We start from the raw sequence: 108,566 nt of genomic DNA on the forward strand, positions 1-108,566 counted from the left end.
ACATGGGTTCCACGGTGAGTGCAGAGTCTGCTTGGAGTTTCTCCCTCACCCTCTGCCCCTTCACTCGCTCTCTCTCAAATAAATAAATCCTAAGAGAAACAAAAAAGGTGATCTGTGCTAAGTGAAGAAGACAAGCATGGTAGGAATGAGTGGGAGAGCAGGGAGTGGATACAGGTTATTGAAATACTTAAGAGGGTGCTTACAGTGGTCCTGAGATGACAGCAAAGACGGGGAGGTACTTAGCTAACGCCAACCCCTAAAATACAGCTGTTACTTTTAGCCTCTGAACACCAAGCAAGAGGTAATCAGCATGCTTTCACTGAATGACTTTTTATCCAACATAGGGCTCAATCCCAGGATTCCAGGATCATGACCTGAGCCAAAGCCAAATACTTGAACTGAGTCCCCCAAGCACCTCTCACTGAATAATCAGTGGTAACTTCAAACCTACATAGAAGTGCAAAGATAGAAAATGCACTTCAACCCTGTACCCATCTCAAGGTCACTTTATTAAAGTTTTAGGTGCTTAAGTATCTCTCAACTAAAGTCATAAAGATCTTAGAGAAACATCTTGCCAGGTTGAGAACAAAACTGTCAAAATAAATGGTTCAACATGCTGTTGGACACATGCCAGAATAACTTAGGTCTTTTGTTAGTCAGTGTTGAAACAATGGCACATTGAATAGTCATCTGATGACTTCTCCGGGTGATCACTTCCTGCTACTTTAAATATGTATTTAGAAAGTACCGAAGTGCCCATAACTATAATAATGGAAAGTGGGACAAAATGCCGTGTCAAAACAGGGCAATCAGGCTGGCATCATGACAGCCGCTCAGTCTTTGAGAAAGTACTAGTGCTATGTTTGTGTTTCTAGGTTTCTGTTGTTCTTGTTTTTTTTTAAGCATGTACCAAAGTAGCTGAGAAAAAGCTACTCCACAGCCCCGAGTCATCCACAGGACAGTGTGCCAAAGGCTAAAGCTGATGAAACCTAACACGTTAACACAGTAATACCCAGGTAAACAGAGGGGCGGGTGCAGAGGTGCGTGGCAGGCAAGGAATAGGAAAGAAATACTTGGTTACTCAGGGTTGTACTGAATAGAGCCACCCCAGGCCAAAATGGGCCAGTTTCTGTAAATAATTGGTGGTTTCATGCAGGAGGGAAAAAAAAACAATGATGAATGTTTGGAGCTTGTTCAAATCTGAGTAAAAAAGATTCAAAAGAAAACACAGCAATGAATAGTTGATTAAGTTCTGTAAATACTGGATGGAATCAATTTATCAACCTGTTTATTTTCCACAAGTGACTGAATTTGTTCTTTCCAACTGACTTGGCACTGTATCCATGGGCAAGTGTACATGTATGCCCCAGGCCCAGATGTAAAACGACAAAATCATACCATACCTCCATTTGCTTAATGATAAAACCACAATGTAAAACTGCTTAATGAATGTAACATTTCCATAGCAACTAGCAATCCTTAATACTGTGTTCGAAGGTCACTGAAACGGCCAGAGAGCTGTGCCACCCTCTTTGGGGAGCACTGTTCACACTGAGCCATAGCAGCACACCCTGGAGTGGCGCCAGGCAGCGCACCTGCTTGCCTAGTTACCACTGTGCTTTTAAGTGCACAGTGCTTTAAAGGAAGAAAACAATTCTGCACTGAGGAAGGAAACAAAAGAAAAACAAAATAAGGCAGTACAATCTGCCATTCCGAAGTGGCATTTTTTTTTCTAGTCATCACCCGCACAGAGTAAGAAGAGCTGTACTGGGGCGTGATGTGTCTGGATGGCACAGGCGTTCTTTTTCTTGATAGAGTGGAAAGAGACTTTTTTTCTTTCTTTTTTTCTTTCTTTCTTTCTTTTTCTTTCTTTCTTTTTTTTCTTTCTTTTTTTTTTCTTTTTTTTTTACTTAGTATAAGGAGTAGCACCATATGTTTTGTCCACTGGGAAACTTGTGACAGTGAAATAAGAAACCATTAATGTATCAATCAGGACAATAGGAATGATTCAAGGCTATCCTAGGGAAACAGATCTAGGCTCATATGACATGCTAGTATTTGAGATCTTTCTACCAAAATATAGCAAAGGACTCACTCATCTCTGCTACTGAGGCATACTGGACTCCAAGGGAATGGGCTTTTTGACACATCATTCAACCTTGGTCTCCAGAAGAAAGTATCAGGTAAGTCGATCTTACCTGGGACATGAGGCCAAGGTTAATGAAAAGGCGTTTCCAAAAGTGTTTATAGAGTTCAAGACTGACACAACTGCCTGATGACACAGAGCAGCTTTAAAGCTTCCCTAGCAGGAAACCAGAAGACACACTTGAGAGATATGGTTCACAAAAGAGCATCAGACACAGCACTCAAGTATCTGGTCTGGCTCTGCACTTAGCTGTTATTCAGCTTTATGGACCTATAAAATTAGAAGAGGGCTGGTCTAAAATGGCATGAAATGTCCCACGCAAGGAGCAATTTTTCCTACCAGGAATATCCAGAGATAAGGAGGACTGGCATAAAAGGCTGCCTCAGGGAGAACCTCCAAACTAACTACTACTTTGATTTAGCAATGGCCCGGGTCTCCTGCACTCACTACAGGGACGGTTTCCAATTTGTATAGAGATCTGGGATCTGCCATGTATTTGTTTGCTTTTAAACATTCACTGAATCTCATTCCTCGCTAGTGGGTTAAGTCTTTTAGTTTCATAATATAGTTTGTATCTTAATTCAAATATTAGCTTCCATTTGATTTTGGCAGAGACAATGCCCCAATGTTTTTCTGTCAGTAGTGACAGGTGTCCATTTTTAAGTCTTTTTTGTCAAAATCCAAATTCCTTAGAGTCTCCCATAATTCTCTGCATGTTGTGTTTGCCGGGCTTGGACTTCTTCCTTTCCTCTGAATCCTGACTTAACTTTCTCAACCAGTACACACTGGACATGGTTTGGTGGTGGGTGAAATCTTGCCATCTTTTGTAACTACCTGTTTCTGTCTGTCTGGTGACTGTCATATAGTCCATAAAAGTCTACAAAGGTAGATTCCACTTGGACACACAGCTGCAAGAGATTAAAGAGAATTAGACATGACTTTTAAGGTCAAAAAAGGAGTTTCCACTACTTTGGTTTTTTATCATCTTATAACCTGTACCCCCACTGCCCATCCACATTTTGCTTCCAAATGAATGAATGAAAAACTCTCATATGGTCAGAAGACACCAAGCTTGTTCTGACCTCAGGAGCCTTACGTATGTGCCAGTTGCTGCTCTGGGAGATGGTGGCCTCACACCAACCACAATGTGGCAGACAGAATAGGTTTGGTTGGCACTCAAAACAAAACCAGGTATTGAGAGCAATGCCTCTCCACCTTCGGCATGCAGCAGAATCAGGAGGAGCTGGTTAACACCACAGACACCTACGCTGAGAATGACTCAGCTAAATGTAGGATGAAACCCAGACATCTGCATTTTTAATAACTACACCCCCGCCTTACCCCTTATAGTCTCACCCAGGCAGTGTTCCATCTTCAGCTTTGAGAAACACACAAACCAATGACAAAGCATTTATCTGTGGAGCAGAAAATCACACACGTATCACCAACACACCAGGCATGCTACCCCACCACGCTCACCTTTGAATAACAACTCGTGGTAAGTAAAGAGGTTTACTTAAACCTCTATACATCTGACATACGTGAGCATCCATTTCTAACAGCCACCCTCACTCAGTTTTCTGCTCAGAGTCCACACACCACCTATTCTACAGTACAGTCAATAAAAGCAACATTTCTGAACTCATGGTTGGTTTTCAAGGTATGCAATTATTTTATTTCCTTGGCCTGACAGCATAAACTTCATTACACAAGAATCTGCAGCTGACAAAACGGACACAGATTTCTCCCACAGGAAGGACCCTTTTCATTAGCAGAGATGAACTGAAATGTCACGTCTGAGTGCGATTCCTGCTCCCCGCCCCCACCCACATAACCCCAAAAGTGAAAATAATCAGAATCCATAGAATCCCCATTTAGTATTAAGTCATTCCCTCACACTTGTCTAACTAGCAGCTGCACTACATGGAAACCTAAGTCAGGAGGCAGCTGGCCATCACTTAGCAGATCTGTGTGCCTGGGACTGAAGAGGCGGGAACAAGGGAACAAGAATCCTGGCTGAGGCAGAGGCATAGACAAGCTGTCTTACCTCATACCTGCCCCCCTTCCATACATAGGACATCTCTGTCCCTACACATGGAGCAAAGTTTGGGAAATGCTGAAGGAGGTTTTAGCCCATAATGGGAAATGGTTGTCCTCACTGAGGTGTGGGATAAGGGGCACCAGAGAGAGAGCAGGTTAGACAGAGATGCTCAACATAGTCAATTCCAGTTTAATGCTACCAAAACGATCTTAATAGCCAAACTATCCTTCATGCCTGGCCCCTGTATTCCAGTGGTGAGAACGCTCCATCTAAATATCTGCCTAATGGCTATCCGGACCACTAGGTGGTGCTGTGGTGTCTGTAAGTGGAATTATGACAGGGATGGGGAGGTGTGGAGCTAGGTCAAGGTCACAACGCTTTAATTACAATGGGTCTCTTTTGGTCCCTAGGAATGATCTACTACTCGTGGTCCTAAGACATCCTCATCCCTTTCCCTACCTGTCTTCTGCAAATGTCAAAAATAGAATCTCTGCCCGAAGAGGAAGGAGAGCAGGAAGTTACTGGTGGTCTGCAATCATCTCTGGCCCCATCTTGCCCACCTCCTTCCTGCCTCTTCTGTGAAGTCACACAGAAATTAATTCACAGAAATGCTGTGACATTAAATCATCTTCATTCCTCTATCAAAGCCAATCCAACACCTCTGTCCTGACATGCTTTCTCCCTGGGCCGAGGAAGCAGCAAAAATTATCAATTGAGCATGTGAAAATATGATGACGGTGTGTGCGGTGTAGTGTTTCCAGATGTCTTCCCCTTCTGTCTCCTCCACGGTGGGAGCCCTCCCTCTCTTTCCCCAAGTCCCACACACACCCCTCCCCCTACCCCCGAGTCCAGGTGCTCCCATCTGCTGGGCTTCCACCACTCACTTCCCATAGACACTCTCGTCACTGTAGGCCACATACAGAAAATAGTCTTCCTCATGGTTGTCCTGAGGGAGGAAACAAGAGGAAACATCATACTCATTACCTTCAGGATTCTGAGCCTCACACAAGGTAAGCAGGTTTTGCAAGGCATCATTAGCCTCCACTGACCAAAAAATAAGAATACACAGAAGTGACTGGAATTCAACTTCTGAGTTCACAAAAAATCTTCAAGAAGAGTATCGATACGTACAAACATCAGGGATAACAACATGACCCTTTAAAAAGCTCATTCTAGCAAAAGGGAACACAGATACTATATATATACTATATATATATATATATATATATATATATATATATATATATCAGAATATACACTAACAGGAAATATATGCTATGGAATAAAAATAAGATTGAGAGATTGTTAGAAAGTTTACACAATTCACTAACTCACAGGGCACAATAAGAAGGCAGTACAATGTAAAATCCTTTAAGGAAGAATATAGCCACAAAACTGGGTGACAGAGCATGACCGAGTCCTTTCCAATAGTCTTCTCATTAGATTCTGACAGCTTACCAATTAAACCAAATGAAATCAGCAAATTATTCTCTCCAACTGAGTTTATCTGTTAAGACAAATGAATCAATTTAAAGGCTTTGCCTTATAATTTTAAATTTCATTTTATTTGGAATTTGCAATCAGAAACAATTTCTTACTGTTTCAATAAAGATGATCCAAGATTAGAACCCTAGAATAAGGCAAAACTGAAAGCTCAAAGAGAATGAATCTAGTAGTCAGCTCAATCCCTAAAGGACAAGTGACATTTAATCTCTCAGAGCCTTACACTGCTGTGTGTAAGTGGATACAGGGAAGTAACACCTCCTGCCCCACTTCCCAGGTGTGTTATCAACAGACTCCAGAACAAAGGCTAGAGAACACGAGACTACACAGTATTGTCGTGACCAGAACACTTACCTCATACAGCTGGCCCATGGTAGCACTAGTGGGAGGGATGGTGTTGTTGACAAAGAAGAATAAGGCATCCTCAGGCCTCAGGTGGATCCTCTTCCGGATTAAGAAGTAGAACTGGCCAACTGGATAAAGGAAGAAGGTTTTAGAAAAGGAAGGCAATTAGGGAAGACAAGGGATTATGAGAAGGGGAAGGCCCAGAAAAGAAAAAAAAATCTGCTGCACCTGCTCCACCGCTTAAAGTGCCAGCTTTAGAGAAAATCTCAGCAGAACCAAATACAGTCCTATAGCTGTAGAAATAGAAAATGCAACTCTAATAAGCCTCCATATTCCCAGACAGGCCACTAAGAAGCTTATTCTCCAATCCTTTCCCTCTTTACTCAGTTTTAAACTTAATGTTAGCTTATCCACTCAAAATCTGATGACTTTGAGGGAATCCTATGTACATCGAGACCAAAATACTCTTCTTATCATTCTCCCAAGGGGATCTGAAATGCACTTCCATCCTCATTCCCACCTTATGACAAACCAGTGATGTGGAGAGGTCTACTGGACTCCAGTAATCTCAGCATGGTCGCCCATCCCAAAGTCCAGGCAATGAGTGGGGTTCAATGCTGTACCTTCTACCAAGCATACTGAGAAGTTCTAGAAGGCTGACATTCAAATCTAACAACTCTAAGGCAAACACATCTACAAAACCTTTCCAGTGATTTGTATAACCACTGGTTATTCCATTAAAGATCACTAAGGTGAAGAATTAATATATTATCTGTAATCGCAAACAGTATCTACAAGACATATTATCAAAAACCATAGCTTGAGAGGACAAAGTATTCAGCTGAAAATCTAAAATGTGATCCTCCCTCTGACTTTCCTTTTGGAATAAACTGGTATCACAATAACAAAGCAGATTCTAAGTGGTTTAAAAATGTGGGCATCTGGTCATTGCTTTGCAACGATGTGGATTCTACCGTGTCTAAACCACACAAGATATTGTGATGGAAAATGTGTAAGGGAACTGGCAATTGGGAAGATCATCTGGCTATGTTTGAGTCCCCCAAGTCTCTGAAGAATCCTACCCACATCAACTCTACTTCGTCTCAATCCCCCAAGCTCATGCACACAGGAGGGACCAACGAGGCTCTGCCATAGAGGGAGGATTTAGAGAGGGAAAGAGCATTACCAGTGAGGTCAGAGGGCACCAAGTACTTCCTCTTGTCCAGATCGGGCACCCTGGCTTTAGGAGCCTTCTCCACAATCACCTGGGCGGGAGGAGAATGAGAATGAAAAATACAGAATCTAATCTAGTATTTTTCCTTCCACATCCTACAACTGCCATATTTGAAGTATGTTTGTCTAGACCCAATAAAATGTTCCCATTTCTCATTTCCTTTTATCTTACAAAACCAAAGGGTACATGATCTTCATCAGTAAGGCTGTAGTTCTATTACTGCAATAAGAAGAAAATGGAGGGCATGAGATGAAAAGTAAAGAGAACCTTGATTTAAATAATTACAAGTTACCTCCCAGGTATAGGATCTATACTTCCTGGTATTTACTGAGAGCATCAAAAGGACTGTGCATTTCTTCAGATGCTCCTACGTACCTACTGGTTTTATTCTTTCTAATGAATGGCATTAATTAAAGTTATGGATAAAATGGGATTTACATTTTGTACTTTGTCGAACTTCTCTAGAGTGACTGCAAAAAAATGTTCAAGGCACTGTCTTATTAAGTCAAAGAAAGTACTGAATAGTACTTAGAGTATGAGATCCTGTAACGTGAAGTCACTTATGATAACCTATTTATCAATATTGGTTGGTGTTATAAGGATTTTCAATGTCTACATTAAATATGTCTATGATCAAATTTTTTTTTAAAGATTTTTATTTATTTATTCATGGAAGACACAGAGAGAGAATGAGAGACAGAGGCAGAGACACAGGCAGAGGGGGAAGCAGGCTCCATGCACCGGGAGCCCGACGTGGGATTCGATCCCGGGTCTCCAGGATCGCGCCCTGGGCCAAAGGCAGGCGCCAAACCGCTGCGCCACCCAGGGATCCCCTCTATGATCAAATTTTATAAGGATCATATATTTCTCTAATGAAAAGAAAAAAGAAAAAAAGAAGATATATAAAAATTAAAGACTTTATGCATAAAGTTTCAAATATTAATTTAAACAACATATCTTTAAGAAATAATTATAAAAATATACTTAGTATTTATAATTTATGTAACTTAACTGAAATTATAAATATTTAAAATCTTTTGTAGGGCACCAGGGTGACCCAGTGGTTGAGCATCTACCTTTGGTTCATGATCCCAGGGTCCTGGGATCAAGGCCTGCATCAGGCTCCCTGTGGGAAGCCTGTTTCTCCCTCTGCCTATGTCTCTGCCCCTCTCAGGAATAAATAAAATCTTAAAAAAAAAAAAAAAATACAATCATTCTTGATCAAACACACAGAAAATCTAGAAGAGTTACAGAAGTAGAAGTAACACTAGACAAGTATCCCAGGGAACTTTGTGATCTTCAACAGGTCATTTAACTTCTTTGAACTACAGCATTCCGGTGAGTAATAGGAAGATGAAACTTTCCAATATATCTTCTACAGTCATGGTACTCCTATAGTAACTTTGAGTAATCCATAAAATTTTATGTGAAAATGTTTTGTAAATTATGAAGAATTATCTTAATAAAAGGAACGATTTAAGAGGAGAGACTTGGAGGCTTGAAGCTTTTAAATGAAAGGGAACACATAAAAGGAGTAAAAAACATTATTTTGTGTTTCTGGAGAAAAAGAATCCTGAACCAGGAAGACTGAAGGGACATGATCCCTCTAAAAATTTAGAAGTGAAAACCAGAAAAAAAAATACGTGAATCAGAAATTTAAAAGAAAAAGTAGGAAGAAGTTCAGGGATAGACCAGTGAAGGCCCAACAATGAGGATGGACAGGAGGCATCAGGTTAATAAAAAAGCAAAGGGAAAGAGAGGGAGCCTAACACTGTTTCCCAAAGGAACCCTGAGACCTCCCGCTCCCATCAGTAAGAAGTGACAGAAACCACAAAAAGAGAGCAGAAAAAGAGGCAATAAAATATACTGCAAATAAGATATCCAGACAGGAGGTTGGGATTTGGAGATGAACAGGAGGGGGATGGGTAATCATTAAGGCCTTGGCTTACCAGAAAATATCTTAGGTTTCCAACAACCCCAACTCTACTCATAGGCCCTGGACTAGATGCTTTTCCTCTTTGGTTCTCGACGTGTTTTTTTCTTCTGTGCAATACGGCCAATATTCCACAAGGGCTTTTACAAATTTTAAAGAATAGACAATATGTCCCTAACAGTTTCCTGCAGTGTTGAAGGTTTTCAATACACTGTAGCTATGCAGATACTTTAAGATCCAAAGAAAACCTTTCCTCTCAAGGCAGGAGCACATCCATTCTTTTGGATGGTAGCTAAGAGATAAGGAGGGGCCTAACTAAAACTGAGTTATGTGAGCAGTCAGGGAACCTGATTGCTTTGGTAAATACCAATGGCCCAGCTGGAAGGGGTTTTAGAAATCACTTACACTAACCCTCTTTTCTGTACACTTTAGTACAGCAAGATTAAGGATCTGGCCCAAAACTAAATCTCACAACTCAGAGAGCAGAGCTCTTCTTCCTGCATCACGACCACAAAGAAGGTCACAGGCTGAGCACCTAAGGAGCAGCTGGAACGCTTATAAACTGGTTAAAACCCAACTGAAGGAACCATGAGACCTGAGTGATGATTCTAAGAGCTGACAAGTAATCACACAGGCCAAACATTTTTAACACCAAACAATGAGCAGGAAAAGAATAGGGAAGATTAGCTGAAATACTCTGGGTGAATGCATGTAAGAGACTGAAATGGCAAGGGCTCGGTTTTGAAGAAATACATGGGAATTTTAACTAGATTTAGGAACAGGTACCTTTCAGAGTTTGTGGCTTAGGCAGAGCTACTGGAACAGAGCCTCATACTGTTCTGAATAAATGGTAGTCATTTTGCTCAGTGGGTTACCTTTCTGGCATCATACTTCTCTGACCTTTCTAGGGCTGCAATGTTTTTTCTTAATTTCCAATACCTAACAGTGTGAGTCACACAGTGCCTCCTTAATTAATTCTGAGATTAATTTTCCTTAATTCTTAATTAAGAGAATTGTATTAGAAATTGAGAAACGATATGGCATGGAAGGTCCAACAACCAGAGTTGGAATCTCAGCTCTGCCACACACCAGCCACAGGAAACCTTTAGGAATCCGTCATTTCTCTGTGCTTCAGATCCTTCATCTGTAGAATGGGATTATAACGGTGTGAAGATTGAGTAAGGTCAGAGGACATGCAATACTGTCAGTATAGAGCAAACAATCAACCAATGAAAGTTAGTTGTCATTTTTAACTATTAGACGAAAGGAGGCTTGCTACCACCACAATTGGGGCAAACTTTTGAAGCTGTCACCCAAAGTCCAGATACCAAACAAGTAATTTGTGAAGGATCATTTACTGGGTGGGTAATAGAGCTAGATCTCCTTTTTAGCTGAAAACCCTTGTGTACAATTCGTGGGGAATGGAACAGACCTAAAGTCTCGCTTCCTTATAAAGGACTGCAGGGGAGTTTTACTGCAGGCATTAAGGCCCAAGTTGCTTCCAGTAGCTGTAACACGATGAAAATTAGGTAAGGATTGGAGAAGAGTCCCAAAGAGTACCTGCAGGTCAAGAACTGACAACACATAATCACAATTACTTTGCCTGTACATAATACGTCATCTTTATCCCAATGTCCCTGCCTGAAGATAGAGAGTACAATCTGACAGCCTCTGCTCCTCCATCTCCAAAACCCAACGGTGGTTGTTCCCTCTACCACCACACTCAAAAGTCTTCTGCCTTCCAATCTGGCTGCGCAGCCTACATTACAAAAAAAAAAAAAAAAAAAAAACAGGCAAGCGGCGGGGGATGGGGCGACGAAAAAAGCGCCCGGATGCAGAAAGCTACCTTAATGTTTCTCTGTTCTCCCCACTGCCGGCACTAATTTTAACCACAGAAACCAGCTTCCGAGACGGAAGCAAAAGGCCTCAGTCCTTCATGGTTGTGTCCAGGTACAATCTGATAGAATAAGTACAGGAGGGAGGCTGGCTGCACCCTCACAAGCCCCTGGAGCCAAGAATGATGAGGCAATCGGGCTGTGGCGCAGAGAACGTGACCTTGTTTTCTGGGCCAGGCCTGTCTCGTGCCCTCCCCTCCCCCCTCCCCCAACAAAGACACTTTTCTCATTCTTATGGAATAAAAGAAAGGATCCTCTGGTTTCTGAATCTATCCCTCCCAAACCCAATGTTCTGAGAGCCAAAGTCAACTTCAGGGAGACGCATCGAAGGCAGAAATCCATGGCCCCAAACCTCACTGCACCAAGTTATTTCCAGAACAATTTCCCTGGGATTCTGAAGGACGCGAATGTATGGTCCCATCTCGATCCTGCTCTCACTAAAGGGCCACATTCTGGTCACTTCTCACCCTGCACATCCTCTGAATACTGCTGAGTCACTCAAACGGAGGCTCCGCTCTAAAGATGACGGGGAGAGCGGCCCCGGGGAGACGGGCCGTGCAGGGTCCGCAATCGGGACGTGCGCTCCACGGCTCTCCAGGGGCTCAGCAACCCTAGAGACCACCCCTCTTCTGTGCCTCAGGGCAGCCACCACGACTCCCGGGTTCCCCCAAGCGCGCTCAGCCCCTTCCCCCCTCCTCTTCCCTGCCCCCCATTACACTCACAGGGACCCTGTCCGGATATTTCTTCCGGATTTTTTCTCCTTCCTTTTTCCGATATTCAAAGGGATGGTCCTCCTTGTACTGGAACTTCATGATGGACCGCAGGGTTTCTAAGATTCCCCGGCCGGGGCCTGCCTTCCTCGCGGGTGGCTGCGTCTCTCCCGCCTCGCCTCCCCCTGCCGAATTTCGATGTAGGTGTCAGAACCGCCTGAGAAACGTCAGCTCCCGTCGCCACGCGCCTTGGCAGAGCTTGCAGAAGGGACGTCGGGTCCCCTCGGACGCAGGACGGAGTCGCTCAGGTGGAGAAATCCCGGCGGATTTTCCCCGGAGCCTCGAGCACAAAAACAACACGGCGGCGCGTTGGTATTATGACGTCATGACGTCCCGCCTCCCCGCCCCGCCCCCAGCCTTCGGACGGCAGCGGGGGGCGGGGGGGGAGGGCGAAAGTCGGTCCGGTTCGGCGCGCTCCCCTCTCCCTCTGTCCGAACTCTCCTGCGTCGGGAGTATTGCGAACATATAACTTTTTTACTTCGAATTTCGTTGTGTGGCTGTGACATTAAAAGTGGTTTGGATGCAAAAAAAAAAAAAAAAATACGTTCTAAAGATATCTTATTCCCTCTTGCTCGCTGTTTCTTGGTTGGATCCAAAAACAAACACAGGGGGCGAAAATCCAGCTCTTTCCAGCTTATTGGGATCTGGAATCTAGGAGAAGAAAGAATGGGGGTCGTCGGGTGCCTTTGGCCGGTACGGAAGTGCCCGGTGCCTGCACTGTGCCCTTTGCTCCTCGTCTGCACCCCCGCTCCTGGGCGCTGGGCTGGCGCGCTCCGACCGTGACCCTCCTTCACCACGCGCGCGCACGTCATTTTGTTTGGGTCCTTGCCGCAATTCGCTCCTAGAGCGGCAGCAACAACAGAGCATGACTCAGGAATTTGAGATGTAGAAGCTGAAGGGCAAGCTTGTCGTCAAGGTCCTGAGAAGTGATGTCAGTCATCGCTGCCGAGGGCGTCGCTCACGCTCCGATATAGAAATGATTCACTTTCTCCTACGAACTCAGAGGGTGGGCCTGTCTTCTGGAAAAGAAAATAACCAAGCAATTCAGGTGGTTCACAAAGTACCTCTTAAACATTTCTGTTGTTTTTTTTTTTAATTTTTATTTATTTATGATAGTCACAGAGAGAGAGAGAGAGAGAGGCAGAGACACAGGCAGAGGGAGAAGCAGGCTCCATGCACCGGGAGCCCGACGTGGGATTCGATCCCGGGTCTCCAGGATCGCGCCCTGGGCCAAAGGCAGGCGCCAAACCGCTGCGCCACCCAGGGATCCCCCATTTCTGTTTTTATTCTGCAAAAATTCACCAGAGGATAGTACTACTTGTTAAGTGTCCCTAAGGTGAAATAAAGTGCCACCCGAAGGGCTGGTGGAAGACTGGTGGGCCACCTGCCGTTGTCGCTTGCCTCTGGCCGTCCCCTGGCCCCACTAAGAATGGAAGAATTAAGGCCTTTCCAACCACTGCCAATGGCAGTGATTCCAGGGATTGTAGATCAGCAGGAGGAAGGCAGAGAAAATTGTAAAAGGTATAGAAGAGAGAGGAAGGACCGCTTTGCTTTGATCAAGTCCAGGGAGCTCTGAAATAAATATACAACAGCAGTCCCCATGTCTCTGGTTTAAAAAACAAACCCACAAAATAAAAGAAACTAAGTTTCATTATTGAAAAAAGGAAAATGAAGATCAATAGCCTTACCTCTTGACGTTAATTATTTCTCCTCCATGATGTCTTTCAGTCCTCTTTTTGTATAAAAACCCAGGAACGAGTCTATCACATTATATGTTTATAATTTTTAATCCTTATTTTCAACCAAATGTTAGCTCATTTTAGTTTTGACCCACTATAGCTAAAATCTCTGAAAGGAAGTACTTTACAACCAGCTGAGAAAGATAATTGTGATGGAGATGAATATTTTAAGGGTGTGGTTCTTGGGACACCTGGGTGACTCCTTGGTTGAGCATCTGCCTTTGGCTCAGGTTGGGATCCTGGGGTCCTGAGATGGAGTCCCACATCAGCTCCTCACAGGGAGCCTGCTTCTCCCTCTGCCTATGTCTCTGCCTCTCTGTGTCTCTCATGAATAAATAAATAAAATCTTAAAAAAAAAAAAAAGGTTTGTTTCTCTGATCAAATCATAGCTAGTTAAAATGCTTATTTTAACTTTTATTTTAAGAATACCTAAGCACAATGGCAATTTATATGTGAAAAATAATTTGAAGATAAAATTTCATTAATATTTCTACCTCAAACCTTTTGTAAATGCTAATACTTCATCTTGGAATACACAATCTGTCATCTTCCAAAGTTTGCTCTCTATATTATCAGCATGATGTTTAAAACATGCAAAAGGTGATTTTATACATTAACACATTTAAGCAGATAAAATATCCAACATTCATTTTTTAACCAGAGACAAAATACTATATTAAAAAGCTCACATTTCAGGAATTCTCATTCATTACTCAGAGGAATGGGAAATGGCATAGCCACTTTGGAAGACAATTTGGTGGTTTCTTAGAAAACTAAACATTCTCTTACAATATGATCTAGCAATCAATCATTCCCCTTGGTATTTACCCCCCAAAACTTAAAACTCTGTCCACATAAAACCTGTACACAGCTGTTTATAGCAGCTTTATTCAAAATTGTCAAAACTTGGAAGCAATCAAGATATTTTTCGGTGGGTGAATGGATAAACTATGGTTGATCAGAACAATGGAATATTATCAATGCCAAAAGGAAATGATCTATCAAGCCATGATAAGCCAAAACCTTAAATGCATATTATTGAGTTAAAGAAGCCAATCTAAAAGCCAAAATACTGTATCATTCCAACTGTATATGACATTCTGAAAAAGGCAAAACTATGGAGATAGTAAAAAGTTCAGTGGTTGCCAGGGGTTGGTGGTCGATGAGATGATTACATAGAGGACAGTGAAAATTCTCTGTATGATAATGATGGATACATGTCATTAAACATTTGTCCAAACCAATGTATGATACCACAACTGAACTCTAATGAAAACTATGAATTTTGGATGATTATGATGTGTTGATGTAAGTTCCTCAGTTGTAACAACTATATCACTCTAATGGGGAATATTAATAATGGGGGAGGCAATGCATGTGTGGAGGGCGGTAGGTATATGGGATATCTTTCTACCTTACTCCTAATTTTGCTGTGAACCTAAAACTGCTCCAAAAATAGTAAAGTCTTAAAAAACAACTCACATTTTCTCAAAAATAAATTCGAATTTTTTCTTGTAATCTTCTAGTTTTTTATGTTCTCAAGGGTTAATTTTTTTTATCTTTTATGAACAGTTTCAAATAGGTAAAAAAAAATTCAAAAAAATAGTTTGATGAACACCTACACACCACCACCCTGATTTTTTTCATTTGAAAGTAAATACAAACTTCATGACACTTCACCCTAAATACTCAATATAGTCCTGACAAGAGTAAGAAGTACTGGGATCCCTGGGTGGCACAGCGGTTTGGCGCCTGCCTTTGGCCCAGGGTGGCCCAAAGGCGCCTGCCTTTGGCCCGGGTCCTGGAGACCCGGGATCGAATCCCACGTCAGGCTCCCGGTGCATGGAGCCTCTGTGTGACTATCATAAAATAAATAAAAATTAAAAAAAAAAAAGAATAAGAAATGTTCCTACATAATCATGATATTATGACACTTTTAAAAATGTCAATATTTTCCAACATTATTAAAGAGTTTATATTCATATTTTCACAATTGTTCTTAAAACACTTTTTATATTTTTCCCTCAATCATTAGATTATGAAAATAGCTGGAATTGATCATAAAGATAGGTCTGATTTCTTTTTTATTCTGATATTTTTATATTATCACATTTAAACTAATATGTACCAATAAACACATGAAAAGATGCTCAATATCATTAATCATCAGGGAAATGCAAATCCAAATCCCAGCGAGATGCCACCTTACACATGTCAGAAGAGGTAGTATCAAAGAGATGAGAAATAACAAGTGTTGGTGAGAATGTGGAGAAAAGAAACTGTCATGCATCATTGGTGGGAATGTCAATTGGTGCAGCCACTGTAGAAAAAATATTGAGTTTTCTCAAAAAATTAAAAATAAAATACCATATGATCCAATATTTCCACTAGGCTATTTATCCCAAGAAAATGAAAACACTAATTTGAAAAGATATATGATATGCACCCCTATATTTATTCCAGAATTATTTTCAATAGCCAAGTTAAACAAAAGCAACTTGTATCTATGGATAGATAAATGGATAAAGAAGAGGGGGTATATATACATACAATGAAATATTACTCAGCTATAAAAAATCATGAGATCTTGCCATTTGTGACAACATGGATAGACCATGCTAAAAGCATTATGTATTATGCTAAAAAGGGTAAGTCAGACAGAAAGACAAATATTTTTTTAAGATTTATTTATTTATTTATTTATTTATTTATTTATTTATTTATTCATGATAGACAAAGAGAGATAGAAGCAGAGACACAGGAGGAGGGAGAAGCAAGCAGGCTCCCTGCCAGGAGCCCGACTTGGGACTCGATCCTGGGACTCCAGGACCGCGCCCTGGGCCAAAGGCAGGCGCCAAACCACTGAGCCACCCAGGGATCCCCAGAAAGACAAATATTATATGATTTCGCTTATATATGGGATCTAGAAAACAAACAAACATGCAAGCAAACGAGAACAGAAACAGAATTATACAGAGAACAAACTAGTGGTTGCCAGAGGGGATGGAGGAAATAGGTAAAAGGGATTAAGAGATACAAACTTCCAGTTATAAAATAAATAAGCCACAAAGATGAGAAGTACAACATAGGGAATATAGTCAATAATATTATAATAATGATTATTGTGGGTTGCCTGGATGGCTCATTCTGTTAAGCATCTGACTCCTGATTTCTACTCAGGTCATGATCCCAGGGTTGTGAGATCAAGCCCTGTGACAGGCTCCATGCTTGGTGTGGAACCTGCTTAAGATTTTCTCTCTCCTTCTCTCTCTGCTTCCCCCACTAAATAATAATAATAATAATAATAATAATAATAGTAATAGTAATAGTAATAATAATAATATTGCAATAATGTATTGTGACAAGTGGTAACTATACTTATTTTGATGAGCATAGTGTAATGCATAGAATTGTCAAATCACTATGTTGTACACCTGAAACTAATATACTGTTGTATGTCAACAATACTTAAATTAAAAATTGTAAACTAATAAAAATAAACTAATGTGTAAAACCAGAATTTCAATGTATTGATCCCCGGTGAGAAATACAATAATGAGGTTCAGCAACTCATAACCATTTGCCAAATTTAATTGATAAGCTTGGAATTTAAACAAAGAAGTTAATCAATTTGAATTTTTAGATAAGCTGCCATCTGCAAAGCAGTGCCAACTACCATCAGGATGAGACTGCTTGACCCCAAGACCAGGAATCTTTCTTGCTTCAGGACTGTGCACATGTGGATCTTCCTTCTTAATAATTTGAATGTGCCCACTTTGCTCTGTCACTATTTTAGTTTAGTTTTATTAAAAAACAAAACTCGAGCAGCCTGGGTGGCTCAGCGGTTTAGCGCCGCCTTCAGCCCAGAGCATGATCCTGGAGACCCAGAATCGAGTCCCGCAGCGGGTTCCCTGCATGGAGCCTGCTTCTCCCTCTGCCTGTGTCTCTGCCTCTCCCTATCTCTCTCTGTGTGTATCTCATGAATAAATAAAATCTTAAAAAAAAAAAAAAACCTCAACTGAATACATCTTAAATATCTTATTGGCTATATTAAATGATCCATGAATTGGTCAGCATCCCATCTAACAGATAGGAGCTCTGAAGAGCTGTACAAAATGAAAGACTAAAAAAAAAAAAAAAAAAAAAAAAAAAAAATTTACTTTTTTATTTTAGAGAGAGGTAGCAGAAGTTAGAAGGGCAGAAGAAGAGTGAAAATCTGACGCCGGCTCTGTAATGACCTGGGAGCCTGACAAGAGACTGGATCTCAGAACCCTGATCATGACCTGGGTCGAAACCAAGATTCACCCAAGCACCACCCAAGCACCCTCAAAACAAAAGACTTTTATAGGCAGAAGAGAATGGGACAAAAAAAGTTACTAGCCAAGGTGGATTGTTTGTGGCAGGATCACTTTCCTTTAGGATATGTGTATGAACCAGACTAAATCTATCTTGGACCAATCTGCCATGAAGATGCTCTGTGACTCAAAGCCTTCTTGAGCCCGCCCCCTTTTTTCTCTTTTTGTTTACCCACACTCTAAAGTACACCCTTGGGGCATAACATCCTTGATCTGCTTTGGAGATGCATTATTCTCAAGCCTTTTCTGACACGATGGCTTCCCAGCACGTACTCCCTAGCCCTTAGGGCTATAGAAACAGGTTTTAGGGAGGTGGGATTGCGGAGATATTCTCATCACCTGGTTGCCCAAGAACTTTTTTCTTCCTGGAGATTCACCACAGATCTTTCATTTAGTGGCTGCTAGTTAGGCACGCTTCTTTCATGGCAGGCTTTCTGAGCAAATTTCCCAAAAGAAATCAGCAGAAAGAACATGGCCTTTGTAACCTCATCTTTTAAACTCTGAAGTGCTATCTGGCTCATTCTATTCCTCAAGGCAGTCACAATTTCCTGCCCAGGGTCAGAGGAAGAGGACCATAGTACCCTCCTTAGATGGAAGTGTTAAAAAATTTATGGACGTGTTTTTGAGCACCAATGTTACTTAAACCCATTCTTAATTAGTCTTTAATAATGTCCTTGAGAAAGGGAGAGAGAGACAGAGAAACCGAGAGATCTCACTGATGCCAGAATAAATATAATAAAGCCATATTTCATTATGTCAGTTCTCTCTTATTATCATTCAGTGGTCCATAGTTATCATTCAGATTCTCCACAGTCTTTGGAAAAAGCTGAAATTCCTTAGAAAAATCAAGCATTTATGATCTGGCTGCTGTTTATCTCTCTGGCCTCACATTTGCTTATTTCCTATTTTGCACTCTATGTTCCAGGCATACGAAGTTACTTAATTATTTCTTTCCTATACTGCCCTTGTTTCCAGACATTGGATATTCTCAAAGTTTCTTCCTATTTTGGGATCCCTGGGTTGCGCAGCGGTTTAGCGCCTGCCTTTGGCCCAGGGCGCGATCCTGGGGACTGAGGATCGAATCCCACCTCGGGCTCCCGGTGCATGGAGCCTGCTTCTCCCTCTGCCTGTGTCTCTGTCTCTGTGTGTGTGTGTGTGTGTGTGTGTGTGTGTGACTATCATAAATTAAAAAAAAAAAAAATTCAAAAAAAAAGTTTCTTCCTATTTTTTTTTTCTGTTTAATTCCTATAAATCATTCAAGGTTTAGCTCAGGCATCATCTTCTCCAGGAAATATTTTTCATCTTACTTGCCTGGATTCTGTACCTCTTCAATGCACTTCCAAAGGACTGTGCTCTTATTTATGTCTTAGTACTTACAATGATGTACATTACCTAATACAATGTCCATTACTTTTCATTGCTTTTGGGGGGCATATGCAGTATTTCGGGGAACTCCTCCTCCCACCTTGATATCACATGATTCCTCTAGAGGGGCCTACTAACCTATGCAGCCTTGACTATTTAAAAGTCCTGTGACTGACACAAAACCAATCAGCATCTTTTCTTAAAATTTCTCACATATGAACTAAGGGAGGTGCTGAAAAAAAACAAAATTCAAGTGAGTAAATTTGAACATCTAATTGGCTCTATTTGATGATTTATCAATCAGGCAGTATCCCATCCCATTTTAGCAGATAGAAAGGAGCTCCAAGGAGCTGTACCAGAAAGAAGGTTTTTATAGGCAGAAGGAGACAGAAAAAGAAAGTTTCTTGCAAAGAGGGGATGTTTAGGCAAGGTCACCTTTCTTTGGGAGAAGTGGTGGGTCTATCTGGCAGATTACCCCACTGGTGTTGACCAGCTAGTTCCAGACTAACTGGTTAAAGATCATATTTCTGCAAGAGGCTGAAACTGCAGTTAGGTTAGGATATTAAGACTCTGGTAATGTGAGCTTAGTACAAGTGACTCCATTTGGAATTTCTCTCTCTCTCTCTTTTTAAGATTTATTTATTTATTCATTAGAGACATACAGGAAGAGGCAGAGACATAAGCAGAAGGAGAAGCAGGCTCCTTGCAGGGAGCCCGATGTGGAACTTGATCCCGGGACTCTGGGACCACACCATGAGTCAAAGGTAGATGCTCAACCACTGAGCCACCCAGGTGACCCTGAACTTGTCTCTCTCTCTCTTTCTCTCTCTCTCTCTCTTTTTAACAAAGTATGCTTCATCTTTGGTGATGAAGTTGGATAATATAAGATCAGAGGTTTACAGTAGCCGTCATTTTAGTTTCATGCAGTCCAAATGCACCAGTCAGTGATAAGACAAAGAAAGTGGCATTCAGAGAAACAAGATATATAAGTAGGAATATAGAGAGATAGAAACACAAAAGAAATCCTAATGTTGTTTAATCCTTAGCTTCAGGAGTTTTTCTCAGTAGACTCTGTGCTATTTGATGCATTATTATTGTTGCCAGGTGAACTAGGGAGATCCCAGGCCCTGGAGCCATGACCCCATCCAGCCCAAGATGTTACAGAAGGTTCTTGGTCATGTCACAAGAAAGAATTCAAGGACAGACACAGCACTGTGAACACACTGTGAACACACAGTAATAAAATTTATTAGAGTAAAAGTACACTCTTGAGACATGAGAATAGGTGAGTTCAAGAGAGAGAGAGAGAAAACTGTGCATCCCAGTGTTTGGGATTTCTATCTTTTATCGGCAGTTGTTAATAATGGAGTGGAATACTCATTACCTGGGGCAAGGATTTCTTAGAAGAAGGGTTTTGTACCTTTTCTTTCCTATTTGGTTGAGGGTTTCCTGTCACCTGCTGTCTTGGACCGGTCTAGTTTGATCTGGCTTCTTGTGGAGTGCTTCCAGGATAGGCTTCTGAGTTTCCCCAATTGCTGGCCATGGTTTTCACTATGCTGGCTTCCAGATGTCCTGTTAGAACTGAACCAACAGGTTCGGTGCCTCCTCTAACATTACTACTGTTTATATCCTAAGTGCTAAGGACAAAAAATGTAGAGTATGTCATAGTCAAAAGAACAAAGGGTAGATTTTTAAATTTAAGATGGTGAATTAAAAATGATACATTTGCTTTTGCTGTCTTTTGAAACTCTTCTAAAATGACAGTGTCAGGGATTGAATTGTATCCCCCCCAAAGATGTTAAATTTCTAACCCCCAGGGTCCATGAATGCAACTTTGGGAATAGGATCTTTGTAGATGACGACCAAATTAAGATGAGGTCATTAGGGAAGGCCTTAATTCAATATGACTGGTGTCCTTCTTAAAGAAAAAAATTTGAATATACGGACAGACATGCATAAAGGAAAAAGTATATGAAATCACAGGAATAATGCCATCTGCAAGCAAAAATGCAGGAGGCTACCAGAAGGTAGGAGAGAGGCATGAAATAGTTTTTCTCACAGCCTTCTAAAGGAATCAACTGTACTGATACCCTAATTCTAGATGTCTGGCCTCCAGAACTGAGAGACAACACATTTCTGTTGTTTAAACCATCCAGTTTGTGGTTTTTAGTAATGGAAGTCTGTGATTTTGTGATTTATAATAATAAATAATATATTGTCTTTTAATTAGTTCCCATCAGAGCTCTTAAAAACCCTTGGAATTTATTAAATGATCAAAGCAATAAAGGTGTATTCTGTTGTGTTAGTTAGTGACTTATGGAATGCATCCAGGCCACCTAAGAATAGGGACTGGTCACAAGAGGCACCAACCAATGGATTAAAAAATTGAAATGTTCAGTCCCCTCCTACCCACTACTTCCAAGGAGAGGAAAGGGGCTGGCTGGAAACTGAGTTCAGTCACCAATGACCAATGACTTAACCAGCTATGTTTATGTAATGAAAACTCCATAAAAACCCCAAAGCATGAGGTGCTCAGAGCCTCTGCTTTGCTGGAGCTCATGGAGATGCTGGATGAGTGGCATGCTTGGAAAGGGCATGGAAGCTCTGCACCTCTTCCCACACACCTTGACCTATGCATCAGCCCCAGAAGTAAAATGTTTCTCTGGGTTGTAGGACCCACAGGAGTGAATTAATCACCCAAGGAAGAGGTCTTCAGACCCTGTGAACTCTAGAAGCTCAGGTGACAATTTGGATTTGCAAGTGACAACAGTCTTGTAGGACTGAGCCCTTAACGTGTGGAATCTGACACCATCTCCAAGTAGAATAAAACTGCTGCTTGAAACTTGGGAACATCTTTAGAGACTCCATTTTGAGAAAAGTTCCATTCTTCTTTCTAAAACAAATGGCTGATGAACTACTGAATTAGGCAAAAAGACTCTTGAACTGGGCCAGAAACAATTCTTTTGCAAGCTATTGTTCTTAAAAGTCAACAGGACAAGAGGTGTCTTGATCATAAGACTTTATTGCAGACTTTCTGAAGAGAAGATAGCTAGCTAATGCATACCAGGAATAGTTTCATTTAATGCCAAGAAAATAGTCGGTCAATGTGTAACCAAAAGCAGCTCAGCCTGTTAGTACCAATTGATATTTTCTTTTTCTTCTTTTTATCCAGATCATATAATTGCCCCCTTTCCTCTTTCTCTTAAAAACCCCTTGCTTTTATAACTGGACCAACGTAAGTTTGCTCTTTGGTGAGTGGGATACACCAGGTAGAGTTGTCCCATAAAGTAAACTGTATTTGCAGCAAATAAGATCACAAGGAATAATTTCCAAAGACTGTGACTCTCTCACAAGGGTGAAGGGATCCCTTTTATTTAAGGTTCAAATGAATATTTAGATAGAGAAGCCTTTTACCATCTGTAGAGGCAGGCATTAGGTCATACATGCGCCTTAAGAAAACATGCCTATACATATGTTGTATGTTATATAAATGAGGCTGAGGCTTCTCCTTGTGTGGAGATGTTATTTTTTTTTCATTTTTTATTTTATTATTTTTTTTAGTATTACAATGAGGTAAAGGTAATTGTCGGTCATTCCAGGGGTTACTTCACCCTCCATCTGTGCACAAGTCAGGGGTTTAGCTCAAAAGGTCTGAGAGATCTGGACTGTGGGAGGTCTTGTCAGGGCAGGAAACATCACCTGAGGGATGGTTTCAGGTTTCACTTGCCTGAGTTAAGAAATAAACTGGAAAGAGCTTAAGGAAAAATATAAGACAAAGGTGAGTGAGTACAAGCAGGTGGGTAGTGAAAGCATGGTCTTGGGATCTAGCTGGTAACAATTTCACCCCGTGGGTGGGACACTATTTGGGTTTCTACCTTAGTCTGTGCTCCTCAAATTGCAATCCCGAGGCTCCAGTTTTGCCTATCTTTTTTTTTTTTTTCCTATCTTCTCAGATGACTATAGTGTCAGAATTGAGTTGAATTTCAGGACACCGAGTTGGTGTCAAAGAAATATTTGGTATGGGTTAAAAACCCACACGTGGGGATTGGATTCAGAATCCTACAGCCTGTAGGATTTTACAGACTGTAAAAAAGGAAATCAAAAACTCACAAAGTCCAAAAAAAGAAGAGATGATAGAAAACTGTTTTAGAGTCTAAAAAGAGTGACAAATGACAAATTGCTGACAGAACAGACTTGAAAAAGGAAATCCTAAACTGAGAGTAGGGAATATTCATTAAAATAGCCCATTATTGGGACCCCTGGGTGGTGCAGCGGTTTGGCTCCTGCCTTGGCCCAGGGCGCAATCCTGGAGACCTGGGATCGAATCCCACGTCGGGCTCTCGATGCATGGAGCCTGCTTCTCCCTCTGCCTATGTCTCTGCCTCTCTCTCTCTCTGTATGACTATCATAAATAAATAAAAATTTTTAAAAATAGCCCATTATTCATTAAAGAACAGAGAGAGAAAGTCTCAGGTATTCCCCCCCACCCCACCTCTCTTGCCCCATACAACCATGTGATTGTCTCTCTTCATTGCCTGATTTAAACCTTGTACAGGGTAAACAAAGTCTATGAACTGTGGCAGATGGGAAAAGCAGACTTAATCCAAGATGGCACATTGAAGAGGAGGAGACTGAGAATATACACACATGAATCCCCTACCTTCTTCCTAGTCTGTGCCCAGAATTTCGTCAGCCTAGCTGGGTTTGCATACATACAGAATTTCAAATGAGCTTTGTAGTGCCCTGTTCTTAAATATGAGCAGGCCGTAAGGAGTCAGGATTTGAAGGAATGATCTGGTATGAAGCAAACAGTGAACAACAGTCTCAAGAGAATAAAAAAAGACTACGTAGCGAGAATACAGCCTCAAAAATATTATCATTAATATCCTCGAAGAAACAAGAGAAAATATTGCATTCTTGAAACAAAAACAGCTAAAGAATATTCAGATTATATATGGGGCGGGGTGGAGAATGAGGAAGGCAAAATTTAATAAAAGTATTAGAAGACAGTTGAAAATTTTTGAAAAGTAAAATAACACAAAAAGGTGATGAAGGAGGCCAGGGTATGTAAATTAGAGGTCGAACTTTCAAATACTAGGAGTCTCATAGAACACAGCAAATGTGGGAAGGGGGTCAGATTTTATTTAAATCTAGTTATGCCCTTAAAATCCTAAGGACAGAGTGCCTGGGTGGCTCAATCAATTAAACTTTTGCCTTTGGCTCAGGTCATAATTCCAGGATGCTGAGATCCAGTCCCACGTCTCTCCCCTGGCCCAGCTCCCTACTCAGCCTGAAGCCTGCTTCTTCCTCTCCCTCTGCCTCTCCCCCTGCTTATGCTCTTACTCTCTCTCATTCTTTAAAAAAAAAAAAAAAAAAGAAATCTTTAAAATTCTAAGGGAAATTGTTTTCTTCCTAGAATTTTATGCCAAACTATTATTTAATTATGAGGGTAGCACAAGACAAAACTTAGATGTGGAAGCTCTCCAAAAACGTGTGTCTTATGTATCTGTTTTCAGAAAGCATTCCCAAAATGAGAAACTAAACCAAGAAAGGAAAGACATGGGATGTAGAAAACTGAATTTGCCATGAGAGATAATCTACAAGATAGTAAAAGTTAATATGTATTAATGTATAACATGTTTTATATATAGTATGTACATGTGTATTAAGTCCCATAACTCTCATAATATAATATGATGTATATATATGCAGTCATTTTTCATCCTTTTATAAGTGAAGAAATTGAAGCATAGAATGATTAAGCAATTATAAGCAGAGCCAGAATTCTAACCCATAGAGTCTGATTTCAGGCTCTTAACCATTAATAGTCTTTTCCCTGCTTGCCAATATACTCATTTAAGCAAAATTATGATAGAACTAAATTTAAAAGATGGGGGAGGGCACAAGAAATGTTCTAATGTGTCCTGATAGCCAAGGTAGAGATGATGGTGATAAAAAAGAGCTCAACTTTCATTTTCCTTAATGGCAAGTCAATGCATGATACTCCAACCTGAAAATAAAAATCAAGAACAGCAACATATGCATAGTATTTAGAGAAATGCAGATTTTAAAAAATCAACTACAAAGTAGAGAGTTGAGAATATGTACGTGGTGAGGAGGTTCCATTTTTCTTCCTAAGCTTTGAAGAGCTATTTGACTTTTTAATCTGTATGAAAGTCTACATTTGATTAAAAGAAATAAAGATTAAATTTAAAAAATAAGAGCAGCAGATTTTTCAGTTTGGAGTTTGAGGTCTTAGAAACTTGAGTAAAAACCAGCTCAGTCAACTCAACTCTCTGTAGGTTATACCTCTTCTCTGCCATCCAGCCTCCAAAGCTGACAATTAATGAATTAAATGCTGCACTAGAGGCATTCAAATAGTTATGATTACTTACCAACTGTTTGACTCCTGATGGACTTTTGTCCCTTTGGACTGAATTTCCATTATCTACTTTGTTATATATTGAGTTGGATTTATGACCCTTTAGGAGGAGCTGGCAATTCTCAACTTTACTACCTATAGTAATTAGGATTAGCACCATGGGGGAAATGAGGTTCTAAGTTTAATATAAGAAGGGAGTATAGGAGGGTGCCTGGGTGGCTCAGTGGTTGAGCATCTGCCTTTGGCTTAGGTCATGATCCCAGGGTCCTGGGATTGAGTCCCCCATTGGGTTCCCCTGCAGGGATCTTGTTTCTCCCTCTACCTGTGTCTCTGCCTCTCTCTGTGTGTCTCTTGTGAATAAATAAATAAAATATTAAAAGAAAAAAGGGAGTACAGGAGATGACCCATACAGGCAAGTTTGACAGACAAACGGGGACTCAAGAGAGGAACACTGATACCTTTTGTCAAACAAGGCCAGCAATAACCAAAGGGCAACAGAAACAAATAATAAGTACTGGGGCCAAAAAATAGTACTGAGAAGCAGAAATGTAGAGAAGAGACATTATATTTAGTTGGTCTTATTTCATAATTTTGCTTATAACTAGACTTTTATGAAACACAAGGAAGAAATATTGTCTTTGGGGTAGTTCAGGACCATAATTGTTTCCTTGTCTTCCAGATCTCACCTCTTACTCATCCTCTAGTGACAGCCAAAGCATCTTACAAGTTACATGATCTCTTCTCTTTCTTCAGACTTTACAATGGCTTTCATAGAATGCATGATAAAAATCAAAGTGCTTGAGCTCCCATGGAATGCCTTCCATGCAAAGATGCTAACCTGTCTTTCCAGATTCATTTCCATTATATTATCACTCTTGGAATTTTTAACATTCTCTATGATTCACATTCTCATTTTCCCTCTTTACTCAGACAAAAACAAAAACAAAAAAACACATGCTCTTATGCTGTATATATAACGTTTAAAATTTTATCACCCTGTAGGGTTCAACTCCAGTATTACCATGTTCACGATACACTTTCCAAACTCTTATTGTTGTGAGGAATTCTAGGTGGGAAATAGTGCAATTATGGGTTAACTAAGGTGAAAGTGCCAGGAGAGACACTGGCCAACATTATTCAGAGGCAGCATGTAAAATATTTCCCACAATTGAACTCTCAGTGTATCTTGGACAAACCATAAATCACTGTAATTGTTTTCTCAGTCAGTCTGCCAGCTCAAGGGCAAACTTCCCATGCTAGTCTCTTTATTGCCTTCCAGACAATCTGCTTACCCAAGGAAAAGAAAACAAAACTTGCTGTTTTCAGACTTTGCAATTTTTCTCCTCAGCCTCTTAAATTTGTTACATAAATCCCATCTTTGCTTTATTTCCATATAAGTAAACTCTTAATATATAAACTAACAGACCTGCTAATAATGGTCTTATAGACTACCCTTATAAGGCTAATTCAATAAGATTCAATACTATAGTTCCTGACCAAGACCTGGGCCAGAAACAGACAAAGGGTAGCAGAATTGCCATCTCAAGATATGTCTCTTTGACATAAGGATTATCTTAACCTGGTTATTTTTTTAATTATTTTTTTTTAAATTGGGAGTTCAATTTCCCAACATATAGCATATCACTCAGTGCTCATCCCATCAAGTGCCCTCCTCAGTGCCCATCACCCAGTCACCCCAACCCCACACCCACCTCCCCTTCCACTACCCCTTGTTCGTTTCCCAGAGTTAGGAATCTCTCAAGTTCTGTCTCCCTCTCTGATATTTTCACTCATTTTCTTTCCTTTCCCCTATTATCCCTTTCACTATTTTTTATATTCCCCAAATGAATGAGACCATATAATGTTTGTACTTCTCCGATTGACTTATTTCACTCAGCATAATACCCTCCAGTTCCATCCAGGTCGAAGCAAATGGTGGGTATTTGTCGTTTCTAGTGGCTGAGTAATATTCCATTGTATACATAGACCACAGCTTCTTTATCCATTCATCTTTTTTTTTTAAATATTTATTTATTTATGATAGACGTAGAGAGAGAGAGAGAGGCAGAGACACAGGAGGAGGGAGAAGCAGGCTTCATGCCGGGATCCCAACGTGGGACTCGATCCCGGGACTCCAGGATCGTGCCCTGGGCCAAAGGCAGGCGTTAAACCGCTGAGCCACTCAGGGATCCCCTTTATCCATTCATCTTTCATTGGACACCGAGGCTTCTTCCACAGTTTGGCTCTTGTGGACATTGCTGCTATAAACATTGGGGTGCTGGTGTCCCAGCATTTCACTGCATCTGTATCTTTGGGGGTAAATCCTCAGTAGTGCAATTGCTGGGTCGTAGGGCAGATCTATTTTTAACTCTCTGAGGAACCTCCACACAGTTTTCCAGAGTGGCTGCACCAGTTCACATTCCCACCAACAGTGCAAGAGGGTTCCCCTTTCTCCACATCCTCTCCAACATTTGTGGTTTCCTGTCTTGTTAATTTTCCCCATTCTCACTGGTGTGAAGTGGTATCTCATTGTGGTTTTGATTTGTATTTCCCTGATGGGAAGGGATGCGGGGCATTTTCTCATGTGCATGTTGGCCATGTCTATGTCTTCCTCTGTGAGATTTCTGTTCATATCTTTTGCCCATTTCATGATTGGATTGTTTGTTTCTTTGCTGTTGAGTTTAATAAGTTCTTTATAGATCTTGGATACTAGCCCTTTATCTGATACGTCATTTACAAATATCTTCTCCCATTCTGTAGGTTGTCTTTTAGTTTTGTTGACTCTTTCTTTTGCTGTGCAGAAGCTTTTTATCTCGATTAAGTTCCAATAATTCATTTGCTTTTGTTTCCCTTGCCTTCATAGATGTATCTTGCAAGAAGTTGCTGTGGCCAAGTTATTTTTAAGAAACAGCAGACAGGGGGCAGCCCTGCTGGCTCAGCGGTTTAGTGCCGCCTTTGGCCCAGGGTGTGATCCTGGAGACCCAGGATTGAGTCCCACGTGGGGCATGGAGCCTGCTTCTCCCTCTGCCTCTGTTTCTGCCTCTCTCTCTCTCTCTCTCTCATCTCTATCTCTCAAGAATAAATGAATAAAATCTTAAAAAAAAAATGAAAAAGAAACAGCAGACAGGAGAAGCTCTGAAAACTGAGTAAAAGTTTATGTTTATTATTTTTTTTAAAGTTTATGTTTATAAGGGAAATCTCCATTTGTTAGGGTGTCTCCTCTTTACCAAGAAGAGGATGACTATATCTCTAGAAACTCTCAACAATGGAGAAGAAGACAGTGACTTAAGTCTGCAAAAAACCATACTTTTGTTTACTGTGCTTTTTCTGGTAACCTCTCATACCACCCCTACCCGACCCAAACCTCTTTTGTTTTTAGCTGGAGATGATATTCATGGTAGTGGCTTGGGTCATTTCAGGGAGTTCCTCATCAATTTTCTTGGGTCTCTCTCACATATACAGGAACTATGCAGGTTATTAAATTTCTGTTTTTCTCTTGTTAATTTTTTTTTCTGGGGTGTCTCAGCTAAGAACTTAGAAAGGTAGAGGGAAAATAATTTGTCCTCCTCTACATAAGCCACTGTAAGGGACCCTGTAGTATTCTATTTGCCTCCAAATCTCAGATAAAACTAGTCATCATAACCCAATCAATCATTTCTCAGACCCCCTCCCTCCCCAGGAAAGAGACCCTGTATTGTTCTTGTGTAAATCAATATATGTCCATCTTTCAGTTCTTCCTTTTAGATTAGAAGTTTTGTGCTATCAGAGTCAACTCCCCACACTATGTAGGTACAGACACCTCCTTCCAGATAGTGATATCTTACCAGACACTACTCCTTATAAGAGTTTTAGTTTGGGCAAATAAAAAGTTATGGGAAGTGTGGGGCGTTTTGTCCCATGTAAACACCCCAAGAAATCCCAAGTAAGATGTAGAGGGTGGATAGTGCAGCTTCAACCACCAGGCTGAAGAAGGTTTAATACATATTTGTGTCATATGAAGAAGTAGAAGAGAAGCTCTACTGCTTAAGATCAGAGGAGAAGGAGCCTGGGTGTCTCCGTTAGCTAAGCATCTGACTCTTGATCTTGGATCAGGTCATGATCTCAAGTTGTAAGATTAAGCCCTGTGTTGGGCTCTGTGCTCAGTGCAGGGTCTACTTGTCCCTCTCTCTCTTCTCCTTCCCCTGTGCTCATGCTCCTCTCTCAAATAAATAAAAGAATAAAATATTTTAAAAAATAAAATCAGAGGGAAGACCTAAAGACTCAAAGAACCTAGAATTCTGCTGACAAGAAAAAATAACTGTAGTCCCTTTCATCACCACCCCCATGTTCCTTTTCAGACTCTCACTACCTTTAACTAGGATTTGTACAATATGTTCTTAGCTGAAATGAAGACCTGACTTTCTTATACTTCATCTAAGACCTCAAACTATCACTGGAGTATCCTTCTAAATATTGATCACATTATAAAACTCTTCTGTTAATAAAACATTAAGTAGTCTTCACTCTTCAAGTTCAGTATCTGAATTACTTAAATTAAGCTGAAACATGTGACTTTTTTCTTTAACTCCTCCCTCCCATTTTACAATATGTAATTCATACTAAACTACTATATAATGAAGGAAGGAAGCCAGTAGAAAGTGAACAGTTAAAGAATAAGAAAGAGGAAGACGAAGGGGATGGTAAGGATGGGGAGATAATTATCTCATTTATACCCATATACATTGACCCTTGAACAACGAGGGGGAGGGATTAGGGGTGCTGACCTCCATGCATCAAAATGTGATATAATTTTTGAGTCCCCCAAAACTTAATTACTAATAGCCTACCATTGACTGGAAGCCTTATCAATAACATAAACAGTCGATTAACATATATTTCCTAATATATATGTATATATATACATTATATATATGTGTATATATTATATATATAATATATAATTATATATAATTATATATTATATATATATTATATGGTATATTCTTATAATAAAGTAAGCTAGAGAAAAAAATGTTATTAAGAAAATCAGAAGGAAGAATGCCTAGGTGGCTCAGTGGTTGAGTGTCTGCCTTTGGCTCAGGTCATCATCCTGGGGTCCTGGGATCAAATCCCTTTTCAGGGTCCTCACAGGAAGCCTGCCACTCCCTCTGCCTGTGTCTCTGCCTCTCTGTGTGTCTCTCATGAATAAATAAATAAAATCTTCAAAAAAAGAAAAGAAAATCAGAAGGAAATGAAAATATATGTATAGTATTATACTGTATAAAAAAATCATGTATAAGTGGATCCACACAATTCCAACTGGTGTTGAAAAGTCTACTGTATATTGCTAAGTTTAAACACAGCAAACAGAATTTTAAGTTAAAAAAAAAAAAGTTTATTTGGGAACAGAAGAGAAATTACAATTCAGGACAGGAATCTATGGTGAACCATAGGTAAGTCCAAAGAGACAAAGGGAAGGTCAGTTTTTATTAGGTTTTAGGAAGAAACTGGAATGGTGGTTTGAATAAAAGTTTATAGAAAGCATAAGCGTTTGAGGTTGTAGTGGTTTCTCATTGTCTACAAGCAATGGTAAGTGTGTTGTTGCTGGGGCGGGAGGGATCTTCCTCCTTTTTCTAAAAATCAGGAGATATAATGTCCACCCTTGTTAAAATAATTCTTATCTTCCTTCTTCCTGCTGGTTATGTAGACTATATTGAGGAGTACATGCTTGAGAGCTCCTCTTTCAGGACTTTCCAATTCCACTTGGAATTATTTCTGCAATATAAATAGAATTTTTTATTTGATGGCTTCTAAACTTCCATCTTCCTATCCAGACCCTACCATCCCAGATAGACATATCCAGTAATCTCTGCCATTTCCAGTGGGATTATTTTATAAATATTATAAATTATGAAGCCTGCTATGGAATTTCTTTTCCTTTTATTTTTTACAAATTGAGATTTTCCTCATTCAATCTCAAGAAAAACTTTGATTTTTTCCCTTTGGCACATCTGAACTTTTTTGCTGCTTCAGTTCAGCAGGCATTACCTTAAAATTACTTGGTATATATACTGCCATGAAATGCCTCTTCTCCATTATAGAAGTCACTATCTTGAATTTTTCCCTAAATCTGTTTTTGCCCAATCTTCCCCATTCTAATCAACAGCTGCACCTTCCATGTGTTGGCTCAGGTCAATGATCAAGGAGTCATTTTTCACTCTTTTCCCTTACCACATTTTCCTACTCAATCCATCAGCAAATGGGGATAATCCTATCCACAACATATCTCTCAAATCCCTATGTTTATCTCTCTTCCCACTTCTAACATCACCATGTTAGTCCACAGTCATGGACTATCCACAATCACAATTCCTAGCCACAATCACCTCTTGTCGACTCTTCCTCAACACTTTCCATCTAGTCTTTGTTCCTTCAAACTTGTCCTACTCCAGTCCATTTTTCTGTAGCATCAAGAGTCATTGTCATAAAATTCAAATTGTATCAAGTGACTTATTGTCAATTTTCTGATGGCTTCTCAATACAGTGCAGACTCCTTTCCTCTCTAGCTCCATTTGTTGCAGTTCTCTCTTGAGCTTACTAGAATCAGCTACTCTTTGTTCAGTCCTCAAACTTATCAAGTCTTCCCTTATCTTTGAAAAGGTTCTTCCATCACTCTGCCTTTTCCAAGGATTCTCTGCACTATTCATGATTGCTGTCATTTTAATTTTGACTTTTTCTTAAGCTCTATGAGGACCAGGAGTCAGAGTCCTTGACTGTCTTGCCCACTCTCTTATCCCCAGCTGCCTCTGCACTATTCCTAGGAGATAATTTCTTTTTTGTTATTGTTGGGTCATTTTTTTTCTAATTTAAATTCAATTAGCCAGTGTAAAGTACATACTTAGTTTCAGATGGAGTGTGCAAGGATTTTTCAGTTGCATATAACACCCAGTGCTTCCTGGCAGATAATTTCTTAAATAATACCCTTTGAGCACAGAAACAGTTGAATCAATGTAAAACAAAACCCAATTAGAAGTATTATACTGGGGAAGGACATCTATTTCAATGCTACTGGAAAGAAAGAGGAAAGAGCTGGTCTGCAGAGGTGTATAGCTTTGGGCTATGAAGTTTCTTGAAGGGGTGATTTCCTCTCTGAATGAGGATAGGTCGCCTGCCTAGAATTAATATGTGGATTGAGGGGGTGTAGGATTAGAAGGGAACTACTGAAAAAAAATTTTTAAGATTCTATTTACCTATTTAATTGAGAGAGAGAGAGAGAGAGAATGTAAGAGGGAGTGAGAGGGATAAGAAGACTCTGCATGGAGCCCAGAGCCCAAAGCCCAAGGCAGGGCTGGATCTCACCACTCTGAGATCATAATCTGAGCCAAAATCAAGAGCTGATCACTTAATGGACTGAGCCACCCTGTGCCTCAGGAGCCAGTGAAATTTGAATAACTACTAAAAGGAGTGGGAGACTTATGAAAGAAACTCTAGAAAAAATGGCAAATGGTTCAGATGGTGTTGGAGACCATGAGCTAGTCATGATCCCTCTTACTAGAATTGAGAGTTTTCTGCAACACCACTCAGCAGTGTAGGCTTTGGGGAGAAATCAATTAGCTTCACTGAACCAATGTTTAAAGTTTTAAGGACAGGTATGAGGAAAGTAAAAAGGCATTTTAAAAAAATCAAGAACAGTTGTGAAAGTGATTGTACTGATTAACAGACATCTTAGATTGAGTAGAGAAAGAGATGAAGCCAAATGAGTGCTAATATTCTGACAAAATGGGGAGGGGGTGGGTACAGGAATGCAAGATTCCCTGTATCTGAAGAGAGCAGGGAGGCAGAAGGGAGAAGTGGGGTTGAAAGATCTCTTTAGAATAAGATACTTATAGGAGGATTTTTTTTTTTTTTTTGCAAGCTCTTTTTTCTACAGGGTGATGTTTTAACTTCCTCAAGACTGTGGTACCTTGAAGGATGAATGAGCCTAGAATATTTTATGGAATGTGTGATAATGAAGTGATTCATTTGGCAGTTGCAAAACAAGGCCACCACAGGGTCTATTAACGATTCATACATTTTAACAATTTCCAGAGGCAATTTGATAAATGACACAGGATAAATTCAGATTACCAGCAGGTTATACTCGATTAGAACATTTTCCGCCTTGGGCTGAGTAAGCATTCCAAGAATGTATTTAACCAGGTGCTATACTAATCAGCCATTACCTGGGTATATGTTTCTATAAGTGCTGAAGCTAACTGCTGAATAAACGAGTTTTCTAAAATATTCCTTACCTCTACATAGACCATTTTATTTATTTTTAATTTTATTTATTTTTTCATGAGAGACACACAGAGAAAGACAGAGACACAGGCAGAGGGAGAAGCAGGTTCCCTGTAGGAAGCCTGATGTGGGACTCCATCCCAGGACCCCAGGATCATGACCTGAGCCAAAGGCAGATGCTCAACCCCTGAGCCACCCAGGCGCCCCAAACACAGATCATTTTAAAAAGAATCACATATTTTCAGTTGTTAACTTCAATCAACAAATATTTATTGATGAAATGAAGTGACTGGGTGATTGGCAAAAGGACAAGTGAGAACACAATTCTCAGTAGAATCTTGACAGGTGAAAATTAGATATCAATAGTAAGAGTATCAAATACGTGTGCAAAATACTTTATAAATCTTGTCATGTATATTTACTTTATTTGATCCTCACAACAATCCTTGGAGGTGTTGTTACACCCTATTTTACAAGTGGGAAAATTGCTTTAAAGATTTTCAATGATTTATCTAAGGACATTGGCAAGTCATTTTTTCCCCGACACACTTCACTTCCTAATTGTCCAGCGGTATGTCAGGTGGACAGCTTAGCACTACAGGGCAGGATGGTGTGACTGGAAGGATCGCTCAAGAACTGAGTTCAGTTACTTGCTCCAGGAACAGAAGAGGGGTGCAGATAGGTTCAAACAGAATACATTTTCTACCATCGCTCCACTAGGTGGCAGTGAAGGCCGCCCCACTAGTGTGTGTCACCGGGCTTTAAGTGGCCAAAGCTAGAAAGACAAAAGCAGCAAAACAGTGCTATTCTTTTAGACTTAGAAAATACTGCATATGTATGTGTATGCGTGCACGCGTGCATGTGTGTGTGCCGTGCACGTGTGTTTGGAAGGCAGAACAACTGAAAAATCAATAGAAACTGTTACTGGACTCTATGCATGGATAGGGCCAGGGTGAAGGAAAGACCTTGGCATTTGACACCTCAGTACTATACCGTGTTCTCTTAGCCCATAACTACAATCTTACTCTTGCATCCTGGATGCTCACTAAGGTATTACATGGTGTCCAAGAGTATCATTGTCATTCAGTATAAAAGTGAACATTCTCTCAAGAAGAAGAATTCATGATTTTGGTGCATTAATGTCTGTGGCTGTGCCTATACTCTTTGTTTTTCTCCACAAGTGTATTACTATTTATTCTTGTATTATAGCTGGCAGAAAGAAAAACCACTTGCAGTATTCTATGGGTAAAGAAACTCAATAGCTAGAGGAGTTCAAGATACTTTTGATGCTTTCTGGGTTTAGTAGTAATAAGCATTGCTAAGAATAACTGCAAATTTTGGTCACTGGATAAAGAATTAGAGATCCCAATTAGAGCAATTCCATCTTAGAAAATACATATGGCTGGAAAGGAAGAATTGGAACTCATCCTTTCCACTGACTACTGTTTGTCATCCTAAACCTTCCAAAAATTAGAAAAAAAAATTTTTGTTTGTCTACCTGTAGCAACTCTGGGGAAACCCCCACCCCATTTATAAAACCAGAGTTCCCATCAGTTCGAAGAGCCTCCTGCTCTAGGAGACTCATCCACTGGCGGTGGCTGCTTCTCTTCTGGCACTGGGGGTAGATCAGGAGCTTTCTGTCCACACCTTGCAACAGTGAAGCGACTCATGTGAAGAGCTTCTTCATACCCTGGGAGGGTGTCCAAAGAGGAGGGCAACTGGGCCAGGGGGCTGTGAGAGTGAGCCACAGCCAGGATTCTTCGAGCTGCAGGGCCAAAGATTGACTGCAGGGCTGGTGGGGAAAGAAAAAAAAGAGCCAAAGTAAACGTGACATCCTCAGAAATGAGGGGCTTACAACACATTTCCCTTCCCTTCATTTTTAGCAAGTGTCTCGATCATTGTCATTCTTGGCCACAAATGTTATGAAAATCCTGTGAAGATTGTTTAGAAACCAACTTCACTCTGCTGGAAGATCCTGTATTCTCTGGGGTCCTCAGCTAATCTAATTGTGTCCCCATGTCTCACAACCCTGTCCTTCCCTTTTATGGACTTAGGGCCCTTTATGCCAACCTGCTGATAATGCAGACTCCTTAGAAATATTTATTGCTGTCTTATTTATCTTCCCTCAAAGGACAGTAAGTGAAGCACGAAAAGTGAACAGCAATGTCTTCTCTCTCTTTTTTAAATATTTTATTTATTTACTCATGAGAGATACAAAGGGAGAGGCAGAGACAAAAGCAGAGTGAGAAGCAGAGAGGCAGCCTGATGCGGGACTTGATCCCAGGACCGCAGGATCACAATCTGAGGCAAAGGCAGACGCTCAACCATTGAGCCATGTAGGCACCCCAATGTCTTCTCTTTTCAAAAGAAACATCACAATATGGTGCCACCTACTGTTTCAAAATAGTTTTTCTCCTCTCATTTCAGGAAAGAATATAATATAAAGAAGAGAAGAGAACACATAAAAGAAAGTGTTTTCTAATCATCGAAGGGGTGTTAGGCTAACATTTAACTGTATCAATAGGTACAAATAGAACAAAGAATTGAAAGTACACATGACTAATTTCTCCAAAGATATAAAATAATGTATAGGTAATAAAAAATAGAGGTTCTTACAAAATCCAAGACATGTTTCAAAAGAGATATATTCAGAGCTTAAAATAGTTTTATCAAAATAACTTCATAAAATTCTTCCTATAAAATATTTCCAATATTTTCTCCAATGGTCTACTTCCTTCTTCACCCTATCATTAGTCAAGTCAATCTTTGAGAATACAGTAACTGTGAGAGCCCAGGTCACGACACCATCAGGCTTCTGGAAATTAAAACCCTGAGTTCTAGAATCTTTGATACTTTTCAATCCATGTTTCTACATTATTTCATCATCCTAATGATTCTTTTGTCTTATTTTTTGAAAAGATTTTATTTTAAAGAAAAGATTTTATTTACTTATTCATGAGAGATGCAAAGAGAGAGGCAGAGACACAGGCAGAAGGAGAAGTAGGCTGCCTGCTGAGAGCCTGATGTGGGACTGGATACCAGGACCCTGGGATCACCCTTGAGCCAAAGGCAGATGCTCAACCTCTGAGCCACCCAGGTGCCCCCTGATCATCTTTAACCCTGTCTCAGGTTATAATGTCAGAGTACTCACAACTGATAGTGCTCTGGAGAGTGCTGTCATGATCGAAAGCAATGACAGTCACTTCATAGGGAGGCCGGCCTTGATCTTCCCCATTTTGCTGGCGACTCAGACAGCAGCGGAAGCACACAGAAGTCAGGCCACACAGGAGCAGCAGTGCACCAATTACCACCAGCAACCTGCAAGACCACCCACCAGTAAGAGCTCTGTGCTTTGGTTTTTTTCTCAACCCTGGCAATAAGTGGTCTTCAGTGTCTGCGTTTTGACTTTGTGTGAATATTTTATAGAATGTTCATAAGATTTTAATTTAAACATTTTCACTTCACATTTTTTAAAAGATTTATTTATTTGTTCATGAGAGACACAGATTGAGAGAGCGGCAGAGACATAGGCAGAGGGAGAAGCAGGCTCCTCGCAGGGAGCCTGATGTGGGACTTGATCCTCGGGACTCTGGGATCACCACCTGAGACGAAGGTAGGCGCTCAACGACTGAGCCACCCAAGCGTCCCTCACTTAACATTTATACTTATTTTGTCAGCAAGACTAAATCAGTTCATCAATTCAGTTCATCAGAGTTAACGTGGTTTGGAGAGTGTGCTTTCTACTTTATATTCTCCTCTCTGTACAAAGTTCTCGAACTGACCCTGAAAAAATACAAAATAATTGAGGAGATGGTATGGAAGTAGGAAACCCTTGCATATTGTCACATAGTTATTGATGATGAGGTAAATAAACTTTATGCCAGGAGATGCTGAGGTAAGTAGGATGGCGGTCTCATACATTTTTTTTTCCTGCTGTCAAAATAGTTAAAAACTAAAATACTATAAATAAATGCCCCTGAAAAATATAAATTTCTTTAAAATATCTTTCTGGGTATGATAGCTGGAACTTACCATATATACCAGAGATGTACCCAATCTGTGGTCAGGCAACTATGGAGAAAGAATAAAGGTTTTTTGCAATGAAAATACAGTCAGTGCCTGTTGTAGTTGCAGAATCAGGAATATGAGTTACAATATAATTTGCTACCTTGTTATAATAAAAACATCACAACTTATATATTTTTTATGTTTGCATTTTGATTCCAGTTCATTAGCATACTACAAGTTATACTGACTTCAATATAACCAGCGGAATCTATTGTGAAATGAGATGCCTTAACGTGTTTTATACTACAGGTGGCGCTGTGTAAATAATTTGTGAATCACACGACAGACCACAGTAGTGTTTATGAAAAGAGTGTTAATAGTGAAGGCGAATGGAAGAGAAGGGAGAAGAAATGTGTGGGAAATATCAGAAAGGGAGACAGAATATGAAGACTCCTAACTCTGGGAAACGAACTAGGGGTGGTGGAAGGGGAGGAGGGCGGGGGGTGGGGGTGAATGGGTGATGGGCACTGAGGGGGGCACTTGACGGGATGAGCACTGGGTGTTTATTCTGTATGTTGGCAAATTGAACACCAATAAAAAATAAATTTATTATGAAAAAGAAGAGTGTTAATAGAAAATGTAACCACGACCACTGTAAACAGTTATGATAACAATTACCAAGAAAGAATGTAAATAAATGTATGAAATTTTGAAAACATATAAAAATTAAGGTTTGTATACATATTTGAGGTCAATAAATTTAAGCATAAAGAAAATTTCAGCTATAAGCATGAAAGTAATACAATGAAGTCTGTAATTTATGTTTTGCAACTTTTTTTTTAAATTTTTTTATTTATTCATGATAGTCACACACATAGAGAGAGGCAGAGACACAGGCAGAGGGAGAAGCAGGCTCCATGCACCGGAAGCCCGACATGGGATTCGATTCTGGGTCTCCAGGATCGCGCCCTGGGCCAAAGGCAGGCGCCAAACCGCTGCGCCACCCAGGGATCCCTATGTTTTGCAACTTGTTGCAAAAAGGGCCACCATTAAGCCATAAAAATTCTCACCATAAAAAAATACCCTAAACTTTCACTTCCAAAATCAAAACTGATATGCAACTGAAGCCAAACAAGGAGGAAAAATGTAGAAATCAACTTCACCATGTTGAAAGTTAATTAAATTAACTGGATTAACTATAGCAATTATAAATTTTCAAAAATATAGGTTGCATGGAAGAAGGAGTGTGGTGTAAGCTCAGAAGCCGGGAGGGGAGAGGAGGAAAATATTTATTTTTGAAGATGAGCAAATTTAATCATACTTTCTGATATATCGAGCTATTGAAACCCATTGAAATTCACTTCTACATTCTCTTTGGTTGCATAGTTGTAGAACATACTGTTTGCTTTTTCAATAGACCAGTGTCTCCTGTAGGTTTTCTCACATTCCCCACTTATTTAAAATCTCTTTAAGTTCTACAATGTTATGATTTGGATTCTGTTAAAAGAGACTCTTCCCTGAGTGGTGGGTGTCTAAAACCTCAAACACTGTGACAAGCAACAGAGGCCACCACCATTTCCCGTGGGTTTAACAGACTTGGCTATTGAGAAACCCTTCCCCATGGCTAAATATGTGTTTTCCTTCAGGCTGAGCAAGTGTTTTGTTCCAATTGGCCCTGTGTTTCAATAATTTACCTCCAAGTGGAATGAATCTCTTCTCCTTTTATGTCTTTGGTGTCTGTGTAAGACCTAATTGTGATAGGTTTAAATTAAGTGGTAACGACCTCAAAGTGATAGCTGAATGAAGTCTGCAATAAATATTGCCATGCCCTAAAATATGGGATATGCTTGTCATATTTCAGGTGGTGATGCTACTTTGGAATTATCCAAATATATCTGCTCCCGATGAGATTTTTAAATCCAGTCTGTCTGATGAGTCACTGAGAAGCATGGGAAAGAAAGCCTTTTGCAGATCTCTGTGACTATACAAATTGAGATCAATCCCACTGTTTTAATAAGAAGACTCACTTTGGAAAAAATGCTGTCAGTGATGTTATTTTAAGTACTTAGGATGACATGAGGGCATGTCTTTATTTTTGCATAACTCATCTGTGAAATTAGTAGGTTGATGCCCACTTAAGTAAAAATAAAGGGAAGTCACAGATATCTAATCACCTCTTGACCCTGTGCACTAATTTTTTTGTGTGTTTTTCCTTCCTCCTAGTTTGGTCTCAGATACTTACTGTTCAGGATTCATGCAGTTCTCCTCACATCTTGCCTGAGGAAGCTGTAGGAAGGGAAATAGTCTCAGACAGGGAAATATCTCATCTGCTCTGCTCAGTAGTCTCAACCGCTCCTCATGACTCTGCTGTTAGATTACTTGGTGAGATCCGGGAAAATATGAGGACAAGGTCATAAGGTCAGCCATGTTTAGGACTGTTTGTTTTCATTGTTCCCATGCCTGTTGATTATTATATTTAAAGTAGGAGAAACTAAGAGAGCAAATATCTAATCTGTGGGAAGGATTTTGTTTGTTTTTTTTAATTTGTTTTGTTTTTTGTGTGTGTGTGAATGAGAGGCAGAGGTGGCATTTAAATCAATTTGTCCTAGAAATTTCCTGATCTGTCCCTCAGGATATTGTTATTGCCTTCTTGATTCTTTCCCAGTTACAAACTGGATTCTACTCCGCTCCCCTTTTTTATTCCCTGAGCATATCCAATAATACACCCTATAAAAAAGATGGAGGAAAAGGAGGGTAAAAATTTTATTTATTGAATAGCTACTATATGCTAGTCAGGCTGCTAAGAATTTTCAATATGTCATAACATTTCATCACACTAATTATGTAGGCAGGTATATTTAACCTTATTTTGAAAGGTTAAGTGACAGAGGCAAAGGGGTTTAGGTTAACATGATTAACTGTATGTTCCTATCCATTTAGCCAGAATTCAGATCAAACTTTAACAAATATATGTTCAATGAAATAATAGAAAAAGGGCTAAATCTGCCTGAACAACTCCTTGATATTGCTATCAAATCTCTTCTGCTACTAATATTAAAAACCTTTACTCCTTCTTTTCTTTTTATTTCAGTTGATGTTCTCCCTCAAATGGAGAAACTTCTGTTTAGAAACTGCATCTCTCTTTCAGTAACTTGAATGACTTAATATTCTCTGGAAATCAACAACATCCACAAAGGTCTCCCACCTGGGACAGGGATTTATACTCATTGAAAGTTTATGGGAAGAAGAGAGAACACACAAACTCATGACACATCAGGTGAAAAGAATTTGTAAAAGCACTAGAGCTGTCCTCTGTAGACAACATTTGAGAAACTTTTTTTTTTTTTTTTAATTTAAAATGGTAGGTCACTAAAGATGACAAAATGTGTTATTTCCTCAATCCAGCCCTGGTTCTTTGTTTCTCTTTTCTGACTGAAAGATAAGAAAAGCTTAAAGTGCTAAATAGATAATAGATAAAATACTTCTTTTGGGGACTATTGCCAAAAAGAAAAGCAAAGTAAGGAAAAAGAAGGAAAGGGAAAGGCAAGGAAAAGAAGAGGAAGCAAAAGGAAAATACAAGAAGAAGAAATGAATTTACAGACATTAATTTAATGGGATATAGAATGGGATATAGAATGCAAAACAGGCAGTCCATTTGCTGCTGGGAGATGTACAGGAGTCTGATACTAGCCAGTTGAGTCATTTGCTTTCTTTCTCTCTCTCTTTTTTTCTTTTAAAGTATGCTCCACACCCATTGTGGAGCCCAGTGTGGGGCTTGTACTCACAACCCTGAGATCAAGACCTAAGCTGAAATAAAGAGTTGGACTCTTAACCAACAGAGCCACCCAGACACCATTGCTTTTTCTCTCTACTAGAGTTCGTAACTATATAAACTTCTGCTTGACAGTTGTCCAGAATCATCAGTCTAACGACCCTTTTTTCAGCTCGTTAGCTGAGTTACTCAGGGGCTTCTGATTTTTGGTGGAAAGAAACAAGAGTTGTGAGGTATTTTTAGAGTTTTCCCTCTTTTAGTTTATTTCTGATCTGGAGGGCACCTAAAATACTAGAATTGTATTGGGGCTGATTTGGAAACTCCATTTAGGGGAATTATGTAATTTGTTTTGATTATTTATTTGGGATTTTGAGGGATGGGTGATAAGATGCTAAAAGAGAAATACAGATAAGCGGCACTTCTAAATTAACATAGCTATTCTGCATTTATCTATGATTACCCCAATTTCTGTCTCCCCATTTCACTGATGCCACCAGCCACACATGGATTGTATAACCCCATAACATTAAGGAAACATTCTTGTTATTCTTTTCCCCACTACCTCTTTGATTCAATATATGTCTTTCTCCTCATTCATTCCCCCCGTGGTTCTTCTGAGAGTTCATTTATCTGTGAAATGAACAAACAAAAGTTTTGTTTCTGAATTTTCCCAACTCACCTGAATACAATACACCAGAGCAGAGGCTGTCACGGCCTGGCCTCGCATCCCCATGGGGCTGAACTGCTTCTCCAGGATCAGGTACACAGGGTTGGTTGCCTCCTTTCCATGCTCTGTGCTAGGTCTGGCTCCTTGACCTGGAGGGACTTAAGGAGACAAACTTTTCTCAGCAATAAATCTTTTGCTCTCCCTCTCCCCCTCCTCTTACTCCTTTGGGCATTTATTTTCTGTAGTTTTTCTCTCCCTTTTCATCCTGGCTTCTTTCTCTATTTCTATTCTGTTTTTATGGTCTCCACATTTGCTTCCTCTGCCTTCTTTCCTTCCTTTCTCCTAGCAATCCTTTCTATAAGTCTTTAACTTTCTCCCACTGCCCCCAAACATTCAGGGAGGACACATCAGTCCTCAGAATTAGCTATTTTTCTAGGCAGTGGCGAGAAACTTGATTTGAGGAGATTCAAAGGCATATTGTGAGTGACGGAACAACTTCTCTTGTCTCCATCAAAAAAGGAATAATACTCATGGTCCTTCACTGCAGCACTTCAGGGGGACCGTTGAATAACTACCAATCTCCATTCACTTCCCTCTCCATGTGATTAGCCCTCCTCTCTTGCTTTTTGAAACCCTCCCTTTCACTGTGTTGATAATCAACTCTCCTGGTTCTGGGTCATTTACTCATAACCATTGCTGTAGGACTAAAAGGTTGATAAATGGACTGGAAAGTGCTCTCATCTTTGAGGAAAATAGGTCCCCTCCACCCTGACTTCAGTTCTCATTGAAACAGATAAGTCAGACACACATATTTTTTTTTAATTGGGCTCCAAAAAATAAAAAATAAACTGGGTTCCAAGATCTATAGGTCTCTAGGTTTCCCTCTCTCTTTTTCTCTTTTTTTTTAAAAGATTTTATTTATTTATTCATGAGAGACAGAGAGAGACAGAGACATTGGCAGAGGGAGAAGCAAGCTCCCTGCTGGGAGCCCAACACAGGACTCAATCCCAGGCCCCCAGGATCACAACCTGGTTGAGATGCTCAACCACTGAGCCACCCAGATACCCCCTGCCCCCCGTAAGTAAAATCTAAGGTCAGAGTAAAAATAAGCACACATGGAAAGAGAATGTTTGTAAAGGAATGTCTCTACAGGAACAAATGAATGCTATATAAATGATTTATACTTAAGTCAGTAAGTTTTTACTTAATACAAAGTATTTCCCAAAAAATTTAAAATACAAAGTATGTCATAGGAAAATTAGACATCAGTTTATGCAGCAATATATATCTCATAAGAATTGAATGAAACCACTTTTCAGATCATATCTAATCCTAAAAGTCTAATTTTACTGAGTGATTGTTGAGGGCAACTGTTGGGTGGGATTGATTCAGAGTCCTCACACAACATTAAAATGTGATATCAGCATGGAGAATATAACTTTTTTCTTTTCTCTTGGCTAAGGAAATCAAATAGTGATAGAAAAGCCTGCTATGATACTGGCGATTGGGCATCTTTATGTTCCAAAACTAAGTGAGCACTACATTATTTTTTAATATGAAAAAGATATAGGCAAGATGAAGAGTATTTCACAAATTTCAGCAGAAAACTGGTGGAAGGTATTTCATAGGACAAGGAAATTTGACTAGGATCATGTTGATCATTTTGATTTCCATTCAGTTTTGCCAATGACCTTCACCTTCAATATGCTGAATAACCAATGTCTTCTCAGTTATCAGAATAACTGATGGTGTACTATTACCATGACCATGTTTTAGCTTTCCTGGTATTCCAATTCTTGAGTATTTCCCCTTGCTATTCTGGCCATCTCTTCTCACGATCATACCAGCCAAACCTGCATGAACAGGTTTGCCAGTTAACATGATTTTTACCCCATTGCCCTTTCCTGCATGTGATTGCCATCATTGTTTTGCCCTCCAGCTTCCCAACAGGTTTGAACAAAATGAGATTCTGTTAATGACCTCCTTGCTACTTTTCTTACTTAAAATTACTATGGCCATTTTTTTTCCCTCACTGGATTATTCCTTGAAGAAGTAGAACTTCTTGTTTATCCTAATGGAAATAATTATGCATTGTGGCAATTTTAATGCTGAGTTCAGCCCCTATCGAAGCCTTTATGTCAGGAATGATGACAGAGGAAAGAAGATCCATGTGGGATGACTGAAGAGGGTAACTACTGGAAGGGCAGGTAGCTGAGGTAGAGGGGAATGACCTCATTGCAATCCTACACAATCTTGTTGTACTTCCATTAAGTTTGTGAATTATTAGCTTATACCCAGGTTGTTAAGGATTTGGAGTGGAACCAATGGAGTGTACATGTACATAGGCCTTTCACCTATGCCTCACGAAATTGTTATACAAAAGCTGTAACAAGTGAAGCTAAAAAATTACCTATTTCTGGCCCCTTTGATTATTCTCCTTTTGACCTTGCCTACATCAGGTGGCCAAGCATGAATTCCTTTCCTTTTTCTGCCTCAGTGAAATAGAGGTCAGGACTACCCTTACTGTGATTCATCAAGCATGAGTTATAAAGTTGAGCAATGAGTTGGGCCATACTCATGGCTTCAAAAATAGATAATAAAGCAGAAGAGATCAGTTCCATCTTGCAACTACTCTACTCCACTAGAAAGTGCCTCTATCTTATGAATCAAGATTGCAGTAGGTATTGGATGACAACCTCAGAGGTATTGACAGTCAGGATTAGATTTGAGGAAATTTAACAAAACATAAGGATTAAGTTTATCATGGAATTATTAGTTTTATATGACAGCTGACACATTACTACAAATTATATGAGTGACAATGTAAAACAACACATATATATATATTTTTCTATCTCATGGGGATTGGGAGTGTGAACACAGTTGGATTGGGTCCGTTGTTTATCATCTCATGGGCTGCAGTCAAGATGTCTACTGGATTTTGTTCTCATCAGAAGGCTCAACTGGAGAAGGATGTACTTCCAAGCTGTCTCAGGCAAGAATTAATTTCTCTGTGGCTATAGGATTCATGTAAGCTTGCTTCTTTAAATCTGACCAGAGAGGGGGAAAGGAGGGAAAGAAACTTCAGCAAGATAGGCAGTAAACCTTATGTAATCACATATACATGGTCATATACATTCCATTACCTTTGCCACATTCCAAACCACAGATAAAACCTAAACTCAAGTGAAGAAGATTATACAAGGGCATGAACATCAGGAGGCAGGGATAATGAGAACCACTTAGTCTGTGAAGTTTGCCCAGCCATCTGCTACATCAGGATTGTAGAAATTATCCTATGGATCTTTCAACACAGAAGAAACACAAATATCCATCGATGGATGAATAGATAAACAAAATGTGGTATATACATACAATGGAATATTTTTTTAGCCTTAAAAATAAAGATAATGTTACAGCATGGATAAACCTTGAAGACAGTATGCTAAGTGAAATTATCCAGACATAAAAGGACAAGTATTGTATGTTTCACTTATATGAGGTACCTAGAGTAGAAATTCATAGAATTCATAGAAATAGAAATAGAAAATAGAATGATAGTTTCCAGTAAATGGGAGAAGGAAAGAATGGAGAGCTGTATTAGTCATGGTTGCCGAAAAAAATAGAACCAATAGGATGTGCATATTTATAGAGAAAGATTTATTATAAGGAACTAACTTATGCAATTATAGAGACTGGCAAGTCCAAATCTGTAATGTGTACCAGTAAACTTGAGACCCAAGAGAAACAATGATGAAGTTCCGGCCCACAGACTCTCTGCTGGAGAATATTTTCTTATTTGGAGGAAGATTACTGTTTGGTTTCTTTTCAGGCCTTCAACTGATTAAATGAGACCCACTTTCATTATGGAGGGAGATCATCACTTCACTGATTCAAATGTTAATCTCATCCAAAAACATACTCAGAGACTCAGAAAAATATTTGATCAAATATCTGGGCACCTCATGACCCAGACAAGTTGACACATAAAACTAACCATTTTAGGAGTTATTGTTTAATGAGTACAAAGTTTTAGTTGGAGAAGAAGAATAGTGAGCTGATTTCTTTATCTGGCATCAGATAGAGAAGAGATGTTTAGTAAATCATTTATATTTTTTGAGCTTTAGCTTCACCCTCTCAAAATTAAAAAAAAAAAAAACTAAATTTCTTTGTATCTTTAAAACACAGCTTATTCTGATGATGTCTTTTTTGTTGTTGTTTATTTATTCATGAGACAGAGAGAGAGAGGGCGGCAGAGACAGAAGCAGGCTCCATGCAGGGAGCCCAATATGGGACTCGATCCCGGGACTCCAGGATCATACCCCGGGCTGGAGGCGGTGCTAAACCACTGAGCCACCCAGGGCTGCCCTGATGATGTCTTAATAGTTAAGAATCTCAAGTGTTAACTGCTTACTGTTTACAGAATATTGCAATGTATATGGTAAGCCAGGGTGATAGGAAAGAATTAGTCTATCCATACTTTTAAAGAGCTTGTGGGGATCCCTGGGTGGCTTAGCAGTTTGGCACCTTGCCTTTGGCCTGGGACACGATCCTGGAGTCCCGGGATCGAGTCCTGCATCGGGCTCCCTATGGGGAGCCTGCTTATCCCTCTGCCTGTGTCTCTGCCTCTCTCTCTCTTTCTCTCTCTCTCTCTCTGTGTCTATCATAAAAAAAATCCCAAGAGCTTGTAATTTGTTTGGAGAGATGAAATAACTTTAATGGAATTTAAAATCAAAAGAGTGTACTATTTGAATATATAAAATGGGGGGGGGGTACTGATAATGGCAGTCCTACCTGTAGAAGTTAAGTACAGAGGATAATAATAATTGAGTCACTATGGGGAATGATAAAGTGTCCTCTTCATTGTGACATAATTTCAGTATTTATTAATTCATTATTAAAACCCATTTCCTGAGATTCTATTTATGTGGAACTCAACATGCTGAATGCAGGAAGCAATCTTGCTTCCTGGCACTCACAGTCAAGGGAGATGGGGTGGGGCTTGAGTGATAAAGGTAAGTAGCAATATTACAAGTTGATTTGACTAGGAAGATATATATATATATATATATATATAATGAGTATTATATATATATAAGATATATATATCTTAAAGATTTTATTTATTTATTTATTTATGAGAGACACAGAGAGAGGCAGAACCAGAGGCAGAGGGAGGAGAAGCAGGCTCCATGCAAGGAGCCCAATGCAGGACTCGACCCTGGGACTCCAGGATCATGCCCTGACCCAAAGACAGATGCTCAACCACTGAGCCACACAGGTGTCCCTGGCTAGGATATATTTGCTACAGACTTAGCTTTTTTGTGTGAACTGTGTCATGCAGTAAAACTTTATTTTATTTTTAAAATTTATTTATTTATTTATTTACTTACTTATTTATTGAGAGAGAGTGAGTGAGCGGGGAAGGGCAGGGGGAGAAGAAAAGAGAAAATCTTTAAGCAGGTTCCACACACTCCGTGCAGAGCCCAACAGAGTGCTGCATCTCACGACCCTGAGATTATGACCCTAAGATCATAACCTGAACCAAAATCAAGAGTCCCACACTTAACCAGCTGAGCTACCCAGGTGCCCCATAGAGTAAAATTTTAAATGACAGATGAACGATTTTCAATTTGGTCTCAGACACTCTGCAAAGAAAAAGGTAATACAAATAATCCAGGAAGAAGGAGGGAAATGAAATTAGGTTTCCAATATCAGTGTTCTTCTTTAATAGTTTCCTAGAAATTTTATTTATATATTTTTCTTCAATGTTCTTTTATGTATCCCCTCTTTTATTTATTTATTTTTCCTGGTGTATTTGAAGGCAAATTTCAGATATATCATTTCCCCATAAATACTTCAGAAAATATCTCTAATAGATAAGAATTTTTTAAAAGAGCATATATAACTGCAATGAGATATTTCTTCTCTGGTTAGGAGGCTGTGTGTGTGTGTGGGGGGGGGTGGGAATAGGTGAGAAGTCTATCAATGAATTCATATAGGCATCCTTATGAGGAGCTCCCCAAAGACTCTTTGAGACTCCAGTCAATTATGTGTAAAATGTATCCTTTGATGGGTAATACAATTGTGCTGAATATTACTACTACTAATATTAATAACCATCATTTATTTAGTTCTTATGTTTGAAGTAGAACACTGAGCATTTTCACTCAATATTTCAAATGAATCCCTATAGCAATGTTATCAACAGTATCCAGTGGACATTCCAATGTCCCAATTTATAGACAAAGAAGTAGGTGCAGCATATTAAGTATTCCCCAAGATTATAGACTAAGTGTACTAGCAAAGGAAAGATTTGAAACTAGCTCCACCTGGCTCCAAATTTCTCTTTCCTGCTATGTTATACTGACACTGTGTGAAAAAGTACTAATTAAGTTCTAAAATTACCCATGTCACAATGGCTGGAGATGAGTCATATAAGACTAACTCCAAAATTTCTAATCTATTGTCAATTTAAACAGTCAAAATTAAAAGGAAAATATGAGATTTATGAAAGCCACAGTATAGAGACAGTCTGCTACAGCGAATGAAATAAAGAAATATGGACACTGGAATTAAGTAATATGGTTTAAAAATGCATAGTCTTGTATAAATTTAGTGTGACTTATTCTTTTGAGTTTGTTTCCTTATCTGAAGAGAGGCTACAAAGCCTCTCCTCTAATGCTCATAGAAAATAGTTTTCCCTTTCATAAAGTATCTAGTGAAACATTCTGAAATACTAGCAGAATCACCACTTTCCCCACCTACAATAGACATAACCCAAGAATTTGCGTCAGACAACTTTCCAGTATGAAGCAAAGCCTCTTCTTCCTCCTACTGATTGAGTCATTCTTCTATTAGATAAGTGTAGCTATTTAAACACTCCAGTAGGAGCTCACAAAATTTTACTTTGGAGAAGTGCTTGACTGCTTCACTTTCTCATTCTTGGAATGAATTTGGAAATGACTTTTGATGACTTCAAGAGCAAGACTATGAAGGATAAACCTGATCAGAAGCCAAATGGAAAGAAAGCTAAAGGTACTAGGAGGGGGTGAACGTGCACAGGGACAGATTTCTAGGATTAGCTAAAAAATGTAAATTAACTGAATATAGGATTAGAAAGCTGAAACACCAGGGGATGGAAAAATATTGTAGAATTAATAACATTTACTTTAAAAAAAAAACAATTCAGATATAATGGTGATGTGATGATGATGATGCCCTGATTGAACTAACTTGGTATGAATGATGACATAGTAGATTCGGATAACTTTTATTGAGCATTTATCATAGGCTACATTCTATGCTATTCACTTTATATGCATTATTTCTCTGAATCTTTACACCTTGAGATTAGGACTATTATAATCTCCCTTTTATAGAGACTAAGTGGGGGATCAGGAGAATTAACAAAACCATTAATTTCTATGCAGCTAGTGAGTAGGAGAGCTAGAATTGTATCACAACCTCCCATTTATTAAAAATCCAATCCATCAGAAGGTTAAAGAAATGTTGAATTCACCCAGTATATACGATGCTAATTTTTATAATAGTGTTCTTAGGCATCGCAAAAACTGGATATATTTTGTGAATTATCCCAAGCAGACTAAATGTTGTTCATTTAATAGCATTTTAAAATCTATTATGTTTGTTTGATATATGCAGTAAGTTAAACTAATTAAATATAAATTAATTCATAATCCCAATTCTGCAGACAGTCTAAATAAATTGTCCTTTATCTTATATTCATTCTGAGAGAAAGGAACAAAATATAAATAGCGAAAGTCAAACAAGTATTCTCAGGAATGTGAATAAAGAAATTACAGGTCAGGGGTGCTCGACCTGCTCAGTCAGAGGAGCATGTGACTCTTGCATTTCAGGATCATGAGTTCAAGCCCAACGTGGGGTGTAGAGATTACTTAACTAAATAAGACTTAAAAGAAAAAAATCCCAGGTCATATTTCCATAAACAAGATAGAATTTCTCTTGGTAGGGAAAATAAGTGTGAACATGGAATAATTTAACATTTGAGCTGTTAAACTGAACTTGGTATGAAACAGTACTGCCATCTATAGATAGACATCCAAATTCATAGTAGTTTTTGTTCATTCATTCATTCAATCATTCATGCCTTATTCATGTTGTAAATATTGAGTGCCTGAATTTTACTGCAATTATGAAGCTAAATCTCTCAGAATCTGATTAGATCAGTCTACTACTGCAAAGAATCCAACTGCTGTTTTAAAAATAATTATATATATGTATTTTTAAATTTCTTATTTATTTGAGAGAGAGAGAGAGACCAAGACAGTGACAAAGATCAGTAGAGAGCAGGAATGGGAAAGAGAGGGAGAAGCAAGCTCCCCATTGAGTAGGGAGCCTGACAAAGGGCTTGATTCTGATATCCTGACCTGAGCCAAAAGCAGACACTCAACCAACTGAGCCACCCAGCCAATCCAATTCAATTGCTTACTGATCAGAAAATCACTAATGGGAGCAGAGGTTGGATTAATGGTCTCTACCTACCAAAGAAATGGGACCAAAGGTGTCCTATAGAAAATGGGAGCATATGCCTTTCTTTCATAAGTGCAGATACTGTGTTTTTTCTTCTAAAAAATCAGGAATTTCTTCACTCAAGAGCGGCAGATATACATTCATGGTATAGAATGGAAGAAAATACTTGTTGACAGACTTACACAGGTATCTACCCCCGAGCTAGGATTAGGCAATTATTTGCAAGAGACACAACTATCTTCTACTTCTCTGTCAACTTGCCACATACACTCTAGGAGCTTAATAACTTTTGAATTTGTGAATGAGCTGTATTTCTTCCTGTTAAAATTTCTATTCTGTCGATCTTTAGAGACTAACAGAAGTTCTTTTGACATAATGAGAACTCTGTGAATATATTTGACTGTTGATTGATTTGGATCATTACACATTTTCACTGGAAATTTTGTGATATAATGCGCCAAGCCATGTGGTTACTGACAGTTGGGTTAAAGACCTATGTTTGGATCTTAACATCTATGTGATCTTATACTATTCACTGAGACTTTGGGTTTCTTTATCTGCATATGGAGGATAATACTACCAGTGCCTTATTTGTTTATTGTACAGGGTGAGGAGTCCACATAGATTATAGAGATATTTTCCTATTGAACCAAAATATCTGTGCTTTTGTAGTGGGAAAGCTGTGAGCTACATGACTTATTTGTTTCTATAATAATGGTGAATTTTACTCCTGTAACAACAATGGCCACAGCTGGTATGAGTATAGGACATAACATTAATATGAGACCAATGAATATTGAAGTTTCATCCCTATTTTTCTTTGGTAATAATTTCAGTTCCAAGATATATAATTTTAGCGGAATTAAAATTAAAAGCACAAAATTATAATTCTTTGAGGCAATCTGTTAATTAACTGATTAAAGCTTATTTGCTTGGTGGCCAACATTCTTTTATGGTATGATACTTATAAAACACACTGTGTGAGACTGTGTGTGTGTGTGTGTGTGTGTGTGTATATATATATATACATGCATACACATAGGCTATATTAAAAGTATCAGGCTCTGTCCTCTGTGGATGAAGTTGGTCCAACCAAGCTGGACTGAGAGTTTCTTGGAGAGTCATTATGGGGAGAGTAGATAAAGTATAAGCTTTAAAATCAGAAACTTAACATCACTTAATATCTGGGAGTGAATCCTGGCTCTTAAATCGTGTCAGTCGTATGGCCATGGGTAAATTATTTAACTTCTTTGTATTTTTCATCTATAAATATGGACAATGAATTATTTACAGAGCCCTTAGCAGGACTAGAGGTAAGAAATGCAAAGTACAAGTTTCTAAAGAATTGTTTGATGACCTGCTTACATCTTTTATGTCTTTCTGATTCCATTCTCTGTCACTCTAGGTCTTCATTTTCTTTCTTCTCGGTGGTGGTGCCCTGCTGCTGTGACACTAGGGATCCTTTGCTTGGGATTACTGGTGACTCTTATATTACTGGCAATGCAATGTAAGTACTGGAACAGGGACATGATGAAGGAAAAAGTGAGAACTTACAAACATGGCTTATTAATTGGTTTAATAACAACTACCAACAACCTTGATTTAGATGCATTTTAGGCAAACTTTTTGGAATGAGTGAGAAGATGAATAAGTATATTGTGTTTGTCCCTCAAGTTGACTGGGACATGGAATTAAATTTAGTAATGATGAGTTTTTGTTTTGTTTTGTTGTTATAACTTCATGGAAAAGTCTGTTGAAATCCTAGAATGATGAGAAAGAAAATAATTTGAAGCTACTAAGCCACAAGGTCCCCTGAGAAACCCAAAAGGAAAAGAAACGTTATATAGTTCACATCGAGTTTTAATAGAGATGATTAAATACCAATTTAGAGTTGAGAATCAAAAACAGCATCTTAATAAATAAAACATTTAAAGTAACTGTAATTCAAATTTATAATATAGCCATTTAGAAAAGAATGTTAAGAGAAAAAGAAGTGATAAGAAGGATGTAAGTGGCCAAGAAAGAATGAAAATAGTATTGATCATCCATCTAATCTGCCCATGTATTTAGGTTGTAGATTTGAGTTATGTTGTCTATCTAGAATCTAGATGGTTAAGGCCTTTGAAGTGCTATTGGTTTCTCAGTTATTGGTTAAGATCAACAACCACTTATTTTCTCAATCTGTCAACACTTAGGGTCTTCCCTAATGACTAGGAGAAGTACCCTTGACTCAATGACTGGATGAGTCTTCCTGTGAGAAGAATCACTTTACAACAGGCTCAGATCTGGCCTTCAAGCCGAGGGGACTGTTTTGTACTGAATCATCAAGCTTCTAGAACTGAGACATTTGACCTTTAACTTTAGTTGCCTATTGGATTTCACAAACTTTATTTCATCTCCACCCTTCCTAAAATGTGCTGTGGGGAAAAACAAAACAAAACAAAACCAAAAAAAAAAAAAAAAAAAAAAACCAACCACCTAAGAAAAAAATGCTTGAAATTGTTGTGACATAGCAACTTAAAATAATTCTGTGGGAGGTGTCTCACAAAAGGGGTGTCACAGTTTTTAAATAAAAATAGGAAGTCTGGAAGGATAGAGAGCAGAGGAATAAAGAGAGAAATAGAGTAAATCATTAAAGACAACTCCTATTAATAGTCACTGAGTCTGGCTGACATCAGTGATGCCATTGATATACTACTTATCTTATGATTGCTCTTAAACTTGTCTGTAATTATCAATAACAAGTAAAATCCTGTTTTGTTTTATTTTTAATCAAAAGTGTGACAGTTTCTGACATTTAAAAAAATACTGCAGGAATATCAAATAACTTTTAAATGCATAATTTCTGAGTAAATGTGGGTCATGTTCCAGTAGTTTATCTGTTGTCAAAAGAGCTTACTTGATTTAATTCTTCAATTTCCTCAAAATCCAGTGGAGGGATTTTTGTTCGGGATTGGTAATGGAGTTCTTATTTCAGCTATGATTTAGTATCACAGGTGTCTAATCTCCTAAAGCAACAACAAGCAAACCTTACTCACCAGGAAATTATACTGGAGGGACAAATCTTAGCACAGCAGCAGGCAGAAAAAACTTCCCAGGAGTCAGAAAGGGAACTCAAAAAAACAATAGAAACCCTTACCCAGAAGCTTGATGAAAAATCAAAAAAACAGATGGAACTTCATCACCAGAACCTGAATCTCCAAGAAGCTCTGAGGAAAGCAGCAAACTTTTCAGGTATGGGGGATGGAAAGTGAAAAGAAGTAGTGGAAACTTCTCTGTTAATCTTACTTCTATTTTGAAAATGACTCTAGGCATGAAATTGGCATATTGACATATATTCATAATGTTCCACACAAGAATTTTTCTATTTTTGTCACCCTCACCTTTATTTCTGCTAAATTCTTGAGATGCCTGATTTAATTAAGCACACTTTTTGGCGGATTTAAATTTTCTTTGCTTAAAAGAACTTAAAACTTATTTTTAAAATTCTAGCTTTGAGATTTTTCTGCAAGAGTTTTTCTACCCTTGCCCTTTGCCATGGATTCTTTCTTCTTTCCATTCCAATGTATCTTAATCATTGGTTTCTTTTCCTACAGGGTCTCCTTTGTCCCTGGGAAGCTCTATATTAACATTATTTTATAACACTATTTCTTAGTGTTCAACATGGATTTTAAATTGAATCAATAGAGGTAGGCTGACTTGGAAGTGTTGGGTAGATACTTGAGATAAGAAAGGAATATGAAGGGCCCAGGAATTCAGTTTATATAAGAAGAATTCAGTTGATCTCAGAATCTAGGAGGCAGGTAGAAATAGTAGCATCTATAAGAAGGGGATGGTTGATGTGCACTCTCATGTTATTACATAGTTATCTGTGTCATTTAGTCTTTGTACAACATGTAATCAAATTAAGCATATGCTTTTTATCATGGGATTTAAGGGATGTGAAATGGAATTATTCTCAGAGATGCATTGCTTTGTTGGAGGTGTATGAATGAGTACCCTATTCTCAGCATTAGTAACTAACTGCCACTAATAAACAGAGATTTCTCCGGTTTATTGCTTGAACATCTCATTTAATCTCAACCATGTAATTTATTTGAATAAGGGTTATATAATAACAGTTCACAAATACCCACAGTTCTTTATTTTATAGGTGAAAAAAGTTAATAGAGTGGTTAAATGATGATAATAATGATAGGTAGTTTTTTTATAAAGTTTTGGGAGTTAACAAATTCCTTCAATACTTACAAGGTTATTTAAATTTCCAAAAGAAGCAGAGATTTTTATATAAACCGATTTTTAGCAAGGGTGAAACCTGTATTTAATGTCTTTATTAAGGATGGAGCAATAGAGGAGATAAAGGAATACACCATCTCCAAAAAAATGTTAAGGAAGGAATCTATCTATTAAGGAGAGGCATGTTTACATAAGCAGACATAGCTACATACCAACCAATGATTTATTCCCCAGATGGGGTGGTAAAACAGGGTTTTTTTTATTCAGCTGTATGAGATTAAATCTATGTCAGGACCATCTCCCACAGATTCCAGGCATGGGCAACCAATCAAAAATATTAAGTAATATGTTTTTCACTGGCAATTATCCCAGGTAACATATTCCATTCCTTGACAATGTCAGATAAAGACCAATTAGTAGAGATAGCAAGTAAAGTACTGCTTTTCATCAAGCAGCTTTGAGAAGATTCTCAAAAACATTAATAATAAAATACCACATGGAATAAAATAAACCAGTTTTCTCAAGTTTGAGGCAAGTTTTATCTTTCTTACTAACAAGTCTGTGGTCCATAGTGTATATATGAAGAGAGAGAGAGACTCTGAGAAGTTACAGAACATAGTTTGTAGGAGATAGTCAAGCTAGAAAGGTGCAGAGTCTTCACACTCAGGAACTTTACATTTAGCACTGAAATTCATGCTGGTTGTCAACCTTTGGAGTACAACATTATCATTCAAGTAGCTTTTTTAAAAAAAATGGCAGTATCCAGGTTTACCAGGAGATTCTGTATCAAAATGTCTTGAAAGCCACCAAAAAAATATTTCCCCAGTTGATTCAAACTCGGAAGTTTGAGAGTTAATGCCATGTTGTGATTAAACGCATGGATGCAAGAGCAAGGCTGCCAAGGTTCTCATTCCCATTTCCTCTATCTGCCAAATGAAGAAAATGAATGAAACTTATTTCATTGTCTTGTTATGAAGATTAAATGAGTTCATGTGTGTAAAGTATTGCCAACAGTTTTTGGCACATAGTAATGTTATATTCATTAAAAAAAAAAAATTAAAAAGGGCCCCAGCCTGGTTCAGTCAGTGGAGCATGAGATTCTTGATCTTGAGGTCGTAAGTTCAAGCTCCACCTTTGGGACTTGGGAGTAAGGTTGACTGAAAAATATTTTTTTTAATTTAAAAAAAAAACCACAGGTAATTTGAGTACCACATATGGTTATCTATTGGACAGCACATGTCTAGAAACAGGAAGCACGATATTTGAGCCAAAATTCATTATTTGAAAACCTAAAGTTTTAAAATAACAAAAACATACTTCTTTTTTAAAGATTTTATTTCTCCATTTAAAAGATTTATTTATTATTTTAGAGAAAGTGTGCAGTAATGAGAGAAGGCAGTGGGGGGTAAGGCAGAGGGAGAGAGAATCCTGAAGCAAACTCCCCACTGAGCAAGGAGCCCAAGGGGCTCCATCCCAGGACCCTGAGATCATGACCTGAGCCAAAATTAAGAGTAGGTCACTTAACTGACTGAGCCATCCAGGGGCCCCAGATTTTATTTATAAGTAATTCTACACCCAGTGTGGGGTTCAAATATACAACCCCAAGATTAAGAGTCACATAGTCCACTGACTGAGCCAACCTGGCACCCCAAGCATACTTTTTAATTGCAGTGTGGCTATGACATATCAATTCCCTGAGCTCTTACTTCCATTATTCCAAATGTGATTTTAAAATTTAGATCAGATTCTGAAGTTACAGGGATCCCTGGGTGGCGCAGTGGTTTGGCGCCTGCCTTTGGCCCAGGGCGCGATCCTGGAGATCCGGGATCGAATCCCACGTCAGGCTCCTGGTGCATGGAGCCTGCTTCTCCCTCTGCCTGTGTCTCTGCCTCTCTCTCTCTCTCTCTCTCTCTCTCTCTCTGTGTGTGACTATAATAAATAAATAAATAAATAAATAAATAAATAAATAAATAAATAAATATTTTAAAAAAAGATTCTGAAGTTACATCTCAGCTCGAGTTTTGTTTTTAACTTAGTTTACTAAAATAAGAATACCTTAAGAGAAATAAAGACTATAGGTCTATGGGCATCTTTGAAGAGTCTGAATATAATTCTAATTAAGAAGAGATGATATGCATGTCACAGTCCTGAGCGGAGAATTGTCTTAAGAATTGTAGAAATATTTTTATGCAAGCCTCAATCACTGATTAAATATGCTATACTTTCTAGGTCATTGTCCCCAGGACTGGCTCTGGCATGAAGAAAACTGTTACCTATTTTCCTCTGGCCCATTTAATTGGGAAAAAAGCCAGGAGAACTGCTTGTCTTTGGATGCCCAGATGCTGATAATTAATAGCACAGAGGATCTGGTGAGTTTTTATGGTTGTATTTAAGGCTGGAGTAGTGCCTTATAGGGAAATTAATCAGGTTTGCATCCTTGGTAGAGGAGTACATGTTTGAGAGTCAGAATACTTATTTTCTAGCCTCATCTGGTTGCCAGTTATGTGCGTGACCTTGGGTAGAGAGGTTACATAGTATCTCTAGGCTTCAGTAAACATTTTTGTAAAACCATGGAAAACAAGAGATTTTCTCTTTCAGTTCTTTAGTTTTCTGAATCTAGTCTAAAACAATCACCTGGACTTTATCATCACTTTAGATAAACATTCCTCCCCACAGGAATTCATCCAGCAAGCAAGTGCCCATTCCAATTTCCCATTCTGGATGGGGTTGTCTCTGAGGAAACCCAGCAGCTCATGGCTCTGGGAGGACGGCTCTCCTTTGATGCCTCACTTGTAAGTTTCTATGCTCGTGAAGTTGCCTCCACATTTTATTTTATTTTTTAAAGATTTTATTTATTTATTCATGAGAGACACAGAGAGAAAGGCAGAGACACAGGCGGAGGGAGAAGCAGGCTCCATGCAGGGAGGTTGATGTGGGACTCGATCCCAGGTCTCCAGGATCACACCCTGGGCTGAAGGCGGCGCTAAACCGCTGAGCCACCTGGGCTGCCCCGCCTTCACATTTTAGTACAAAGTCCTCTTGTTGCCAGGGAGAAGCTTGGGGAACTTCTGAACATCTCCTTCTCCACCTCTGTCACACAGAGACTTGCCCATGTAGCCATTCAGACCTTCTCTGGAATTTTCCTTCCACTTTTATCACTGGTTTGAAACTTTAAGACAATGTTAAATTTCTGACACAAGGTGGCAGTAAATCAGTAAATACTTCCCCCTTCCCCCCCTCCTTTTTCCCCTTCCCCACTTGCAGGTTTAGACTCCAGGGTCCTGTTTCCCACGTCTATCCTTCAGGCAGCTGTGCGTATTTACAAAGAGGAGCTGTTTTTGCTGACAACTGCATTTTAAGTGCGTTCACTATATGTCAGAAGAAAGCGAATCTATTGAGAGCACCATGAAGCCAAAGACTGTGGAAGAAGAGAAGAGGGAGAGTTCTCTTCTGGAATTTAAGTTGTTTTTCGTCACTAGGTGCAAACCATGAGAGCCCTGAAAACTGCGTGTTGTTAGTTGACTGCAGAACTTCTTAGCAGAGAGCCTGGGCTTCCAGCTGCCTGGCACCTTGATAGCAGAAATTTGGATTCTGTCTCTCTGTTTTTCACCTAGGCTGTCCCAAGTTTCCCTGCCAGCCCTTCAATCCCTGTTGCCTTTTTTAGTTTAAAACCTTACTCTTCTGTAAGTCTTAGGAGCCCTTTGTACTCAATCCTCTACCTCAGTACCACCTTCCCCTCACCCTCCTAAACCACATAGGAGATGGAAGGAACTTGGAGAACTGGCCCAACCGCAGGCAGAGGGAGGAAAAGGGGAAATATGCATGCCAACAGAGCCCATGAAGGAACAGAAAAGGGGAAAGGCCATACTGGGATCCAGAAACTTGTGTTCTCAATGTTAAAAGCTACCCTTTGTTGGTCTTTTAAATTGTGATCTTTCTCCAGATTACACATGTGCACACACAACACACCCACCCATGCCACATCATCACATTTTGGGGCAACAGGGATGTCCCAGGAGGTAGTTACAAACTGAATGATCTTGCCAGTCAATTAATCACAATTCATTATTAGTTTCAGAATCTGTATTTCTTCACCCTTTCTCTATCAAAGGACAGCTTCAATGCCTTAGCCCTTCAGAATAGTATTTGTTAGAATCACGGGCCTGAGGCAAAAATAGTTTTTTGTTTGTTTGTTTAACTGAAATACACACCATTTGTAGATTTCTTCTCAACTCTGTTGTGCTGTGCTAATGTGGAAACATACAGGGACAAAATATGAAAGCATTCAGTTAAAGAACAAACTGAGCCAGGTATGGAAATAAAGATGAATAGAAACAGATGGAATTAGAAGCATTCCCTTATTTCCAGTATTTCTACTCCCTACTTCCCTTCACAGGTTATTCTACTTTAAAGGAAGCCTTTTTATTTTGTTGCACATAATCTAGCACAGACTTTTTTTGTTTTAAAGAGAAACCTGTTTTGTTCCTAGGAAGACAAAGAGATTTTCTCTTTTATTAACATGTTCATTGAGGTTTAATCAGCATATAACAAACTGAACCTATTTAAAATACACAATAGTTAAGTTTTCATATATATGAACATGTCCTCTTGAAATCACTACCACAGTTAGGATAGTGAACATTTCCATCATCTCTCTGACTTTCATCTTGCCCCCCCCCCCCCCCCCCCCCCCCCGCCCCATCATGCTTTCTCCTTGGACAACCACCAATCTGCTTTCGGTTTGCGTTTTGTAGCATTTTACCTGAATGAAGTCAAACAGTATGCCTTTTTGTTTATTTTTGGTCTTAGCATAATCATTTTGAGATTCATCCATCTTCTTGCTTGCATCAATTGTTTCATTCCTTTTAAATGTTGAGTATTATTCCATTGTATGAATATACCCAATTTTGTTGATAAATTACCTGTTGATAACCATTTGGTTGTTTTCAGTATTTGTCTATCACAAATAAAGGTGCTAGAAACATTTGAGCGCAAGTCTTTGTATATACATGGCATTTCTGTTGGGTAAATGCTTAGGAGTTTAATGTCAGGATCACTCAATAGGTGTATGTTCAGCTATTTGAGAAATTGTCAAACTATTTTCCAAAGTTTTTCCATTTGATATTTCTACCAGCAGAGTATGAATGTTCCAATCCCACCTATCCTTTCTAACACTTGGTATGGTCAGTCTTGTAATTATAACCATTATCATAGGTGTATGGTGGTATATTGCTGTGGTTTAACTTGCATTTCGTAAGTGAAAAAATAATCTTGAGGTCTTTTTACCTACTTCTATTGCTTATATACTATCTACATATTTTCCTTGATAACGTAATGTACAACTCTTCTGAGAAGTTTTGAGTTGTATGTTTTTTATTGTTACATTTTGAGAGCCCTTTGTATATGTCGGGTAAAAGTCCTTTATCAGATGTCCTTTGATCTTTTTTGTTTTTGTTTTTCAGTTTATGGTTTGACTTTTCATTCTCTGGAAAAGCAGTTTTAAATTTTGATAAAAGCCATTTTCGTGTTTTTAACTGGTGTTCCTAAGAACTTGTTGCCAAACTCAAAGTCACAAAATTTTCTCCTGTATTTTCTTACAGATATTTTATATTTCCAGGTTTTACATGGCATGGAAATCTAGAACTTATTTTGGGTTATGTATTTGTTTTTCAGTCATGTATTAGTCTAAGTCATGTATTAAAGTTCTCTCTCTCTTTATTGTTGTACTTATTTTGCATATGGATATTCAATTGATTTAGCAACATTTGTTGAAAAGACTATCCTTTCTTCACTACATTACTTTTGCACTTTTGTCAACAATCAGTTACCCAAACATGCATGGGCCTATTTCTGTCTCTATATTCTGTTCCATTGATCTCCTTATATATTTTTACAATACGACTATGAATGTTGCAGTTTCTCAAAATCATGCAGTGATAATTCTTCAACGTTGTTCTTTTCCAAGTTTGGTTAATCTATGTCTTTGTATTTCCATGTTAACTTTTGAATCAGCTTATTAACTTCTAAAAACAAACGAGCGAACTGTTGAAATTTTAAATGTGATTATATTGAAACTTTTAGAAAAAATTGGGCAAAATTGTAATTTAAAAAATACTGATTTGTTCAACTAATAAACAAGATATATCTCTCCATTTACTGAAGTGTTCTTTCATTTCTCTAAACAATATTTTATCATTTTCTTTATATAGATGTTTCAAATAATTTTTTTAGATTATCACAATATATTTCATATGTTTTATTCTATTGGAGATGGTATTGTTATCATTTGTAATTTTAATCTCCAAATGTCTCTTGATGGTATATAGAATTATAATAATTTTTTATAATAACCTTAAATCCTGAAACACTTACTTTTTCTAGTACTTTGTTTATGTGTGTGTGTGTGTATTCCATTGGATTTTTTACACAGATAATCATGTCATCTGCAAATAAAAACACTTTTATTTTTTCCTTTCTGGATAATTTTTATTTCTTTTCCTTGCTAGATTTCATAGACTAGATAGACCCTCTAGTAAACAATAAAAGAAAGTGGCAAGAGTGAAAGTCCTTATTTTTTCTTGATCTTGGAAGAAATATTTTGTTATTATCATTTTAATATCTCAAGGATTTGTATCAATGCAATTTCTCTCATTCTTGACATTGTTAATTTTTGTCTTCTTTTCCTAATTAGTTTGGTTTAGAAGAAAAAGTTCATTTTTCTTCTTGTGAAACTTTTTTCATTGAATTTACTTTTTTTTATAAAAAATAATCTATCGCCTGTTTTCTATTATTAATTTCTGCTTCAATTGATATATCTTTTTCTTTCTTCTCCTTAATTATATTTTAATGTCTTCTTCTTTTTCTAGTTTCTTAAGATGAAAGCTCAGTTCAGGGGCACCTGGGTGGCTCAGTTTGTTAAGCATTTGCCTTTGGCTCAGGTCATGATCTCAGAGTCTTGGGATCAAGCCCCACAATGGGCTTCCTGCTCAGAAGCCTGCTTCTCCTCCCTCTGCCTGCTTCTCTCCTTGCCTGTGCTTTCCATCTCTCTGTCAAATGAATAAATAAAAGTCTTTTAAAAAAAGATGAAAACTCAGTTCATTGATTTCAGATTTTTTTTTTAAATGCACTCATATTGTGTTATACATTTCCCTTTAAGCGCTAACTGTAATGGTATACAACAAATTCTGATTTTTTTTCCATATTCATTCAGTGCAAAATATTTCCTAATTTCCCTTTAATTTCTGCTATTTCATAACCCCCTCGGGAGCTTCTTATTCCTGTGTGAAATCTGAAACTGCTCCCTCTTTCTTACTCAAAGAGCAAGAAAGCCATTTCTTGCAAAGAGAGACAGGCTACTCCAGATTGGGAGGTGGCAGGTTTAATAAGCAAAGGGAATTTAGAGACAAGGCTTGTCTCAGGTATCAACAAGACTAGTTAATCCCCTACACACCTTCCAAATGTTAAAAAATTTCTACAGAAGCCTTAACTGGGCTCAATCATGAACACCAGGCAGATATTCTCATTACCACAGCACTATGTCAAGACTATGTCCTTGGAGCAGCTCCTGGTAGTAGGAAAGGCTGACAGAACCCATATTTGGAAGACAGGGGAGGGAACAAGGAACCTCTGACTCCTGGTCCAGCTCATAGGTCAATTGAAGGTCATGTCTTTTTTGATGACCTTCCCCAAAACTCTACCCATCATAACTGGTTCTTAAAATCTCATGTACCCCTTCTTCTGCAATGTGCCATGAGTGGTCAGTATGGAGGTGACTCTTTGGGTAGGTATCTGGCTGCACTGGAGGCAGATACCACAGCAGTAATATAGGTATATGTAAGAGAAAACATAGATTCAAACAATGATTCAAAAAAAAAAAATCAGTGACACATTTTTTTTTCTACCAAGAGACCCATGATCCCAACCACTGATTAACTCATTTTGTTAAAAAATTACCTGTTGATAACCATTTGGTTGTTTTCAGTATTTGTCTATCACAAATAAAGGTGCTAGAAACATTTGAGCGCAAGTCTTTGTATATACATGGCATTTCTGTTGGGTAGAAAAGCCTTAACTGGGCTCAACCATGCACACCAGGCAGATATTCTCATTACCACAGCACTATGTCAAGACTATGTCCTTGGAGCAGCTCCTGGTAGTAGGAAAGGCAGACAGAACCCATATTTGAAAGACAGGGGAGGGAACAAGGAACCTCTGACTCCTGGTCCAGCTCATAGGTCAATTGAAGGTCCCTTAGGGCATTTATTTGTGTTATTCTATCATTTAATAAAGATGATACATTCTCAGATTTATTAAGTATGAACACATAACTTTCTGGGTGGATAACACCACAGGTGCCTCCTTGAGAGACAGTAATAATGTCTAAGGCCATTCTATTTCTGAAGACTCTCATTAGAGTTATTTCAGCATTCAGTAAGGACAGGTTGTGTTGACTATCATTTAAGGCTTGATGGGTGAATTTAGTAAGAGCTTCTTTTTGTGCTGTAACATCCTCTAAACCAATGGGAAGCAAAGATAGTAGCCAAATAATGAACCAGTAGAAGACAGAATGTATCAAAAAAAAAAAAAAAAAAAAAAAAAAAGAAGACAGAATGTGCTCACCTGGCCTTGAGGAGAAGAAAGTTGGCAGTTTTAGGAGCTGACATGTTTGTACATACCTCTGGGTGAAGCAGCGTTGTCAGGCATAAGGAGATGGACTAGAGACAGGATATGCCAGACTAGTACCCTATCTTCTCTCTTTCAATGATGCATGTTCCATTCCATGTATATATTTCAATAGGTCCATCTTGTATCGGGACAACAGAATTTCAGCAGAGATTGAATAGTTTCCCCTCACCCAGAAGGTGCAAAGTAATTCATCCATCTTGGGAGGATGTCTCATTGCAAATTCCAGTAGATATCTTTTTGGACTTTTTGCCCTTAGCAGCATGGAACATTAATCTTTAGTAAGAATCAGGTCAATGACTGTTTCCCAAGACTTCCATACTTTTCTGGGATTTGTGCCTCAGCCAGGGCCCCTAGTCTGGCATATGGAGTGACAGACCCTAGTCGTTGATCATTCAAATGTATTAAAGTCTAGGGTGGTACATTAGCCCACCCAGTCAAGGTGATTTTATCTGGTAATAATTTAATTTGCTGTTTTGATATTTCATTTTTCCTTTCTACCAACCCTGCTGCTTGCCATTTACAGAGGAGATGGAACATCCAATATAAATTCTTTTTGCCCAGTGTTATACATCATGAACTTTGGAATGTGACTCCTCACTACTGTCTATTCATGGTACTCAGCTTCTCTCATCCCCTAATTGTTGCAGCCTGGTTTGCCCAGTGGCAGGGGAAAGCTTGGGTTAGGTCAGACTCAGTGTCCACACAAACCACGGCATATTTAGAACCCTCACTTAGAGAAAGGGAGACAATGTAATCAATTTTTCAATCCCTATTGACTGAGAACTTTAGTGGATGGTCCCAGATTCTTTTGGCAGTTGTCCTGGGCAGTAACAGGATATGCTGTTACTTGATTAACCAAGTCACTACACTTCAAGGGCAATCCAGCATCCTTGACAATATGCTCTCCCACCCAGGCACTGTGGTGGTCACTCTTTCTATGCTCTATCTGCTCCAGCTATTGAAGGGTAAGTAGATAGGGTTGGTAACTGAGCTAGAGTATCAGCTTTCTGACTTCCATGGGTGTCAGTGATTTGTGAGCTGGGGCAGAGAAGACAGTGAAGAGTACCTCAGGCTCTTGCAGATGGACCCAAATGTCTTTTACATATCCTGCCTCCACAAGGGCTTATTTATGATCATTCATCCCCTAGCTTCCCATTGTCCAAGCCATAGGATTATTCCCTCTGGAACAGCCCAACTGTCAGTGCACAGGGATAATGACCAGGACTCATGAGTGATTATCAGACAGACTGCTTTGAGCTCAACCCACTGGTTACTGCACTGGTGGCTGCATGAGAGTCTACCTGGAGGAACACTGTGTGCATCATTAGGAGCTGTTGCTCTAGGAGTATATTGGGTTTCTACCCCCTTCCAGAGCTGGAACCAAAATCCTGGGAATACTCTCCCTATTTTGGGTCTCTGCCATAGTGCTCAACCCATCCCTTCTGGAGTTATACACACATGTAACTCAAATGGTAGCCCTGCTTGAGAGACACCCAGAACTTTAATCTACTTAACTAGAACTTTGGCTTTTTGCTCTGATCCTTAGTCCCATATACACCCTTTCTTTATGAGGCAGCATAAGGAATGGAGGCACTGAGCCAGGTAGAGAATAAAAGTCTTCCAAAACCCCATAATCCCTAGAGAGGGTTGAACCTTATTAATGACAGCTTTTGGGGCAACATGGGTTTTATCTGACCAAACAACATCTAAAACCTGACAGCAGTGCCTGGGCCTTGAATTTTCTATAAGTCCATTACCCATCTTCTCCTTTACAGATACTCCAGGAAAATCTGCAGAGTGTCCTGCAGCAGAGGCAGGTCTTCCCATGTTAACATTGTATCATCAATGTAAGGGGCTCATCTTACTGATATGGGGAAGGAGAACAGGGACAGGCTCCAGCTACTATCCCATGACACAGTGGGGATGTGCAAGCAGCTTCGGGGGAACACTTGAAAGGTTCATCACTGTCCCTCACACATGAAGGCAAATTGATCTTAGTTATCAGAAACGTGTGCTTGTCAAAGTCTTTTTAATGAATCACCCTGAATACAAAATGCTTTCCCAGGATTTTTTAAAAATTTATTTTATTTTTTTGCCAAAGCATCAGAGTAAAACAGTAACTGTTTGAAAATGACAAAAGACTTAAAGATGGCTATGGCTAAAGATTTGATGAAAGTTCATCATAATGAAATTGACAAGGAATTTGGTTATTTCTATGACATACATTTAAAAATTGTGGTTGGTAACATTATACCAGGAGATATCAGATATTAGGAATTTTTTACAAATGTACCCTCAAGAAAGTTTAGCATCACTTTTCAATGCTTCTCATGAAATTTAACATAGACAAAAAGTTACATAGTTGTTAAAAAAAACTTAGCTCTTTTAATAGAGAAGAAAAAAAGAAAAAAGAAGACTCAGTTTCTTAAGTAATAAAAAACCTGATAAAGACAAAACATGGAATCTTTATTTTCAAGGCAGATCATATTAAACGTAAAGGAAAATCTTCATTTATAATTTCATATTCAGAGAAGACCGATAATAAATGAAAACTTTGTCCTCCTACCAGAAAGAAAACCAAATTTTCATTTTCCTATGGTTACTTTTGATATCAAAACTCTTTTTTAAAACAAGCCTTACATAAATCAACTCCAATCTTAACTTGATTATTATTTTCTCAATATTCCTTTTCCAGAAACCTTCCACAACTTTCTAAACCCATTTAGTTGTCATTCCAAAATTCCAGCCATGTGTCGGGTGCCCAGCTTTTCACTGATATTTGTGATCTTTTGGAGGCTATGGACTGGATTTGGGCTAGGGAACTTCTACAGCATTGCATATTTTTAAAAGCCTTTCTCCCTCTTTTTTTTCCCTTCAGTCTCTTTGGGCAATAGTTATCTCCTGGGTGTTTACATTTCAAAGACACGGTAAGATTTACAACTCAAAAGGACACAGAAAGAATGTAAGCTTTCTCTTGGAAGTTTTGGGGTAATTGCCATTTAAAATTTTCTTTGTATAAAGAATCCCAAGTCATGGGGTATCTTATCCTTTCCTTCATCAATCACCATAATAGCCTCCTCTTCATTTTTATCACTTTCCCAGAAATTCACCTCTTAATCAGGCTTTGTCACCAATGCCCGGATCTCAATCAGTAGCAGCCTGCACCCTCCTAGTTTTGCAAAACAGTGGGCTAAGCACTCCAATTGATTATCCTGCTCCCCCACCTTGGCTGCTGGCCCTCAAGCCAGCGGACTAGTGGACACCCACACATCCTCTTTAATGTCAGCTCTAATTTCTAACTCAAGTTGCAGCCTCTAGTTGGGCATTTGAGGCCAGCTGAGCTGCTCACAGTCAAGGCCAGCCCACTGCGGCAACCATAGGTTCCTCCTTCCCTTCTTTGCCAGAGCGTGATATCCACAGTTTCTCCAATAAGCACATTACAGCAGCCAGAGCTTACGGGGTGTCTCTGTAGTCAGGCGGTGGTCCACAACATCTGACATGTGGATAGAAGACCCCACATAGAAGTCAATGGATTCCCTGAGGGTCCCTCTTGCCTGTGGTTTGTTTCTTCAGTCTCCTGGCTAGCTCTACAGTTGTTGGTTTGAAATCTTCTTGGGAGTTTCCTCCACGTAGTCTGAAACCAGTTTAATAATGCTTATTAATCCTCACGCCTACCAATTTAAAAGTTTATGTAGAGACCTTAACTAGGTTCAATCACATATGCTATACAGCCATTCTCAACACCACCTCATCATCTCAAGCCTATGTCCTTGGAGCAGCCTCTGGGAGTGGGAAAAGCAAGAGGAATCCACATCCAAAAACAGAGAAGGGGGTAAGGAGCTTCCCAGAGGTTAGTTCACAGGCAACCTGGCAATTACTTTTTTGTTTTTTTCAAAGACCTTCCCCAACAACCTCTTTGATTAATTGCTTATTCAGGAAAGTGTTATTCAGTTTCCAAATATTTGGGGATTTCCAGAGATCATTGTGCTATAAATTTTCAATTTAATTCTATTCTGGACAGAGAACAAACTTTCTATGACTTGATCATTTAAATTTATTGAGACCTGTCATTAAATTTGTCATGTGTACCTAAGGAGAATGTGCATCCTTCAGTTAAACGGAGTGTTCTAAAAATGTACATCAGATATAAGTGGTTGATGACTTAGTTCAAATCTACTATATCTTGATGATTTGGAAGCCAATTGTTTCATTAATTGAAAAAGAAATATCTAAACCTCTGACCATAATTACAGTTTTGTCTGTTCCTCTTGTAGTTCTATCAGTTTTTGCTTCATATATTTTAAAGCTCTGATAATAGATACATAAATATTGTGGATTGTTATTCCCTCTTGGTGAATTAACCTCTATATCATTATGAGATGAACTTCTTTTTTTAAAAAAAGATTTTATTTATTTATTCATGAGAGACACAGAGAAAGAGAGGCAGACATAGGCAGAAGGAGAAGCAGGCTCCCCAGGGGGAGCCCAATGTGGGACTCGATCCCAAGACCCCAGGATCACAACCTGAGCCAAAGGCAGATGTTCAACCACTGAACCACCCATGTGCCTCGAGATGAACTTATTTATCTCTGTTAACAATGTTTGCTATGTATCTATCTGTCTGAAATTAATATAACCATATAGCTACTCCTGGTTTTCTCTAAGTAATGTGAACATGATATATCCTTTTCAGTCCTTTTACTTTTAACATATTTTTTCTATATATACTTAGAATATGTTTCTTTTACGTAAAATATAATTGAGTCTTGCTATTTTATATAATTTGACAATTTCTGTCCTTTGGGTGTTTATTTATATTTATTTATTTATTTATTTATTTATTTATTTATTTATTTATTATTGGTGTTCAATTCACCAACATACAGAATAACCCCCAGTGCCCGTCACCCATTCACCCCCACCCCCTGCCCTCCTCCCCTCCCACCACCCCTAGTTCGTTTCCCAGAGTTAGGAGTCTTTATGTTCTGTCTCCCTTTCTGATATTTCCCACACATTTCTTCTCCCTTCCCTTATATTCCCTTTCACTATTATTTATATTCCCCAAATGAATGAGAACATATAATGTTTGTCCTTCTCCAACTGACTTACTTCACTCAGCCCTTTGGGTGTTTAAACCATTTACATTTAATGTGATTTTGATATGATTAGATTTAAATCTTTCTAATATTTGTTTTCCATCTGTCTCAACTTACCTTTGTTCCCTTTTCCTTTTCCTGTCTCCTTTTTTGTTTTTTAAGATTTTATTCATTTAGTTGAAAGAGAGAGAGAGAGAGAGCACGTATGCACACAGGTGGGGGAAAGGGCAGAAGGAGAGGGAGAGGGCAAGACGCAGACTCCCTGCTGAACTCAGAATGAGGAGAACAAAGCCTGATGCGAAGCTCAATCCAAAGATCCTGAGATCATGACGTGAGTTGAAATTAAATGCCTAGCAGATGAGCCACCCAGCCATCCTTCCCTACCCCCTTTTGTATTAACTACACCATTTTTATCTCCCTATTCTCTTATCAGATTTTTCTCTTCATTTTGTAACTTCTATAGTTGTTTCAGTATTTATTATACACATGATAACTTATTATAGTTTACCTCGAAGTGATATTATATAATTTGATGTTTAGGAATAGAACCTTACAGCAGTATACTTCCATTTCTCTTCTCCTATCTGTCATGCTGATGTTATCATACATTTTGTTTTTGTATTTGTTATAAACCAAAATACATAGTTATTGTTTTTGCTTAAGGAGTAAACCATATTTTTTTAAAAAAATATTTTATTTCTTTATGAGAGAGAGTTTGTATGTTCAGGGGAAGGTTGGGGAGAGGGAGAGAGAATCTCCAGCAGGCACAGGGCTTAATCCCACAACTCTGGGATCATGACCTAAGCCAAAACCAAGAGTTGGCTGCTCAAGGGACTGAGCTACCCAGGCACCCCAAGAGTAAATCAGCTTTTAGAGACATTTAAATAATAATAAAAAAAAACTATGCACTTACCCATGTAATTACTATTTCTGATGCTCTTCATTTTTTTTTCTAGATCGACATTATCATCATGTGATATTTTCATTTGTCTTGAAAGATTTCCTTTGTCATTTTCTGTTTCAAAGATCTGCTTGTGACGAATTCTTTTTTGCTTTTTGCTCAATATTGGCAAAATTTAAGCTATTAAGTTATTAACTATTCAAATATGTATTCTGCTTCACCCTGGACCCCTCTCTCACCCTGGACCCCCCACACACTGTTCAGGGACTCCAATGACATGTATATTAGGTGACCAGAAGTTATCCCACAGTACCCTAATGCTTCTTTCTTTCCTTTTTTCCTTCCCTCCTTCCCCCTTTCCTTTCCTTCTTTCTTTCCTTGCCTTTTAAAGTTCTTTTCTCCCATGTTTCACATTTGATAGTTTCTATTGTTATATCTTCAAGTCCATTTATCTTTTCTGCTATCAGTCATTAATATCTTCCAGTGTGGTTTTCATCTTACACTTAATAGTTTTCATTTCCAGAAGGGTGCTTTGTTGTTGTTGTTTTTAAAGATTTTATTTTTACATAATCTCTATACACAAGGTGGTGCTCAAACTCACAACTCAGAGATCAAGAGTCATATGCTCTATCGACTGAACCAGCCAGATGCCCTTATTGCTTTTAAAAATATTTTCCATGTCTTTATGCAGCTTTTTAAATATATGAATGTATTAAGAACATATTAGCTATTTTCATTTGTGCACCTTTTAATTCTAACTATTTTAAGTCTGTACCTTTTAGTTCTAACCTCTGGATTGGTTTTGGTTATTTTTTTCCTCACAATCTCATCTCCCATGAGGGTCATGTTTTTCTTTTTTTTTTTTCATTTCATTTTTTTTTCTTAAAGATTTTATTTATTTATTCATGAGAGACCCAAAGAGAGAGGCAGAGACATCGACAGAGGGGGGCCCAATTTTGGACTTGATTCTGAGATCTCAGGATCATGCCCTGATCTGAAGGCAGATGCTCAACCATTGAGCCACCCAGGCATCCCTAGGGAGTCATGATTTTCTGACCCTTGGTATTACAGTTAATCTTCATCTGAAAGCCAGACATTGTTAATTTTACCCAAGTCAATGGTAGATATTTTTGTATGCTAGAAATATTCCTAAATTTTATTGTGAAATGCATTTAATTATATAGAAACAGTGTTATACTTCTGGTTATTCCTTTTATGACTGTTGGGCAGTGCCAAGGAAGTTTTCATCCTGGAGTTAACCGTTCTCCATAATCAAGGGGAGATTTTCTAAGGATTCTTCTTAGTGATCTATGAACTGTGCTCTTTCCCAGGGTGCTGTTGAGAAAGGGCACTATTGCTTAGCCTAGGTGAACACTGCGTATTACTTCCCCTGTTCTTTTTGGAGGATTCTTTTTCCCAGTTCTCCAGCAATTCCTTACATGCATGCTCTGATTTGTCCCCTGCTGATTGCTCATGGAGGACTCTCTGCAAATGTCTTGGGTTCTCTCTCTGTGCAGCTGATGGGGGAACACAGGGCTAGCTGAGGACAAAGCACAATCCTGGGGCAGCATATTGAGAAGTCCTTGAAATAAACAGAGGGACATTCCTCTACAGACTCAACTGCCTTGATGTTCATACTTTGCTAAGGGCAGAAGGCAATCTTAGCCCAACCCCAGGACCCTGTACGTCTACTTTAACATATAAAAATTAAAAAAAAAAAACATATAAAAATTGCTTTAGAAGTTTCCTTTATCTCTGAACCCCCCCCCCAAGATACACGCTGGCAATCATCCCCCCATGCACATGGCCCACTGATATACATCTGAAGGCTCTCATGACTCAAGTTTTATTAGATGGTAATAAGTGACCTTTTCCCAATAATAGCTAGCCCCCTCAAGGTCTTGCAAACCTGGCTTCCAAAATTCCTTAGAGAGTACAGTATTCTCAAACCCCTCCCAACTCCCAGGTATATAATCAGCCACCCCTCACAGTCCTGGGTCAGCAGCTCTTCCTGTGCATGGGTCCTATCCCTATACTTTAAAGAAACCACCATTTACACCAAAGATGTCTCAAGAATTCTTTCTTGGTCATTGGCTCCGGACCTCAGCCCATCGGACCTCACCTATATTCCAAAACTGCATCACTGCTGTTTTCTTGTGCTCTTCCCTGAACTCCTGCTGCCTTTGTCTTTCTCAATTCAGGTTTTTTCTAGTGTTGTCCTCAGTTCCTCTTCCTTGTGTGTGGCCTGCAAACTGTAAACATGACAGGCTGGGGCAATCACAGAACTCACCTTGTTTGTTTTCCATCTCCCATGAATCATGGCCCCTTGTTGTCTGATAAGCGATGTTTTAAAAATTGCTGCTTTATTATTTGCCTGCTTTGTTTGTTTCAGGCTTTCTTTCTTTTTTTTTTTTTTTTTTTAAGATTTTATTTATTTGACAGAGAGAGAGAGAGCATAAGAAGGGGGAGTAGCAGAGGTAGAGGGAGAAGAGGGAAAAGCAGGCTCTCCATTGAGCTGGGAGCCAGACTCAGGGCTCCATCCCAGGACCCTGATATTATGACCTGAGCCAAAGTCAGACACTTAACCAACTAAGCCCCCTAGGTGCCTCTGTTTGTTTCAGGATAAAGGTGGGTTTCATAATTAAGTACTTATGTTTTTCCTTCTGTTGGAGCTACTGATATCTCTGAACAAACATAGGTTGAGCTGAATGGATCTCTGGAAAAAAAAAATTCTAGTTCAAGACCAGAACATGAATTTCTTGCCTCTGTTTCTAGCAGTTTCCATTTCAAAGCTGATGACAGAGCTGTCCCTGTATGCCAAGCCGACAGTGCCTATGAGTCACCGTCCAGTCACACTTGCTATTTCTGTCTCTAGTTCTTACAGGCATCGGTGGTTTGTTTTCCTGAACCTTAGATTTAGAGGCAATTGACCTAATCTTATCAATTTTGGGGATCTCTCTCTTTTACTTAGTTTACATTACTGTTTCTTGATCCCAGTCATCAAAAACACATTCTTATCCTAGTTATTGTTTAAATCAATTTAAACAATAAAGTTATTGTTAAACCACTACAGCTTTTGGTCTGTAGCCTATTTATGTATAACCTGAAAGCAAAGGCTGGTTTTTACATTTTTAAAACTTTATTTAAAAAAATATGCAGCAGAGACCGTAAGTGATTTAAAGATTTATTTATTTATTTTTATCCATGATAGACAGAGAGAGAGAGAGAGAGGCAGAGACACAGAAGGGAGAAGCAGGCTCCATGCGGGAGCCCAACACGGGACTCGATCCTCGGACTCCAGGATCGCTCCCTGGCCCAAAGGCAGGCGCCAAACCGCTGAGCCACCCAGGGATCCCCCTGTAAGTGATTTAGAGTCTAATATTTACTCTCGTTCTTTGCAAAAAAGTTTGTTGAATCCTAATGTAAATAACTTATTATTTATGCCATGTTTATTTCTCATCAAAAAAGTGCACAAGGCCCCTGAAATTGGACTACCTAAGGTCAAATCCTAGTCTATTACTATCTCTGTTGTCAAAAGCAAGTTTTTAATATCTTATTATCTTGATTTCCTTAACTGAACTCTTTAATTGGATATCTTATTACCTTGATTTTCTTTATAGAAAGATATGAATCATGCTAGTAACTCATAGATCCTCATATCACATCTAGTAGCTCATAGATAGATAATTTAATGGGATAATGTTTATACAATTCTTCATATAGTGCCTAAGATTTGTTAAGAGATCAATAAATGTTAGCTATTTATAGTATTAGTTCATTTTCTTCCTGTCTTTATAAAGTCCTACAAGTGTTTCTGTTTTAAGAGTAGGTCTCAACCTATTACAACAAATTGGCCAAATAACAAGACTTTCTTAACCTACATTTAATGTGTTTGTAAGTATTATTTAGAACTTTTTGTTGTTGTTGAAATAGTTGCTGTGGAATGTACCCTGACTTGGCACTTGTTTTCTTATCCATAACAAAAATTACCGTTCAAAGTTTCTTCATTTCTACTTTGTAGAGATTCTTCTGAGAGAAGGGCTCTGCAAGGCATTTGGATCAGTATGAGAATAGATGGTATTTAAGTGAATATTATTTCAAATACTGGGTTACCTTAGAATATTTCAGTTAAGCTGTGCTGGTTTGGAAACATGAGCAGAGTCTGCATGCTTTCCTAAATGTATCATTTAAGTTTTTACATTTTCGCAAGTAAAATGAGCAAATTTTAAATGTCCAATCTTCATATGTGCTTTCTTTGCACCTACATTTACTTCCAACCTCTGCCTCTCCATGACCATTTATTCTCATCCTCAAAGTATGCATGGTATTAACCTGTCAAGGATTCCATGGACCAGAAAATTGATGGACCACTAGTTTCCTGGGAGCAAATTTTTTAAATGAGAGAGAAATAAGTGGTTCTGAGCATTTGCACAGTTGGGAAACTCAGAATTCTAAGTAGAAGTATTAGCCATTTGGCTTGTACCTGGACCATAAGAAAAATCTAAATTATTAAATTGGCTCTTGGTTAGAACATATTTAAACTTAATGGTCCATGTTATATGTCAGTGAATAGTTACATGCTTCAACTCTTCCCTGGTTCTTTTATTCCATTAAGAGCACAGCTGTCAGATAATATATAACTCTACCATTAGAGAGTAGACAATCCAATAGTAGTATAAATTATTTAAGTTCAGTAAAGCAGCCTTTAAGACTGATTGCAGAAATCTACCTGGATATTTTCATAAATGTCAAATGATCTGCCTTTGCTAAGCTCTTTTTTCTGAGATATATAGGACCAAGTCTTTTATTTCTTTATAACAAATCTTGAACTTTAACAAAAAAATTTAAATGAGTATTTTTAAAAAAATATGACCATAATATTAAGCATGTGTATTACATTTTGGAAATAATGTAGGATACCTACTTAATATATAATTTTAAAATAGCTAATTATATATTTCAGTAACTTAATTACCAAAATAACAGTATTGGGATATTTTGTTTGCTCCAAGTTATTCTAATTTACTTTCACAGAGAAATGTGGTTTAAATCTTCTTCTCATTACTTTTTTCTTTTTTTCTTTTTTTGGTTATTCATTCATTCAACATCTCTCTTGAGTGCCTTCTTTCCTTAATACTAACAGCATAAATACTAATGGATATACACAGAGCCTATTTTCATGATGCTTACAATCTAGTGTGGAGGAAGAAAGTCAACAATTAAATAAAAAATAACTACATGTATAAAATTTTATTCATTTATTTAACATGTGCGAGTACAACTTTGGACTTTAGGAATTAGTAGTGAGCAAGACAAGGTCCCTGCCCTCTGGAAACTTATGATGGCCAAAAATTAAAATTTAGTGGTGTCTGGGTGGCTCAGTTAGTTAAATGTCCCACTCTGTTTCAGCTCAGGTCATGATCTCATGGGTCATGAGAGCTGGGCTCCGTGCTCAGCTGGGAGTCCACTTGAATATTGTCTATCTCTGCCCTCCCCCTCAACTTGTGCTCTCTGCTTACTCTCTAAAAAATAAATAAATCTTTTTCAAAAATTAAATAAACATATATGGCAATAATATATATGCCTTTAAGCAGAATGAAAGTCGTATTTTTATTATGAATCAAGTAAAGCCTGCAGAAATTCTTCAGTTTTACTCATGAGTGAATAAAATAGATTAACTTTCTCTAACTTGTCTTGAAATTCCTATTGAAACCAGCAGATGGCACCATCACCTCGTTCATTCTGGCCTAATTTTGCTAAATGTTTTTAATTTACACTGACTACTCAGATCACACACCCCAGGGAATCTGCTTTTAATTTTTAGTTATCCTATACCGCTCTCATTCGCCATCCAAGGTTCCCAACAGAGATTTAAGACCCATCATCCCCATATTACTGGTGAGGAAATAAGCAGGAAAAAAAATTAAACGACATATCTAAAGTCAATCAGTGACAGAACAGGAGCAGCCAGGCACCATGCTGGGAAAAGGTCACTTATTACCGTCTAATAAAACCTGAGTCATGAGAGCCTTCAGATGTATATCAGTGGGCCATGTACATCGGGGGATGATTGCCAGCACGTATCTTGGGGGGGGGGGGGCGGGTTCAGAGATAAAGGAAATTTCTAAAGGAATTTTTATGTTAAAAAGTAGACGTACAGGGTCCTGGGGTTGGGCTAAGATTGCCTTCTGCCCTTAGCAAAGTATGAACATTGAGACAGTTGAGTCCATAGAGGAATATCACTCTGCCTGTTTCAAGGACTTGTCAATATGCTTTGTCCTCAGCTAGTCCTCTGTTCCCCCATCAGTAACCTAATGCAAATAAACAAATAAACATACAAAAAATGTCTCCCACTTGAAAATGACACCAACTGTCCTTTGTTTTCCTTTGTTCTCCACGGAAAATTTAAAGACAACTTGGTCGTGATTTGGGACTAGAAATTAGGATTGCGAATACTTGGGTTCTTTCAGAAGGTATATAATTGCTTGTTTTCTTTTTTCCCCTTAATTAGACATAACTCTGGAAACACCATACTAGACATTGGACAAAGAATGCCTATAAAGACAGAATTCTTGTATTTTTGGAATTTATAAACAAGCTGGACAATAGATTTGGATAATTTTAGGCTACATGTGAAGGTGCATATATACATTTTACACATATATTATTACTTTTAAAAGTTTTTAAGTAATTTATACATTGACCTAAATATATTTATTGGTAACATGCAATGAATCAGAACCTAGTGAAAGGAAAAAAAGAAGAAGCTAGTGTAAGTTTTTGAACTGTTTCAATGAACAAGACAAACAAAATTCTGAACTCATGGAGCTTACAAACGTGAACAGGAGGAGTCTAATTATAAAGATGAGTGATATTCAAATAGTGTGAAGTGCTTTTGATGAGGGAACAGAGGACTAGCTGAGGACAAAGCATATTGACAAGTCCGTGAAACAAGCAGAGGGACATTCTTCTACAGACTCAACTGCCTTGATGTTCATACTTTGCTAAGGGCAGAAGGCAATCTTAGCCTGACCCCTAGGCCCCTGTGAGTCTACTTTTTAACATATAAAAATTCCTTTAGAAATTTCCTTTATCTCTGAAACCCCCTCTTCCCCCTCCCCAAGATATGTGCTGGCAATCATCCCCCAAGCACAAGGCCCACTGATATACATCTGAAGGGTCTCATGACTCAAGTTTTATTAGACAGTAGTAAGTGCCCTTTTCCCATCAATAGCTAGCCCCCTCAAGGTCCTGCAAACCTGGCTTCCAAAATTCCTTGGAGAGTATGCTATCCTCAAACCCCTCCCAACTCCCAGGTATATAATGAGCCACCCCTCACAGGCCCGGGGCAGCAGCTCTTCCTGTCCATGGGTCCAATCCTTGTGCTTTAATAAAATCATCTTGCACCAAAGATGTCTCAAGAATTCTTCTTGGTCGTCGGCTCTGGACCTCACCTATATTCCAAAACTTTATCACTTTGAAGATAAAAACAAAAAACAAAAAATTAAAAAAAAAAAAACAAAAAAACCTATTATGATGTAATTCAGAATAATTTAAAGCACCCTAGTTGTATTCTACTGTGGAGGCCGAGAAAATTAAGGCCATTCCACCTTAAGTTCAGTGTTAGCACAAGTACAGCCATCCCAGGCCCCTGTGAATAGGAGCTGAACTTTACCTAACTTCAGTTAAGCCCCATATTAGAATGAGAACAGGGCTCAATGCCCTTGAAAGCCCCATATCAGCATGTAAACAGAACTTGAGAAATTCCTCCACCCCTTCTGGAGGTCCCCTAGACCAGCCCATAAAACTAAGCTGGAACCTATCTCGGGGTCCAAGTCCCTGCTCTGCTGTGTCGGGTATACTTGGACCCAAGCTCGAACTTGTAAATAAACCCTCGTGTGTTTGCATCGGTGTCGGTTCCTTGGTGGTTTTTCAGGTACGTAATCTTGGGCACAACACTACTTCTGCCTGGGTAGAAGTAGCTGGACTAGAATCAACCCGGAAAGACTGCCCAGAGAGAATGATGTTTGAACAGAGAACTGATTATCCAGAAAAGTCTCTCATTCAGAGTTCTGAAAGAAAAGCATGTAGTCAAAGTGTAGACAGAAGCAAATTGGTGTATTTGCGTGATAAAAGAGAAGGCCAGTGTTTAAGGACCTGAACAGAGACAGGGAGATGGTTAGGAAATAAAACTAGAAAGATAGTCTGGCATCTGATTATTTAGATCCTCACAGGGCCGGAAAATATAGCCAAGCAGGTGATGTGGGGAGTAGTGAACTATCTGCAGAAAATTAAAAATATAACAAAATTTATTAAGAGTCAGTCTACTTTTTATTATCACCCATAATCCTTAACAATGCCAATGATAAAATATTCCCGGAAAATATCTTTTGTGATTTTTTTTGTTTAGTTTTAAATTTTTATGGTTATTATTTAGTTTTAGAACTCTGTTTATCCATTTCTCTATACAATAAATTCTTGTTATTCATGGTAGTTACAGTCTGTGAAGTGTCAGAGAACACCAAATAATTATTGCTTCTGTGGGAACTACAGGGTTAGGTTTCTGTAATGTCTGATGACAACAATTTCTGTCAACAGATTATTACATAACCTTGTTTTATATACGTTTCTGTTTCAATGCCCATTAGCAAATATATGTTGATTCATTAACATTGATCTCAGCCAACAGCACTATAACTCATGCCTGAATAAAGCTTACCTAATACACATATTTTCTTTGTAAGGCACATCAGTCTTCTTGAGCTTAGGAACACCAGACTGTACTTCAGCACTATGTTTGAGGGCATTTTAGGCAGTGAAGTAACCAACAAAAAGTCAAAGCACACACACACACAAACAAAAAGCACTACAAAGACAGTGAAAAGGACATTTCTTCTTCAGTTAGGAGAGCTGGAACAAGAGGGCAGTGTCACTTTGTTCAAACTCCTCTGAAATCAGGCATGTTAGGTTGTAGGGGCCAGAGTAAGTTACTCTCGGATTGACCACTCTGGCATAGAGATTATTCCCAATTAAAAGTCATCAAAGCCCAGCAGACTCAGGAAAAACTCTGCCTCTCCCACAGCTGTTTAAATTTACATTGGAAAGGAGAGCCTGCCACAGGCAGGGGAGTATTAACAGAGACCAACGCTCCCTTTACTAAAGGAATTTATCTACTTAATAAGGCAACCTTGTTTTCCCAAACATCTCCTTTCCCCTTCCTGCTAAAGCCCTTCCTTCCCTTGGTGTCCTAGGACCTGTCTCCCTCACCATCCCACATCAGCTTCTTGTTGTCTCCTTTAGAATCTCCTGTCCCCTCTGTACACCTATTACATTTGATTTCCTCCTGTTAGTTCATCTCCTGTCAGTTTGATTCTAAGTCCAGCTAGAAGAACCTTAGGCAGGAAGAAGATCTTCCTTTCTGACAGTGGGTCTCCAACTTTTCACCGTTCTGCGCATGCCTGTGAATGATCATGAAAGAGCCCTGATTGATTTGGGATTATGATTAAATTTTAGCACTTAAGCAAATTTGCAATCCTGGAATCCATGAATAATGAGGATGGAGTTATCTCTGTGTATATCAATATATCTATATGTTCTTCAAATTATCAGGTTTATGTCTTTTTTCCTTTTGTAAGTACTGTATTCTACATGGAAGTTCATTCACAGAACTCCTAGTTGTTGTGGAACAATTTGGAATGGTTTGGAATTACTGAAATTCACTCAGTACCACTTGGTTTGCATTGCTTGCATTATAGAATGAGTAATTTCTGTGTTTAAAGTGTAGATTTGAAATCAATATCGATAGCATTGCACAGTGATTATCAAATCAAAAAGACAAAATTTGAGCTACTTTCTCTTCATTCTATGTGACAGTTTGCAATTTTTATTTGTCCTTATACAATATTTCAACTGCAGAGAAATCTGAAAATTACTAAAATTGATCCTGAGAAAATAAGGACATGGACAATATTGTAATTTCTGGAATCACTGTGAAATAGGATTTTTGTAAATCTTTGCCACATATATACTATGTATAAGTCTTTTTCTCTTTACATATCTGTGGCTTCGGTTAAAGAATTTTAAAAATTAAGTGAAGAAAAAATTATCTTAAATCAATTTTGAGCAAAGATGAATTGGTGTGTCTGGATACATAGTCAATACTTAACACAAACTTGTAAAAAAGATTAATTTTGACAATATCATTAACAAATTTGGAAAAGGTTAAGGAGCTCAAACAGAAATTGTAATATTATTTATTACTGTGACATACCTATATATAGGTATAAATTCCCCTCCCTTTCAAAAAAGGCATTAACATAATTGATAAGATTTTATCCATTGATTTAAGAGTGGTTTGTACAATATTTATTTTTACTTTACTATACATATTTATACACACATTTTAATTTCTTTTGACATTATTTTATATACAACTTTTTAAAAGAAGATTAGATTTAATTTAATTTATTTGAGAAAGAGAAAGAGCATGCACACAAACTGGAGGAGGGGTAGAGGCAGAGAATCCCAAGCAGACTCCATGCAAAGGTGGAGCCTCACACTGGGCTTTATTACATGACCATGAGATCATGATCTGAGTGGAAACTAAGTCATCTAACGACTGAGCCACTCAGGCACCTCTATTTTATATCCAACTATCAACAAAAAATATTCACTATGTACATTTGTTTTCTGACCTTTATTATCATTCATTCTATTTCTTTTTTTTTTTCATTCATTCTATTTCATAATTATTGCTGAAAACTACTTTGTTGTGTAAAGGAGAGGAAAGTAAAAAACAAAAATAAAACAAAACAAAAATAACAGTCTGGGTCTTAAATATGTTAGGTACACTGCTGCTCAAGAACTCAAGAATTAGTGAGGAAAACACTTACAAGGATCTAACAATAAGAAAATGACACATAAATTCATCTCTTTCTTAGGGAAATTGGACATTTCAAATACATGTGTCATAAGAGAGTGATGTATATATACTGAAACCATGAAGCTACTGGAGCAGAAGGGTAGCGAGAGCATAGATTCAGAAAAGAGAAAGTGGATTGGGAAAAAGAGTTGAAGGCACATTTTAACCTGAAAGATTTACTGATTGTAAGGAGAGCTTTGTACCTCACTTATAATAAGCATTAAAACTGGAAAGAGTAGTGTGAATAAAGCAAAGGAATTTTTATGGTCCACCCAAGCCAGAGGTAATTAAACAATTTAAGTAATTTTTTGTCTCCTTGTTCTCCAAATATAATGTGAAATTGAGTAGAATGGGATTGGGTCTCATGCTTCTTTGTATCTAGGCTTCTGAGAATATGGTAAATGTTTAATAGATGTTTAATTGCTTAATGGATAGAAAGGGAGGGAGTGGCAGAAGGATAGAAAGAGGGAGGAAAAGAGGGTAGGAAGAAGGAGACCCAAGTTAGCATTCAAATTAGAGATGAAATTTGAGGAATTTTTTTTTTTTTTTTTACATTGTGAACATTATGGGGAAGGTACTTTGAGATACTGTTATTTCCTAAAGACAATATTTTTTTTCTACAACAGTTTTAAGTGAATGCTAATTTGTTTTTAATAATCTTGTTTTCTGTTTAATTCATTTATTCATCTATTTATGTCTATTTTTATTCACTTATTTATATAAATTTTCCAAAAAGTCACACTAAACATATGTCTCAGGCTCTCCTGTGTTTCATTTTGCTGGTTTAACAGTCATTCTAGTAAACCTAACAAAATAGATATTTGTTTAGGAAAGATATTGTTTTTGAGCTTTAATTCTGGGATCAAACACTACTTTTGACAACAGCTAAATATATGTAGAAATGAAAAGATGACCAGGCTGATTCAGCTATTCTGAATGTGGTGCCTTATTGATGTAACATTTAATCTGACTCTTGATTCAACTAATTATAATTTTAGTTTATAAAATGTTTTTCATTTTTAAGAATTCTTTTCAGATTCTTCATTTTTCTTTTTTTTCCTTTTTTTTTAAAAAGATTTTTTATTTATTCATAGAGACAGAGAGAGAAGGGGACAGAGACACAGGCAGAGGGAGGAGCAGACTCCATACAGGAAGCCGGACGTGGGACTCCATCCAGGGTCTCCAGCATTGCACCCCAGGCGGCAGGCGGCGCTAAACCGCCACACCACCAGGGCTGCCCAGATTCTTCATTTTTCTTTCAAGAAAAACTTGCTGTATCAATGCAATTTTTCATCAAATTTAATTTCACTGACAATATGAATTAGATATTTGTTGTTTTTTGTTTTTGCTGTTATTTGTTTGTTTGGGTTAGATTGATTTGTTTTCCACCTTTTTCTTACATTAATATTTAACAACAGGTATTTTTCTGAATGTATAGATTGCTCTCCCCACTGCCTCCTGTCCCTTGAAATACTGATTTTTTTTTTCTAGTTCATCAATGATTTGTGTAATTACTCTTCAATTGTTTTAATCCCAGAAAAAAAAGAGAAGACTAAGGTTTGTATTTATTGAACATCTCTTTGACAACATAGTGAGCCAATTCTTTTTGTACAATTGTGATTAAATAAAGGAAGAGGTGCATAGAAAATAAAACTTGTTACACATAATTCTCCCAGTGGGGGGCCTGGATTGACACTATAAAGCCAGCTTCTTCTTACTGCCTGGAAGGTGCTCACCTCATTACTGTTCTGTTAGTAGGCTGACCTTTCTTCCTTAAACCAGATATGTAATCTGTGAAAAATCCCTAGTTTTCCAAAAACTTCATTAGAGAACCAAGAGGCTGATGGACAATTGAGATTACAATCCACGTGACTACTTTGCAATATGTTTATAAAAAGTTAGCAAAACTTTCGTGACAGGCCCAAGTAAGGGGGAGAAACTCATTTACTCTCCATTGAACCTTTTTATTTTGGTATGTGTTAGTAAGAACTGCAGAGCTCTTGGTCTATAACATCTCCATCCAAACTTCTGCACAAAGAGATGACATCATCTACCATGGCTTCTAGCACTTTAGTGTCCCTAGAATGATATTGAACTCTGTGAAATGCCTGCCTGAGAAAGCTCAGTGCTGCCAGGAAAATTTACTGTTTATTCCAATCAAAACTTGGTGCTAGACAGGTCTCTAAATCCCCTCCAAGAGCAGTTACCTTAGAAAACTTGCAATTATAAGCCCTTTCTCTGACCTTTGAAAAGTAAATCTACCACCTGAAACTATTTCTTCAAGAACCTCAGAGCCATATCTCTGAAATGCAAACATTCAGGAAGTTGAGATAACTCTCACTATCCCAGTCCCTGTGAGGGGATGAGGCTCTAACTTCAGTGGGGCATCTCCTGGTTTCAATATACACCTCTGCCATGGTCATTGCCGCGGTCATAAATATAGGAGAAATTTATTTCTCTCCTAGATAAGTACAAACTAACAAATCTTCACATGGATTAACACCCCTTAATACCACTCAGTGTCTTTCCCTTACCATACCTTTTAAAAGTTTTTAGTATTTTGTTTTGGGGAAGTGGTCTCTCTTTTCTATTATAATAGTATTTCATGATGGTACCTGTAACGCTATCATGAAATACTTTTCTATTGTAACATTATCACTGGTTGAAATCTGTCCTTGTTGCTTTAATAAGTGTCTGGCTTCATTTCAGATACCTCCTTCATTCTGCTTGCTTTATAGTCTTGTAAGTGGGTTGGGTACCTTTCTAGTTTCCAGTAATGATGTTTTCCATATCGATTAATTTGGTTATTTTGCATAGTATTTCTGTCCCAGAATTCTTCATAAGCTGACACACTAGTTTCTTTTTGTCTTTGGGAGTTATCTTCCAAGATCCCAGTGGATGCCTGTCCACAGATAGTACTGAACCTTATATATACTGTTTTGTTTTCTTTTCTTTTTCTATACATACATACCTATGAAATAGGCCTTGTGACATAGGGTTAGGCTACTATTCGACTTTCTGACAATACATCAGGAGGATCATCAGCTTCCTGACAGCAGTTGCCTGGGGATAACTGAAATCATGGAAAGCAAAACCGCAGATAAAGGAGGGGGGGTATGTATTTGTTATATGAATGTATGAAAAGATCACGTATTTTGCAGCCAGAATATGCCTTGGTTTGATTCTTTGCTTCAATATTTTTATTAGTGTCTCAACACTGGGTAAGGGACTAAAATTTCTACATCTTATTTTCTTCATTTGAAAATAAAAATATATATATACCATTAGACTTGTTGGAAAATTGAGACTGAATGAAAAAAACATGTGCAATGTGTACTATCTGGCTCATAGTAATTGTTCAATAAGTAATTACTACTTTGAATTATCAATCCCTGGCAAATCCTAAAGAGATTTGTTTCTCCTCTCTGTTGTTACAATGTCTCCTTATAGCATCCTTCAATACCTATCTGTAGGTTTCCTCTCTTAGGCAATGAGATTCTTTATAGATATGTTATCCTTATATCACCGGCTCCTGCCAGTTGAAAGGATGGGCTTTTGATAAATGTTTGGTGAATGAATGAGTACATGAATAAATTAATGCATGTGTGAATTCATGCTTCATTTTTCTTATGTTTGGTCTGAAACAAAGATTTATGTGTTGTGCTGTCTTACAATTTTCTTAAGAATCATCCGTCTTAGAAACAGGATCTAAAGATACAAATGGGAACTTATAGCATAGTTTTCATTTCCTGCCTTTGGCTATATCTGATTGGACTGCTTACTTAAGCTCAACCTGTTAAAACTCAGTAAATGACTACTCCACATGATTTGACTCATACATCCTCTTTTGTCCACAGGCAGTTGTCTTAAAAAAAAGAGAGGGAAGAGTTCTCAAATGCTGTGTCAATTCAGGAACTCAGTAGAACAATGGAATACCATTCTGGGGTAGAAAATTTGGATGAAGATGGTTATACTCAATTAAACTTCCACTCTCAAGGCATCACTGGGCGACCTGTGGTCTTAGAAAAAGGTATCTTTTCTTTCTGCCTTCAACATTCTTGTTCTCATTAACTAAAATACTTATCTGGAGGAAATTTGAGACACTTATGACTTGTAGGCTGAAACCCTTTTAAAAGATTTTCAGAAGTCACTGAAGATATTTTGAAATATCTTTCCTCATGGCAAGCATTTGGTGACTAATTATTAGAATTTAAATTAATTATTAAGATGGCAGAAAATACAATTTCTCTGTCCCATAGGAATAGACACCTCAGCAGTAAGGAACTATAAATAAGTTTGATGAAATGCAAAGATGAAAGAATTTCAACAGGAATGACTTGTTACTTGTTTGTTAGAAAGGAGTAAATCATAGAATGGAAGTCATGGAAACTTAAAGAAATATATATGAACAACATCAGGATATGTGAGATAAGAAAGAGAAGAATGAAAAGAAAGAAGATAAGTGAGGGAAAAAAATGGTGATTTTGTAGTAAAGAGACTTCAGAAGTCATAGGGTTTGGAATCATGAATCTGATGTGTTCTTTGGCATAAGATGTTGATTTGGATTTTTTTTTTAATCAAATGGGAATCCTTTGTATACTAGTGAAGGAAAACATATGTGCTAAATGACAAGATTCATTTGTAGAACATGACTCTTAAACACAATAGAAAAGGAGTAAAATAGGGATGCCTGGGTAGCTCGGCGGTTGAGAGTCTGTCCGCCTTCAGCTCAGGGCGTGATTCTGGGTCCCACATCGGGCTCTTTGTGAGGAACCTACTTCTCCCCTGTCTGTGTCTCTGCCTCTCTGTGTGTCTCTCATGAATAAATAAATAAAATGTTTGAAAAAAAAAGAGTAAAGTATGGAGAAAGGCATTACAAGATGTCTCTCTTCATTGAATGAGTCATGTAGTTTCCTCTATGGTTCTCCTATTTGACAATTCTCTGATATACTTGTACTGCTTATTCTCAAAGACAGAACTGTATCCTTGATACCACGGAATTAACATAAAGTGAGTTTCTGGTTATCAAGAGAAAGATTATTCACAAGATTTGACATGAGAATTTGCTTTCTTCTGCTTTATGGTAACCTGCATTGCACAATTATTTGCCCTTTACCACTTATGCAATTCTTTTCTTGCTCAACCAGCTGAGGAGGACTAGAAAAACTGGGTGATGCAAGAGGTAGGGAGGCAGATGTATGTTTCTGCATATTTGTTGACCAACAATGAGTTAAGTATAATGTACTAGTAGTCTCCAGACTAGGTGCTTTATGTGTTAGCTCATTTAGTTCCTACAATGATCCTCTGAGGTATTATTACCTCAGTTTTTTTTACAAAAAGAAATAAACAGAGTAACTCACCCAAGGTTATACAACAAATAAGTGAAAAGAGAAGGTTGTCCTTAGTGTCCAGTGCTATTTCTCCTAAATAAAGCTGCCTTTTATAAAAATGAGTGGGATTTCAGAAACTCTGGTACTGTCAGGACCTCTAGACATCAATGTGAACCTGAAATTAGGAGTGTGCAGGTATCAGGGCACTGTGCTGAAATTATAGTTCCAGAATCTGAAGAGATATACTAAACATGAGGGAAAATTCAGATAATCCTAGATGACTAGATTATCTGTTTATCAGTGATTAGTATTTCACTTTAGAATTTTCTAGATTTTGATAAACTGGAGAACTGAAGTGCTTTGTGATTTATCATATTTCTTCATTTTAATTTCTGTTCCCTCTGGCTTCCTAGTAACTTGTGCTACCTCTCCTCGTTGGCGTCCCATTGCTGTGACTTTGGGAATTCTATGCTTGCTAATGCTAGTGATAGCTGTGATACTGGGTACCACAGGTGAGTATTGATACTCAACAACAACACCACTACCACCAACAGATATTTGTAAGTATTTATTATGTGCCAGGCACTCATTTAAGAGCTTGAACAGTCATAATCTGATTGAATCTATGTTAAGTTTGAATCAGTGTTATTAATTCTCATTTTATTTGTAAGAGAAGTAGAAGTGGGTATGGTGTATTTTACTTTTACTTTTCTAGGGTCATAAACTAGTTAATGGTAAGACCATAACTAGAAATTTAGGCAATATGACTAAAAAAATGCATGCTCCTTTTTTTTTTTTTTTTTTTAAAAGGAGAGAGAGAGAGAGAGCCAGCATGCAATGCGGGAGGGGTGAGAGAGAGAGAATCAAACCTGCTCCACCATCAGCACAGAGCCTGACAATCGGACTCAGTCTCAGGGCCCTGAGATTACGGTCTGAGCCAAAATCAAGACTTGGAGGCTTAACCAATTGAGCCACTCAGGAGCCCCTAAAAAAATGCACATTCTTAACTATATTTCTTTACTATCTTCCCTGAACAGTTGTTTCAAAGTTGTGAAATTCCTAAATATACTAATGGAAGGAAACCATTGGAGGTGAAGAAGGAAGTACACTATAGTGCTTATCTTCCTAATTAAATAAATTCTTTAAAGGGACTATGAATTATTTTTATAAATCTTATGATTTAGAGAGTTTTATACTTGATCTTTAATCTAAACTCCTCTAAATAATATCAGGAATTACCTGAGGTACTTACTAAATAGATATTTTTTGATGGGTGAATGAATTCCTTTAGATTTTTTTTTTCTTAGATTTTTATTTATTTATTCATGAAAGACACAGGGAGAGAGAGGCAGAGACATAGGCAGAGAGAGAAGCAGCCTCCATGAAGGGAGCCCGTTGTAGGACTCGATCCTGGGACTCCAGGATCACACCCTGGGCTGAAGGCAGGTGCTCAACTGCTGAGCCACCCAGGCGTCCCTCCTTTAGATTTTCTATATCACACATTCTATTGTCAATAAAGTATTATTGTGTCTTTGGAGTCTTCTCAAGGACCTCTCCCTCTCTCTCTCTCTTTCTTTTTGTTTTTTTTTTAGATTTATTTATTTATTTATTTATTTATTTATTTATTTATTCATGAGAGAGAAAGAGAGAGAGAGAGAGGCAGAGACACAGGCAGAGGCAGAGGGAGAAGCAGACTCCATGAAGGGAGCCTGATGTGGGACTTGATCCCGGGTCTCTAGGATCACGCCCTGGGCTGAAAGCAGACGCTTAACCAGTAAGCCACCCAGGTTTCCCAAGGAGCTCTCATTTTTAAATAACAGAAGAAAGATAAATGATTTATTACTATTTCAAATCTATCTTGGCTCCAATTGATGCCTCTTACTTTCTCTTTCATACTCATTCTTCTCTATCTGCTTTATTTTTCTCTTTTTTACTCACCATCATGGAAGTAATTTTTTCTTTCCATCTATCTATTATTTATTCTATCATCCATCCATTTATCTATATATCATCTATTTTTACCTCTCAATCAGCACTGTTATCTATTTATCAATAATCAAAAGTATACCCCTGGGATCCCTGGGTGGCGCAGCGGTTTGGCGCCTGCCTTTGGCCCAGGGCGCGATCCTGGAGACCCGGGATCGAATCCCACATTGGGCTCCTGGTGCATGGAGCCTGCTTCTCCCTCTGCCTGTGTCTCCGCCTCTCTCTCTCTCTCTCTGTGTGACTATCATAAATAAAAAAAAAAAAAAAAAATTTGAAGATTAAAAAAAAAAAAAAAGTATACCCCTCTGTATTCCAACAAAAATATGGATTTTGGAATTATCATTTCAAATATAGTAGAATGACTTTTTTTTTTTGTCACTATAATTGTTGTTGATAAATGAAGCTTTTTGGAGATTCAATTCAGGCAGCAACCCATTGAAGAATGACAACTTTCCATCAAGAAATAAAGAGAACCACAGTCAACCCACACAGTCATCTTTAGAAGACCATGTGGCTCCTACCAAGGCTCTCACAACCACAGGCAAGGGCAGGATTAAAAGCTGAATGTAATCCTTGATCTAGGATGGTCAATTACTGGGGCGAAGGCCTGAGTTAGGGTGGGTACAGGTAGTGCTTTTACATGTAAGGATTGTGCATTCAAGGAAAGCACATATCAGTATTATGTGTATGCCCCTGTCATATATACAATAAAGTGATATAAATATCCCAGGCATTGGGCAGCCATTTCTAAATTGGATTTTTTTCTTCAAATCAGTAACTAATTTATCATTCTCCACCTTTTTAGATCTATAGGAAATTGTATAATTTGATGCAAAGGAAATGTACTCTCTCCTTTGAGAACTGATATTTTAAAGTAACACAGATAGGATAGGAAATTAGATGTCAAAAAGGAAGAAAGGGAGAGAAAAGGAAAGAAGGGAAATGTGCTAAGAATTAAGAATTGTATGTTAATTATACACATACAAAAGATATAGACCTAATAGACACATTCCTGAAAACTCTGGTTATATTTGTTTTTCTTTAATTATATAATTTCATTAATTGATTTCAATTTTATACACAGTTGACCTTTATTCCTAATTGCATCATAACTATGACAATATTTTAACTTCAGTTTTTCATCTCTGAACCCATACGTCCTCACTATTTGTATCAAGTAGCTAAAGATACAAAACAGAGATACTCTATCATGTGAATAACTGCTCTTATTTCTTTTTTGAAAAATTACATTCTTAAATGGATCTCGTACCTCTAAAATAACATGAAATTACTGTTTATCTTGAAGATTGATTTTGAATTGATTTATTTTAAGAATTATCATGAAGAAAGGGAATTCTGGACTGAATGTGAAAGAATGGAAGACAGGCCAAGAAGGAAAGAGGGTTGATGGTCTTAAACAGTGTTTATATACTCTATTTTCATATTTTAAATGAATGAGGGCATTTCAATGTGATCTCTTCTGTAAAAATCATATCCCTATAATTTGAACTGAAAATGGAAAGTATTACTGGCAATTCATTGATTACTAAGTATCCTCAGGATGAATGTGCTTGAACTGAAGGAGCAAATTGGTATGATATGAACCTCATTGTTTACTTTTGATTTCCAGGAGCTTTTTCCAGCTCTTGTCCTCCTAATTGGATCACACATAAGAACAACTGTTACCTATTTAGCACATCATTAGCTTCCTGGAATAGAAGTAAAAGACACTGCTCTCAACTGCACTCTAATCTCCTGAAGATAGACACTGCAGAAGAACTGGTAAGTGTATCCTTCAGTTATAATTACCTGTGATCTATGTTAAGCAGAAAAATAGAGGTAGAGGGAGAGATGGAATCTCAAGAAGACTCTGCACTGAGTGCAGAGCCTGATGCAAGGCTCGATCTCAAGACCCTGAGATCACAATCTGAGCCAAAATCAAGAGGCAGATACTTGAGCAATTGTGCCACCCAGGGGCCCCCATATGTTTCACTTTAAAACAAATCTATTCAAACACACTCCAAATTTTCAGGACTATAACAATCAGGCCACTACTCATTTTTGTGGGTTTGAATTTCAATTCTTAAATTTGTGGAGGAAAATAGAAAATTCTCTTCCTTGTCATCATTATTATCAGGGAAAATAGCAACAACAATCATATACATTTATAAATCATTTACTCCTTCTAAGATACTGGGAAAGACAAAGAGGTTTAAAAAGGAACCTTGCTATTTCAATGCTTATATAGTTTGTAGGAAGAAACAACTCAACAGTTGCCTAAAGTTAACAACTGGTATTGGCAATAATGACAAGAATTCAGAGAAAGATCCGTGGGTATATAAAGTTTTACATAAAAAGTGGGACTTATCACGCATTGTAAATGAAGGGTATAACTCAGTTGGTCTATAAGAAGGGATTAATAGTCAGGAAACACTCTACACTATAAACCTAAACTCCTATATTTACTTTCGCTTCCTCTCAAATTTTGTATTTCTGTCATGTGTTACCCAACAGTTGTAGCTTGCAAGAAAATGAATGGAAGTAGATTATGACAAAGAAAGAGAATGACATCAGAAGTATGTCTGGCTTTTCAGTGTTCCTGTTATTTGTCAGCAATTTAAATGTCATCATTAAATCTCAGGCTACTTATTTATAAAACGTGCACTGGAACTAAGTTATTTTCATATTTTTATCTAACTGCAAAGCATTCCTTGACAAAAGTGTTATAAATTCATATATTCAATTTGAGAATATAGTGGCCTGTTGTCCATGAAAATTGCTTAGGGACTCTGTTACTCTTAGATCTTGTCAGGCAGGTTACATGGAGGCATTAAAATTTTGACATTATGGATCTATTCTTCATTGGAAATTTAAACAATAGTGATTCTGAAGAAATAAAATATACTCTGACACACTCAATGGATTCAATAATTGGCACTTCTCCCTAGGTTGATGCCAGGGTATGTATGCATTCTTCACCAGGGTAATTCAACCTGTTGTTTCTTTCTCAATGTCTGTAAGAATTCTTATCTCTATCTTTTTATCTCTATCATCTCTGTCTGTCTCATTGTCTCTGCCACTCTTTGACATGCATTTGTATTTATGCTTTCCTACAGGAATTTATAGTAAGACAAGTGTCTTCTCAACCTGATAATTCATTCTGGATAGGACTTTCTCGCCATCAGACCGAAGGACCATTGCTGTGGGAGGATGGCTCAGTGTTCTCATCGAACTTGTAAGTATCTGGGAAGACAAAGCTTCATCCCCTTTCTCAGAAAGCTAAGAGAATGCCAAGAAGTTAAGAATCTTATTTGTGGGCCATTTATGAGAAAGGAAGAAAGAAATGGTGACAGAGAAAAAGAGTGAATGGGGGGGGGGCGAAGAAAAGAAGGTAGAGGAGAACTTTATAGTCAAAACGAGTTGAGTGATGATCTAGTGCTGTCATCACAAATGTTCTTCAGCTTTCTTACAAGGAGGGCATCTGGCACCTATTTGAAGTAGTCCAGTTGGGAGCCATCACTGTAAGTATAAAACTGTGATGAGGAGAATGACTTTGGAGTCAGTTCTCAGCTTGAGACAACGATTGGTCTACTCTGTGTGAAATTGGATAAGTTACACTGTTTATCTGAGCCCCTCTTCCTTCATTTGTAAGTGAGAATAAAAATAGTACTTATCTGTTTGGATTTTAAGATATAAAGGAGATAAAAGTCAAATCACTTAGCATAGTGTCCTTAGCATAAGTGATACATGCTATTATTAATTTTGGAAGCAACCACATTTCACATTTTATAAGGTTCTTTTAAACATATTTCTCATTTGCATAATTATAGATTCTCCCTTATTGTATGTGGATCAGTTAGGGTTAGAGAAGATATATATAGATCTCCTATTGGTTCTAAAGGACACTGACTGATCCATACACAATGAGGAATAATTGACACATGGAGATTTATTATGAGGAATTGGCTAGCATGATTATGGAGGCTAAGGGGTCCCACAATCTACCATCTGCAAACTGGTGACCCAAGGAAAGCCTTCAAATATGAAGGGCTGGGAATCAGGAGAGCTAATGATGTAAAACCCAGAGTTCAGGTAGAAGATGAACTACACTGAGATGTCTCAGTTCACAAAGTGAGGCAGGAAAAGGCAAATTCTTCCTTCTGAGACCTTTTTGTTCTATTTAAGCCTTCACCCACGTTGGGCTGAGCAATCTAGTTTCCTGTGTCCACTGACTCAAATGTTAGTTTCACCCAGAAACACCCTCCAGACGTAATTAGTAATAAAGTTTAATCTGGGTATGGCTAGTCAAGCTAACACATAAAATTAACCGTCACAAAGTATTGAGATTTTCCTCATTGTAGTTGTCATTTATTTTCTTCTTTATATCTGAAGAATATGAAATTAAATTCTTTTAAAAAATTTCTATTATGAATGTGTGTGTATCCGTGCAAGTGCCTCTTTTTTGTTGGATTGTTTTCCCATTATTCTCAGTAGGTGTGCTTTCCAATTCAATTTCTGGCTTTGTTGATTCTCTTTCCTCTGTGTCTTTTTTTTCTTTAAAAAACTCTTTTATTTATTCCAGTTCTCATCTTTATTACTTCTTTCCTTTCAATTTCTTTGTTTTGAATTTGCTATTCTCTCTCTAATTTCTTGTATGGATGCTTGACTCTTGAAATCTCCCTTTCTTTTTCTCAAGTATGTTCATTTAAGACTATAACTTTAATGTATTTTTATTGTCATTCTGTTCAAAATATTTTTAATTACCATTGGGAGCTGTTCTTTGACCTGAGTTATTTAGAAATGCATTTCTTAATTTATAAATATCTATATGTTTATCCCTTTGCTTTAGGTTTCAGCTTAATTCCATTGTGGTTGGAGAATATACTTCCATGTGATTGCAATTCTTTGACATTTATCTGCTTCTTCTTCCCCTACTGAAAGAAGTATATGATTCTAGTTACAATTCTGTAACTAGGGGATCCCTGGGTGGCTCAGCAGTTTAGCGCCTGCCTTCGGTCCAGGGCGTGATCCTGGAGTCCCGGGATCAAGTCCCACATCAGACTTCCTGCATGGAGCCTGCTTCTGCCTCTGCCTGTATCTCTGCCTCTCTCTCTTTCTCTCTCTCTCTTTCTCTCTTTGTCTCTCATGAATAAATAAATAAAATCTTTAAAAAAAAAACAATTCTAACTATTTTGATGTGCTGATGCCATATTAGGCACATATAGATTTAGAATTTATATGATCTACAGATGTATAGCCCATTCAAAGTACTTTTTCTTTTCTGTCTTTCTTCTTTTTGAACTGGTTAGTGATTTTATTACTCCATTTTTTCTTATATTTAAAATTTATTCTTTACTAATTTTTTTGTACTTGCTCTAAAGATTACAACACCTATTCTTCACTTATCAAAGTCCAATAGTAATTAATTTTTAATGTTCTTCCTGGGCAATATAAACACATTAGAATATTCCTTTAATCTGTGCTCTCCCTCCTCGATTTATATGCTATTATTTTTGTGTACTTTAAGGATCTCACATCTTTTCCCACATTTTATTTTATTTTTATATAAATTAATGTTTTATTGGTGTTCAATTTACCAACATACAGAATAACACCCAGTGCTCATCCCGACAAGTGTCCCCCTCAGTGCCCGTCACCCATTCACCCCTACCGCCCGCCCTCCTCCCCTCCCACCACCCCTAGTTCGTTTCCCAGAGTTAGGAGTCTTTATGTTCTGTCTCCCTTTCTGATATTTCCCACACATTTCTTCTCCCTTCCCTTATATTCCCTTTCACTATTATTTATATTCCCCAAATGAATGAGAACATACACTGTTTGTCCTTCTCCGATTGACTTACTTCACTCAGCATAATACCCTCCAGTTCCATCCGCGTTGAAGCAAATGGTGGGTGTTTGTCATTTCTAATGGCTGAGTAATATTCCATTGTATACATAAACCACATCTTCTTTATCCATGCATCTTTCGATGGACACCGAGGCTCCTTCCACAGTTTGGCTATTGTGGCAATTGCTGCTAGAAACATCGGGGTGCAGGTGTCCTGGCGTTTCATTGCATCTGTATCTTTGGGGTAAATCCCCAACAGTGCAATTGCTGGGTCATAGGGCAGGTCTATTTTTAACTCTTTGAGGAACCTCCACACAGTTTTCCAGAGTGGCTGCACGAGTTCACATTCCCACCAACAGTGTAAGAGGGTTCCCTTTTCTCCGCATCCTCTCCAAAATTGTTGTTTCCTGCCTTGTTAATTTTCCCCATTCTCACTGGTGTGAGGTGGTATCTCATTGTGGTTTTGATTTGTATTTCCCTGATGGCAAGTGATGCAGAGCGTTTTCTCATGTGCATGTTGGCCATGTCTATGTCTTCCTCTGTGAGATTTCTCTTCATGTCTTTTGCCCATTTCATGATTGGATTGTTGGTTTCTTTGGTGTTGAGTTTAAGAAGTTCTTTATAGATTTTGAAAACTAGCCCTTTAACTGATACGTCATTTGCAAATATCTTCTCCCATTCTGTAGGTTGTCTTTTAGTTTTGTTGACTGTATTCCTTGCTGTGCAAAAGCTTCTTATCTTGATGAAGTCCCAATAGTTCATTTTTGCTTTTGTTTCTTTTGCCTTCGTGGATGTATCTTGCAAGAAGTTACTGTGGCTGAGTTCAAAAAGGGTGTTGCCTGTGTTCTCCTCTAGGATTTTGATGGAATCTTGTCTCACATTTAGATCTTTCATCCATTTTGAGTTTATCTTTGTGTATGGTGCAAGAGAGTGGTCTAGTTTCATTCTTCTGCATGTGGATGTCCAATTTTCCCAGCACCATCTATTGAAGAGACTGTCTTTCTTCCAATGGATAGTCTTTCCTCCTTTATCGAATATTAGTTGACCATAAAGTTAAGGGTCCACTTCTGGGTTCTCTATTCTGTTCCATTGATCTATGTGTCTGTTTTTGTGCCAGTACCACACTGTCTTGATGACCACAGCTTTGTAGTACAACCTGAAATCTGGCATTGTGATGCTCCCAGCTATGGTTTTCTTTTTTAAAATTCCCCTGGCTATTCGGGGTCTTTTCTGCTTCCACACAAATCTTAAAATAATTTGCTCTAACTCTCTGAAGAAAGTCCATGGTATTTTGATAGCGATTGCATTAAACGTGTAAATTGCCCTGGGTAACATTGACATTTTCACAATATTAATTCTGCCAATCCATGAGCATAGAATATTTTTCCATCTCTTTGTGTCTTCTTCAATTTCTTTCAGAAGTGTTCTATAGTTTTTAGGGTATAGATCCTTTACCTCTTTAGTTAGGTTTATTCTTAGGTATCTTATGCTTTTGGGTGCAATTGTAAATGGGATTGACTCCTTAATTTCTCTTTCTTCAGTCTCATTGTTAGTGTATAGAAATGCCATTGATTTCTGGGCATTGATTTTGTATCCTGCCACGCTACCAAATTGCTGTATGAGTTCTAGCAATCTTGGGGTGGAAGCTTTTGGGTTTTCTATGTAGAGTATCATGTCATCGGTGAAGAGGGAGAATTTGACTTCTTCTTTGCCAATTTGAATGCCTTTAATGTCTTTTTGTTGTCTGATTGCTGAGGCTAGGACTTCCAATACTATGTTGAATAGCTGTGGTGAGAGTGGACATCCCTGTCTTGTTCCTGATCTTAGGGGAAAGGCTCCCAGTGCTTCCCCATTGAGAATGATATTTGCTGTGGGCTTTTCGTGGATGGCTTTTAAGATGTCGAGGAAAGTTCCCTCTATCCCTACACTCTGAAGAGTTTTGATCAGGAATGGATGCTGTATTTTGTCAAATGCTTTCTCTGCATCTAATGAGAGGATCATATGGTTCTTGTTTTTTCTCTTGCTGATATGATGAATCACACTGATTGTTTTACGAGTGTTGAACCAGCCTTGTGTCCCGGGGATAAATCCTACTTGGTCATGGTGAATAATTTTCTTAATGTACTGTTGGATCCTATTGGCCAGTATCTTGTTGAGAATTTTTGCATCCATGTTCATCAGGGATATTGGTCTGTAATTCTCCTTTTTGGTGGGGTCTTTGTCTGGTTTTGGAATTAAGGTGATGTTGACCTCATAGAACGAATTTGGAAGTACTCCATCTCTTTCTATCTTTCCAAACAGCTTTAGGAGAATAGGTATGGTTTATTCTTTAAACGTTTGATAGAATTCCCCTGGGAAGCCATCTGGCCTTGGACTCTTGTGTCTTGGGAGGTTTTTGATGACTGCTTCAATTTCCTCCCTGGTTATTGGCCTGTTCAGGTTTTCTATTTCTTCCTGTTCCAGTTTTGGTAGTTTGTGGCTTTCCAGGAATGCGTCCATTTCTTCTAGATTGCCTAATTTATTGGCGTATAGTTGTTCATAATATGTTTTTAAAATCGTTTGTATTTCCTTGGTGTTGGTAGTGATCTCTCCTTTCTCATTCATGATTTTATTAATTTGAGTCTTCTCTCTCTTCTTCTTAATAAGGCTGGCTAATGGTTTATCTATCTTATCAATTCTTTCAAAGAACCAACTCCTGGTTCTGTTGATCTGTTCCACAGTTCTTCTGGTCTCGATTTCGTTGAGTTCTGCTTGAATCTTTATTAACTCTCGTCTTCTCCTGGGTGTAGGATCTATCTGCTGTTTTTTCTCTAGCTCCTTTATGTGTAAGGTTAGCTTTTGTATTTGAGTTCTTTCCAGTTTTTGAATGGATGCTTGTATTGCGATGTATTTCCCCCTTAGGACTGCTTTTGCTGCGTCCCAAAGATTTTGAATGGCTGTATCTTCATTCTCATTAGTTTCCATGAATGTTTTTAATTCTTCCTTAATTTCCTGGTTGACCCTTTCATCTTTTAGCAGGATGGTCCTTAACCTCCACGTGTTTGAGGTCCTTCCAAACTACTTGTTGTGATTTAGTTCTAATTTCAAGGTATTATGGTCTGAGAATATGCAGGGGACGATCCCAATCTTTTGGTATCGGTTCACACCCAATTTGTGACCCAGTATGTGGTCTATTCTGGAGAAAGTTCCATGTGCACTTTAGAAGTATGTGTATTCAGTTGTTTGGATGTAAAGTTCTGTAGATATTTGTGAAATCCATCTGGTCCAGTGTATCATTTAAAGCTCTCGTTTCCTTGGAGATGTTGTGCTTAGAAGACCTATCGAGGGTAGAAAGAGCTAGAGTAAAAAAAAAAAAAAAAAAAAGCTAGAGTGAAGTCACCAAGTATAAGTGTATTATTATCTAACTATTTCTTCACTTTGGTTATTAATTGATTTATATATTTGGCAGCTCCCACATTCGGGGCATATATATTGAGGATTGTTAAGTCCTCTTGTTGGATAGATCCTTTAAGTATGATATAGTGTCCCTCTTCATCTCTCACTACAGTCTTCGGGGTAAATTTTAGTTTATCTGATATAAGGATGGCTACCCCTGCTTTCTTTTGAGGACCATTCGAATGGTAAATGGTACTTCAACCTTTTATTTTCAGGCTGTAGGTGTCCTTCTGTCTAAAATGAGTCTTTTGTAGACAGCAAATAGATGGGTCCTGCTTTTTTATTCAGTCTGATACCCTGCGCCTTTTGATGGGGTCATTAAGCCCGTTCACGTTCAGAGTTACTATTGAGAGATTTGAGTTTAGTGTCATCATGATATCTATTCAGTCCTTGTTTTTGTGGATTGTTCCACTGAACTTCTTTTTAAAGGTGAATTTTAAGAGTCTCCCTTAAAATTTCTTGCAGAGCTGGTTTGGAGGTCACATATTCTTTCAGTTCCTGCCTGTTTTGGAAGCTCTTTATCTCTCCTTCCATTTTGAATGAGAGCCTTGTTGGATAAAGTATTCTTGGTTGCATGTTCTTCTCATTTAGGACCCTGAATATATCCTGCCAGCACTTTCTGGCCTGCCAGGTCTCTGGGGAGAGGTCTGCTGTTACCCTAATACTCCTCCCCATAAAAGTCAGGGATTTCTTGTCTCTTGCTGCTTTAAGGATCTTCTCTTTGTCTTTGGAATTTGCAAGCTTCACTATTAGATGTCGAGGTGTTGAACGGTTTTTATTGATTTTAGGGGGGGATCTTTCTATTTCCTGGATCTGAATGCCTGTTTCCCTTCCCAGATTAGGAAAGTTTTCAGCTATGATTTGTTCAAATACATATTGTGGCCCTCTGTCCCTTTCGGCACCCTTGGGAACACCACTTAAATGTAGGTTTTTCTTCCTCAGGCTGTCGTTTATTTCCCTTAATCTATCTTCATGGTCTTTTAATTGTCTCTTTTTTCCTCAGTTTTCCTCTTTGCCATCAACTTGTCTTCTATGTCACTCACTCGTTCTTCTACCTCGTTAACCCTCGTCGTTAGGACTTCTAGTTTGGATTGCATCTCATTCAATTGATTTTTAATTTCTGCCTGATTAGCTCTAAATTCTGCAGTCATGAAGTCTCTTGAGTCCTTTATACTTTTTTCTAGAGCCACCAGTAGCTGTATAATAGTGCTTCTGAATTGGCTTTTTGACATTGAATTGTAATCCAGATTTTGTAACTCTGTGGGAGAGAGGACTGTTTCTGATTCTCTGTTTTGAGGTGAGGTTTTCCTTCTAGTCATTTTGCTCAGTGCAGAGTGGCCAAAAGCAAGTTGTATTGGGAAAAAGAGAGGAGAGAAAGAAAGAGAAAAGGAAAAAAAAAGGAAGAGAAAAAGAAAAGAAAGAAAAAGAAAGGAAAATAAAGGGTGGGGGAAGGAAACAAATCAAAAAGCAAAACAAAACAAACAAAAAAACACGGGGGAGTATCTTCTGATTCTGTGTACTTAAAGTCTCTTGGCTTCCCCTGGAACTTGTCCGTCTAGCTGGTCTTCTGGGGGAGGGGCCTGTTGTGCTGATTTTCAGGTGTTAGCACTTGGGGGAGCTGCTGTGCTCCCTGCCTGGTGCAGGGCTCAGTGGGGGTTGTTTACCCCGTGAGGCCCCACGAGGAACAACCGCAGTGGCGAGGCCAGCTCTGGAGCCGTGGAGTCAGCTCCTGCAGTAGCTCCAGAGCTCTCCCTCTGCAGGGCCTGGAGGCTCCGGGCAGGGCCGCTGATCTGCTCAGCTCGGGGCAGGAGCGTCCTCGCTGTCCTGGGCCCTCCTGGCCTCTGCCTGTCCCGGGGGAGGCCAGATCCTGGCTGTGTCCCGGCGCCCTGCCGGGGCCTGCGCTATTGGATTCGCGCTCCCGGCCTGCAGCCCCCTCCGTGGAGTCGCCCCCGAGCCCCCCGAGCCCCTCCGAGCTGCTCCCGCCCCGCAGCCCCCTCCCCGGAGCCGCCCCCGAGCCCCTCGAGCTGCTCCCGCGCTGCAGCCCCCTCCGCGGAGCCGCCCCCGAGCTCCCCGAGCCCCCCGAGCCCCTCCGAGCTGCTCCCACCCCGCAGCCCCCTCCCCGGAGCCGCCCCCGAGCCCCCCCCCCAGCTGCTCCCGCCCCGCAGCCCCCTCCGCGGAGCCGCCCCCGAGCCCCCCCGAGCTGCTCCCGCCCCGCAGCCCCCTCCGCGGAGCCGCCCCCGAGCACCCTGAGCTGCTCCGGGCCCCGCCGTGGGTGCTGCAGGCCTTAGGGAGCTCGGCGCACTCTCCCGGGGCGCAGGTGCCTGTTAGTGTCCCCGGGAGCCCGAGGGCATCCCCGCCCTCCTGGGTCCTGCTCCACCTCCCTGCGAGCCCCTTTCCGCCCGGGGAAGGTCGGTGCAGCTCCTGCGTCTCCGGGACGGGGCTCTCCTGTCCTGGGGACACTCGCCCCGGCCTCAGCCCGGCTCCTCGCGGGGTCCCTCCCCCTTGGAGGCCTTTTGTGTCTTTATTTCTTTTTTCCGTCTTCCTACCTCGATAGAAGCACGAACTCTTCTCACTGTGGAGTTCCAGCTGGTCTCCCTTTAAATCTCAGGCCAAATTCGTAGATTTTCAGGATGATTTGAAGGTTGTCTAGGTAATTTGGTCAAGACAGGTGATTTGGGGTCCCTGCTCTTCCGCCATCCTGCCCCTTTTCTTTTCCGACATTTTAAATCTCTACAACTGGCACCTGTCTTACAACTACTGGCCTTTTATAATCACTGTAGGTCTGAACTGAAGTTGAGCTCTGTCAAGAAGGATGAATGTTCATTTCTGCTGGTCAAAGTGAGGCACCGTAAATCTGAGATTACTTAAACACTCTGCTTAGTTTTTTGTTTTGTTATTTTTATTTTTAAAAGATTTTATTCATTCATTTGAGATAGATAGCATACCATTGCGTGTGTGTGTGTGTGTGTGTGTGTGTGTGTGTGTGTGGTGGGGGAGAGGCAGAGGGAGAGGGAGAAGCAGACTCCCCACTGAGCAGGGAGCCCGATGCAGGTCATGATCCCAGGACCCTGAGATCACGACCTGAGCCCTGAAGGCAGCTGCTGAATCACCTGAGCCACCCACGTATCCCTGTTTTGTTTTTCTAAATACACTAGTATTATGGATTCAAATAGAAGAACTGTGTTAAGTACCACATTGTGGTTCAACTTCTCAGGGAATATAATTTTTTCCTACCATCTTCCACTTGGTGGCAAGATTGAGACATGCACTGCTCACTGTTACTCTTCTGGTTGTAGTTTTAGTTTTCATTTACTCCTACACCAGACTAGTCCTTTGTTCTCCAGCTTCTGCTGGGTTTTCTACTACATTCCCATCTTGCGTGGATTTATTTCACAGTATTAGTTAAATTAAATGGTCTCTCAACAATTGATGGCATCTCACATTTAGTAAAGAAAAAAAATACAGGGGGTCCCCGGGTGGCTCAGTGATTTAGTGCCTGCCTTCAGTCTAGGGCGTGATCCTGGAGACCCGAGATGGAGTCCCGCATCAGGCTCCCTGCATGGACCCTGCTTCTCCCTCTGCCTGTGTCTCTGCCTCTCTCTCTGTCTGTGTCTCTCATGAATAAATAAGTAAAATCTTTAAAACAGAAAAAGAAGAAAAATACAGCCCTAGAAAACATTAGGTGTATAGATTTATACACAGTTCATCTAGATTTTCCCACATATTTGTGGTTTGCATTGCTTGTTATTTATTTCTGCTTCTTCTACCTTCCGTTTCAACCATTTACTTAAAGCTGAAGAATACTCTCTACTATTCCCAGTAGGGTGGAAATTTTAGAGTTTAATTCTCTGTGTTTGTCTAAAACTGTTTTTATTCCAACTTTTCTAAAAAATATTTCCTTTGGGTATAAAACCAACTAGTATAAACCTAGAAATGTGTACTTTGTTTCCCTCAGCCATTCAAAGATATTGTTATAATGTTTTTCTATTTTTTTATTATTGTTTTTGAATGGTCAGCTCTTTGAAGGTAATATATGTTTTAAATCTAATATCTTTGTATATAGCTTTGGAAAATTCTCATCGAACTTGCTTCAAATGTTGCTTCCACCCTATCTTTCTTCCCTTCTTCTGGGATTTCAGTTATATGCATTATGGACCCAGTCAAAACATTCTGTATGTCTTTTTTTTTTTTTTTTTTTTTAATTTTTATTTATTCATGATAGTTACAGAGAGAGAGAGAGGCAGAGACACAGGCAGAGGGAGAAGCAGGCTCCATGCACCGGGAGCCCGATGTGGGATTCGATCCCGGGTCTCCAGGATCGCGCCCTGGGCCAAAGGCAGGCGCCAAACCACTGCGCCACCCAGGGATCCCCCACATTCTGTATGTCTTGTTTGCTTTATCCTTCATCCTTTTTTCTTTATAAATTTACTTCTAATATATCTTCCACTTCACTATTTTTTTCTCATCTCTGGCTAATCTGGAGTTAAAAGCCTCCATTAAGTTTTTAATTTTCTTTAGTGAATTTTTCAGTTCTTTGTCAAATCTACTCAGTCACTATAATTCCTAGCTTTCTTCCAACATTCTCAAATTTATCTTTCAACTCATAGTATACACTGAATATAGGTGTTTTAACATTTGTGCTTGATAATTCCAGTGTTTTATATTCATATATGTCTGTTTCTATTATGTTTTTCTCCTATTTTTCATTCATGTTTACTTTTCTTATTGGTCTGATTATTTTGTTATTCAGTTTTAAAATTTTAATTTCACTATAATGAACATATAGTATTATATCAGTTTCAGTGATAATGTGATATTCATCAATTTAGTGCATTACTCAGTGGTCTTTATGATAAGTGTACTCTTTAATCCCCATCACCTATTTTACCCATTCCTCCACCACGTCTTTTTGGTAAGCATTTGTTTGTTCTCTATAATTAAGAGTCTGTTTCTTGGTTTGTCTCTCTATTCCTTTGTTCATTTCTTACTCTTAAATTTCACATATGAGTGAAATCATATATTTGTCTTTCTCTGACTGGCTTATTTCTCTTAGCATTATACCCTCTAGATCCATTCATGTTTTTGCAAATGGCAAGATTTCATTTTTCTTTGTGGCTGAATAATATTCTATTGTAACATATACCCTCTCTTCTTTATCCATTCATTTGTCAGTTGCCATGTAGGCTGCTTCTGTAATATGGCTACTATAAGTAAAACTGCAATAAATAGGAGTGCATGTGTCCCTTTGAATTAGTGCTTTCATATTCTTTGGGTAAATACCCAGTGTGCAATTACCGGATCCTAGGGAAGTTCTATTTTTAATTTTTTAAGGAACTTTTATATTATTTTCCACAGTGGCCACACCAGTTGCATTCCTAGTAACAGTGCAAGAAGGTATCTTTTTCTCCACATCTTTATCATTTTTTTAAGATTTTTTATTTATGATAGACACAGAGAGAGAGTGAGGCAGAGACACAGGCGGAGGGAGAAGCAGGCTCCATGACGGGAGCCCGACGTGGGACTCGATCCTGGGACTCCAGGATCGTGCCCTGGGCCAAAGGCAGGCGCCAAACCGCTGAGCCACCCAGGGATCCCCTCTCCACATCTTTAATTCTTGTTTCTTGAGTTTTTTTATTTTATCCATTCTGACACGTGTGAGAGGATGTCTCTTGTGGTTTTGATTTGCATTTCCATGATGATTAGTGTTACTGAGCATTTTTTCATGTATCTGTTGGCCATCTGAATGTTGTCTTTGGAGAAATGTCTGTTCATGTCTTCTGACTAACTTTTAATTGGACTCTTTGTTTTTTTATGCTTGATTATTTTTGATAGTGTGCTTAGCATTACATCTTAAATGTTCGTAGAATTAATTTGAAATTTACAGAATGGCTTTTTATTTGCTTCTGGCAGGCATTGTTGGGTATGAACAATACAAACTGCTGAGTATGATCACATTTTGATTTTAACATCACTTAACTATTTCACTTCACCAGCCCAAGCACAGTGAATTTGTTAACAATCTTGACAAAATATATGTCCTACTTTTTTATAGCACTTGTTTGTCTTGAGCTTTCTTTTTTATTTTTTTATTGAAGTTTGATTGGCCAACAAATAGTATAACACTATATATGTCATCCCATCAAGTGCCCTCCTCAGTGCCTGTCCCCCATTTACCCCATCCCTCTGCCCACCTCCCCTTTCACTACCCCTTGTTTATTTCCTAGAGTTAGGAGTCTCTCATGTTTTGTCACCCTCTCTAATTTTTCCCACTCATTTTCCCTCCTTTCCCTTATAATCCCTTTCCCTATTTCTTATATTCCCCATGTCTTGAGTTTTCTTTTGCTATTTAAACATATAACTCTTTCTAAAATCACAATGGTGGACCCAAATTGACATTTTGATATGTTACTATGCCTTGGTTTCCTGGGTGGCAGTAACTTAATGCAGGTCTGTCTATCCCCCACCCCCCCTCAAAAACAAAAACAAAAACAAAAACAAAAACAAAAACAAAAACAACCAAACTCTTGAACATCAAGGAAAATTTTTGGAGAACACCAGTCAGAATTCTCCCTGAGGCCTGAATCAAAGTTGTTTCATGCTTTTCACCTAGTCATTTCTACGAAACTATTCTCTCAATCATCCAGCCTCAGGGCCAAGAAGAGATAGATACACAAAATGAAGAGTATCAGTCCATAGCTTTTACAATGAGGCTCAGTGATGCCTTTTAAAGTTGACTAATTAATACTGCTCCTTCAGCAGACTAAAGAGCAAATAGAACAGACCCATACTCCCAACTTACCCATGATAGTGATCATAATTGTCTATCACTGTATTGTGATATAATTCTGCCTTTGGAATGCATTAAAATATATGATGTTGTTTTCCCTGCCTTTAAATGGTCTTGATATCCATGATTCTTATTTAGTTCTAATACTTCTCAGTAATAACTCTCTGCTTGACCTACTCACCAAAGGTAATTTCACTAGCCTGTTGTTTTATTTGATAACTATACTCCTAGGTTAGAGGTTGAAAGATAAGTAAAGAAAGGTCTATGGAATACTAAATGATTTTTTTAATTTTTCAAGAGTTTAGTTTTATGAGACCAGTAGTATTTTTCTTAAAAAAAAACTTTGAGTCATGTTTATGCCCTAATAATGGAGGCTATTCTGTTACCACCTGAGAACTAATGCAATCGAAATTCAAGGTTCCTTTTCCATAACATAACCACTTCAGAAACTCTTTTCACCAATGTTCTTGCCAGTTTATTTCAGCATTGTGTAGATGGTAGACAGTATTTCTTACATTTGTTCCAATTACCTCATTGTATTTTAACAGATTTCAAATCAGAAGCACAGACACCCAAGAAAACTCATCTCACAATTGTGTGTGGATCCACCTGTCAATAATTTATGACCAACTTTGTAGTGTGCCCTCATATAGTATTTGTGAGAAGAAAATGTCATGAAATGATGAAGTGTCGGTGTGAAAGAGCAGAAAGAAGTATGTAAAAACAGTAAGAAGGGCAGAAAACAAAACAGAAAAGAGAGATATTTAAGGTCAAGACAACTGCTGAAAATATCAAGAGACCTCATCCAATTTTAATCTTAAATGAGAAACGACAGTATGGAGAGGCTATGGTTCTGCACTTACCAACTGAATTAGCAGGCCAGTATTAGGTTCTGGTTAATAGAGCCCTAGGAATGGAGTCAGGTCAGCTGAACTTGAATCTTCATTCTACCACTAACTTAATATTAACGTGGAATTAGCCACAAATCCTTGGTGTTGCAAGAAGATCTTTATTTTTGGGTCTACTAGAGATTTTTTTTTTGTCCTTAAAAAGTGCCCCTGAAGTACACAAGATGTGTTTCCGTGATGTGTTCTTCCACTTCCAGCAGTGTATCAGACAAAAGTAGAAGGCAAAGTGTATTCCTAATAGCAAAATGAGGAAATGAAAAAATATCCTCACTACAGAGATATTTTATTATTTTGTTCATCAATGTGGTTATAATAGAAAACATCATGAAAAAGCAGCAACTCCATCTTTTTTATTCCCACCTAAGTGAAATAGCGCAGAAAATATGTCTACCACATCTCTAATAGGATCTTGTATAATGTGAAATTGTATGGTAGCTGCTCTTATAATAAAATGTTGTCCTTTTAAAATACTGTCAATCAAAAAAGATTTGCTAATGAATATAGAAAAAAAAAAGTAATCTGGGGGGCCTGGATGGCTCAGTTGAGCATCCAACTTTTGATTTCAGCTGGAGTGGTGATCTCAGGGTCCTGAGATTGAGCCTCCATGCTCAGTGCAGAGTTTGCTTGGGATTCTTTCTCTCTCTCTTTCTCTCTCCCTCTGCCCCTCCCCCTGCTCACATCTGCTCTCTCTAAATGAATAAATAAAATCTTAAAAAACCCATTCTTATCACTGAGGTATTAACATTCTGGAAGGCAAACCATGACTTGCTATTTTTTATGATTAAGGTTTTGCAGTTTTTAGCAATTTTTCAATAATTATTGTTAAAAGGTTATTGGAACATTGTTTCCTCATATGATGATTTGTATCTTTCTCAGTTCCTCTTAAATTTCCCTCCCTTCTGCTATTTTTATTTCCAAATGGGACTTCCATATTACTGGAGAGGTAGTTACAGTCTTCTCATGGTTATTAACACGTGGACAGAAATTGTGTCAAGTTTACTGGATTTTTCACTTTAAAATAGTTAACTATATGTTATCTGAATTTTATTGTAATAATAATAAAAAAAACGCTGATCAAAGAAACTTTGGCTTCTAAATGCTGTGTGTTGTAAACGTTATCACAATATGCCCTCTCGGGATCCCTGGGTGACCCAGCGGTTTGGCGCCTGCCTTTGGCCCAGGGCACGATCCTGGAGACCCGGGATCGAATCCCACGTCGGGCTCCCGGTGCATGGAGCCTGCTTCTCCCTCTGCCTGTGTCTCTGCCTCTCTCTCTCTCACTGTGTGCCTATCATAAATAAATAAAAATTAAAAAATAATAATAATAATAATAATCAAAAGTAATTCTGGATGTGGAATGTCCATCTGTACTTAAAGCAGACAACAATATGTATTGTTTAAATATTTATGGTTTAAAGATAAATGTGTGACTATAACAAAATGATGGTATAAAGTAAGATGCTCTAGGTGGTCCAAGCATACTATGCCTAACTTGTTAATACATGTTTATACCACACTTTACATGGGCATGTGTGTGGGAATGAACAGGAAACATCCATTTTCCAAGAGACAGAAAAAGGAAAATAGCTACTACCTGCACTTCTGTCTAGTGGGTAAATTTGAGATGAGTAATGATCATGCTAGAGGAAACACTTACCTACTGGAGGACTACCATTTTCTCTGACCTGAGTCACTGTAGTAATTTTCAAGGTAATCTCTCAGTGTCCACATTTGTCCTTCTAAGCTCCTTTTTCAAACATAGCAGAGTGATTCTTTTAAATTTAAAACAAATCATGTCAACCCTCTACTAAAAAATCCCCTTGACTTCCTATGTATCTCAGAGTAAAAATAAATATAAATAAATCAAAATGAAAAAGAAAAGATCTTTTCAATTGTCTGTGGGCCACTTTACTTCTTTGACCTAATCTACTTTTCACCTCTTCACTATTTCCATTTAGGACACTGGTTTTTCTCTTGTTTCATAATAACTGTCATACTCCTACCTCAGGGCCTTTGAGCTTTCTGTTCTCTTTACCTGAATGATTCTTAGCCTAGATATTACAGGACCTACTATTGCACTTCCTTAAAGTCTTTACACAAACATCACTTTCTAAATGAGGCTAACTCTGATATTTAAAATTATCAACCCTCCTTTTTCTATACTCTTATTTTTGTTTGTTTTGTTTTAAAGACTGATTGATTGATTTTTTTTTTTATTTTTATTTATTTATGATAGTCACAGAGAGAGAGAGAGAGAGAGAGAGGCAGAGACACAGGCAGAGGGAGAAGCAGGCTCCATGCACCAGGAGCCCGACGTGGGACTCCATCCCGGTCTCTGGGATCCCGCCCCGGGCCAAAGGCAGGCGCTAAACCGCTGCGTCACCCAGGGATCCCATGATTGATTGATTTTTAAGGAGTGACAGGGTGGGAGGAGGAAGGGGCAGAGGGAGAGAGAATCTCAAGCAAACGTCCCTTTGAATGTGTAGCCCCATGGGGGGCTTGATCTCACAACCCTGAGATCAGAACCCAAGCCTAAATCAAGAGTTGGTTGCCAAAATGACTGAGCCACCCAGTCTTCCTTTTTGTATATTCTTAAACTCCCTTACCTTTCACATAGTTTCATAAGCTTTGTCATAGTCTATATTTACTGTCTTTCTTTTGTATTATCTGCCTCCCTCTGTAGAACGTAGGCTCTAAAGGATAGAGTTTACACTGATGCATCCTAGAATCTGAGAATAGCACCTGAAATACCGTGCTATTTGAATACCGGTATTCAAAAAATATTTTTGTCATTTTTGAAAAAATAAGTATTTAAGGACAAGTAGGAAAAATGTTAACATAGGTTGTTTGGTGAAAAGCATCAAAGATCTATTTCAATCAGTGAAATTTGGAAAATTGTTTTAATTGCTATTTCATGAGAATCAAAATTATTAGTACCTTCTAAATGTATTTTTTTCAGGCCCCACTGTTGCAATCTCTAATATTTGATCTTCATACTCCTTTCTCCTATGTGTTTTACTTCTTTCTTCCTTCCAGTTTTTTTGCTGCCTTATCCCGTGTAACATTTTCTAATACATTAATCCAATGCAAATAACTAAGTACTTTTTGATTTACTACTTTTTACAAGGCATGATGCAAAAGAAAGGTCTCTTTAAGTTTGTTTTATGTAGAATAAGCTGATGAACAATACATAGTTTGAGACACTAATAAATCTACAATATGTGCTTCCTAATCCACCCCTCAGGAGGTAGGGCCTGCCTGCTCCCACCCAAGCATCTTCTCTATTCCTTTATATTTGGTATGCTTGATTTAGCTAAGCTGATAACTGAAACATAGAAAAATATTGGTAGAATAATACAATTGTATTGATTCAAGAAGAATTTTTGGACTTTAACTAAAACAGTCTTTCCATTTGCTTCTCAGCTTAGAAATTTAGGTAAAATTATTACCTGGCTTTCTGGAGTAGTGAGCAATAATTTCACACTCAGTTAGCAATAATTCTAGAAGT

General features: G+C 38.5%; 4 protein-coding genes and 2 long non-coding RNA genes across 11 annotated transcripts; 3 read left to right on the forward strand and 3 right to left on the reverse strand.

Moving 5' to 3' along the window:
* Nucleotides 1–1,271: 1,271 nt before the first annotated feature.
* On the reverse strand, nucleotides 1,272–3,639 carry LOC140617509 (uncharacterized). The gene is made up of 2 exons (XR_012017736.1): nucleotides 3,503–3,639; nucleotides 1,272–3,054 (listed from the first exon to the last, which is right to left on the reverse strand). It is a non-coding gene; the product is annotated as an uncharacterized lncRNA (long non-coding RNA).
* Nucleotides 3,640–3,794: 155 nt separating this feature from the next.
* On the reverse strand, nucleotides 3,795–12,461 carry GABARAPL1 (GABA type A receptor associated protein like 1). The gene is made up of 4 exons (XM_072799062.1): nucleotides 11,820–12,461; nucleotides 7,222–7,300; nucleotides 6,045–6,163; nucleotides 3,795–5,133 (listed from the first exon to the last, which is right to left on the reverse strand). The coding sequence occupies exons 1-4, from the start codon at nucleotides 11,907–11,909 to the stop codon at nucleotides 5,068–5,070; spliced, it is 354 nt and encodes a 117-aa protein (XP_072655163.1). The 5' UTR covers nucleotides 11,910–12,461; the 3' UTR covers nucleotides 3,795–5,067.
* Nucleotides 12,462–34,205: 21,744 nt separating this feature from the next.
* TMEM52B (transmembrane protein 52B) lies at nucleotides 34,206–43,101 on the reverse strand. 2 transcript variants are annotated; one of them, XM_072799064.1, is made up of 6 exons: nucleotides 42,990–43,101; nucleotides 42,427–42,572; nucleotides 40,218–40,261; nucleotides 38,000–38,038; nucleotides 37,119–37,285; nucleotides 34,206–35,759 (listed from the first exon to the last, which is right to left on the reverse strand). In XM_072799064.1, the coding sequence occupies exons 1-6, from the start codon at nucleotides 42,997–42,999 to the stop codon at nucleotides 35,518–35,520; spliced, it is 648 nt and encodes a 215-aa protein (XP_072655165.1). In that variant the 5' UTR covers nucleotides 43,000–43,101; the 3' UTR covers nucleotides 34,206–35,517. The 2 variants fall into 2 exon arrangements, with proteins under 2 accessions (XP_072655165.1, XP_072655166.1); XM_072799065.1 differs by having other exon boundaries at nucleotides 42,943–43,082.
* Nucleotides 36,818–41,461, forward strand: LOC140617512 (uncharacterized). Of its 3 annotated transcripts, none has more exons than XR_012017740.1 (3): nucleotides 36,818–37,303; nucleotides 37,466–37,580; nucleotides 41,067–41,461. It is a non-coding gene; the product is annotated as an uncharacterized lncRNA (long non-coding RNA). The 3 variants fall into 3 exon arrangements; XR_012017739.1 differs by lacking the exon at nucleotides 41,067–41,461 and adding an exon at nucleotides 40,199–40,557; XR_012017738.1 differs by lacking the exon at nucleotides 41,067–41,461 and adding an exon at nucleotides 38,285–38,446.
* Nucleotides 43,102–49,286: 6,185 nt separating the features above from the next.
* On the forward strand, nucleotides 49,287–61,320 carry OLR1 (oxidized low density lipoprotein receptor 1). Its single transcript, XM_072799063.1, has 6 exons — nucleotides 49,287–49,452; nucleotides 52,334–52,435; nucleotides 53,917–54,162; nucleotides 57,394–57,533; nucleotides 57,841–57,956; nucleotides 58,429–61,320. The coding sequence occupies exons 1-6, from the start codon at nucleotides 49,365–49,367 to the stop codon at nucleotides 58,571–58,573; spliced, it is 837 nt and encodes a 278-aa protein (XP_072655164.1). The 5' UTR covers nucleotides 49,287–49,364; the 3' UTR covers nucleotides 58,574–61,320.
* An 11,747-nt stretch (nucleotides 61,321–73,067) lies between these two features.
* Nucleotides 73,068–106,141, forward strand: CLEC7A (C-type lectin domain containing 7A). Of its 3 annotated transcripts, none has more exons than XM_072799076.1 (7): nucleotides 73,068–73,205; nucleotides 84,625–84,797; nucleotides 86,511–86,609; nucleotides 88,487–88,624; nucleotides 89,714–89,865; nucleotides 91,200–91,318; nucleotides 104,699–106,141. In XM_072799076.1, the coding sequence occupies exons 2-7, from the start codon at nucleotides 84,695–84,697 to the stop codon at nucleotides 104,826–104,828; spliced, it is 741 nt and encodes a 246-aa protein (XP_072655177.1). In that variant the 5' UTR covers nucleotides 73,068–73,205; nucleotides 84,625–84,694; the 3' UTR covers nucleotides 104,829–106,141. The 3 variants fall into 3 exon arrangements, with proteins under 3 accessions (XP_072655177.1, XP_072655176.1, XP_072655178.1); XM_072799075.1 differs by lacking the exon at nucleotides 73,068–73,205 and adding an exon at nucleotides 77,691–77,782; XM_072799077.1 differs by lacking the exons at nucleotides 73,068–73,205; nucleotides 88,487–88,624 and adding an exon at nucleotides 77,691–77,782.
* The last annotated feature ends 2,425 nt before the right edge of the window (nucleotides 106,142–108,566 follow it).

Source organism: Canis lupus, chromosome 25 (assembly GCF_048164855.1).
Source record: "Canis lupus baileyi chromosome 25, mCanLup2.hap1, whole genome shotgun sequence".
In the NCBI taxonomy this organism is placed as follows: domain Eukaryota; kingdom Metazoa; phylum Chordata; class Mammalia; order Carnivora; family Canidae; genus Canis; species Canis lupus.

What these genes read in the sequence shown, in the direction of transcription:
- GABARAPL1 (XM_072799062.1), bottom strand. Translation starts at nt 11,909, where the DNA reads ATGAAGTTCCAGTACAAGGAGGACCATCCCTTTGAATATCGGAAAAAG. An exon ending in GGTGCCCTCTGACCTCACTG is followed by an intron (nt 6,164 to 7,221) that starts GTAATGCTCTTT and finishes TCCTTTATCCAG; the next exon opens with TTGGCCAGTTCTACTTCTTA. An exon ending in CCATGGGCCAGCTGTATGAG is followed by an intron (nt 5,134 to 6,044) that starts GTAAGTGTTCTG and finishes TTCCTCCCTCAG; the next exon opens with GACAACCATGAGGAAGACTA.
- CLEC7A (XM_072799076.1), top strand. Translation starts at nt 84,695, where the DNA reads ATGGAATACCATTCTGGGGTAGAAAATTTGGATGAAGATGGTTATACT. An exon ending in ACCTGTGGTCTTAGAAAAAG is followed by an intron (nt 84,798 to 86,510) that starts GTATCTTTTCTT and finishes CTGGCTTCCTAG; the next exon opens with TAACTTGTGCTACCTCTCCT. An exon ending in TCAGTGTTCTCATCGAACTT is followed by an intron (nt 91,319 to 104,698) that starts GTAAGTATCTGG and finishes GTATTTTAACAG; the next exon opens with ATTTCAAATCAGAAGCACAG.
- OLR1 (XM_072799063.1), top strand. Translation starts at nt 49,365, where the DNA reads ATGAATTTGGAAATGACTTTTGATGACTTCAAGAGCAAGACTATGAAG. An exon ending in AAATGGAAAGAAAGCTAAAG is followed by an intron (nt 49,453 to 52,333) that starts GTACTAGGAGGG and finishes CTGTCACTCTAG; the next exon opens with GTCTTCATTTTCTTTCTTCT. An exon ending in TTAATAGCACAGAGGATCTG is followed by an intron (nt 57,534 to 57,840) that starts GTGAGTTTTTAT and finishes TCCTCCCCACAG; the next exon opens with GAATTCATCCAGCAAGCAAG.
- TMEM52B (XM_072799064.1), bottom strand. An exon ending in CTCTGGTGTATTGTATTCAG is followed by an intron (nt 40,262 to 42,426) that starts GTGAGTTGGGAA and finishes CCCTTCCTACAG; the next exon opens with CTTCCTCAGGCAAGATGTGA. An exon ending in AACTGCATGAATCCTGAACA is followed by an intron (nt 38,039 to 40,217) that starts GTAAGTATCTGA and finishes CTTTCTCCATAG; the next exon opens with TTGCCTGACCACAGATTGGG.